The sequence below is a fragment of the Sparus aurata genome, chromosome 7, assembly GCF_900880675.1.
Source record: "Sparus aurata chromosome 7, fSpaAur1.1, whole genome shotgun sequence".
Taxonomy (NCBI): domain Eukaryota; kingdom Metazoa; phylum Chordata; class Actinopteri; order Spariformes; family Sparidae; genus Sparus; species Sparus aurata.
The window spans coordinates 34,553,487-34,660,668 of NC_044193.1; the positions used below are offsets into that span (position 1 = coordinate 34,553,487).

The 107,182-nt window shown below is 41.6% G+C and overlaps 1 protein-coding gene across 1 annotated transcript; it reads left to right on the plus strand.

Moving 5' to 3' along the window:
* Positions 1 to 19,814: 19,814 nt before the first annotated feature.
* Positions 19,815 to 64,440, plus strand: plagl2 (pleiomorphic adenoma gene-like 2). Its single transcript, XM_030423522.1, has 4 exons — positions 19,815 to 20,037; positions 58,161 to 58,319; positions 58,416 to 58,896; positions 60,778 to 64,440. The coding sequence occupies exons 3-4, from the start codon at positions 58,562 to 58,564 to the stop codon at positions 62,258 to 62,260; spliced, it is 1,818 nt and encodes a 605-aa protein (XP_030279382.1). The 5' UTR covers positions 19,815 to 20,037; positions 58,161 to 58,319; positions 58,416 to 58,561; the 3' UTR covers positions 62,261 to 64,440.
* Positions 64,441 to 107,182: the final 42,742 nt, after the last annotated feature.

Genomic DNA, 107,182 nt, shown 5'->3' on the forward strand with positions numbered 1-107,182 from the left:
TGTGTTATCGCATATAATTGAGACAGAATGCTCTTTAAAAGCACAGGATCTTTTCTGGCACATATTGGGCCCTCAGTCAAGACCAAAGACATACTGTAAGTGGGTTGGGATCATGGGAATTGTTGTCATTAATGTTGAATAACCATAAAAGAGGGCTGTTGTTTGTAGTCCTAAAACCCAGATATCAGTATCATGTTTAAACATTCAGTGATAGAGACCACAGAAGTTAGAGGTTAACGCCATCATGCCGAGCACGGAGACTCAACCACTCAGTAGTCCATCTTTTTATTTTGGCCAGACGTTAGTAGCAAGTACAAGGTAAGGTACAAGATAAGTTATTTGTCATTATACAGCACAGGGTTGCATAATGAACGTTTATAAACACCTTCATGTTACACAAACTACACAACATTTAGTAACAGTTATTTATATGCAAATATGCATAAACATGTTGTAGTGCATCTTTGGAGTCTGTGTCAGGGTGTAAGCAGCAGCAACGAGATGGTGATGATAATGTGGTTGGCATCTTCATATTAAAAGTTCAACATCTGGAAAACACTGTCCTTCCACTTTGCCTGTGTGTGAAAATTTTTGTAGTTTTTATAGGTTTTAAACACATTGTTGATATGAGCACCAAGTATCAATGCTAGTCCATCTCTCCTGGTTCTCCCCTATCGTAATTGTGTAGTAACACCTAATGGTGGTGACATTTAAGGTATGTGACCATGATGTAGTCTGTACAGCCTAATTTTAGCTTTTTACTTTTAGAGACTTAATTTACGCTTTGAAAATCACAAAAGTTGTGTTCATCTTCATATCTTGCTGAACAAAAGGTATTTTTTCTGTTTGCCACAGAATTTTTTTTTTGGCAATATTAAAAAATCCAATTAAAAAATCTAATAAGCTTTTTGATGAGGGCGTTGCTAACCTCAGGGTTAGCCTACAAAAATACATAATCGCTTAAGTTCTATTACCATTGAATGTTACCATCTATGTAATGAGATTCAGCCAAAAAACATCATTTATTGGAGGTTTTGGGGCTCCCCTGAGATTTTTTGTGTATTTGAATAAAGTGTATTTGTCATATCATGTATCCTTGTTTATTTTAACAGGTGGTTTGATACTTTATCTGGCTATAGTAGCTAGGTCCTACATTTTACAATATCATCCAGAGAAAGTGCCCCAGATCACATATTTGAATGTATTAAAAGTTATAGTATGTAAACTGTTTCAACTGCTAATTTATAATAGCTTAAATAGCTTCTTAAATAATAATGGCAGTGAGCTGAACTGCAAGGGATTACAATTAAAGCCCCTCCTAATTGAAATGTCAACAATGAATGTCACAATGAAGTTGTGATTGCAATATATCAGCTTTAGAAAACTAATAAACAAAATGTATTTTAAAATGTTAAATGCATTTAATTAATTGATAATAGTTTTGTATCAAAAGTTACATTTCTGGCATGGTGCTGGTGAGATGGATCTTTGTGAGGCTCTGAGGCTAATTTATGGAATCTGTTATTTAGAAGACTACAAATAGTTTAAGCTCCACATATACTTGTACAGCAGACAACAATTCTAGTGGGGAAATCTACAAAAACCAGCTCAGCAAAACCTAGCAAAATCAAAAATGTTAGTGCCCACTACTTCGCAAGCTAATGCTAGTTCAACTGCTGCTAGCAAGGATATATGCATTTACATTTACATTTACATTTAGGGCATTTAGTAGACACTTTTGTCCAAAGCGAGCTACAATAAGTACATTTGTTACAAGTAAGAAACCACAAAATATCACTGTCAATAAAGCAAAAAAGAAAAAATAGAAACAAATTTCAAGCCCTCATCTGAGCATCATAGCTGCTATTTATTAAGGATACCTTAAGTGTATAAGTCCTATGATTTAAGATTTGAGCGGGGACGGGGGCGAGAAGATGGCGAGTGATTCTGCTGTCCTGACATTGGCTGAGAGAACATTCCACCACTGAAGTGCCAGGATAGAGATGAGTTGTGACTCTGCTGAGCGTGCTTTTTTTGCTCTCAGCGATGGCGGTACCAGCAGGTATGCTCACACTGGGGTATGTGGTCTGACCAGTGTCTGAAGGTAGATAGGTGCAGTTCAGCTGTTAGCCTTGAAGGCCAGCATCATTGCCTTGAGTCAAATGCGGGCTGCAACAAGAAGCCAGTTAAGGGCTGGAGGATTGAAAACGATGTGCGCTGTAGCATTCTGAATATGCTGCAACAGTTTAATCGCAGTGGCTGGGAGTCCAGCCAAGAGCGAGTTGCAATAGTCCAGGCGGGAGATGACCAGTGCTTGGACCAGGATTTTTGAACCCTTTGTGAGGAAAGACCGGATCCTGCAGATGTTGTTGGGGGCAAATCTGGATCTACGCCAAGGTTCCTCACAGTTGACGAAGGCCATACTGTGACGTCCTCAATAGTGACTACAGGTCCATGCAAGGGCAGTCTTTCCCCAGGATGAAGAGGACATCAGTTTTACTAAGGTTGAGCTTGAGGTGATGCGCAGCTGTCCGAGTAGAGATGTCTACCAAACATTTTGAGATGTGCATTACAGCGTAGGTATCGGAGGATGGGGAAAAAGAGAGGAACAGTTGGGTGTCATCTGCATAACAGCGGTAAGAGAATCCATGTGATGTGAATGTATGGCCTACTGATCTAGTGTATAGTGAAAACAGAAGTGGTCCTATTACTGAACCTTGAGGGACACCAGTTTCCAGAAGGCAGGGTTTCAAAAAAGAGCCATTCCATGTGACCTGAACAGTGTAATTAGTCAGGTATGATGTGAACCAGGTTACAGCAGAGTCAGCGATGCCAAGTTCAGCCAGAGTGGAGAGGAGATTTGGTGGCTGACTGGGTGAAATGCAAAAGATAAGTCAAGGAGAATGAGTACTGATGAGTGGGACGAGGCACCGAGTCACTCAGTCACTGTGAGGAAGGCCATCTCAGAGGAGTGAGCAGCCCTGACGCTTGACTGATCAGGGTCAAGGAGTGGGTTTTGTGAAAGGTAGGAGGAGAGTTGGTTGTCGGCTGTGTGTTCCATGGTTTTAGAGAGGAATGAAAGAAGAGACATGTAGTTTTGGGAGAAGGGAGGAGGAAATCGGATCCAGGGAACAGGTTGTGACACGGTTAGACATCACTACTGTGAGAACGTCTTCAGAAGAGAGAGGTCTGAAGCAGGTAAGGCCATCAGAGGTGAGGGTTGGGGAAGGTGCTTTCTGGATGGGCATAGGAGTAAATGAGGAGCTGGTGTGTTTTACTTTCTTGGTGGAGTAAGTTGCAAGGCATCAGCAGTGAGGGAGGAAGAGGGGGAGGCGTATTGATCACAAATCAATATTAGCAGCTCAGATGACTCTAGTCAGTGTTTATGGACCTAATGAGGACAGTCACACATTTTTCAGGATTAGATTTTTTTTATATCATCTTTATATCATCTATTCCTGGACAATATATAATAGGCAGTGACTATAACTGTGTGCTGGACTCACTGTATGACCACTCCATAGGCAGTGACGCTTCTCATCCACAAGACTTGTTTGGTGCCCCCCTAGGTGGCCTGGATAGATGAATACAGATCAGACTAGTGTAAGCGTAAAATGGGAAGCATTTAGAGCTTACTTCAGGAGTGTGATGATAAGCTATACAAGCTTTAAGTCAAAGACTCACTATAAAGAGCTACTCAATCTGGAGGTTCAAATTAAAAATTTGGGGCTAGACATATACCAAAATGATAGCCCAGAAATACACAAGGAGTACATTGTGCTGAGAGCTAGGTAAAATAAACTCTCCATTAATAAAATTGCCACAAATATCCTTCAGTTTAAATAGTCTTATTATGACCAAGGTGACAAACCTGGCAAGATTCTCGCATGGACTTTTAAAACAAATGCAACCAGACAAATTCAGTCAATTAGAAAATGGAAAAAATACAGTGAATTCGGTTGAAATGAAGTCCTCTGTTGATCATTATATGAGTCTCTTTATTGATCAGAATACCCAGATAACACACAGTAACTGTATGATTTCCCAGACCATCCTTAGGCATCCTAACTATGATAAACCAGGATAAGACTCCCCTGGATAAACATTTAACAGTTGAGGAAATTTCAGAAGCTGAGCGATGCATGAGAAGTGGAAAGAAAAGGGATTCTATAGAAGTTTTGTTTTTGTACAAATTGTTTCCCCCTCTACTAGAAATGCTTGAAGAGGCCTACCGCCCCATATCCTTAATGTGCTATGACATGGAAATTCATTGTAAGGCTTAAAGTGAAACTCTCGCCAAAATTCAACCGAGGCTTTTTTTGTGAATGTATATGAATCAAACCTTCGTGTAAAAGCATAATTACAACGAAAGAGGCACTTTTAAGATTTACTGTAGTTTCTTTTTCGGGCAAGCTACGGGCACTCTTACGCTAGCATCAAAATCTCTATTTTTAAAACAGTAAGAAGGCTCGACACAACATGAAACTTTGCTCGTAGTATCACCAGGGTCTCTACACATGAACACGAGCATTGAGAACATTGTTTGTGTACACAGAGTTCACTAAAAAGAAAGGTCTTCTAACAACTCACCCTAATTTCTAACAATCCAAATGGTTTCATTCTAGGGTGTCAAGCATTTCGTGATTTACGCAGGGTATTGAATATACTATATGAAAAGCATGATGCTAAAAATTGATTGAAAGATTGAAAGATGAATGGAAATACCTGATCGTGGTCTTGGCAAGATTTGGGACAAGTGAAATGAATCTCAAGCTCCTGTACTCAGATCCAACAGCTGTGATATTAAAAAATAACCTGATATCCCACATTTTAGCCTTTCACAGAGCCACGTGGAGAGACTGCTCGCTATCCCCTCTCTTATTTTTGTTTGCTATTGAACCATTGACTTTGGCTGTCCGGCAGCATATAGAAGAATGGGAGCATATTGACTTCCTATTTGAAAATTATTATTATTATTATTGTTATTATCATTATAATTATACATTATTATTATGTCCAATTTGACAGTATCTATCACAACACGTCTAATCAGCGTTTTGGAGGAATTATTTTGGAAACTCACCCACTTTTCAACTACTCAGATCTCTAGGGTTAGTGTTTGGGTTTTTCACCTTGATTTTCCATGGCTTTGGCTTTTAGAGATCTGGCAAAAAACCCCAGGGGCAAATTAGCTTGTGCTTTCATGAACCACAATTGCTATCTAATATCTCTCCCACATTCATATTATTTTCTTTTTCTTCCCTGTTTTTTCACCGCAAGTCAGCTCACAAACAACTTGGATTGCTGGGATAGTGTCATCCTTGTGTCATGTCTTGTGTGTGTGATCTTGTAATGTGTGACCCACTGTTACTGATCAGTCTGCAAGACTCCTGTTTACAAGAAAACAGTTGTGTAGTGTGAACAATACAACATCTTAAGACACAGAAGGTTGTGTAGAAACCGAGGCATTCGGTGTTACCTCTTGTGGGTTGCTGAAAAGTGTTGATGTCCTCCCTTTTCTGGCACCAGTAACTGTATATATTTACAGATTTGTCTGGGTTTGAACATTGTTGGAAATTGAATTGTGTATAACTACACAATTTAACAAAATATAGAACAAAAGTCTAGTGTTTTTTAGACATTTAAATGCAGACATGTATCGTTAAAGCCCCTGAGAACTTGAAAAGCCATTTCTCTATGGACAGAATTATTCTGATGTCACACTAACAACAAAAAACAGACAATTACGGGTAGAAAACAGACGTGTTTATTTTCGTTTCTTCATTTACAGCTATAACACAGTTTTCTGACATCTGATGTTTCTACTGTGATTATTTTATGTACAGTGTTGCTTTGCTTGAGTCTTTGATATCTACACAACAGCAACATCTCTGTCTTACTGCTAGTTAGGACTAAACTCAAGCTGTCATCTTTTTTGTCTGTGGCTCAACAGGTAAATGACTTTGCCGAGCTAACGTTAGTGAAAGTGTTGTTATTAATAAGATATGACAGCATTTCAAATTGATAAGTATACAGTTTGAAAAAACATCATGAAAAAAGACAATTCAAATTGTATGCAGGCTAATGGTGATGCAGGGATTTTCAATCCGTACTGGAAGGTATTGTAAACAAAAATTGCAATTCAGTCTATAACATTCAATATAAGTCACTTAATAGGCAACAAAAAAAGTAGCAAAAGTAGCAAATATCTTTCTCTAGAATTGTCCACTTCGGCCCTATAACCTGACCTTGTAGGTCTGATTTGATATGATTTAGTTGACATTGGTCTGGATTTACAAGCATAACTTGATAACCAAATTGAATTACAATCATGTTTCACTGAATTCATGTAAGCTGTGTTCATTTTATTAACTTTTGTCGATCTGATTCACTAGCTAGGTTACGAGCAAAACCACATGCCAAGCTCTGAATGGTCAACTGTATATCAAACTCGAGGAAAACCGGCTTCAGTGTGGACAACACACAGACCTATTTAAATCACTGAACAAATTTAAAATGTTGTTCATAAGTCTGCAACCAGCCTAATATAAGCAATTTTGATTGAAATATTGCTAAATTCTGATTTGTGTACAGAAACGTGTGACATGAGTCAGGACCACTTTAAACCAGTGAGGGCATAGACAAACACACAGAACAATCTTTCTGACTTTGACTCATAAGATTATGTTCATGTGAGAGTCAATGAAAAAGCAAATTTAGCAACTAGATTAGCTCATTTAGTATTTGTACTCTGAACCAACTGAAAAAATTGATTTACATGATCTTGAAGCTTCTACTTCCTATGCCAAAACAGCTAACACATTGTAATGTATTGCAGAGATGCAATATGATACTTGGATGCCAAGTTACAATAATTTACTCACTTCCTGTGCAAAGTGTCACCCTGCACACCTTGCTTAGATAATGTTAAATAATCAGAGCCAGACCAATATATCTGTTGGGCAATTTTATGGACTGATATTGGCCTCTTACAAGGTACTGGTATTGGCCTACATGTTGTCCAATATGCGGCAATTATATTACTATTTTTTAAAATAACAATACATATCATTTTAGAATTACTTTAGTTTAAGCTGTAAAATATTCTGTCTCCTTCACTTACTTTTGTCACAAGTGTTTGATAACCACTTTTGAGGGATAAATGCAAAGCGTGTGCATATATCGGCCAATATCATTGTTATCCAAATTTTGTACTGTATTGGTATTTGACCCAAAAAGGAGTATCAATCAGGCTCTTAAGTTAAATAATTAGTGATCCTTCATAATTATGTATTTTATGCCCAAAAAATGTAATAAGCACCATCACATGCCCCTGGTTCACCTTAATTTTAATACAGCCATTAAAACTTCACAGGTGTGTAGCTGAGATAAAAATGCAGGCCAAGTTTGAAGATGGATGTGGACTGACTAATGACTACTTCGTTCCTATGTAATGATATAGTAATGACTGCTGAGCAATTCAGAATGTGAAAATGTTGTCAGGCATCACAGCTGCTGGGATCCCATTGCAAGATGGTCTCAAAAGTAATTTTGTGGATAAAAGTCTGCAAGTTTCAGTCTTAACTGAGACATGAAGTTCTGAAAACTTGACACAGCTCATGCAGAATGACAATGTGAGAACACGCTAAAAATGTGCAACTGTTACCCGCACGTTAGTAAAGGAATATTGGAATGTGATGTTATAAGAACAACATGCTCTTAAGCCAATCAGTGCTAAATGGTGTGAAGACTCAGATGATACAAGAAGCAGTGTCCCCAGAGTTCTGTCATTAGAGGTTCTTCAACATGCCCACTTTTTATTGTATTTATATACAATCTCTACAAGACAGAGTCAAAGGCTTGAACACGGAGGCCATGGTAGCTGTATCTCTGTTGGACAGGTAATGATGGCCAATGTTTACACGTACTGTGGATCTAACTGGTGTTCACACATGCACTGCTACCCTGGGCAGTTTGGACATTAGCCAGACGAACTGTATGTGAGAGCGGGCTAATTCTTGTGTGCTACACGTGGGAAAGACCAAGTCCACTGTTCAGAGGTCATGGGGAGATGACATTTATCTGTGAATATAGTTTGCACTGTATTTATAACCAGATGTCGTTAGATGGTATTTTTGTGACATTCATTCGTATTAGCCTTAGAACGGGATGTTTTACAATGTGCTGATGTATCCTGTTTCTGTGTTCTATAGTTATGAGATGGACGCATCAACCTCCAGCCTTCAAAGAGTCACTTCCCGACAGAACCATGCCCTGATGTTTCCACTATTTCTGCAGAGTCGCTCTCTGACAGGTGGCTGTAACTTGATGCTGGTAGCAACAAGGGTCAGACCACTGTTATTCATGTAGGATGTGTCTTTGATGGATACATTTCAATACATGTGTCCTTCTTTTCATATCAGTGTGCTCCTTAGCGGGGATACAATACAAAAAGGAATGGCATCATTTCATTAGCTGCACCAGGAAAATGCTTCAAGTACTGGTCCTAACTGTCACATGTTAGCCTATTTCTTGAGACTATTGCATATTAGTGAGATTTCTTTTTTTTTTTTTAAGCGAATGGACTTTGCCTTTCAATCTATGATCTGACTGGCAGCTGAACACAGTAGAATGTGGGAAACACAAAATGCACCTAACAATCCCTATAAATAATCGCTCACCACCTAAATCTTATCACCTAAACTTCCCATCACCCACCTAAGTCCTGACTTCATTATTTATTTATGTTTTTACATGACAACAGTCCTGTGTTGTCTTTGACAGAATCAATAACATTTGTATGCCCCACAGGGCATGTGAGCGGAGCGCAGAGTGAGTGGGGAGCAGAGCGTGCGAAATATAGTCGGAGTGCAGAGCGAGTTTTAATCCAAAGGCCAGAGCGATGGTGAGAGATGGAGTTTGTAAAATATTTCGAAAAGCAAGCAGACAGGTCATATAGTTGCAACGTCAGGAATTGCTCCCTCTTTTAAATTTTAGCAAGTGTGGAGCGATTTCACCGGAGCTGAATGAAATTTTAGGTGAGTGAAGAGCGGTCTTTGAGCGGAGCTCTCTGGTATAACTTTGAGCGATGGAACGAAGGAGTGAAAACCCACGTAAGCGGGGAGCTGAAATTCTTCCCGCTCAGCTCCACTCACATGCTCTGATACCCCATAAACACATTCAGATGTAACTTTATGTCCTGCAAACACATTTAGTTCTCCATATTTATCCAGTTTTCTTTAATGATCATCATTTTTTCAGAGATGATGGAACTCCTTTCTCTCAGGCCAGGAACTCCAAGGTGTACAACAAAAAGACCAGCAAGTAGAGCTTGAGCAAACTATAGTCAAAAGACATTGTAAAAATAATTTGGAACCATGTAAATTACTCTGAAAGTGACATTTTGCTAACAGGTCATTACATTAGACATTCTTCTGCCTCCACTTCCTCAGACACTGCTGGTTGCCCTCCTGTCGTCCTCTCTGTGACGATGTGCTTCGTACTGGCATGTACTTGATGTTTTAGCTTTATCATATCTAATGTTACCATAGCCAGCTGTTGCTAGCTAACCAGCAATAAGTGACATCAAATGCACTTTCAAAATAATTTCTTAATGCTAACAAAGCTAGCTTGACAGCTATCAATACTAGCAATGGCTTTGTTTGTTGTTTATGTTCAGTATGATAATATTAGGTGTTTACTTATAGGTGAATGAGACATGAGGTCTACTTGTATTCAGATGTTGTGATGAAAATGACACCTTTGGGTTTGGAGAGAGGCCTGGGGTTATTCCAATTTACCAACCCCATCTTTAAAGGGATATTCCGGTGTAAATGTAATCCATGGTCTAACACACCGTGAAACTGTGTTTGACTCCCTCTCGAGAGATCAAGTTAGCAGACCGCTAATTTACGGAGTTTTATCAACCTTAGAAATGACCGCACGACAACAATACACTGCAGTAAATGGATCCAAATATAAACCGCCACCAAAAAGCCACAAATAATGCTCAGAACAGCACCAAACTTCAGCAACAGTACAAATAGGGTCTCAGCACATAGTCCGGGGCATCTAACCTCCGCTAGCTTAGCTGGATTTCTACTGAAAAGCTGACTAAATTTACCACTCTTCTGCAGCAGCTTCCTGTTGACGGGAAGTCCCGACGAGTCGATTACCGAGTGCAGTAGAGTTCCGCGGCTCATGGATGAAAATGTATGATTATGACTCCATGGAAAAGCAATCAAAGTTCATATGTGTCTTACCTGCCAGTTTATAACAGTTATTATCGAGAGCGGACAGGGAAAAGAACGGAATTGAGGATTTCTAACCGCACTCGGTAATCGGGACTTCCCCGACCCGGAAGCTGATGGAAGAGAGTTGAAGTCTGTTTTTAGCTTCACAATAGAAATCCAGCTAAGCTAGCGGAGGTTAGATGCCCCGGACTATGTGCTGAGACCCTATTTGTACTGTTGCTGAAGTTTGGTGCTGTTCTGAGCATTATTTGTGGCTTTTTGGTGGCGGTTTATATTTGGATCCATTTACTGCAGTGTATTGTTGTCGTGCGGTCGTTTCTGAGGTTGATAAAACTCCGTAAATTAGCGGTCTGCTAACTTGATCCCTCGAGACGGAGTCTAACACAGTTTCACGGTGATTTAGACCATGGATTAAACTTACACAAAGGAATATCCCTTTAAGATCATTATCTACTGTTGAGATGCTGAATGAAACAGCCGATAAAATCAGCTTACAATTAGTTTTCATTATTACACCAAGTACAGCTGAATGTATGCACTTCAGTTGTATTAAAAAAATAACATGCAGCCAAAACACCAAAAGATTAAAAGGGGCCTTAATGAGGTCATGGTTGTTAAAAATGGGAAAGTTGGATGTTTGTCTTGTCTTCCTTTGGCTGAATACATAGATAACTCTGTTATTATTTTATTGTTTTTTCATGACAGCATTTTTGATAAATGTTATGATAATTATATCTCTATATCCCATTAAGGTCCAAATTGACATGTTAAAGAAATTCTATTAAACTCTTTAAACAAACTTATTTTTCTTTTTAGTACATATAAAAGACATTAGATTTGAGAGATGCTACTTTAGTTAATTGATAAAAAGTTAGCCCTTATTGTTATCTCTAATTGGACCCTCTGGTCTTAAATATCTTTATATTCCATTGAGTTGTGTACTTAAATTATCCCAAATGTTTCCAACAGTATGCAAACCAGAAATTTCTAAAAGTTTAAATAAGGTAATGGTGCATTTAATTTGGTAATTTGTCACTATAACTTCTGCTTCTATAATTTCTGCCATAGTCATGTAGTTGCATTTTGATCAGTGATGGTGGTTGTTTAAAGATGAAGACATGAAGTCCCATGATCCTATGCTATTTATGTCTTTTGTTTTGAATGAGAGACCCCTAGTGGCAGAAATTACATACTGTGCATTTAAACCAAAATCAATGTGTGTTTTTGTCAGTCCTTCACAATGATCGCTCTGAGATGTTTTTTACTCAGGCCTTTGCTTTGAAGATACTTAATCCCTCCACATCCTCCAGCTCAGCCAACCCAGTCTAACATATTCTTTCTTTGTATTCAGTCACTCTCGTTTTTCTTTTCTCTGATGCTCGACAGCTGGCTGTTCTTTCCCTCTTTTACTGTGTCGTTCTCGGTCTGCTCCTCCCCCATCCCTTGAACACACACTGTTTTTCATTGTTAGAGATGACAGCAATGATAACAATGCAAAGAACCACAACTCACAGTCGGAGAAATGAGAAAAAGACAGAGAAAGAGAGACTTCCTTCAGGTGAAAGAATGGCATTGATTACAACCACCAAATGAAACATGAAAATGTACACCTTACTTTACTAAATTCTCCCCTTTTATGGGATATGGATATGGTTATTGTCATGGCTTTTTATCATATTAGGCAATCAATGGTACAGTTTTCAATATACATGACATGTACATGTACATGTTTTTTTTTATGTATGTCTGACTCACTGTCCTGTGCTCTAACAATTTCATTTCCCTTTTTGAATCTAAAAGTACCTCCAACACATAAGACATTACTATGTGAAGCTTCTAAAGAAGAAGGTTACACTCGCATTTCATAAAAAACATCTGCTGCTGTATATATGTCACTCAAGTCTCCCTCTTCCTTCCTCTCTGTTTTAACCTCCGCATCTGTCTTACTTGCTGTTGCTGCAGAATGACAGGTCTAGCACTCTGCCAGTTTCCTTTCACAACAGACAAATAAGGTAGTCAACCTCAAAAAAACTGTTGACCACTCTGTGTTGTTATTGACAGCCTTGACTTTCAGTTAAGCTGAAGGCTATGTGGTGAGCATGCCTGGTGTTATTTCACAGATCCAGCATCCAGAGACCATATATATATATAGAAGCAACTAAAATCTTCCAAAGCACAGTTTTTCCACTAAGAGCTCTTTTAAACATATTAATAAAGATTTTTTTTATATATATATATGTATTAATTAAAATTAAATTAAAACTTGATCAGCTTGAGAGCAGTTTAGTTTAGATTATGAGAAAACAATCCCAGCACTCTGATAGCAAGATTTTATTTTTTCCTGGAAAGTTTTACCAGGAATTAGAGGTGTTAGGACAGTTAGTTAAGGAAGTGAAGTGACTTATGTAAAAATAAAATCAATCCAAAATAAAAGCATTAAATCTTCAAAGAAAAAATTATTTTGATAAAGAGGTGTTAAAAACACAAACCCAAACTAACAAAATATTGACAAAATACTTCATAGTTTTTTCTCTCAGCTAGGGTCCCACTGTGACAGCAGTGCCCCTTAGTGATGTGTTTTGAAAATATATACTTTTTCCTTTTTTAAGCTTTAATTAAAAATGTGATCTTGCATACTTCTTGGACTACTAATGTTAAATTAAGAATATTACACATATACAACAATGAAATAAGCTGTAAATATGATTGAACTGTAAATTCTGTCAGCAAGGGTGTCAAAAAATACTGTAAAAGAAGACGGCATGTGGCATGTATTAAACCCTGTCTCACACGAAATGAACAAAGTAGGGAACAAACATCATTTTGGCTCAAAATATTTATTTAGAGTTGTTCCAAAAATAGCCAAACTAAAAAAAAAACTGTTGACATAATGCCCATATTTTATTGTATTTTCTTCTCAGCTCCCCCTATGAAAGTGATGTGCTTTAATGAAATAGATATAAACTAGATATAACATAAAATTGAACATGAAAAATAGCAAAAAACTGTTAGGGTTATAAGGGTTAGGGTTATTTCAAAAAGTACTTCACTGGAAAGATTGCCCTTGCATGAAAATGGGCTGTCAGAAGAAAGACACAGGTCATTTGGAAATGTCTCCTATGAGCAGAGAAAACAGAGAAAAAGGGCTGTGGTATGCCTTTCTGCTCAAAAGGTAGAAAACCTACAACAACCAGAATGCACTGCACGGCAACACACCAATAAACACTCCTGGTGTTTGGTTTTGACTCCAAACAAAGTCCGTATTGACACAGGAAAGAGTAGGGTGGCCAGCTTTAAGGTCACAAATAGACAATGAACAGGATTGTGGTTCATATTTGATCAGCACTGCCTTGCTTTACAGTCTGATAAGATTTCTCTCTGCGTCTGTTTTCACAGTACAGAAAAAATGTAGTGGCGATTTCCGGTTTACAATCTTTCTCTATTGCAGCTAACATATATGAGAGAGAAGGGGTCTCTCCTCTCCTTAGTGACGTAGATAAAAACATAAAAAGTGTCCAACATGAATGTAACAAAAAACAAGAAAACAAAAAACAACTCATTTGGTTTGTACTATACTATTGTGATACAATATTAACAAAACTCTGCTAATGAAATAACTAGTTTTACTTTAGATCTCATCTAAGCCAGGATCCCCTTTGGCAGCAGAAGGCCTTCATGACGTAGATGTGTAGCTGGTCAGGACACTCCATGTTCCACCCATCCACCTTATCAACCTGCTGCAGATCACGGGAGCTGGCTGTCTGCGGTCTGATACTCCACCTCGTCATAGAACCGTCAATATCAGCTGAGATAGACGTCCCTTACCATTTACTCTGTGCTTCCAAGAAAAGATCAGAAAGCAGATGTTCAGTTGTTACATCATATGTGATCATAAGCTATCTTTCTGTGCAGAACCTCTATGCTCCATGCACTGGCATGTTGTGGAACATCTGTTTTGGTGTAAACACTTTATGAAACAAGTAGTTTGAGCAATAATCACATTGATTTTTAGGATGTGAGAGCTGTATTTGAATCAGCCTTCACATACAATGTAAAAAGTCACACAGGAATTTAGTGGAATCAGCTAATCGTTTCTCACTAATTTGAATTGAGAAGTTGTATTTATTTGAAGTTAAATAAACTTTACATTTCTAGATTTTATTTTCAGACCATTTATTAAACATAGTTATTCTAACCTGAAGTGTTTTGACATGAAATAATGAGTTGTAGGACTATACTGTACATTGTTCAAAAACAAAGTTAGCATATTAGCAGGCTTCCCAGCATGCATTGTTTGTCAGTTAAAGCTCTCCTGAGAGCTTTTTTTTTTAAGAAAACATACATAATGGAACTTGCTTTGTGTCTTTAATACATTTTAAGATTATTCATGGTTGTTTCTATTCACAACAAAGGCGAGGTAAGGTAACTTTATTTGTACCCGAGGGTAGATTTGGTTGCAGTTAAGAAGAATTGGCTGCTTACACGCACACAGACAGCATTTACAACATCGACAGAGACAGTGACAGTGACATAACAGTGACAACAGTGCTCCAGACATGGAAACATGGATAAAAAGTATACAAAAAGGTATTAGTATCAAAAGACAAAAGATAAATACAGAATACAAGCCATCATGGCAGATACAAAAAACTAGGTCAGAATAAATAAATAAATAGATTAAGAAGGCTGTACAGTCCATGAGTTAATAAGTTAGTGTGTTCCCTAAATTACTATTTAACGTTTTGATGGCTGAGGGAACAAAACTGCCTCTGTATCTCTGAGCAATGAAAACATTGTTAACCATGATAAAGGCAGGTAAAGAGTCTTGCATTAAGTCTTTACCCCTTCACAGTATTAACTGAGAGGTTGGCTGAAAGCAGTGTCTGATGCTGTCTATAAGCCAAGGCTGGAATAAAGAAGCTCCAGTAGGAGAAACCTCAGCTGAACTGTGACTCTCTGCAAACTGAGAAAATGTCAAACAAAAAACAAAAAAATGGTTTGTAACATTCATTAATATGAATAAATAGTTGATTCTTAATATCTTAATGTTTCACAAAGCACGGATTTAAACTGACTTTGAACTAAATGAACAACCTAAGTTACCTCAAATATTGAAGGCAGCAGTTGAACTTTTAGTTTAGTATTTATGGAGCACTTTGATTTTGGTGGTGCTGTGCTACTGGATGGTTGAATGATGGCCATTTATCACAACAACAAAGTATTCTCTAAAGACTCTGGAAAATAAATATACCCCCAAATCCTGAATTCCTGAGACAGAGGAACATTAGAACATACTAGAAGAAGAACAAAACTGAGCGGGAAAATCCTGCATGTCCACAATAGGCGTGAGTGCCATGTCTATGCAACTGGAAGAGAAGATGGTGTCCCTGTCTCTGTACTTTGGCGGTTTCCTCCATCCTTTCTGAGCTGTTTATCACCATCTCCGCTAATGTAAACTGCCCATCTGTTTTAACCAAAACACATAAAACACACACAGTCATTTCCCACCCCCCACACCCTGAAAGTAGGGATTGCTTGGTACTCTGGTGGTGGCAAGGAAATACACAACAGATGTGAACAATTGTCCCCCTTACTAATTGCTATTGTGTGCATTGATGCTAATTTTAGGTTTGTGCTGATGTGGCCAGAACTTGATTAGTGCACTTCTGTGTATTTGATTAAAACTTTGAGTGTGCACGATTTTAAAGTGATGTGATATAGTGGTATTGAAATATGAGCTGTGAGGTACAGAGTGTCAAAGCAAAGAGAGAGAGAGAGTAGTTGGAGATCTGACTACTGTTATACAGTGCCATAAACAAACAGGCATGTTTCTACTCAGTGCCTGATGAAAGCTTTATTTAAGGGAGCCCATGGCTTGCCCTGGTTGTCTCATTAAAGAATTTGAAAGGCTGGCTTCCTCATCCCTTACAGTGCATCTAATCAGGACTGATTAGGTGTGTGGTAACCAGAGACACTCAGAGGGGTGGGGCTCTGGAGGCGGCTCCTGTTGTTGTGCTCAGTGGGTGCTTTCTGCATGTGAGGGGTGTCCTAGACAGAACAATATGAGAGAAAGTCAGTGCCACAACATGATGTGGGATAAAAATCACTGCACAGGTATATTAACACACACCACCATGCCACTGAAATCAGCCTGACTATGGTCACACCAGCTACACTGTGCTCTTTATCCTGTGATACTGCTTCACACTATCTATCCTAAACCTCCTGTTTCTCTATCATCAGTAACACTTTATGCAACATTATAATGGCCAGCCAAATCATGTTTATAGATGAACTACACAGTATTTATGAACTGTTTACAAAGTCTTATAAACATCAGCTGCAACTTTATAGTAAACGATCGCTTGTTATGGTTTATAACGCATTTAATTGTTATTTAATAGTGAAATGCCTAAATTTGAGCTTACCATTTGCAGAGTTTAACACACACATCATCTATTCTTGTGCAGCTTTAAATGTTTTCCAGCAGGGTTGTCCAAAGTGTCGTAGTACAGGTCAGAATGACACTATATTGTAACAGTGCAATACAAAAGGCCCTCCGAGGGAAAGACCCTGTTTTACAGCATCCTGCAGGAGTAGGACGATCATGACAACTGCATCTGACTGCAACCAATCCTGAAAGTGTGAAGCGAGGATTAAGACATCATTTTTACATTCAAACATAGCATTAAAACATTCTGATAAACACAAATCATTTGACATTTGTCTATTAATGACACTGTTATAATTCAATACTAATATACAAAGTAGATGCTGTTTTATACTCATAGTCATTTTATCTTTCTATTCATATAGAATATAAATAATTGTACCCATCTTCATTTATCACAGGCTTAACAACCCATTGTCTTTGGTTAAGTAAGATTCATACACTTTAAAAAACTTTATGAAGTTGCCTTTACAACTCATATTGAATGCCAATAGAGTTTGATGAATTTGTTTTAGAGTAGCGTAATGTGACATATTTTATTTAAATGTATTTATTTGTATTTCTTTAAAGGACATTTTATTTAAATTTAAAATGATGGATTATTTTCTAACATTGGCCTCATGCAGAAATCTTTCTTTTACATTTATCTGAAGCCTGCAATATAATCTGAACATCTGATTTAAACATGTTGGTCTTAAATGTCTTACTCTTAATGGATTTCTATAATTCACTTTGCCTAGATAACTTTATCTGCCTCACCCGTCCAATAATTTTCTCTCGGGCTGCTTTCAAAAAATAAATGTTTGATTGAGGACAGAAACCAAGTTGACTTTTTTTTTTTTTTTTTTCCTAAATCAAATTGAATACCAATCACTGGCTTATTCTATTTTACTTTAAATGCCTCCACATCTCCAGCTCTCCACCAGGCAAAATATAGAGTGTCTAAAATGTTTTGGATCCCGTTTTCCTCCCACTTATTTTACATTTCAACAGAACCTCGGCTGAACAGTTCCCCTTAGATGAGAACCAAATTCTACTGGACCAGTGGAGTATCAAAATAGCACCTTTTGATGTTTGGTTCAAAATGTTGCCTGTTCTCAAACGTGTTTTTTCGCCCCCAACTCATCTAAAATATGTCTCCATCCCTCACTCCCACAAACTGTGGTCACCACACTGCAGCAGCAGGTAAGCCCATCGTGCTTTAGGAGGCATTTCGCCCTCAATAGCTGGGATTTTCGAACCCGCTCCTCTGTATTGAATACGCCGAAAGGCTTTTGATGCTTTCATGTTCGGTCGGACATGTCGGAATTATGACAGACCGATAGATTACCAAGACTAATCATAACATTAATAAACACAACGACAGTTCCCCTCGATGTATATATGTGTATAAATATATAAATGTATTGTTATTGTTATTATTATTATTATTATTATTATTATTATTATTATATATTATAATAATAATAATAATAATAATAATAATAGTAATAATAACAACAATATGCTATTATTATTATATAGTGGTCTGATGGAATTTAAAGTTGCCTGGTATTTTTTTTAACAAGGTTTATTTGATAACTTATGAAAAGCATCAAGATCTGGCACTGGAACATAAAGAATGTTATCGACTGTAAGTCAGTTGTAAACTAAACTAACATGAAAATAACCCTGCGTTTCTACTGTTAGTGTTTCATGAACTATTATCTGAAATAGCAATGAAGTAGACGGGCAACCGCATTTTAAAATATGAGCAGCACTTGAAGGCAGCATTATTGAAGACTCCTGCTCCCCACCCCCCTACCCTCTCTGCACAAGCATATTCACCCTGCGGGCTTGGTGGTGCTGGGAAGAGGTGGTGGGGGTTAGGTTGATGAGGAAACGGGTTGATGTGCCCTGGAAGTAATCCCCCCACCCCCCACCACCACAACCGAAAAAAGAAAAGAAGAAGAAGAAGAAAAAAGGGGAAAAAAAGAAAGCGCAAGGTGGGAGAAGCGGGACTCCCACCAGTACCACCGTTAGCCTTGAACACGTGGGGATCCGGGGCGCATCCACCTTCATGCTGATGGGTGCTGTCTGCTTTCTCCATGTTGACACTTGTTGACACATTTAAACAGAAGGAAAACAATCTGAAATTGCAGAAGTTATTCAAGTAGCCTACGTTTTTTAGGCAGGTTCTTCTTCTTCTCCTTGTTCTTCTTTTAAACAATTTAACAATCGGCATTTAAAAAAATAAAAAAATACAATACAATAAAAAAAACTGGTGTGTATGCGCAAAAGACAAGTGTTAACTTTTATAAATGAGGAAAACCTGAGCACTGAACAGGGATTAGAGATCGTAGTTTTAACATGTCTGCATACTTTCCGTTGTTAAAGAGTTCGTGAAATTGAGGTGACACCGCGGTCATTATGAATATGCACTGATTCCTGCTATGACGCTTTGTTTATAATTTCAAGTATAACAAATAAACAAAAAAACGACATTTACTGAGGAGAAAATTCATTCATGTTCATGTAGTAGCCGAGTCAGTTTGCCACTAGAGAAAAGCCTATTATTTATCTCATTTCTGTTTGCTTTCAGAGACAACACGAATGTTGATAACACAAAGCCAGCTAAATTATACAAAACTAATAAAGATAGCGCCATTTCATCAGGACGAATCCCGGGACTTTATCAAACAATGTGTAACATTTAATAACTGCAAAAAAGCCTAGAAAGTTATTAGAGACATTAAAATATGTTCAAACAGTAGATGATGTTGTCTATTAAACCTTGACTATAGGCAACAATATAAAATTAATTCAGACATTACACGTTAATGTGTAATATTTCAAAATTGGCTCCGCAATTTTATTTGATTAAAAATACATTTCGGTTTTTATTATATTTGAAAATTGTAATGTTTTTTCAGAGGCCCATTCTGGAGGCCTGTAAACTGCAGGTGAATAACAGAAATGTATCGCTGGTCACTGGGAGGACTGGCTGCAGGCTGCTGAAAACCAGTAAGCTGTCCCTGGTTTAAAAAAAAAAAAAAAAAAAAAAAAAAAAAAAAAAAAAAGTTTGTGAAAGTGGCCTGACGTCACACTCCCACAATGCTTACCGCCCCATAACTCCGCTGCAGCCTGAGGGGAGCCAGACTGACTCTCAGGCCCCGAATATAAAAAAAATATTGAAAAAAATAGGAAAAAATTATTAAAACACGCAATCGAGGGGAGAAAAGAGCGGGGAGCGGTGGCGTGGGCTCTCCCACGGCGGGTTTGTGGTCCGGTCCGGGATGGAAGGTTGCCGGGGCTCCATGTGAGATTGACTAATGCGGTGCTGGAAACTTTTTGGTGGGTAAACTACTCTTTTTTTCACTAAGACCTCATAATGTGGCTGCACGTCCTGGCGTGTGCACGGGTGCCTTTTAAACTACTTTACGAGCTTTATATCAACTCTCAGCTCGGTCACTGTGACATATCGACGTGCGCGACACTTGGAGTGCCGTGAACGTGTTGTTAATATCGCTGTCGGACTTTAGCGTAATTTCTGCTCCTTTCTGCGGCAGCGTGGAAGGTTCTGGGTATTTAACTTTTAATTACGCGATCGGCTCCGTGCACCGCGAGGCTCTTTGCTCGATAAATATGTTGCAAATGCGAATAAGTGAAGTTGTAAAACACGGCGCACTTTGTCCAGCGGGCCTCGCTGTTTACGTCTGATGTCCTCTGGAAGTTTTCGGCGATGTGGTGAGTTTTTAAGAAATTTCCGAGTACTTATAAATTGTGGCATGCCACTTCAGAAGGGGGGGGGGGGGGGGGGTCCGTGGTGTGGTGTTAGTTTGCGAGACGAGAAAAACTCTGATAAAGGGCGCTGTTAAGTGGAAGCGGCTCGGTGTGTGAGTCCATCTCACGGTTCCATCCAGTAAACTGAGAGTTGTGTGTCTGATATTCAGGCGTTCGCCGAAACCTTGAAGCCATTGTTGTTGACTGAATGTATATTTAGCCCTCCACTAGGTTATCTACAGCCTCTGTCATGTTTTGTCGCTGATCGGAAGTTTTGTGTCTCTCGCCTGCATGTGTGAGTCTCTGTGAGAGAGAGTATGCGCTTTTCCTTGGAAGCGGGTAAATAACAACCGAGACCCCACGAAAGGGGGGTTGGGGTTCAAATCTGGGGGTTCACTTTATTCACTTGTTATTGATAGCTGTCTTGACTGTAGGCTTCCACTTTTTACACATTTGTTGTCGATCAGGAGTGTGGAATTAAGCCAAGTGTACTGCTGGGGTAATTCAAAGTAGGCAGACCAATATTCATTAAGATAAGAAAATAATGGGAATCAAAAGTAGTTTGTTGAGCCCTAAGAGGAAAACTGGCTACATTACAGTTGCTCCTACAATAGAGAATTAAAAATTAAGTAAGGATAAAATGTATACAGTAATACAATATAAACTACCTGTGAAGAATGTGTTTGTTAAAACTATAACATGTGACTACTGTATACATATATATTTACATATAGAAATATAAGTTCTATTAGAAGTAGAACTGTAACTACAGTGTAGATAATGTTGAGTAATATGGTTATTGGTAATAATCAACACGTGTTAAGAATATAAATAATGAATGAAAACAACAGTAGAATATTGCATGTGAAAATGAACTTGAATATACTGCTCCAATAGGAACTGTTTATTATTTAGGTGTTTTAGTCACTGCACTATCATTGTATCATTTATTACTGATGTTTGTTTGCTTGTTGAACATGGGGCTTGCACACAGAATGCACTTGATGACATTTACATGTTTTCATGACATCAGCTCGGCCTACAGCAGACATCTTGTGGTTACAGGAGTTACTCATGTTTAAAGACCTCTTTAACCAAATGGGAGATTTTCTCAGGTAATTGATTTGTTTGTAAAATGTCACACGAGTGAAAAATACCTTTTTTGTTTGGGTTTTCTCAAACCCAAATTGAGATCTTCAGATTACATGTTTTGTGCCCAAAGACCAAAAACCCAACTGTATTAACTATCACACAAAACAAAGGAGAACAAAGTCCTCAAAACTGACCAGTTGGACTGGTCAGCTGTTATTTTTGTTTGAAAGAAGACTCCTTAATTGGTTTTCCAAAATAGTTGCAGATTTTTTTTTTTTTCAATTGACTAATCGACTATTTGTCTTAGCTCTAGATTCCACCTGCACAGGTCAGTTTTTCATGACACAGACCCTCCTTCTATAGGACATTCAACAACATCAACTTTGCTTGTCGTTTGATTGACAGTAATTTTATGAGATAATTGTGTAAGATAGAAAAAAGAGGCAGTCCGTTTTTTAGGGGTAAGTGAAAAAAATGAATATTTTGAAATCAAAGCAGAACTTCTTGTATGGCTGCAACACTAATGAAATAGATGAATATATATAGTGCTACATGCCTTAAAAGTTCCTTCAGAGTTCCCAAAGATTAATGTCAAAGTGACTTTAGGTGGGTTTTTTTGTCTTCCACCCCTGCAGCAGCGTTAAGACATGCACAGTTCCATCAAGGCCTCCAGCTACATAATAAGGAAATGGAAGTGAGTTTGTCACGAGACAATGCCTTTGCCGCTGCCAGTTGTAGTGGAAGTTGAGACCCATGTGTTGATCTCTCACTATAACAACCCTGTTTGCGATGGACCCGCTCCACGGGCTTTAACAGATTACATTTCCTCCAGAGATTTTTGCAACATTTGGAACATTAAGTGAGCTTGTTTGTGTCCTTGTGCACCTGTTTTTATATGCATTGACAGATATACATACATATACAGTATCTTGTGTGATTAGCGTTAATAGTTGTACCAAGCTTTAAATGACCAGAGGTCAATTTGTGAGAATAAATTCATTCCAGTGTGTTTCCCTAAGTGGAGAAAAGTAACACCGTAGAGCTCTGTAAACTGAACAGTTATTTCACAAACATTTGACCAAATAACTGCTGAACAGTTTAAGTGTTAGATTTTTTTAAATTATTTTTTCTTTATCTGTTACTTGTAAATACTTTTTTCACGTGACAACATCCTGATGATTCATGTTACTCTGCTGCTCGAGCATTCTTAGCTGCTCTGCTCTCCAAGTATTCTCTGCCGGCTCCATTGAGCCAGCTTCTTCTCATTAACTGCCATGCATTGCCTTACATTACTTCCATGCCCCTGTGGTTGGAGGCAGCACGTTTCATGTTTGCCTTTGTGATTGAGTGAATGTGTTTGCCTGTGAGAGCTTGCACACATGCTTTTGGTGAGATGGTCGATGTGTGCGTGCATGTGCGTGTGTGTGCCTGCACTAATGGTGTGAGCTTGTGTGTTTGTGTGAGAGTGAGGGAGCTGTTTTTGAGCCCAAAGAGAGGTCTTCTCCTCTAAAAATCCCCCACAATTCCTTGCACCTCTGCAGGCAGCGGTGGTAATGGCAGCAGAGACAGTGGTGGCGGCAGCAACAGCAGGCTGATTTCCATGAGAAAAGAGCATCAGTTGGGTTAATGGGAGGGACAGCCCTCGGAGGGGACAAATGGTAGTTAATAACCAGGGAAGAATCGGAAAAGCTCTGATCCCTTTCTTTGTACTTCTTCACCTTCTAGAGGCAGGGATGGGATGGGGTGGGTGGGGTGTAGAGTAGATGGCTGAGGGAACAAGGGACACTGGGTTCATGCTAGAATGGATGTTTTTTGCTGAAGGGCTGCAATAAGATTGCACTATTTGTTATTTTCTCTGGACAGCGGGGGGAAAAATCTCAGAGCCTGAGAACTGGAACACAATATGGCATTGCAGAAGAAGAAGTGTGTGTGTGTGTGTTTGTGTGTGTGCAAAGGCAAGGGGTGCAGTTTTTGCATTTACACGTTCTGTGTACTCACCTGTACATGTTGTTGTGTTTACATGCATGTGTGTTCTGTCATTGGATGAGCAGGGAAAGATTTGATTTATTTTTAAATGTGAGTTTTCACATAGTAGCTGCTGGTCATTTAGGTCACTTTGAAAGAGGGATGGCTGGAGAAAAGAGAGATGCTTGATCGATATATGTTGGTTGTGGAAACAGTGTAAGTCAGTCAGATTCACAGAGATAGTCAAGAATAAAGAGTCGTTGCTCCTTTTATATCTCCAGCTCTTTCCAGTGTTGATGATGTTTCAGAATCTCCACAGTCATTACCTGAGTGCAAAAATTTACATTACCTAATTACCTAGAATAGAATAGAATAGAATAGATTTGTTATTGATCCCAGACTGGGAAATTATTTTGTTACAGCAGCGGTGGGTCCGCAAAAAAAATATTTGTCTTTTCCATCAAACGAAAACGCTAAATGTGTTTGTATTAAGTCAAGTAGTAAAGGTTCTACTACAGATGCTTAACATGTTGAGAAATACTGTTTATATGCCTGAAATAAGAAGTATTTAAAAAATGCATTGTTTTTGTACCAGTACTGGAACTCAGGAATACCAACAAAAGTGTACCATGCCCTACTTACCAAGTCCTTCTCCCTTATAGCTAAGTGTGCTAAATTGTGTTTTCTCCCATAGTGGGGTTTGTCTTTCCCTGCAGCTTTGATTTTATTGCAAGCTATCAGTTTAAACGGGGTTCTTCTTTATCTTTGTAACTTTAAAAAAAACAAAAAACAAAGTTACATTTGTCCTCTCATAAATCATCAATTAAATACACGTCATAGTTTTGCAGCTGTTGACTTACTTGGTATAGTACAACCAGCAGCAACCAGCAAGTGCTCAGTCTAGCTAATGTTAGCAAACAACAGAGGTTGTCGGGAACTTTAAACGTCATCATACTGAACACAGAGAGTCATCTACTCACTAATCCCTCTATTCTAACTATAACTTTTCAATTTGCATTGGATCAATGTATAATAACATGGATATAGTATAGTGTAGTAAGAAGCATATTTGTGGTGATGTGACCATGGTGTAGTTCGTTTATAACCTAGAGTTAGAGTGTTCATTTTTGAAGATTATCTTGCTGAACATAATGTGTAAGTATCATAAGCTTGTGTTTTCCAGAGAGCTTATTTTCTACAATAATCCAATTGAAAATTCCCATAGGCTTTTTGTCAAGGAGAAACTGGCATTGCTAACGTCAGGGTTAGCCTCCAAAAACATGTAATCCCTGCAGCACTCTATTAGCTATTAACTAGTCTAACACTAATGCTTTATCAGATTTGATGATAAGCTTTAAATGGTGAATGTCAGGTCATTTTAGCAAACTTTAAGTGGATAATGCTGAGTCACTGACATTACTGAGTCAGATGCTGATTTTATGGCTGTTTTTGAATTGGTGTTGCACTGTGTTGTAGTATCTACCATTATCCCAATATTGCCAGCCAATTGGTGTTAAATCATCAGTAGGTTATGTTGGCTAATGTTAGTGAAAGTTACAAAACGGTAATAGATATTACTGTCTTAATGACAGTATGAGGGTGTTGAGTTCAAATTTCTCTTTGTAAGTTAATGAATCACATACATATTGCCAAAGCATTGAGTTAATTCACATATAGGTAGGTCTACAATTGTATAGAGAAATGGTAACACCTATTTGTTTCATTATTTTACAGGAAAAATTGCACTGATTCATATCATACATGTATGAACATTATCGCTATTTCACATTGAATTATTGTTTTTTTTTTTATTTTGGATAATGTCTAATGGTTGCAAACACATGCACAAAACATCACCGTATACCCTCGTTATAGTAAATACAGCACTATATTTATTCATTACATTGAATTGGCAGCCAGGACAGAGAGAAGAATGATACTTTGCTGCGAAATGGACTGATTGAAAACAGACATGTGAATGTGCAGTGCAGCACGCACGCACACACACACACACACACACACACACACACACACTTGCATACACAGATATTTACAAGACTAATTAAAGTACAAAAACAACCTTCACATCTTAATTTTTGTTATGCATAGGCACACAGTTAATAACACAGGCTGACATGCTCTAATTGACTCTCCCAGAGGCTTTTTGGATCAGCATACATTCTGATGGGCCCTGCAGTATGCTGGTCAGAAATAGTAAGAGGATGCTAGATGCTTGAACCACATACTGCCACTTTTCCTTGTGGATATCTTTCTAGGAAGAGCGAGGCAGCTGTGGCTTTTCAGAACCTAGATCCATCCATCAAACAGCACCCATGGTTTACAACATGCAACACACACACACTCTTTCCTCTCCCTCCGCTCCCCCTCCTTTCCCTATTTCCATGTGTTTTAATTTCTTTCCCTTTTCCTTTTCATGTCTTTTTCTTCATCACTCTCTTCTGAAACTCTGTCCATTCATCCCTCTCTGTTTTGCCCCTCATCCCTCTCTTCAAGACTAAGTTTACAGCCCCCAGGGCACTTCCGCCAGGCTGTCTGCAACAGATTTATTAATAGGCTTTTCTCTCTCTGCAGTAAACACAGTGTTGGTTTAGGGGTCGTCTCTCAGACACTGATAGACTTGTACTTAACCTTAGTCACTGACTGACTTGGTAATAAAGGAAAGTCTGTTGGTTGCAAAGATTCTACTGCAGATTAAGTCATAGAGGGACTGCTGGAAATAAACACAAGATGGAATCAGGAATGACTTGCAGATAAAGAGCCAACAAGGTTTGCATATTTGGTGATATTTTAAAGCCTCTTTTATTTTTGCAGATTCAGAGTGTGGTGACTTGAGAGGACAGGATGGCATAGGGGTTGTCATATTGCAAAAGTCATGTGGAGGGATTAAATTGTGTGTCGCAAGTGTGCAGTGTTCACTACAACCTGCTGATCACTGCAATATGCCTCAGCAATTGACAAAATTGCAAAGTCCATTCATCCTTTTTGTTTTGGAGCTCTTCATCACTTAATACAATCCATCAACAGATGGAGTTTACCCTTTTGTCAAGGAATTGTAGATGTTGACTTTCTGTTTTAGCAAGACTTCTAATCCAATTTAAAACAGCAGTTGACAAACTTTCTCAACTGACCGTTCACTAAACTCTAACAGCATTTAGATGCTGTTTCTGTTATGAGCCTGTTTCTACTGTGAGTTAACATCCATCCTTGGTGATTGCAAGCGTTGAGGACACATTTGCGATCTGATCACTCAGACCACATTCAGAGGTGGTCTGGCTGCATGTGACCACATTCTTTTAGCAGTGTGTACGCACATGTGTCCTGGGCCACACTGAAGGACCGCCTACTCAACTGACGTCATCTGTAAAAGAAGAAGAAGCTAGGTCCACAGGCAGAATGGCTGATTTTGGTTTGATTAACTTAAATGAAATGCAAATCACCTTATTCTGTCAGTTAGCCGCAGATGTTTGTGAACACACTGTCTGTTTCAACTGCTCCAACCACTGAACTAGTAACCACAATATCACCAGACTCGCTTAACAAACCACACAATTTTGAGTTTTTGAATGAAGAGAAACAAATTCTAAGTCATGGGTGTCTTCTTGTAAATTGTTGTTTGTCTCCTTGTAAAAAGTGTCAGTTTGTGGCAGCATGTCTGTACCAGCCTGTCTGCTTCTGTGTCTAAAGGTAGTCTTACTTGCCAACATTTAGCAGCTGAACACACTGTTTACACTGGTTTCACCATTTACACTCCATTTATGAAAGAAGAAACATTTTATTGATGCTAAACAAGTCACATTTTACAAATGCACTAAGCAGTAACCGATATAGGCTACTACTTTGTCCCCTGTGGAGAAAGTCCCCAGACTCCCTTGAAAAATGGCTCAATTTTGTGAGCTGTTGAATGAGGAGAAACTTTATAAACACATTTATTTGGAAGTGATATTGGATCACACGTGGTCACTTGAGACACAAGTGGAGGTGCATGCTAATGCCATGTTGGAAATGATGGACTTAGAGTTGTCCCCTTGTGATTGGATCATTAAGGATGGAAGTTACAGTAATTACCAGGTTTCAACAGCCGCTCGAAGACTGTTCACATTTGTTCAACAAAATTGTCCCCAGAGGCCTGGAGCACTTCTGTTGTTGCATTTGTTCTTGGGGTTTGTGTGTTTTTAACTTCACCTCATTTGTGTATTTGAAGGTTTGTCTTAAGTGAAATGTTTTTAGCTCTTATAGCATGTGCATTCATTTAGTTGTGTTGTGTGTATAAGTAGCGTGCTTCCTATATGCTGTGCATATACATATAGGATAAAGATTTTTTTCTTCATTTGCTGGTATTTGGTCTGTTTGGATGTGATTTGCACATGCCAACCACCAAAATTTCTTTGTTGTCTTTGAAGGAAAGTCCCAGTTTTGTGAGTTGTTGGGAGAAACTCTATAAACTATGAGAAATGCTATCTCTTTACAAATTCTTAGTTATTCAGGCCTTCCTGTAAATTACATACATTATGTTTTTCCTTCTTTATGGAAAAAATGTGTCCTTTGTCCAAACATGCTGCCTACTACTGTTGGTCGGCCTGTAAAACTGTAACACTGTATCAACAATGCATCGTCTCTGCCAACAGAAAGATGTCCCTGTTTATTTACATATAGAGCAGATAAGTGAGATCAGATCACAAATTGTCACTCAAGACACGGCATTGTAATGAACAAACGTACTCAGCTGATTGACTGGACGGATGCTAACATCAGGTATAAAGAGGCTCTTTGACTGTCAGTGCTCCATTCTAGCATGGCACAGCAGACTATGATACCAGTGGCAAATTTGGCCACAACTCAAGTTTATTGTAATTTCGATCCTTTGCACTGCCAACAGCTGTGGCTGTAGGCATTACGTTTTCTTGTTTTCAGTTCAAGACTAACTGGTCTGATTTTGGCGGTCAAAGGTAAAAGTCACTATGACTTCAAGAAACATGTGACGTGTGTCAGAAAAATATCTTTTGACAAAATATCACAAAATGTGTAATAGGATAAAATTAAGTGATGATGTTTTATTTATCAAAAAGTTCTAATGTCAACTTCACTGTCACTAGGGCTGACTCAAATGGTTCAAAACTTACACCGTTGCCATAGTAATTTACAACCAAATAATTTTTTTATGCATTGCATCAAAAATCCCAAATAACCCGCAGTAGTAGTAGTAGCAGTAGTGCAACATTATTCATTATGCATCACATTAATTAGGGTTGAAGCCCAAAGTGCAGAACTCTATTGATTTTAGTGCTGGTTTATTATTATTATTTGTCATAAGCCACAGCTCAAATTGCCATGAGCGGTGACCAGCAAGAAAAATGAAACTTGGCCAAATAACTGAAAATGGAGTGCAAATGCTTTTAACATATTATGAGCCAAATCAGGCACAAGGAGGCGCTATAATGAACAAAACAGCATTTGTTTACAGACACATTTGCCAAAGAAACACATTGGGCTCTATCTTAAGATAAACCACACACAGTGTCATTGCAAATGTCATTGCTAGTTTCAGACGCAGTTATTATTTTCATGCCCAGTGCCCACGTTGTGTAAATAGCAAATGTAGCTCCGCCCATCTGTGCATCCCTGGGCGTGTTGGTCTTCAGGCCTTTTCACACAGAGCTGCCGCGTTATCTCCACAGGGAAGGCTAGCCATTTCTTTGCCTTTGTTTGTTCACACAGAAACAAGCAGCTCTGGCGTAAAGCCGCTCCAGTGTGTCATTTCAGGCGTGACGGTACACATCATGGCGTTGAGATCCGTGTGGTTTGTTTCAAGGTGTTTCCCCAGTTTTTACCGTTTAATCTAAATATGTATCGGCCGGCTGGTTATAATCATATGGATGATGTCATAATGTGTTGTGACTGACATCCTGACCCACAAAACATCCTGGAAAGTGACAAAGATACCTTTTTTTGCGCTACATTACATAATTACATAATCACCATCAGTAAACAGGATGCTGTCTGACTCTATCACTCAAAGTTCACTGAAGTCTCGGTCGGTATGGGCTGACCGCAATACAAGTTGCCCGAGATAGTAACTACAACAATACAATAGTGGAAGGAGACAGCCTGGCTCAGCTGCCGGGGACAGATGCTGTATTTTGGGCGGAAATGTGATGAGGAGTTGGTAGGACAGACAGGATGACAGACACTTTGCCACGTATAACTGCAGTATTTTTTTTCTCTCATTTAAGTTGCCAAAGACAACGCCAGTTACCACATTACTGTTGTTTGGTCCTGTAACATAGCATTGTTGGACATTTTCTTTTATTGAGTGAAGGATCTGTTTAGCTGTCAGACTGAACACCATCTGACCAACACACTCTTGATCCATGCCTCTGGCTTTTCCATCCACACAGATGCCGTCTTGCCCCTGATACTACCTCCAGAGGTGCATCAGAGCTGCAGCGAAACTGTCCGCCATCTCCGCATTCATACTTTCACACAGACAACGATGCAGAGAATCTGCGCATGATTCCTGCACTGAAAGGGCATTGTGAATGGTGCTTTTAAGTGAGGGGTGGTCAAGTGCACTGATGGTGGATTACTATCCTGAGGCAGCAGAAAGTGACGGTGTCATAGACCAACAAAAAGCTGGTGTAAGGTCAAAGGCACAGTCTGTTTCCTGCTATTAAAAAAAGCACATTATTCAGATAGTGAGATGTGTCTACACAGGCGGGCTAACACCGTTCACACACTCCGATTTTATGATTTGAGAGGCTGCTTTCATTTATTTGAAACATGCCATGCACACAGTAATGTCACTGTAACAAATAGCGTGGCACATTTAACCAGCAAAACTAAAAGCTGTAGTTCTAAGCTCTCCAAAGGAAACCAGTCAGGAGTTTTAAGTAATCAATGAAGTTTATCAGCTGTTGCTCGTGCTCAAATGCTCATGTTGAGAGATACACAGATGGTTTCTGCTGCTGGAGGATCGCTGCACGTAATGACATCAATATTTTCCTCATTAAGGACGTTTTTCATCCTCTCATCCCACCTGTTATTGATCAGGATGATTTTTTACTACCCGTACCCCCTGATCCACAGACTGAGAATAGCCCACACACAGAGAGACGCAGCAGCGCTCCTCCTCTTCCTCTTCCTCCTCTTCCTCTTCCTCTTCCTCTTCCTCTTCCTCCTCCTCCTCCTCCTCCTCCTCCTCAGTTAAATATCAGTTTATTTTTTCTTATGCAGTCAACAGAGTTGTTGATGGGACATTTGATTGTGAAATAATGACCCTTAGCAAAAAGTAGTATACTTGAAGTTCATTTTATTAAGTATGCTTGAGTATAAGTATAAGTATAGCAAGTATACTATGGACCGTGTACTTGTAGCGTACTAGAAAGTATACTAATTTAATACTTCTTCAGACTAAATTGGAACATTTTAAGTTTATAAAAGTATACTTTAAGTATACTTCATAAGGACATTTTAAGTTTACAGAAGTACACTTTCAAGTATAGAACAAGTACACTAATCTATATACTACTAGTGTACTAAGTATACTTCTAGTAGGGGTGGGTGGATCGATCCAAATATCGATAATATCGATACCAAGGTGAGTATTGGTATCAGATCGATACTAGTGTGATGGGATCGATATTGTTTGTTGTAGTTTCTCTTCTATAAGTTCAGCAAATCACTTGTATTTCTTCACAGAGTTTGTGTGATCGCAGCATCTCTCTCAGTCCGCTCAATGCGCAGTGCTCCTCTCCACCTCTCTCACTCCGCTCACTCAGGTTCACTCTGAAGTATGAATATGGCACAATATAATAACCCTTTTGTGTATCTGTTGAAGGAACGTTAGTATTCCTATTTAGGTTACATGCAGATTATAGGTTATAGATTTAATTATGTTAAATATTATCTTCTTATTTGGCTCAAATCTTTGTCCTGTGTTTTATTATTATCATAATCATGATCATCTAATTAAAGGCAAAAGTACAAAATCATTTAATGATCAGGAATTTCAAGTAAAAAGTATCAGTATCAGTATCGGTATCGGCAGTACTGGCCCTGTAATTACTTGGTATCGGATCAATACCAAAATTTGCAGTATCGCCCACCCATAACTTCTAGTCCACATTTTAGTTTATTAACATGTAAGTTTATAACGGGGTAATACCTCAATGAAAATGTGTGTAGTGAAAAACATCTTTATTCTGTTAACTTAAATGTAAGCACAAGTCAATGACTTGACCTTAATCTGCACTTACATCCAAATATACTAAGTATTAGTACTTGTAATTTGGCAAGTTCAAGCCAGAAATTCACCATTTATCACCACACACATCACCTGCTTAACAGACGGGAAGTCTCTCCCAGAAAACACCCCTTCACTCACGGTGCCAACATTTTTATCATCTTTGTTAACTCGACACAATTTAACCACAGAACAAGGATGTGAATTAACCCGCAACCATCTTACACATCATCTTATTCACAACCACATTCACGAACCATAATTACACCAATAACAACAGAATACCCAAGAGTCTTTGCACCACAGTCCACAAGGGGCGTTACAGTATCCTAAAGTACAAGTATAAGCTTTGGTATAAGTGTAAGTCTAAGTATTAATGTACTTAGTCTTAGACTATTCTTTATACTTTTCAGTATAAGCCAAGTATACTTCACTATACTTTTCTTAAGTATATAAAATATAGTATATAAAAAGTACACTTCAAGTATACTGCCTCAGTTTTAGTATAAAATAAGTATACTTGTTGTACTTTTTGCTAAGGGGAGGCAGATGGTCCAGCAGCTGAGGATAACATCCCTGTTCCTCAGTGAAAACAAGTGTTACTCTTTAATATGTGTCAGGTCCTGATACACCTGGCCCTTAAAGGGAATGGGAGACCACACTTAGATTGGTTTAATATATGTTCCGCCCAAAACACGCCCATGACGGATTCAGAGTCTAAATACCACCTCTTTGTGTCGAGATTATCCACCATTTAACTAGCAAAGTGGACTTGGACATGCCCTGAATGCACTAGCGCGCTGTGCGTTAGACCATCTAAATAGGGCCCAGTAAGTCAAATTTACTTTTTCTTATCTTACTCAATCAATAAGAACATACTGCTATACAGCATTGTGTGACAGAAATACACATCTCTGTCATAAATGAGCAAGATCAGTCAACAAAACGTGGCTGCTATCAATCAAAAATATTTTTGCAATTTTTTTTTAGGATAAATTGCCAAATAACAACAAGTCCAATCATCAGAACACTTAGATATTTCAAGGCTGAGGTTGGGAATGGGTCTATTGAAGCATTTCTGTGAAAACCCATGGGGGGCGCCACAAATGCAAAAATTCCCAAAACATATCTTCAGGCTGAATTGGTTACATCGTCTAAAAATGTTTGATTCAGGCCGAGGTTGGGATAGGTCTACCAAAGCGCCACAAAAAATTAATTTTTGCACCTTAGTACCTGGTGGATATTATATGACAAAATGACGCCAAATCGTGCTCATGGTGCAAGTGGCTTATTTTTGACTGTTTGAGCTTCTTGGCCTTTAGTAGGCTTGAACCTGGCAAATAGCGGCTGTATTTTTCATTAGTTATTGTTAGACAAGCGATTTAAGTTGGATAGTTTTTGTGCGTCACAACTCTCAAATAAAGTCACTCGCACCTCACTGAACTTTGGACAGTGACATAAAATTTCTTTAAGCTATGACGTAAAAATCAGAAGGCTATACATTACTTTGAAGAATTAGAAAACTGAAGGCAAACTACAATAACGTTAGTTATTTACATGTAACACTGTCAAAAACACATTGAAAAACCACTTGTAGTTGACCTGCTTTCGTTAGGGAGGCCCTGGAGTGCTTCTTGACCAGTATGGGTGACACAGGAGCAGCCCCACGTTCCTGGAGCAGAAGGAGCTGCAGGATTGACTTACAAAACTCTGCAGTGAAGGTTGTTTGCTTTGTGTGGTGTTGTTTAAAGTGACCCCGCTGTAATCAACACCAAAATGGCTAAATAGTGTTGTGGGACCAGCATGCACATTTCTATTAAAAACATGGCCAAATTTTGTCTAAACCCGCTCAGTGCTGCTTGCGGCTTTAGTTTTGGCGTAGTTGATTTTGGCTGTGCGGAGGCAGTTTAGAGCCATTTACTTATGGACATTTTGTTAAACTTCACTAGCTAGCGTCATTTGAATACACATCCTGATCAACAGTCAGAGATGATGATTGTTACAGGCTGGCCACACTGGATGCATTAGCATTGCATGCATCTAACTAGTGATTGTTATCGCTTGGCAGTTATGAAAAACTGCTCAATGTAGACACTACCTGACAAGTAAAAAAGGAATTCATGATCATCAGCATTCCTATTATTGTTATCTGTTCATATGGAAGCTGCAATTGGAGCCAAGTTGGAAGTGTTGTGGTCACTGGTATCATGCGCTGTAGCAAAGGAATTCACCAGTTCTAGACAGCCTAGTGTGCACATGCAGAGAAAGGACTGATGCATGGCAAGTTTGTTGAGATCTAACAAATGTGTTGTGTATGGGTTAGTGACAAAGTCATATCTGGAATATGGTCCAGCCCAGTCTAGTGATGTCATATAGTGAGTCAGCGGATGGGACGAAATCTGATCCGTGTGGAGAGAGAGAGAGAGAGAATGAGAGAGTAACTCCAGACTCACACACACATACAGCTACAGTACCAGTGACAGATGATTGCGCTGCTTATGATTTATATTCAGGAGCGAGTATAGAGGGAGCAGGGAAAAATCAGGAGAAACCAAAATCAGAAGCCACAGCATCTGATGAAACATCCCATCGTTCTTCCTCTGACATTAGTTTTAACAACGTCTTCACTGCCCCGCCCTGCTCAGCAATCCCTTACTCACTAAATAATGCCAAGCATAACCACCAACTCCCTTGGTAGTCAAAGGAAATTTCTCCACAGCTCAAGTTATTGTTAACCTATAGAGATTCAGCTGTCTAGATGTAGTGAAAAGTAGAATTACTTGTTATATATGGGAATAAACTAAAGCGAATTAGTTGATTGATATACCAATTGAAAGTTTGTGGACCCTCAAGTTAAAATGTAGAGAATAATATAATTCACACTGCAGGAAGCTATCAAAACGATCCAGCTCTGCTGTTTAGTTTAAACCAATTGATTCTCTTAAGTGAATGTAGTGATGAAAGGCGTATTCAGGGCCTAGTCAGCTAGTAGGACCACTAATGTTAGCTGCATGGCTAATCTAGCAGGCGCAGTAACTGTCTAACTCTGTTAACCACTTCAGTACTAGATTCCCTGTCATCAAGCTGGCTGCAGTTGGTCTCGGCGTTTGCGTTTGGACCTGGCCTCGGCCGACTTCACTTAAGAGTCCAGTACAGTTAACCGCTGTTACTTTAACAACAAGCAATCTGTACATCAGAAAACTTCAAGCAGAGCAGCCGGGGGGCATTAGAAGGAAAACTGGAAAACATTATCTCTTATCAGTGTCAGTTATTAGTGAAACTCTGCATCTTTCTGACAAATCTTAGCTCTGTGCCCTTCACTCACTATTCAAAGGTAAAGATTGATTGATTGGTGGATGGTGTGATGTTATTGGTTGACATGGGTTAATACAAACTTACAAAAGTGCCTGTGACTGAGTATTACAAGAAGTGATGACCAATTTTGGTATAAGATACAAAGGAATTTATTTTTAGTAAAAAAAAAAGTGGCATATATTGTTAAATAGGTCTACAATGTGACTGTGGATGTGATTTATAGTTAAACAGAAATAGTTAAAGAGTTAAATAACATTTCAGCTCGACTTCAATATTACTGGTAAAGGATGATCTAATTATAAATACTTGGTGAGTTAATCAATAATAATGCATCACATTTGTCAACTGATCTACAGTGGCCCTGAGGCTCAAAACACAACAACATTACAGAAAACATGATATTTTACCAAACACCAATAAAGCGGTTGCAGTTGTTCTTACATATTAGAGTTTATAAGAGGAATGGGATGTTTTGCATTAGTTTCTAAACCTAATTTTATGTATGGTGAGTAGATTTTTATATTACTGTCTATGTTCTAAACATTTTTTACTGTTCAGCAGGTGTGCTGTCATTATGACTAATCGTAATTCAGAGATATTTAACTTGAAATTATAAATAGTCAAGCCATTTTTTTCTATCCTTTCTTAACCTCACAACTGTTTGCCCTTGTGTGACAATAGTCAAATGGGTATATGTTGTATACTGTTGATTAATGTTTCTGTTTAATGCAACCCCTATATGCAGGAGTAATGAAGAGTATAAACTGATAATGATATAGCATATATAGTTATATATATAATATATAGTTATAATAGTATATAACTGGTAATAAATGGTTTATAACACATTATAATGTAGTTGTAAGCAGATGTAAGGACATTTCAAACCATTGCTATTCATGTATATGTCACCAAAAAAGCCACTGGTGTTTATGTTGTATTATTGGTAGCAAGGGATAACAGCTGACTGCATAAATTAACAAATCCCCACGTTGTGTTAGAAAACATTGATCAACAGTGTATACACATGACAAAATAATGCAGAGGTGAGTTTCGATCTGTATTAGAAAACTGTAACTTTGTAAACTGTATAGTGGTTAAGTCCTGTGCAACATCAATGTCTATGGTCAGAGCTGATCCAGCTGGGCACCTTCGTTGCATGTCATGCCCCTCTTTCTCTCCTTGTACTTCCTTTCTGGGCTCTTCATAACTTAAGGACCCCTTACAATGTTTTTTCTTTAAGAGCTTTCTGCCTTTCCTGTTGCCTTCATATGAAAGGCAGTTTGATAAGTTGTGATAAGAGCACCCTGAAAATTTTTTTTAAGGCATATCGGTCAAATTTCCTTTTCATTTTTTTCTTTTTTAAAATTGTATTGGTTTAAATGTTACATTCCCTGCATATGCACCATCAACTACGGATGACTGGTAAATTACCCAAATATTTAGAAATCTTTAATAACGTTACTGTCTTGAAAATTAACAGATATGAATTGGAAATTGGTTTTAAAATTAAAGGTAGAACTACACTGATACGCAGACCTCTGAATCGATCTAAATGTACTGTCAACTGGTCAATGGCCCAATTTAAAAGTTGTGAATCGATTGAGTGAAGCTGCTTCCTTAGAGTGTCCTCAAACTCCTGTTGAAGTTTGAAGGTCAGCATGAGACTCTTGTTGGATGTGGCACAGAAACGTTAATGTAGTGTGGCCAGGGAAACAGAAGTAACATGTCGGACAATGGAGGCAACATGCACCATCAAATCTAACATCATAAGTTTGGAAGAGGTTTGGAATTTTATAAGAAGTTCTGAATAATGGACAAAGAGCAGGCAGGTTGTAAGCTCTGTAGAACAGTATGAAGTACAACTCGGCAAGATCTAAAGTCAACACGGCATCTATAGCCTGTTTATTGCTAAGGACTCATGACTGGTCTGCTTTTGATTGCTATCATTTGCTATATTCTGTGACCGCTGATAGTACAGCACAATGTCAAGGTCTAATGAAATTATGAACTGAATTGAACCGTACAGCACACTGTTTACTGTATGCTGACAGGTGCTGCACAGTGCACACTGTTGAGTTGATCCAAGATTTGAGTTGGTAATCAGTAGTAAACATTTGTCTGATTGATTATCATAGGTGTGATTTTATACATAGACTATTATGAAGCAGAGAATACAGACAGTCAGAGACATCCAGTTCAGAGAGGTCCAATGCAGACGGATCCAGTTCAGAGAGACCCAGCTCATGGAGATCCAGACAACAGGATAGTTGTTCCTCAGATCCAGGATGACACAACAAATGTATTTTTTATACACTGAGGTATAATCAGATTAAGATAAAGAGATACACAATAGTAAGAAAAATACATGGTCTTCCCTGGTTACATGAAACACAGAATTGTATCGCAGCCTGTGTATTTAGATACGTATCATATAGTCTTATCAGGGGGAGATGTACGCCCCTTACGTTCTACAGTATGCAGCTCCTTGTATATTGTGTTTACACCAATATCTTCTCACATCTAACAACCTCTTTTCTGAACACATTATAAGAATAGCAGGGAGATGTAGTTTACACAAGGCTTAAGTGAGCTGATGGAAAATATTTGATTTGGTGGGTTACCAATGCTATGACGTTCACCGAAGCACCTGCCTATTATTGCAGTGCCGGACTGCAGCTGCAGCAGTTTCTTCTAAGATTGCTTTGCTTTGGCTATTTTAAGGGCTTTAACATGCTCAAAAACTCATGGAATGTTGTCTCAAAATTTGATCGTAGTGGAAAATTATTTTTTATGGGTTTCAAAAGGGCTCATCAACACCCCCCTAAAATGCAGCTCTCTGAGACTCACCTACATGTATGAAACTGTTTCACATGTTTATCACATCTAGACCTATAAAAAAGTATCTTGGTGCCATGAGCTACCTAAACCCAACAGAAAGGTGAACATTTAGAATTTTGGACTAATCTTTGGTGTTTTGCATATGTTGTACTCTGCCTAGAGCATTAACATAATCAGTGTCAACATGTGCAATCAAAGTTTCTTTAAAGCTTGATTGTTTTGTTAAAGAGCTTGGTTGTGGCGGGGTGGAGAATGTTCGATGATTCGCCATGAAGTAAGTTGCTGTAACTCAGCTATCCATGGTCAAAAATCGTATTCTTTTAAAGAGTGAGGCCATCCCTCTAGCCGGAACACAAAAAACATGCCGAGAAAACACTTAAGACCTTGATGATTATGTTTTGGGAAAATTCTGAGTAGCGGCGCGTGAAGATCAATGGGTCGATATGAAACACAAATTGCTGTAACTCCACTGTACATATTCAAATCCAAATGTTTGTTATAACTGTGTAAATGATCCAATCTTTCCCAGATTTCACATTTGATCAGAGTCCCACCCATAACACTTCCACATAGCAAACAGCAGGTGTAGTCATCTCGCCATCTTCTGTCAACAGGAAGTAAACCCTTTGTGACAATCATGCTTTGATTACATAAAACTTTAACTGGGTGCTCTCGTCTTAACTTTATACTTTGATTTATACACTTCTCTATACTTTGACCTAAACTGTTATCAGTAAGTGTTCTCTGGTGCCACATAGTGGACACAGGATGTCACATTGACCCTTTTCGCACAGTGTCCAAAACGCATGACATTTCAGAGGCGTGTCTAACAGTCACAGTCTGGCTGCTGGGTCGGCCTGCAGCACGCCCGTTTATCACTTCTTGCAGTTTTAATGAATAACTAGATTTACTTTTGAAAATATAAAACAATTAAAAACACTTGAAAACATCTCATTAATAACATAAATATCCATTTTCACATAAAATTTTAACAAGTTGTTTAATCATTCATTATCTGTTTACTAGTTACAGATGTTGATCATTACATTAATAAACACGTCTTACCCCAAAACTCTTTTCCAGTCCAGGGAGGGTTTTGCATGCATTCGGCCTACATCAGTGATCACCAACCTGGTTACCAGCAGGACGCTGACACACCTGCTTCTCTGATTTTAGTCACTTTCTAACTTGTTTATCAAAATGCTTTCTCCATTCCTCTTCCCTCCTGCTTCTCACTCTTAATGCTGTGTTTTGATCAGTAGCTGAGCTCCCTCTCTTCTCCCCTTCACATTGCATTTCTCTGTCTCCCCTCTTTTCTCAAGTATACTCTCCTCTTCATTATTTCCTCAAGTATACTCCTCTGTGCCATTCTCTTCTCAGAGCTTTGAATTCTCCCCCCCCATTCCTCACTCCCTCTGTTTTTCTTTCCTCCATGACCACTTACCAAATTAAACCCCTCACCCACTCAAATGCATTCCATCAGCTTCATAAATACACACGTGGTACCAAACATGTAATGGTACCCCCCCTTCCCGATCACTTTGCGCTCAAAGTCTCATCTAACAACAACAAGTTGGAAAAATGAAAGTGGGGTGACAACTGCGAGTCCCCTTTCTGTGTCCCCTCCAGGGCCAGTGTGAAGTTTTCAGTTTGATTGAAGGCCTCTTTTCTGTGGTGTGCGGTGTGAAAGCTGTCCTAATTGAATGATAAAGTGCCCCGAGATGGAGTCCAGTGAATAGCCAACAATGGCCAGCCTGTGTGTGGTAGAGGGATTTTGGTTCACATCCAGCCTCTGCCTCTCTACTCCGAGAGGGGGCCTATTATAACACTCTCTGCTGGACTTGGTCACATGATGTTGCCTCGCTCCCTGCTACTCATCCCCTCCCCGTCCCAGTGTAGCCTGGCCAATCGGGTCACATCATCGGCCTCCTCTTCAGTCTGTGTGTGTGTGTGTGTGTGTGTGTGTCTACACACTGCATCTATTAGGTCAAAGTTCCGTCAGCTCTGCGAGTCTGTCCACTGCTCCAAGGCTACAAGGGTAACACGTGAAGACATAGAAAAACTGTACGAAAATTAAGAAGTTAACAAATACCCACAGCACCCAATTTAGCATGGACAGACCTCTGCAACAAAGAAAACGAAGCAGAAGAAGAAGCAGATTTAAAAGCGGATGCACTGTTTTGCAGACACACACTGGACAGAGACTAGCAGAGATGGAGTTGAAGATGAGTGCAAATTCAAAGATGTATTAAAGATACTGCACACTTGATCTTAGACAACTTTTCTGTTTCAATCTGCTTGCCTATTCTCCATTGAATAAACACTAAGACTGGAACTATGTACATGTCATACACATATCACAACGTTTAGCCTACTCTGTTCAAAACACTGGCTACACCCTCATTACCAGTGTGTCCTGCTCACCTCTTAGCTGTTTGAGGGACAACTTCACCAATTTTCAACCTTAATCTCCATCTATTGGAATTCGGGGTCCCCCAGTCTTCTCTGTGTCACTGGGGGCGCCTTAAAATCTGAGAGCCAGTGATGTCACAGTTCTTGGAAGAACTACAGGCCACTTCAGCTTGGATTTGTAGTCTCCACCCCTGGGTATCTGAAACATTCAGATCACGCAAAAAAAACAAAACTTCTTATATGTCCCTCTTGTTTCCTGAGAAATATAATCACAAAAAAAAAACGCAATCGCATGTCAATATATAGTTTGAAAATATGTAGGCGTACGGTTTCCCTTCTGAGAACATATGCAACAGCTGTTTGTGCATGTGCAAGTGGAAAACAAACACTAAAGCTAAACTGAACCTGCTGCAGAGGAGGAGAGGAGAGAATGTGACCTGATGAAACCTGCAACCAAACAACTACAGACGGCTCACAGATGTGCTAACAAAATATTCTGCCTCAGCTTCATAGAGTGACTTTGAAAATGACTTGCTTTAACGAGTTTCATTTTTTTATACTATGAATTATTTTTGAATATAATTTCTATGAGGCTGTTCCTCTCAGCAGACAGACGACAGCCAATAAACTTGGCGTTTATTATCGCTCACACTCACAGCTGTAGCAACGTTCAAGATGAAAGTTTATTAAGTGCTGGTCTTTTGATTATTACTTTTAATCATTGTTAATAATAGTAATAATAATAATAATATTAATACCATGAAGTAACACAGTAAAATGGTCAGGTTGGGAACCCATAGGTAATGCATATTTCCTCATGTTGCATTTAGTGTGGCTGAAATGACCAATAATTTGTCTGTAGCTGCCATGGGTAAGTGAGTAAATGGTTATTAGTTTGTCGGCCCACTCAGTCGTCTTTGATATCACTTTTTCTGTTCTGTTCATTCAAAGTTTTACAAACTACCTGCATGTTTTTAACCATGAAACAATGTTATGAACTCATACTTTTTTCTCATACTCTTCATTTACTCAATCACCTACACAAGTCTACGGATATCCTGCCTGTAGGACTAGACTAAGAAAAAAAATGTTACAGTTCTAGTTCATGTTCATAATTTCAGGGTAAATCTAATCTTTAAACCCCCTTTAGGGAACCATACAAATCAATGCCTTTATTCATTTATCAGTAGTTAATTTCATATTAAGTACTCCTGCAGTTAGCAGGGGAATACAAACAGAATGTGGTCTAGTTGATTTGGTAGGTTTTATTCGGACAAGGAGCGCTACTAGTTGGCACAGAGGAGCCATGGTGTGCATGAGGAGCTGTGGTGCGGATGCAGGGCAATCTGTTAACTATTTTAACTGAAACCTAAACCTTTCTCAGAGGAAGACAGAGCTGCTAACAGAGCCCCTTTCTTTCTTTCTTTCTTTCTTTCTTTCTTTCTGTAATAATTTTGGTTCAAAATATTTAAAAATTGACAAAAAAGTTGTACAGAATCTGAAGAAATAACAGTGTTAACCACATGTCAGAGCATCCATGTTTGGTGTCGCAAAGATATGTGCTAAAATCACCATGCTAACTAAGGACAGGTTAAGGAGATGTGGGTGATGCAGTGCTTGATTTATGTAATCTGATTCAATCAGCCCTGTGAATGCGGGGCTTTGGTGTGTAGTCATTTCTTCGTAGTATACTGAAGTAATTAACCCTTTTTGTTACTTTCCAAAGTGGCAAAAAGGCAGAATGAGCTAATTTCCCTCTAATATACAAACTGTCACATTGCAGTGTGGAACTGGAATACCCCTGCATGTCCATGTTTTGGATGTGTTATCTGCCCTTCTCAGTCTTTTTCTGCTGGTTGCTTTCTTTCCTCTTTTCTTCTCTTGTTATGTTGTTATGTTCTCTCTTTCTCTGTTCTCTCTCTCTCCCTCCTGCTCGTGTGTCGTATTGCTGTCATTTGCCTTAAGGTGCCTGCAACCCACGATTCTCAGAGTGTGATCAAGTTTCGAAAAATCCAAGGAATGCAACCTGCTCGCTGCCCATTTTTCAAGGCCCTGTTTATGCAAGAATGTTATTTTTACAAGTCTCTACCTTTAACTCCCCCTCCCGTCAACCTACACACACACACGAACACACACACACACACACACACACTTTCCTCCTTTTCCCCTCCACTATGAACGTGAAAAATACCGATGTTGAACTGATAAAGAGATGACAACAAAACAGTGTGAAATTGGCGGTAGAATGAGAGAGGTAATGAAAGACAAAAAGTGGTAAAGGCTGTGGGATCTATTGAAACCTGTAGATTTCTGTAAACAAAAGCTCTTTTAACAATGACTGTTGTTTTAAGCAGAGCTGACGTTGCCAAACTTAGAGATTGTTTGTTGCTGACCCCATCTGAATCAGAGAGAGCTAGTGGCAGCCCAGGGAAACAAAAGTGTCAGAGTACCATCCGCTGGATGGACTAGCTCAGACCACAGGCTGCATGTGTTTCAATCTGAACAACTAAATGATCACTGTGTGCCTATGTTTATGTTTATGTTTGTGTGTATGTGTGTGTGCGTGCGTGTTGTGCATCAGTCGTACATAGATGTACTGTTTTATAGCTGTAAAACTCACTGGATAGCACATACTAGACATTAGTAATCAGGCCATATGCAAAAATAAGACAATTACAGTGCAATTTACAGACACTGTCAGACATCTCATTATGGAAATGTGATAGCAATTCAATGTCTGGTAAATTAAAGCCCCTGCATCAATCTGAAAGGGTGCTCCATTTAGGATTTTTTTGACACTGATCGGTGATCAAAAGGATTCTTAAGGTTTCTTTACTTTTTCATCCATAAATGTGAGTTTTTAGGAGCATTGTTAAATCACCATTAAAATGTTGAGGATATCAATAATTATATTTATTTTTATCTGTAAACTGTAAAAAGCTAAATTAAGAAAAAATAAATCGGACACAGAATTTAGGAACACTTATTTAGGAAATATTCTATGTCCCAGGCTCAGTTGTCTCAGTCTTTGTTCTGATGTCTTGCGCCCTGAATAAACTGCTCCACTGACTGGTCACTGCTTCTATGAGGTTACTTTCATTGCTGACAGAAGATTGAAAAAATGTACACTAATGTAACGTCTGCAACTTAAATCAATCAAAACATACCTTTACCTTCTAACTGTACTCAGCTGATGTACTTAAGCACATGTATTTACTGGCAACTTATTGAGTTGTTACAGTAAACTACTTTAACACTTTGTGTCATTCTCTTCTCCAAATTCTTGAACTTGAACAGGCCTTCATCTTTGCTATGTCTTATTTAACTTTTTTGGTTGTCTTACCTGTATTTCTTTTGTCATTCCAAACATGCCAAAATGTAGTGTATGCATTATAGTACTGCTTACATGAAATTACATAACAGCTCACTTCCCGTATTGATTCAGTAAGGGACAGTGCATTTTATTTTTCAATATGGGAACATTTTGTATCATACGAGATGGTTGGCAACCGCAACCTGTCACAAGTAAGAGTTGAACACTGTCAAACAACAGCCATAGACATGCAAGGAAAATCACACACAGAAATTTAGAAGAAAATAAAAAATGTTTTATAAAGCACAAAAATATGCTACAAACACAATGAATAAGTCAGTTTTACATTGCTGATGAGATTCTCATTTGTCAGGGAATAATTCATGGATCTTGATGAAATAAAAACAGTTGTATTGAGGTGACTGGTATCTATGAGTACACTTTGATGTGGATCCTAGATCTGGTGAGTTTAGATGATGGTAAAGCAGTAATGGGCAGTTTAAAGGGTTTGGGGTAAGGGGATACAGAGCTATAGAGTTTGATATTCAATAAGGTTTGATTGAATGAAAGGGAACTGTTGGGCCTCGGTGAAGGTATGGTCTTTACTCAGTGCCGCTATTCTAGTTTTTGAAAATGATTAGACCCTCAACAGCAACATAATATGGACTGACTAAGTTATATTTATTCTCCACTAGAAGGAAATGTGTTTAAGTTGGCAACAGCAACAATTAGGTAGGTTACCCTAATATTACTGATTCATAGAAAAATTATCCTTATGAAAAACTGCTAGTGCATCGAGTTCACTTCACTTTGTAACACTGCAGTTTGACCTCCCCTGAATTTTAAATGGGAGATAACTTCACTATAGTTAGTATGAAAGGGACTTTTTGGCTTTGGGTGTGTTTAATCTGAAGGCACCATCATGAACACAAATTCTGAGGAAATGATGCATATTTAAGATGGTCTTAAAATTGTATATGAACAATGGACTGTGAAATGTGTAGCTCATCATGGTCAAAGAGATTAATCTGGGCTCATTGTAGCCTTTCAGGTAATTGTGTTGGTTACATGGCCCACAACTTAACTGACTTTACTTATGTCTTTGGACTCGATATAGCATTTTTAATCCTGTAAATATCCTATGATTATGTACGTATTTAAGTAAGGGAGGCCAGCTGTTGTGACTGTTTGTTGTTTCTGCAAAGGCTCAGCTCTTTAAACATGTTGGAGTGAGAAAGAGGGAGAGAGTTAGAGGAAGGAGGGGTTACGCCCACTGGCACTGTGCCCACATCTCTGGCTGCTGTGGAGCTCCGTGTCATGGCCAGGACTCCCTGCCAGAAGGGCTTTCCCCAGAATCACCTCGGCAAACATATGCACACACACACACACACACACACACACACACACACACACACACACACACACACACACACACACAATCAGTCATGCAGTTCATGTATTTAGTGTCAATATTTTGATAAAGCTCTGCCAGGCAAACAGTATATCCTGTGTTAATGGTCTGACTTGGCAGTTTTTTACTTCTTACCAATAATGCCAATGAAGTGGGCTTTAACTGGTGTAAATATAAATGTCATGAAATTCTTAAATACATTTATTTAACTACTCTGCCATAAGTAAATGCTACTTTATGCTTCAACTACACTACACCCTGCTTCATCTCAGTGAGCAGTAATGTACTTTTTACAATTCTGATGTTTAAACTTATTTATTTACACGTTCAAAAAACAATAAAACATATGACCAGTTCTTACAAAATGCTGTGTTATTGATGAACCCTCAAAGACTGAGACAGCGGTTGAAAATAACTATTATTCTAACCATTCAGACTGCTTAATCGTATCGATAAACTTTAAAACTCATGTTAAGTCTCTCAGCTTAAATGTTCTGCAGCATTGATTCATCAACAAATCCACATGTACAATTTTACATGTGAAAAATAAACATGTTTGGTGAATGTGGACACAGTCCTACATGAAAAAGTGCTTTGTATAAGAACCTACAAGTGATTTCGGACTTTTTAGTTTTATGCGTGAAGTGGTAGTTGCAGCTTTGGTTATTTGTACGTTTGTTAACCTGTATTTGTTTTTACATAATTGTCTTTGCAGTAGGAAGTAAATTATTGACATCAGGTCGATATTATTTCAGGAGTTATTACCAAGTCATATATAAACCTTGAGACACGCTTATCTATCTTGTCACATATGAAGTACAAGTTTCACATGTGATTTTCTGAGGTGTCCTTCCTGTGTTCTCAAATTCTTTTCACATTTACAAAGAGCTGAAAGCCTTTATGTGAAATGAGGATTTATTCCAACCAAACTAGAGGTGATTGGTGAAAAACAAACCAAGACTCTGTTGTGATGTTTTGAGTTAACAATGCAGTTAAGCGTCATTTAGTTTGGTAAAAGAGAAAAAGTTGAATTCAGTGGTGTCCAGTTCATTTTGTTAATTTATCACACTTAAAGTGTTGAGCCTGGGAAGTACCTGTGTGTGTGTGTGTGTGTGTGTGTGTGTGTGTGTGTGTGTGTGTGTGTGAGGGGGATATTAGTTTATCCACTTGTGTTGACTTTTGACTTTATGTACAGAAGCCACAGCAAAAATCACAGCTATAACAAGAATTTAAATTTCAATGTCCCCTTTTGTACTAACTCACAGACTAACAGCCAAATTCTAAACACCACTTTTATGATTTTTAAACCGTAATAAAATGGCCACAAGTAGCGTGCCAACATTAGCCTCTAAATGAACTACATTGTGGTCACATGACTTCTATGTCGCCATTACTTAGTGTCCTACTACACTATACTATACACATGTTATTATACAATAGATACAACCAATCCACACATAGTAAAATTTGTGTTAAAATAGTTTGTAACCAACCAACTCATTACCATTGACATAGCGAGGGGGAAACTTAAGTCATAATTTAAGGAGTCGTTCATTGGGCACTCTATTCTGGACCAGGACTCAACATCCATCCAAGTTCTTTGGAAATCCGTTCAGTAGTTTTTATATAATCCTGCTGACAAACCTACCATCCAACAAATGACTGCAGGGAAGGAGAACCTCCATAACATATGCCCAGAGGTGTCGCCTTTGACCGTAGTCAGAGGAGTGAGAGGAGGCAGGCCCAAGGGGACAACAAGGGGCGTGTGACAACTTGCTGTCAGAAAAAGAGAGAGCGAGAAGCTGGCATTAGTATCAATACTGCAGAAAATGAGAATTGAAACATGTTGATGAAGGTTCTCAGGCATCCAGGTCATGGTAATTCTAAGTGCTGTATCGTAGGCAGCTGGACTGTTTCAGTTTCTTAAAAATGTTTCACCTCTCATTTCCTGAAAAAGCCTCTTGGATGAGGGGTGAAACGTCCTCAAGAAACTGACAATATAGCAGTAGAATATTGAAACGGTTTCAAATATTCAGTATTGATATTTAACTATATTTTTGACGACACTACTGGAATATATGAGAAATTTAACTGCTCATAAAAAACGTTATTTGATAAAAACCAATTGACACAAGTGAAATTAAACATCCTTGTCGGAGGTAAAAAAAGAAATATATACATTTAAAAACATGTTGACATTATTTTTTACTGGAAAGCAGAATAACTATTTATGGAAGACAGAGCTCCAGACTGCAAACATTTAGGTGTATTTTGCAACCATAACTAGGAGAACATGTGCGACTTGCAAATATGCCCCATTGATTCATCTTCTTTCAGATCATCATTGCGTGAAACACCAGGTGGAGCATTTCTGCTAGATATGATTTGCTGTGGCTGCCACACCAATAACAAAAAAATCAAAAAGCAAGCAAAACATTCAGCTGATTCACTTCCTCAATAGATGCACAGTTTAAATTAAACACATTTTTACTTTGCCCATGCTGCCCCCCTTTCCCCTACGGAGAGAGGGAGGGAGTGAGACAGTGCCTGGGTTTAGACAACATCGGCTACTGAAGAACGAGCTCACATGCGTCAAAATACAATTGAATTAGTACAAGTAGGACAATGAAATTAGCAAATACCCCCTAAACTGGCACTTTGTGTCAATAAGTTAACACACATCTTTACTCAGTGTTGTGCATTGATTCATTATATACCAGACTTAACCTACATTTCCTTAACGCAACAACCACCAGCATTCTGGCACCTAAATGTCTGCCTGAGCATTTCATTTTATGTTTTGTGTTCATAAGCACATACTGTAAACAATGCATTTGTTTGATGAAGTTACTAGAAATGATGTGAAAAAATGTAATATATCATAGAGCATAGAGCAGGATCAGCAGCCTTTTCAATGTTGCTTTCTGTTTATAGCCTATGTTATTTATAACACAAAGATCTTGAAGACTAACAAAATATAGGTTTGTATAACGGCATGGAGCTGATGCATGATTACACATTATGTGCAATAAACTTATCCTAACTTTAGATAGTCCTCAGTAACAACCTAATAGCCAACCAGGATTTTGATTCTGACACACAGTAAAGTAATGACCTTAAACACGCGCTTTGATATGGACTAGGTAATTGAGAAAATAAAATTGTGTGTCTGGTTCCACAGGGAGAAGAGAGGCTCAGTGCCCCGATGTGTTCACTGCGTCAGTGGCGTGACGTCCTCTGAAAAGAGAAACATCTGTACTATTTGAGTTCTGCCCTTTTTGCACAGAATTAAGAATTTCTTGTGGTGATATAAGCTTGGTAACAATAGTATCCAAAGTTTGTCTTCTGTGCATATGTTTGTATTGTTCCAAAAAAACGGAACGTGACATGCATGTGTTTTAAAAAAAACAACACAATTTACTGGCATCTCCCAAGCACAGTTTTGTTTTCAAAATTTGGGGTGAAAATAAACTATTATTATACAATGATATGCCTACTTAGTTGCCTCGTTGTTGCCAAAATTGCTATCATTAATAAAAAAGGTTATTTGTCTTTGATCTGTTAAAGTCTATCGTCTTTCTTAGCCAAAATTACATTGCCTGGAATTGGGTATGTTTTCAAGGAGGCTTAATTTGGACTCTGCAGCTGCTATACTTGCTTTGCTTATAACAATGCTAGGGACATGTCCCACTAATATCCAGCGAGTAATAAATTCTCCCCAGCAAAAATTTGGTGCACAAACGGTTAACAGAACTTGTTCCCTTCTAGTCCCGCCTCCCTAAACCAACATGCTAATAGGATCGGCTGTGCATTTTCTTGCGAACGTATGATAGGCTTGCTCATGAATGTGGGCTGGCTGTAGTACATCCTGGTTGAATTTACTTGCACCGAAGCTGTTCTGTGCACTTGGGGATAAATGATATTGATTCAGTCAGTCAAGGTGGCCTACACGTGAGGAAATAAAATGTTCACAGTTTGCATTATCCGGTTGAACTTTAGAATATTAAAGTTATAAATTGCTAAAACTACTGAGTTATATGGCATGCTTTCAACAAAGGTTGGCATCTTCTCATTAGCAATGCATGCACAGCTCATGACATTATGTGACATATATGTAACAGGCTGGGCATGTACAGTATCGTCCTGTCATTCACTCTGTGTGTGGAAGCCAAAGGGCTGCATTTCACCCTACATACACACTCAAACAAGGAACTAAGAATACAGCACCAGCAACTGTATTTAGGACAAAAATCGAACTTTTAACCTTGATTCATTTAAAATGTGACCTGTCCATATTCAGTGGGACAGCTATGACAGAACTTACAGTGCACTGCAGCTGTTTTGAATAAACAATCAGCCTACCTGCTGCAACCCCAGTTCCTCCTGATGTGCAGGCCTGCACCTTGCATGTGTGCAAACGGGTGAACAGGTTACATTAGTAGTTATTAAAAAATAATATTACAAAATAATAATGTATCTGTTTCTAAACATGTCAGAAGTCCTACTTCATTTGCAAGGGGTGTTTAGATCAGTACAACTTTTGTTAGTTGATTAAAGGCTGAATCGCTATGTTGTTTAATCAGCAAGAAAACTTCAGATAACTTCAGATAATGTCAGCTAATTAGATAAATGAGGCCTTTAAATGAGTGCAAATAGTGACGGTTAAGGAAATGTGTGCCTTGTTTCACTGGCTTATAACAGCAGGGTGAGGTCAGGAGAAGTAGGCAGTGGAGAAGAGAAGGTGTTCTTTGGTGACAGTTAGATGAGCCCTGCCTTCTTCCCCCGAGTCAGACCACAACCAGGGCTATCTTTAGCCAGGACACCAGGGCAGCAGTGCTGGTTTTATGGCCACATCCCGGCCCAATGTGGCCGGGACTAACCGTCGGAATGGGTGAGGGTTTAGCATGGCAGAGCTGAGCTACGGTTGCCGACTGCAACTCTTCCTCTAGCCCTTCACTCCTCTACCCCCCTCCATGCATAGAACTTCACTCGGGGGCAAAAAACACAAGCAGGAGAGGAACTGAAACTTGGGGGAGGAGATAGAAGAGGATGGGACAAGGCAGGACGGATGGAGTAAGAGAGTAAAACTGAGAGGGAATACTGTTGAAATAGATGAGGGCTTTGAGCTGTTTTGTACATACCTCTCATTTTGCCTTGCAGTCAGCAGACATGAAGGCATGAACACATGATAATAGTTCCCTGCCAAGTCATTTTAAAATATTTATCATAGATTAAGATTACTTTTGGACCAACACGATGTTGGATGTCACAGTGATTGAGGATATTATTACCAGCATTTTCTTTTTAATGTTTTTTGATGTAAACGACTAGTCAATTAATCAAGGCATTAATTGGAAGATTCATTGTCAGTCTTTGGTAGTTGCAGCCCTACAATGCACACTTAATTTAGTAGATGTTTTTGATTCATATTTCATGCTTTACCACAATAACATCATCATCATCCAACATCCTGACAAAAGAAATAATGCAATCTAATGCCAGTTTGATTAAATAAAACCAAAAACTAATTTGATGGACATGTTTTTGACATCACCAAAGTGAGCTGATACCAGCCATCCTGCCATAATCCTCCTTGGCTTTTAGTAGTGATCAATGTGGTTAGTAAAGCATGAAATGCTAGCCCACACCACCCGCCGTCACCTCTCTCTGTTGTCCCTTGACTGGTGCAAAGACCCCCATACTCCCCCACTGAAAATGACTCCTGTTTTTCTTCCACTTTTGGACATCATTTATCACTCTCTTGTTCACATCACTTCTTATTTCCATTCTGTTCACTGTAATAAATGACATGTTCGGACTCTCTTAACCTGTCAACGTTAGCAGCAGATGTTTGTGAACACACTCTGTGTTTCCATTGAATTAATAACTGCAATATCCCCAGACTCAAGACAAATCATGTCTTACGTGCCAACATTTAGCAGCTGTTTGAACACACTTCAACAACTGAACAGCACGATTTACACAAAAGTAATGAAAGAAAAACAACATTTTATTGCTGTTAACATGTCAGTTTTTACAAATACAGTAAACAGCAACCAATATACTACATTGTCAACCATGGAGATTGTCCCAAGACTCCCATAACAAATTGCACAATATTGTAAAATCTTGCATCAGGAGAAACATTATAAACATCTTGTGAATTAAAGATATTTTCCCCTTTTTTAAACAAGGATTTTGTCTGTTTGTCCCAGCAATGTTTATTTGTGTATGGAGTGGGAAAGTGAGATCCGATCACATCCGATCTGTGCCTGATTTGTAGACATGTTAGTATAAGATGTGAACTGCCAAAGCTTTCCTCTCACACTCCAATCACTCAGGACAAATGGTACTGCTAGCTCAACTCTGCTTCTTACAGTGGTGGACAGGGTTATTAACTCGGTTATTAACTTGACTTGGATACTGAAGTTTTCTCCCACTCCAAACACACACACACACACACACACACATATATATATCCGGAGCACTTCACCCCCCTTCCTCCTCTCCCCACGAGTGTGGCTGTTGTCACATAAGCTCCAGGCTGTGAACTCACTTTCTATATTTAGTTTGTTCATATAGTTTAGTCAAGTGGCTTCTGTATTCCCAGTGTCCTGCTATGTGGATCACGGTTCTGCCCGGGCAACCAGCCTTCTGTGGTCTGGTCTTGCCTGGTATGTCCTGGTTTGGTCCTGCATCGTGCCTTCAGCACTGCAAAAAATCTGACAAACCCTGAAACCATTCTCACATGAAGGGGTTAATACTAGTCACTCAGCATGCGGGAGCCATGGCGAGCAGGCAGGCAGTGCAGAGGCTGACCTCTGACCCCTCAGGAAAGGAATGTGGAAGCTCTTTCATCCCGGACAGAAACTAAAGACACGCGGGCAGTTGGAAAGTGGCAGTTTAACTCTGCTTTCAACGTTTTTGATGAGGGGAAGTAAGCAGAGGTTCAGTGTGAGTGTACTGTGGATTATTTGTCGAAGCAGCCTGCCATTTTGGAATGAAGGTCCATTTTGCAGCAGTGTTTGTTACTTTGTAATCACTGTAGTGATGGTGAAGTGTGATTAGTGGTTGGCAATGGTTGCAGTTGTGCTGTTTGTGCTGGCAGAAATCCCTGGTTATGAAGCACTGTGTGCTCTGACCTATAACCTACTACCTGCTCAGTGTGTTTATGAAACACAAAGATGGTCATACCTACTAATGACATTTAGAGCTACAACTGATTACTATAATTTATAGCTTTAATATATATATAGTAATTATTATAATTAATAACATTAATAATATCTATTTTATTTTGATGTATTGATTGCCACTGAATTCACGTTACATGTCAAAGATGTTTGGATAATGATGATTATTTTTATTATCAATTTATCTAATCTAATCTAATTGATCTTTTTTTTTTATAAATTGCAGAAAAATGTTAACCTGCAAAATGTATCATTGATCCATTAAGCAATAAAACGTACTTAAATTAATGGAATACTTAAATGATTAAAAGATTTAATTTGTTTTTGTCCCAAAATAGGTTGCAATTTTATGCTACATACTGGAGCCATATTATACAATACAGTACTACGTAACACAGTACTGCGAAAACATCATAAATATTGCATTGACGCCATAATTGTACCAGAATAGATAGAATGTACATTTGTTTAATTTCTAACACAGCTGTCCAGAGTCAGACTGGAAACAGACTGGAGACTTTTCCTCCTCTTCCTCTCACTCCTCCTCTTCATTTCTGTTCTCCTTGCTGCACAATTAGTCCCCAACACAGTGTAGGTCACCTGAGGCCTGTTTTGCAGTCTTATGCCTTGGTATATTGAAAGATGGTTACAATGTAACGAAACAACACTTAAAACAAAGCTCGAGCCCATGTTAGTTTAGTTCTAGCTGTGATCAATACCTGTTATCATCAGTAATGATAGTTAATGTCTGTGCTTTCTAAATTAGGACTTGGTGCAGATAGTGATAAAGAATATAGTTTTTCATAAAAAGTTCAACTAATCTGAATCGTGTGAAAACAGGGGAATAATGTTTATAGTTCTGGAAAATGGGTCTGTCTTCTGGTGTCTTCTAGGGATTTCTAAAGGCAGTTGGACCACCACTGGAAACCCTCGAGTACTTAGTAGCCAGATTTATAACATAATGAGGTCATATTCTGTTTATTATGTCATGTAGTCCACAGTCTCCCACAGAACACTGCTCCTGCACTGCCTGAAACACTGGGTTTGCAGTTGAGCCTTTACTTCTGTAACTTATGTGTGTCACTGTGTAACACGTGTTACATAAATATATATTTGTATTAGGGCTGTCAATCGATTCAAATATTTAATCCAGATTAATCACATGATTGTCCATAGTTAATCACACATTTTTTTATCTGTTCTAAATGTACCTTAAAAAGACATTTCTCAAGTTTCTAATACTCTTATCAACATAGGAGTGTATAAATCTGGTGCATTATGCAAATGTATGTTTATTATTATTGCAACAATCCAAAACAATGCCAAATACAGTCCAGAATATTATCCAGAATAACCTCAAAAATACTGCATGTTCAAAAATATGCTGTAAGTATAACATGGCAAACTCAAGGCCAACAAGCAACAACGGTTAACCTAACTTAACTGTATCTCACATCAACATGGTTGAGGAATGGGAAAATAAATATTGCAGTGATTATGAGAAATTACTTATTCTATGTAGACTCTGTAAAATGATATTTATATTAATGTTGAAGAATAAAAACAACAGAAAAGTGAAAGTGTTGCCTATTGCAGCATTCCTCACATGCTGATAAGACTTTTGTTGTGAATTGATAGGAATAAAGGTTGATTGATATGTTGTTACATAGAGGGCCACAGGAATGAGTCCTACAACCTCTTTCCTTCTTACCCGCAGCTTAAGAAACTTTCCCATTTGGTGCACCACATAAAATGCGTCAGGTAATATCCATTTAAGAGTAGTTGATGTTGGTTGCTACTAAGTGGCTAAATAAAGCAACAGAGGTTAATGGAGACATTAAACATGGTCACACTTTTGGAGGTAGACTTTGGTTGCAAACGATTCTAACTCTAACTTGAAGATTGATCAATTTATCGTAACGTTTATAAAATATAGTGTAGTAAAATGCTTAGTAATGGAAACGTTGAAGTCATGTGGATGTAGTTTGTTAATAGCCTACAGCTTTTTATATCTGTTGTGGTGTTCAATTCTGAAGATTATCTTGTTGAACAAATCCTGTAAGTATTAAAAACAAGCTTTTCTGGGCTTTTTCTCAAGGGAACCAGGGACCATCATCCCTGCAGCACTCTATAGGTTAAGCCTTTTGTCACAGTAGTAATACATTATAATAAAAAAATTCAATAAATAATGAATTAATTGTATAATTATTATTTGTATTTAATATGCAGAGTAACTACATTTTAATTGAAAAGAGAGTTATAATGCTATGTATATACATAATGCAAGCGTAATAATATTGGAATGATCAGTATGAATCAGTTGGGCTTTTTGCAGCTTGACGACATCCTTGTGTGAAATAAATACCCCAAATTGCCCATATAGTGGTTGAAAACAAAGGAGACACCGTGTGTCCTTTGTTTTCAACCACTATATGGGCAATTTCTATAACTTCATGGTGAGGATTCTGTTCATTGTACGGCATCTGCCTGTCTGTGTGTGTGCCTTTGTGAGTGTGTTTGAGCATGCTGGCTTGAGGGGAGGGTGTGTACATGATGTAGCATTCGGCGAGAACTGTGTGTTATATGTGCTGTTATGTGCGGAGGAGGGGGACAGAGCGACACGGCATGGTTCAGGCAAGGAATGTGCGACGTGGGTAGGCTGTACAATAGAGTTGGGCTCCCTGAGGGTGGTCAATGGGACGGGTATCACCCCCCTGCACCCGCCCTGCTGGGTGATGACCACCACACAACACTACATATGTCAGTTCCTCTTTACCACCACTGTAAAGACATGTACATTATGAGAGCAAACACACGTAATTGCACAAATACACTGAGACATGAGTGAGCACACAGCCATGCACATGCTAAAATGTATCTTGATATGACATGAACACACTCACAACTCTAATATGTACATATTTTAGCAACATGTACCAACCTGTGGTTTCGTCTTAGTGCATTTCTATGTAAACATGTAATTATATTACCTGCATGGCAGTTGTATTCTTGTGATCACATAATAGCAAGAATACATTCTGCTAGGCTTCAGTGGTTCAACGAATAAGCATCCTTTGAGGAGCTCCTAGTATCTACAAGCGTGGTTTAGATGTGTCAGCCAATGAGAGAAGATACTGTTAGTTTGAAATCAACGATGGCTGCTTCTCTAGAGGTTAGCGTAGCAGCTATAGCATCAATTATATCAGAGCTGAAGAAAGTATTTTATTGAACGAAAGAGCCAGACTGAAGGTTTTTCTTGATAGAAAAGATATTTTTGCTCTTCTCTTGACTGACTTTGGCAAGAGTTTCTGTTTACCAATAGCCCCACTTGTAGTAGCGCTCTTCTTTTATTGAATTGATGGGATGAAGTTAGCCCATGATAACTGTGATGACACATAGATGATTTGTCCAATCACCTAACAAGTATTTTTTCGAAAAGTCGTAACAGTTTCTAACGCTTACTTTCAAGCTGGTTTTGTGAAACAAAATAACTGGCGTGTCAGGCTGGTAATTATAAGCTTCTTAAAAAACAATCAAAGCTGTCTGTCTTAACTCATTGACCTCTGACACAGAAATGATGCCATTACATTTGGAGTTGTGTACGTATGTGCAGACCTTGTGCGTGTGTGTGCATCTGTCACATACTGTACTCCCACATGTGTTTTTGGTACTTAGATGAACTCTTAGTTCACGTGACTGATGGCTAACAATGCGCTCAGTGGTGTGCCCAATCAACCTTGGACTTAGCTGTATGTTAGCTAGCAGGGGTCACAGAGGTCACTGAGGGTAAATAAGGGAACACAGAGAGAGAACTGGTTCAGTGATATCATGGTAACACAGTTGAGTATAGTTTGTGTTTATTTTATCAAACAACTTTTGGCGCAGTTTTCAGTTATGCTGTCCCTTTTTTGTGTCAAAGTTTTGAACTTCTTTCAGACTTGGAGTTCTATGGAGCCTAAGTTTGTGCCGTAAACACTGCCCAGCCCCCATCCTACATCGCTCCACTCTCTCTGCCGTGGAAGTTATGTGTGTTTCTGTGTTTTCCCAACAATTACAGGAGTCTTATCCAGTTTCATAACAAGTACATGCATGTACACATGCAAAGCCGCCTTTATGCACCATGCTGTCATCTGACAACACATGAGGGATGAGGCTATGTTATTACATTCAGTCTCCACATATGGTTATAAAAATAAAGACGTTGTGGTGTACCTGTGATTGAGAATCATCATTCACAAAAGTTTTATGCTGATCCTTTGCAGTTCCTGTCATGTCAGTCATGCTTATCATTCGGCTCCCCCTAGTGAGTGCAGAGAAAACTTGCTTTCGAACTGGAATGTTCAAAGGTCTTCTGAAAATGTGACCAAATCTGTTGGATTTATTTAATAATTCCTTTATCACTTCTGATGTGTGTTTGGGATCATTGTCCTGTTGGAACACCCTACTGCACCTAAGACCCAGATATTCTGCTGATGATCTTAGGTTTTCCTGAGGAATTTAAATTAGATTATATTAGATTATATTAGATTAGATAGATTTTATATATCCCAAAGAAGGGAAATTCACCTGTTTCAACAGCTCAGGATGCATCAAGTACAGGAAAAAGAGTCAGGCAAATACGCATCAGGTTGAATATAAAATAAATAGAAGGAAAAACAAGAAATTTATAAAAACAAATAAGTGAGAGGAAAGTGATTGATCAGGTAGTGCTTGAGTTAAACAGTCTGATGGCTGTACGGGTGAATGATCTGCAGTAGCGCTCCTTCTTACACATTGGGTGTAAGAGTCTGCTGCTGAAAGAGCTGCTCAAGGCTTCCACAGCCTGGTGCAGGGGTGAGAGGTGTTGTCCATGATTGACGTCAGCTTGGCTAACATCCTCCTCTCACCCTACACCTCTGTTGAATCTAGCAGACAGCTCAGGATAGAACTTTGTTTAGTCTCAATCTGTCCATGTCCGTGCTGCTACCTTCCCAGTAGACCACTGCATAAAGGAGCGCTGATGCCACCACATTGTCATAAAATGTTGTAAGTCATGTCCTCTGCACCCCCCCCAGTCTTCTCAGCTGGAGATAATCACTCCTTCTTCATTATTCCATCTACTTTATTTAAAGCACCAGATCCACTGGTTTTATTGGGGTTAAAGGCCTCAAAACATGTTGCTGCTCACTGTGGTCAAACAACTACATTTTTGTTTCATCTGACCACGCTGTCCATGTGATCAGCAGCAAACTCCAGTCCAGTTTTAAGGTGCTGCGTCTGGATCAAGAGCTTCTTTCTTGTACGGCAGCCTCTCAGCTCATGTTGATGTAAAACACACTTGACTGTGGACACTGACAGCTGTCTTCCAGCAGCTTCTAATTCATTGCAGACTTGCTTTTGGTGTTTTTTGGTTGACTCTTGGCCATCTTGATCGATTTTAGATCTTCCCATTGTAATGTTTGTGGCTGAGTCTAATGGGTGAATCAAACAAGCCCTATAAAATGGGTTCAGAAAAAGTCACCAGCTTTTATCAATCAGAATCTCTCAAATAAAATTAAGTGGCCATGATACAAAGGAAATGTTATTCAAACAACATCCCATAACCACCTAAATTGATTGTTCGAGTCACTGTTTTTTTTGTTTTTTTTTATCCAGTAGATTTGGTCATTTTCAGAGGACTATAATAATTTCATTGTTGAACCAAACTTCATGAATGTTTTTGTGACAAAGTAGTATGTGTTCCACTCATTCCATCACAGAAAAATGAGAGCTGTAGAAATCATTGGAACTCAACACTGCCATGATATACATGTCTTTTTGTGACAATTTTTTTTCAAAGCTTTATAATTAAAAGACACAGTCACTATTTGTCAACTTGTGTTTATGTCTGTCTTGTTTGCTCTCTCCTCACAGAACAATAAAAATGCAGAGCAGTGTTTCCCACTCACCGCCAACCATAGCTGTTGGGACTGGGTGAGGAGGAGAGAGCAAGAGTGAAGAAGAGGAACGACTGACGCAGAGTAAGAGAAGAAAAGTGCAAAGACAAGAGAAGGACAAGTCAGATTTTAACAGGTAAAAAGTAGGCTGTATTAGAATAGAGAATGTTCAATGTTGCCACCATCTTGGAAACAGGTAGCTTGAAAGCATATGCCTTCTATCTCACCACAGATTTTGGCTTACTCTGATGTTTCCACTGGATCACTGGCCCTTCCTGTGAGCTTCTTTTCGACAAACCCCTTATAACTTCCCACTTGAGCCTGCAGGGCAGGGGAGCCACAAGTGAATTTTCATGGCAGCGGCACTCTAGGGCTGCCATGGCAGCTGCTGCCGCCGATGCCTCACACCATATTACCGCACTGACGCCGGAGGAAGAGGGACAACGGACTGCCACCAAGCTGTTTGGTAGTGCTGTCCCACTACCACGGACAGAGAGAGAGCGTGAGAGGGGGAAAGAGAGAGATAGGGGGAGGGAAGAAGAAGGAGAAGAGGTAGGGAGAGCAGGTGGTACCGAGTGTTTGGTGTGTGGAGCCCTGTTCACCTCACAGGAGAAGCTCCGGCTCCACAGCTTGAGTCACACAGGAGAGAAACCCTTCCACTGCTCACAGCCACACTGTCCCAAGGCCTTCAGCTCGAAATACAAACTCTTCAGGTACTGCACATTAATCAGACCACACAATTCACATCCTTTTAAATGTAGTATAATTCAAGGCTTCTTTAGCTTTCTGAGAACCTCCATTGAGCCACTTCAGAAAGGGTATAATTCCTACTTGTATTCGAGTGTATAGTATAGGAATAGTAACTTGATCTTTAGAAAGCAATAACTGAATGAAGTCTATCTTTAAAGCAGGTTTAAACATTTGTATGTTAAGAAAGGATCACATGCCTACTTGTATGTGAAAGGGACCGCTTTGCAGCTCCCCCAGCCCTACAGAGAGTTGTTGCATCTTTCAGTTCATTGATTTTGTTTCACAACCTACAACCAGTAAAGTTGTAGGTCTCAGCGCTCTCATGAGCAGGCAGTTGTTGTCATCGAAAAAGCGCTGATAAACACAATGTACTTATCCTGGGAGAGATAAAGCAGAGCCAAAAGGAGAGTGAATATTAGACTCATATATTCATCAGGTGGGCAACTCCAAGTGAAAACTTATGTTGTTGTCTAACTGTTGGATGTGTGAGTAGGCAGCTGTTAGCAAACAGATATTTGATATCAGTATCTGTCCTGATCGATCCGATCACAAGTGGACAGTTTATGAACAGGTATGAAACCTTCCAAGACACAATGTGGAGGTATTTGAGATCTGATCACTCAGACCACATTCAGAGGTGGTCTGGCTGCATGTGACCACATTCTTTTAGGCGTGTGTAGGCACATGTGTCCTGGCCACACTGAAGGACCGCCTACTCAACTCAGTGAAACAAGAAGAAGAAGAAGACAACAAAGAAGAAGAAGCTAAAACAACAGGCAGAATGGATTAGTTACTGTCTCATTACCATTCTGTTTACTGTAATGTAAATGACATGTGTAGGCTCTGTTAACCTGTTAATGTTAGCAGCAGATGTGTGAATAAACTGTCCGCTTTAACCACCCATTGAAATAGTAACTGCAATTTACCCGGACTCACTTATAAAGCACATGATTTTAAGTGTTGCTGTATGAAAAAAAAAACTGAACAAACTTTGTAAAACAGTGAAGACAAATTCTAAATCAACGGTTCTTTCTTGTTAATTCAGCATTAAAACATGAAGTTGTTTGTTTCCTTGTAAAAAATGTCAGTTTGTGGCAGCATGAACACACTGTTCACAATAATTTCACCATTTACACTTAATTTATGAAAGAAAACAACATTTTATTGATGCTAAACATGTCAAATTTTACAAATACAGTAAACAGTAACCGATATAAGCTACTACTTTGTCACCAATGGAGAAAGTCCCCAGACTCCCTTAAAAATGCTTGAGTTGTTGAGTTAGGAGAATCTTTATACATTTTATGAAAAGCTTTCAGTTAAGTTGGCTGATTTTAAACAAGAGGATATGTCTTACTTTGTGTCAAAGACATGTTCACTTGTCTAAGCGATGTATGTGCTTATTTGCATATAGAAAAGGGAAGTAAATCCGATCACAAGTGGTCACTTAAGACACACGTGGAGACTCATGATAATACCAGACTGAAGGGTGTAGAGCTGTCTACTTGTGATCAGGTCACTGAGGACGGATGTTAATACTAAATGTGAACGGCCTCTTAGTAACAGTTTGCTATACCTTTGCTAAATGAGCTTCATATGGGGAAGGTGTTTACAGCTTGTTTGCCATAACTGGCCAAAAACCCAATCTTTGCCGGTTTTAAATGACTCAAGTCTCATTTCATCAACATACTATGTTTGTTTTGAATCCAGTGAATCACAGGAAGTGGTTTCAAACCTCATTTTAGGTTCACTGTGACTTTTTTGTGTATATAAGGATACAAGGAGTTTTACTGGTTGGAAACATCCCCACCATTTATTCTCTTTTTTCTTGTGTTCCTCTGCAGGCATATGGCCACACACTCTCCACAGAAAACCCATCAGTGCTCGTTCTGTGAGAAAATGTTTCACCGAAAAGACCACCTGAAGAACCACCTGCAGACCCATGACCCCAACAAGGAGGCCTTCAAGTGTGAGGAGTGTGGGAAGCACTATAACACCAAGCTGGGATATAAGCGCCACGTGGCCATGCACTCTGCCACAGCGGGGGATCTCACCTGTAAAGTGTGCATGCAAACCTATGAGAGTACGCCTGTGCTCTTGGAGCATCTCAAGAGCCACTCTGGGAAGTCCTCGGGTGGCACCAAGGAGAAGAAACACCCTTGTGACCACTGTGACCGTCGTTTCTACACAAGGAAGGATGTGAGACGGCACATGGTGGTCCATACGGGCCGAAAGGACTTCCTTTGCCAGTACTGTGCCCAACGATTTGGCAGGAAGGACCATCTGACACGCCATGTGAAGAAGAGCCACTCGCAGGAGCTGTTGAAAATTAAGACGGAGCCTCCTGATATGTTAGGTCTTTTAGCTTCTGGGTCACCACCTTGCTCTGTGAAGGAGGAGCTCAGCCCCATGATGTGCGGCATGGGTCCCAACAAAGACCCAATGATGGGAAAACCGTTCCCCAGTGGGGCTCCTTTTCCGATGGGGATGTACAATCCACATCATCTCCAGGCCATGTCTAATTCTGGGGTAGCTCACCCACACCCGTCCCTGATGCCCAGTTCCTTGTCTGCAGCTATGGGCATGGGCTGTCACATGGAATCCCCTGGATCCCTTCACCCACACTCCCATCACCATCACCATCATCACCATCATCACCACCACCATTCCCCTCCACTGCCACCACACCACCAACCTCCGGCTCCCCAGCAGCAGCACCAGCCCCAGCCAGCCCCCAAATACCAGCTGGGATCTACCTCATACCTGCTGGATAAGCCCTTGAAAGTGGAGATGGAGAGCTTCCTCATGGATCTGCAGAGTGGCTCGCCAGGCCCGATTCCCTCTGCAGAACCCCACGCTGCTGCCTCACCCCCCAAGGACGGACTGGAGCCCACCTCGGGCCTGGTGGATGAGCTTTGTGGAGATCCCCTCCTGTCCAAGAGCCCTGCGGTGATCGCTGAGTCTCTGTGTGCTGCTAACATGGACTTCTCCCACCTGCTGGGGTTCCTGCCCCTCAACCTGCCTCCTTACAGCAACCCCATGAGCACAGGAGGGCTGGTGATGGGCTACACCTCATCTGCGACCTCCTCTTCTTCTTCCATATCCTCTTCCTCATCTCTGCATGCTGCCGAGCCCCATGCTGCAGTAGTCGCCGCAGCAGCAGCTGCCGTCGCTACAGCACCTCTTACCTCTTTGCAACCGCAACCTCAGGAGCAGCAGAGCTCCAGCGGGGGTCTGGGTCTCGGACCCCTGCACCCCCTCCCATCAGTGTTCAGCTCCAGCCTTAGTACTACCACACTGCCTCGTTTCCACCAGGCCTTCCAGTGAGAGAGTCAGTCCTCGGCCAGCCCTGTCCAGCCAAGATGGTCTCGACACCATCCACAGCTCAGTTCAGCTCTGCATGGATATTTCTGACTGTGGTTCTTTACAGGGCATGATCAAAAAGGTGGAGAATTAGAATAAATAAATACACAAACGAACACTTAGCCTTAAATGAAAGCGCACAAAAGCTTTTGATTAAGCCCTAAAAGGAAGTTAAACCCCTTTGATCAAAAGGAAAAGGTGAGAAAATTAGTTGGAGTAGCTTTTATTGGGCTTTTTCCTCCTATCCTATAGTTAAATAGCAATGTATTAACCCATCTTTTTTAAATTTCCAGTTACTTCCCCTTTTATCCCCCCTCCATCCCCTATTTAGTAGTATAGAGGGCAGGATCAGTAGGCTAAAAGACATGGTACTGCATACTTTATAAAGTAATAATATTAAAAAAATTCAAGATAATTTTAGTGAAGATTATCTGTCTTGTTGTGACCCAGAAAAATATAGTTTGAAGTGGATATTGTGTTTTACTTTATTTTATTTTCCAAATGTAAGAACATGGTAGAATGTGTCTCATTTTAAGTTTTGAACCACCTAATAACTGAAACTATCATGATCAGCATGAAAAGGGAAGAAATCAGTGAAGGAATGAAGACATGTAGACGCTGAGTCAACAATCTAACCTGAACTCTAAAATCTCCCCTCAGATGGTGAGGATATGGCCACAAAAGCTAGGCTGTCTCTAAAAAAGTGTTCTTCAAACAAGAAAAAGAAGTCGATGGATGTCATTATTTTCTTTTATCTGTCACTGATATGCTCCTAGAGTCAGGTCAGTCTGAATGGAAACACTCACTAAATGAAAAATGGACTTTTATCATATGATTGATAAGAAAGGTGTTAGCTTCCAAACATATAGACCAGTCACATACATTGCCACACATTCAAAAAAAAAAAAGAAAGAAAGAAATGTGAAAATGTGTGAGTTTGTTGAAAATGATGTAAAATCCCGCTGTTCCTCAAGAGAAGCACTTTTTTTTGCAGAAGGCACTTCACCTTTAGAAATCTCCTTGGGAAACCATTTGTCTTTGCCTGAGACAAAGACTCTCCTCACTCTCCTTCCTTCACTTGTCTCCCTTAGAACAGTTTAATCTTTAAAAGTCCCCATGGTAATGATAACTGTAGCTGTTTCTTGGCTGCCCAACACACCTAAAATCTATATTTTTCAAGTGAAATACCGACACATGTTAAGGCAGTCTTTGAAAAAGCTGCATCATCATGGTAATAATGAACCCCGACATATGTGAATGGCAAAAAACAAAAGAATTTCAGTGACAGATGAGGAAAAATGTGTAAAAGAATGTTATTGCAGTGTACGAAATATCTCAAAAATGAATATTATTATTGCTTTTATCTCAGTAAGGTGTATTTTAGGTAGATGTATTAATACTAAGTGATGATGTTTTTGATGTCTGGCAGGTTTACATTTGTGTGTATCTTGCATTTTTGATCAAACAAATGGATGAAGTATTAGCTTTTCCCCTTAAGCTTTTTCTGTCATATCCAGTCTTTACATGTACTTGAGTTAGTATAGCTGAATCAGAACTGTGGATAGGAAGTTTCTATAGAAGGCTGTTAGTGGCTTAATAATCACTTAGGATTTGAACTAGATAGATTGTGTCATAGGGATGCTGAAATGGATGGCCTATGAATCTATGAATATAGGCCTTTATTCAGTGGAATACATAACGAAACCCCAGCAGATTTCACTCCAAGCTCAGTGCTTTTGGATTGTTTTGGAGTTTAGATCCTTTCTAACCTCACCACCAGCCTATAAAAACCTGAGCCCAAAGTTAACCTAAGCCTCAAAGTGAAATAGGTGCTTTTTATCTAGTGTTTTGTCTTTGGCATGACCAACATAATTGGCATATCCATAACTATCCTTAACGTTGTGCATAAATGTTGTTCCAGTCATAGATGAAGACAGGCACAGGCGATCCTGAACCGCCATTATACGTTGAGTGAAAATGAAAAAACAAAACAAAAACAAAATAAAAAAAACAGGAAAGACATCGCACATAAAAAAAATATATATATACATATTGCTGCTTTTAGCTACGGTTGCCAATGGACGACAACTGTAGACCACTAGAACATTTCAATTTCTTGTCAGGCGGACAGTGAGCTGAAAACATGCACAAACTGAACCAACATAGTGTTCATCATCCCCGGGCCCCATCCCCTCTGTACTCCTTCTGCTCTCTCTGCTGCTTTTTAGAGTTAAAGGAAAAGGGTCTGAAAATACAGTGATAACCGGAAGAACGCAGTCACCGACCACCAGGCTTTGACATTCAAAGCACAGGGGGCAACATGACTGACTGCACAACTCGGGGTATTGCTCATAGTCATTTATTTGTTTTGTTTGTTGTCATATGATATATTATTTTCTGTTTGTGTAAAACAGGACCTCGAAAACAACACAACACATCACCTCATTTTTATTTGTTTTACTTTTCTTACCAAAACCTGGGGAGAAGAAACTACATTTTTGCACAATTGCTTGTTACAAATTGCTAAGTGTTATATGATTTTTGATGCTGCAGGGTACGAAACCCCGATAATGAGCAGCAGATAGTGTGGTAGACAGTTGAATATTCCACTTGGGAGATAGGAGCAGCTGAAAATTCAGAATCAGCAAGCCCTAATGCAGAAAGAAAAGCTTCTTTACAGTCTGACTGTCCTGAACTAATTTGAAATTTATTTTACAATTATTATTAGTAGTCTAACCTGGAAAGTCATTATTTCGATAATGACAATTGTCAAATAAATAAACTTTTTATTGATCCTAAATAAATAAGCTGTGGGCACCTTTTTATCGGGGGGGGGGGGGGGGGGGGGGTGTTAATTTGATCTTTATTTTGAGTTTTAAAAAAGGTTGTTTTTAAGAAAACCCTCTTGGCTTAAGCCAAATTTGTAGCAATCAAATTGAGAATTTATATTTTTGTAACAAAAATTCATGTAGTCCTAAATAAGGAAAAGTTAAGGAAAAGCTTTTGGCATGTATTAAGTTTGTCCTCCCTGGGTTTCTGTGAGCTAATCTGAATTCTAGCACTTTCAACCTTAAAAAAAGAGTATTTTTCTTTTAAAATTTCAGCTGATATGTTCATATGTTTTTAATTTTTTATTGATCCTGTATATGTTTGTCCAATTAGTTTGATGTGTAGACCTTTGTGTATTTCTCTTCTCCAAAAGAATAACAGTATTTTTGATAGACTTTAACTAATATCCTTCTACATAAGAGCCCCCTGCCCCTTCCCCTTTGAAACATTTTTGTTTTTGGGTAAGCCTTGCCTTGTCTCCCAAATTTATTACATCAAACTCTGTAGCCAAGTGCTTGAAGAGAACAGCAACAACAAATCTGTCATTCTGAGGTGTTGAGAAACAAGATTGGTGTGAGTAGTGTCAAAGCAAAAACCTGTCCGTAACCTGCCACTGACTGGCTGTGCAACAGATTACTTTTTACATGCCACTTTCAGACCATTTTAGACAACTGAACAAAATAAGGTGAGGAGTGACCCCAAAATATAGCACTTAGAGCTTAGAGCCATGGTCACTGAACTGGTTGCCCCTGCCAAAAAGATGAGCTTCATGCAAGAATAACATGTTCTGTTATCCAGTGCCAATTTGGGAAAATGACTCAAATGTAGCTTTAAACTAATGTTTCCAAACATTAAGTAAGTAAAAAAGAGATTTTCTGTATTAATTCATTTCTGGATTTTTTTAGGATAGAAGTAAAAAGTCGAACATGCAGGTGTGGTCAGGTTGTACTTGTAGCTGGTAATCACTGACAACAGCAAATCTTCAGCCTGTTGGACCGCCTGAGCTCGTACTGGTGAGGTTTGCAGAGGTTTTTCCAAGACTGGGTTAGTCCTTCATCACAGAGGTCAAATAGAGCCTGTGGAAGGACTTACCTTGATGTGCAAAGACGCCTATTCCCACTTCAAGAAGAACGAACAATTAACACATGATTAATCACAATTGACTTAGTATCTCATAATTCACGATACTTTTTGATTTATGAAATTGACATTTTTAATTATTATTATCACCATCATTTAAATTTAATATGTGAAAACTTTACTAGCTTTTACTTCAAATTAACTTTCTCATAATTTTGAATTGCAAAAGCAAAATAGTGACTTCTGCTCCTAACTACTACTATGTACTCCAAAATAACACTCACTCAGGAAGTTAAAGTTTGATTTACTAAGTCAAAATTGACATAGATATATTAAAACATTTAGTTACTAAATGTATTAATTTCATTTTATTTTACTTGCCTTATTGTCAGTTAGGCAGCAAATCAAGTGCAGTGGTGAAGTTTTTGGTTAGGAAACAGTTCCTGTGGTGGTATTCACAATAGAATTGCAGCTAACTGAAAGCTAAAAACATTTCCATAGCTGACCAGAGAGCAAATTTAGAAATTCCTTATGGCTGTCTTGTTCGTACAAGATTATTCCTACATCCCCCCAGATTGAAAGTAGCCAATGTCCAATTCAACAGGTTTACATGTAAAAGTAACAGTAAAGCAACATAAAACATGGCAGAACTAACAGAAGTTGGGTTTGAAGTTGGGTCACAGAGAGCAAGTCTTGAGTTTGTACATTTTCCCTGGTTGAGAAAGTCTGGAGTAAAATTCACACAAAATGAGTATGTGAAGTTAAACTACCGAAGCTGTTCGGGAGTGAAACATGCAAATAGTCCAGCTGCTGGGAGGATATTTCTGTCTTATTTCCATCAAAGTTAATCCATTGATTCTTGACAACCTCAGATGCAGGGATTAAGATGAAGCCTTTGTGTTGATATTTGCAGCCAGCAACAGAGCAGTTCCCATGCTTGGTGTTAAGCTTTGCACCGGCCCTCAAAGCAGTCCGAGGTAGAATGCTTAGCATACCCAAGAGTTTTCCAGTTGCTGTAGGGATATTTCCATCAAAAATTGAAGTTGATTTCAACCCAACTGTCAGAATAAATGTTTACTTTTCTTTAGGCTAAATTTTCAAATATATGCTAGACAAGGATAATGTTATGGCTTACCTTGTTCTGTCACCACACAAACAGCTATACATTGTCCAGACATCGTGTCAACAATATCTATTTTATCTGCCACTGACACGGCCGGAAAATGTCACAATGTCTCGTTAAAAATATCCAACGAAAGCTGTCAATTTTCTTCTGTGCCTTATACATCCTTATATTAAATATATATATCTTTACATGAAACGGCAGACATTGAAATGTGTAGGGTTTTCACACATTTCACACACGTGGTGAATGGTCCCCTAGCTAGAGGTGGTTCTGTATGCCCTTTCAAACTAGCCAAAAAACCCACTTATACCTGCTCACATCTGGCTTGTGTGTCTAATGTGAATGTCAATTATTGGGATTTCCTCCCAGTAGTCACGAGTATTTTTTGCATCCTGCTCAGCTGTGATTTGAACACATGACCCGAGCGAACGCGTCAATTTACTCTCCTTCTCAGGCATGTTGCTATGACACGGCTGTTGGCTTGTTAATTGTTTTCCATCCGTCTCTGTCAAGCAGCTCTTGAACATCGTAACTGTTGTTAGTGGCTGCCCAGCGGTCTGAGCCGTGTTGCCCTGCCTGTCTGCACATGTGCAATTCATTAGAAGGAGGCAAGAGGCGTCACTCCTCAGCAACCTCTGTTATTAGCTCTGGAAAAAGCATTATGTCAAATTCAGAATATTATTGATTAAGACTTTTTTAAAACAAGTTCTATATCTTCTGGATTAATTCTGATGAGGTATATGATCTGCTGCAATGCATTGGTCTCTGTTTGCACGTCTGTGATCATGAACAGGACACATGGAGAAAAAAAAAACTGAAAGTCAGACTAGTCCATGGGCAATTAAGTTAATTGCAGATCTAATTGCCTATCTTTATAAATACCTGCCTAAACATGCAAAAAAAAAATGGTAATAGTGAAGTACATAAATTATGGAGGTAAATGCAGGCATTTTATGTTTTCTGTCGGAGAGAATAACTCCCTTTGGCCTGGGCATGCATAAAAAGCTCCATAACACACTAAAGCAAAGGGAATACCCCAAAGAGCATAATATGTCATCTTTAAACACTTACATATAGACAGAGAGATCCTCCTCGGACCTCTGACAGTGATGTTGTTCTGTTCCTTGGCTTGGCTGTATCTCCATTACCTCGACCTGCACCTACTAGGAAAGCACTTATCCTCACCTTTTCCTCTTTACTACTAGGTGCAGAGCATAAACATTTTAAGGGAATTTGTTCATCAGTTTCAGCCTGAGAAAAACTGATTTGATTTTAATTTTAATAATGCTGTCTATTTCTCTCCTCTCTATGTTTTTACTTTTATTGAATTAAATTTAAGGAAACTGGGTACTGTCTGATGCAGACAACATCCACATGTAGTTTTATATATTTCTAGCTTAATGTAAGTCTTGCATTCCAACCTCTTTGTGTATCTCGTTCAGTGACTTAGCCCATTTTTTTCATCACCTGCTATTACAGCCACCTCTGGAAAGAAAAAAGTTAAAGAAAATAGAATATTTGCATTCACTTCACTTAACTATTTTATATAGCACAGATTTTATCAAGTACAGGGAGAATTATATAAATGATGTGCTTCAGAGAAAAGAAAATGAGAAGTCTTGCTTTTTTCTTACATATCTCACATGCAATCAGTTGCTGCAATGTAAAAGTGACAGATTTGTATATTGGTTGATCCAAAGAGATGATGAAAACAACAACAGAACTATTGACTTATTGTACAGTACATTGTATCTTTGAGTTGTCATGTGTTTTGTTGAAATTATTAAAAGACAAACCAGTGGTTTCGTACCCTGTCGCATTTATTTTTTCATGTTTATGAGTAACTCTTTCTTTTCTTAAAAAAAGGAGCCACTACAAAATAATCAATCCAAATTAAAACTGCAAACAGGCCCTCACACCCCTCAAGTGCTTCGTGCTTGCAATTGTAATCATATACATCTCTCTCTCTCCCTCTCTTTCTTTCTCTCTCTCCCTCTCTCTCTGTTCTACTTTTGGACACCACTCAGGTCATTTTCTTTCTGCCAGCACAATGCATGATGGTTTATAATGCTTGGTTAGTGACTGTCAGGTGGAAATGACTTACTTACACTCTGAGTCAACTATACAGGGTATAATAATTCTCACCATACATTTGGACAGCACTACAAAATGGCAAACTCATCATATATGCAACTGTATAGTGGGTAATTAGTGATTTCAGACACAGCCATCTTCACAATACAGTGTTCCAAAGGTCTCAAGTATATTCTCAGCATGTTTGAGCTGGCTGTTGTTATCCGGGTCGTACACCATTGTTTAATTTCCGGCTGCCACTAGGTGATGCTGTGACTGTAAGCAAATATTTCCATGTAATGTGTTCAGAATGGGACTCTAATCAAAATATAAAAATTTAGGGAATATTCAACTATGTTCAGTAGAGTTACAACATCTTCCTCTTTTATGGTGAATCACTGTTATTTGCGAAAATTTGAAGTCGATTGAAATTAAAGCCGTAGGAGGAGCTTGTTGGGTTGAGGCAGTGGCACCAGTTCTGTTGTTCTGTTAATGTAATGTTATAGGAAAAACTCACAATGTTCACAATACAGCATCAACAAGGTCTCAAGTGTTTTCTTAGCATGTTTGAGGCGGATCGGATCATCTGGCTTGGAGAGGTACATCACTGTTTATATGTTATTTCCTGCTGCCAATAGGGAGTGCTATGATTGTAAACCAAAATGTACTCTAATGATATAAACTTAATTGACATACAGCAAGTGCAATTCACCAGAAATTAGTGCTAAATTCAAAGTGGCAAACTATTACAAGTAGGTATAAATACGTTTATCTGAAAACAGGGACAGTGCACATTAATAACATTGCTGTAAATGCACCAGAATTAGCCAAGAGGCTATTTTTCATCTGTAGTCCCTAGACAGATGTTAAAGTCACCCTAAAAACAGAACAGAATATAAAAAAAATAAGATTAAAATTACAAAATTACTAGCCAGGGCAATCTACAAAACATGCACAGCAGTTAACAAACATGACAAAAATAGCATATATAACATCAGTTTAGAAAACATCATTCAAGACGCAAGACACATCACACCACAGCATGCAAAGCAGAAGCACAAATACAGAATGCATGCAACACAATAAAAACAAGACCACAATAAGACATCACGCAGTAAAAAGAGAAGATGGCTACAGGTTCAGCACAGACGGACCGAGGACGGGAAGGTGTAATCAAGTGTTAGTGCTGACAGAGCTGAGCACCAATTAACCATCTCTTCAAATGAGCTCTGAATAAACTATAGCTATTCAGGTCTCTAATAGTTGCTGGGATGGAATTCCATTCTAGTGCAGCTCTAACAGAGAATGCAGACTGACTAAAAGAACTTTTCCTAAGTGGAATAATACAGTCTCCTCTTGCTGCACCTCTTGTGAACCCATATGCAGGTGGTGCAACAACTGTATGCAAAATTACACATGTCAATGTGTTCAGACAGGGACACTTGTCAAACGTGTGATATTTGTGGCAGATTAGACTATGAATGCTGGAGCTATAGCAATTTCCTGTTTCACCGGGCCACATCAGCCTTCCCTGTGCCACCACAGTCGCGCCCTTTGATGAAAACTCACAATGTACATAATACAGCATCATCAAGTTCTTAAATGTTTTCTCAGCATGTTTGAGGCAGATTTGGTCATCCAGCCATGATTACATCAAACCTTAAAAAATATGATTTTCTGATGCCTGTAGGGGGCACTGTGAGCAAATATTGGCATGTAAATGTGTGAAAAGCTGATCTAGAAGTAACTTCCTGTTTCCTGGCAAAGTATTGATATTCTCTGCCATGCCGCAGCCACTGCATTAAAAACAAACTCAAGCTATTAACAACTTTGAATTGCAAAATTGTTAAAATTGTCCTGCCAAAATTTCGGTCACACTTTTATTCTCTTTACAAGTGAGTGAATTGCATCATTTAGAAATGAGATCGAATAGGTGTATGAGTCAAGATATTATTTATTGATTTTTTTCTGATTAATCATGTGGTCTGTAAGCCGGTGTTTCTCAGTGGGGGCAATGCTGCCCCCAGGGAACATTCAGAAAACATCAGGGGGCACTGGAAGCAATGCTCTTGAAAGGCGTGTTTAGGAGTTCTTGGGGGGGCGTTTGCAAGTTAACACCAGAACCTCACAACAAGACAAGTGGAGACTTGATCTACTTGCAAGAATGTGGTATGCACCATTTAAAAAGCCTGTTTACACCAGTATGCCAAGACAAGACAGCGTATCGTTTCCTAGCAAAACAACTCTCTTTCAGTGTTGCTGTCAGCTTTCTGCAGTGCAGCTTCATGCTGCCTTCACTGGAACGGCATCAGAGTATCATCTATGAAATTTCACCAACAAGGCCTTTACTGTGTCAACTCTTCTGTAGTATTCACCCTGGAGGAAATAAAGAAATTAAGAGTTTCTCCTGCATGAAAGCATGAATATTTCCCAGTGATACAGTGTAAACACCATGTTAATGCCTCTATATGACTTCCTGTGAAAGCAACTTTGTGTCTAGCATTCAGAAACACACTATTACAAAGTACGTTATTAAAGAATTATGCATTACAACATCTAATAACTACTAGACAATTGTTATATAATTTGTTGAGTTGTGTACTTACATTATCCCAAATGCTTCCAACAATGTTCAAATCAGAGAAATCCATACATTTATTCAAGCTGCTGTTGCATTTAATTAGGTCACCACCACTACTTCCAGGATAGGGAAGCCAGCAAACAAGACAGAATTTACGGTAATTAAGACTTTAAAACATGACCTCATCTGTAAAACGTTGTGCCTGAGTCACATCTGCAGTGCAACTGGTGCAGCTGCACCGGGGCCCAGACGCCGTCAGGGGCCCATGAAGGAAGAAAAAAAATGAAGGTGATTGGATGAGGGGGGTCTAGAACATGCGTGCTTGGGACTCCTGGGCCTAGGCCAGTCCACCCCTGCAATAGCAGTTCTCTCGAGAGCCTGTGCGTGTTCGTCCAAGTGTGTGTGTGCGTGCGTGCAGTGCGCACGAACGTGCACGAGCGTGCTCTTGTGTTTAGGGCGGGGGTGGGGGGCATAAAAGAAATATTTGCACCAGGGCCTATCACCATGATGTTACGCTACTGATCTGCCCCAACCAGCCAGCTTACAGAACACTAACTATAAGCGTGTCTGTCTGTGTGGTTAAATTCAGGACAACTCTCAGTGATATTAGGAGCCTACTCCCCGGACACTCTGCCGCTGTCCACTCTGAAATGTTACCTTCATGAAGAATACATTTCACCTCCAGGTCCAGGCAGCAGTCAACATCACAAAACATAAAAACCAAAAACGCACAGCTTTGTGGATCACCTCTACTTTACAGTACACTACTACACACCTTGTGTGTATTACAACTATGGGTGCAATTATCATGTGCAATTGTCGTTCTTGGTCAAATCTGAACGTGAAAAGCAAATAATGTATATAGTTTTATTATTATTAACATTGTTATTATTGTTGTCAGCCCTTGCAGCCCATATGAAGGCCACAAGTGGCCCTAACAACTCTGTAATGTTCAGACGCTTCAACGACTCAAACAGGGTTTAAAAGCCTGCAACTCCCCTCCTGTTAGTTTGAACTGAAGAAGCCTCTTGGATGAGAGTTGAAATATCCAGTTGCCTACGATGCCTACGATACAGCACTTAGTGTTATTATTATTATTGTTATTATCATTATTATGTTGTGAATGCATCGTCAGTTCAACAATGACCGGATGAATGGAGAAAATAAAAAGAAACTGCATGCACATTTCATTTTAACCGCCAAAGGCCGCAGTCTTTCATCTCGCTGGACAAGTCAAACTGCCCCATGTTCCCAGACACGCTCCGGATCAACAATAGGCAGTGTTGGGAAGATTACTTTGGAAATGTAGTTGGTTACAATTACAAGTTACCCTGTTGAAAATGTAATAGTAGTGTAACTATTTCAATTACTTTCTCAAAGTAATGTAACTAATATCATTTGATTACATTTTGATTACTTTTCTTAATTTTGAATGAAATCTCTCAACTGCTAACCATTTTCACATTTTAAGACCTATAGTGTGATAAGCCTTTCAGTTCAAAGGTTTAACCATATATAATGAGTCTGACCTTCGGCCTGTACTGAAGGAGGCTCACTTCCTCACTAAACGGAGCGACAACAGGCTGATTTCAGCCAAGAGGAGCAGGTTGTTTTAATGGAGAGAGTATGAGCGATACAAAAAAGCCTGATCACAGCCTGAAGCAACAGTGTTGCTGCAAATATGACAAGAGGAGGCTGATTTTAATTTCTGACAGCTCTACATTGAGCTGCTTTTAAATATGAAGCTTTAGAGCAACAACAACTGTTGTGTTATACTGTGTTTTATATTGTTTTCATATATTTCACTGATGGCAATTATAAAATGCCAGTGTGTGTTTTATTGAAAGCGAGGCTGGTGTGCGTATGAAAATAGGTTACAGTGGGTTTTTTAGGTGCTGTAGCTACAAGCAAATCTCATGTTGTCTCTGTACAAAGACCTTTTTAAATGTGAGAAAACAGAGTAGACCTACTCAAGATTTGCGTTTGGGCAACAGGCGGAACAATTAATATATTCATGGCCACATTAAGTTAAAGTATCTGTCCTGCTGCGAGCGCACAACTTCTTTCAGTGGTGACTGACTGTATATAAAAGTAAACAAATGACCTCCTGACGCGAGTCGGATCATCAGCTGAGCAGCGTATCCCCTCAGCTGAACATCTGTAGGCGGAGACGCTCAGAGAGAAAGTCAACAGCAGCGGATCAGCACGATCTCTCCCTCCGTACAAATGCTCCGCTCTGATCCAGCTCCACTGGACTTTCAAAGTAAAGGTGACGCCAGCTGTAAATGAGTTGAATAGTGAAACAGCGGCGCTTTTATAGCCGATTTTATGATTAAACTCTGAACAGAACCTGGTCGGGTTACCATGGTGATCTAGCCGGGTTAAAAGAGAGCCACCTTTGTAATACGGGGAAGCCTGGCTTCTGTCTGTATTAAGTGTTTTTTGTATTTCCAGCCCAGGAGCATCTTGTGCGTCGCCGACACTGTTGCTGCTGAGTCTGACTGCAGCCGTACGGTTTGTCGGTTGAGTCGAATGGCACATGACCAGAGAGAGCCAATCACAAGCGTCAGTTTTGGAAGGAGGATGTTGATATGAAAAAAACTAAAAACAAACATGAATCCAGGGGGGCGAAAAACTATTTAATAAATCCGAGCTTTGGCGGCGATTTTTCAAATGTAACTTCAGTTGTAATCATTGAAATTTCCAAAAGCAACTGTAATTTAATTACATATTTTCTCCCAGTAATGTAACGGATTACAATTACGTACATTTTGTAATTAAATTACGTAACGTCGTTACATGTAATTCGTTACTCCCCAACACTGACAATAGGCAGTGTGCAACCAGCTGCTTTCACCGCCTGCAGAAGGAGGATTTTTCCCTCAGAAAACGCCTGAGGGAGTTGCCCGTTTTTGTTATGCCCATGTTGACCGTACTGTTTTAACAGCCAACACAGTACGCTGCAACTACCTTTAACCCAGTGGTTCTGAAATGGTGGGGTGTCAGGGGGGCGTGAGAGGCAGGGCAGGACGCGAAGGTCTAATTCCACTGGATATGTGTCCGCTGCATTACGTCTCCGTCACGCCAGCGGAGCTGATAGGTTTCACTTTCACTTTAGTCTATGCGTTAACTACCACCACGCTGCGCTGCGTGTCCGCAGGACTTCTATATATCTGGCGGATGCCGGAGCACGACGCAGCAATTCAGCTGAATTTAGCACCGAGCAGACAGGAAGTCAAGTGCTGAAATAACAATATAACATCCGGTTACTTTTCGAAATAAAACACTCCGTGTTGACACCAGCACACAAATCTCCAAAGAGAGACAAACACAGGCTCTTCTGCTGATCGGGAAATATGGAGCAGGAAATATGACGATGCTTACATAGACCTTGGGTTTACTGTGAACACAGTCGAAAATGAGGAAAGACCTGTTTGTCTAGAAATAGTCGGGCTCACCTCCACGCACAGCCTGGGCTCTGGAACCCAACTCCTTGAGAGAGGCTGGACTCTCTTCTACTCTGGAGTTGCCCGCGGCGAGAGGCGGCGAGCTGGTGTGGGCTTGCTTATAGCCCCCCAGCTCAGCCGCCATGTGTTGGAGTTCTCCCCGGTGAACGAGAGGGTCGTTTCCCTGCGCCTTCGGGTCGGGGATAGGGCTCTCACCGTTGTCTCGGCTTATGGGCCGAACAGCGGTGCAGAGTACCCGGCCTTCTTGGAGTCCCTGGGAGGGGTACTGGAGAGTGCTCCAACCGGGGACTCCGTCGTTCTCCTGGGGGACTTCAACGCCCACGTGGGCGATGACAGTGTTACCTGGAGGGGTGTGATTGGGAGGAACGGCCTCCCCGATCTGAACCCGAGTGGTGCTTTGTTACTGGACTTCTGTGCTAGTCACAGTTTGTCCATAACGAACACCATGTTCAAGCATAAGGGTGTCCATATGTGCACGTGGCACCAGGACACCCTAGGCCGGAGATCAATGATCGACTTTGTGGTCGTGTCATCTGACCTCCGGCCGTATGTCTTGGACACTTGGGTGAAGAGAGGGGCTGAGCTGTCAACTGATCACCACCTGGTGGTGAGTTGGATCCGCTGGCGGGGGAGGAAGCTGGACAGACCTGGCAGACCCAAACGTATCGTGAGGGTCTGCTGGGAACGTCTGGCAGAACCCTCTGCCAGGGAGATCTTTAACTCCCACCTCCGGGAGAGCTTTGACCAGATCCCGAGGGAGGCTGGGGACATTGAGTCCGAATGGACCATGTTCTCCACCTCCATTGTTGACGCGGCTGTCCGGAGCTGTGGCCGTAAGGTCTCCGGTGCCTGTCGCGGCGGCAATCCCCGAACCCGGTGGTGGACCCCGGAAGTAAGGGTTGCTGTCAAGCTGAAGAAGGAGTCCTACCGGGCCTGGCTGGCCCGGGGGACTCCTGAGGCAGCTGACGGGTACCGGCAGGCCAAGCGTGCGGCAGCACGGGCAGTCTCGGAAGCAAAAACTCGGGTCTGGGAAGAGTTCGGGGAGGCCATGGAGGAGGACTACCGGTCGGCCTCGAAGAAATTCTGGCAAACCATCCGGCGCCTCAGGAGGGGGAAGCAGTCCTCCACCAACACTGTTTACAGTGGAGGTGGGGAGCTGTTGACCTCGACTGGGGACATCGTCGGGCGGTGGAAGGAATACTTCGAGGATCTCCTCAATCCCGCTGACACGCCTTCCATAGAGGAAGCAGAGGCTGGGGACTCAGAGGTTGACCCATCCATCACCCAAGCCGAAGTCACTGAGGTAGTCCGTAAGCTCCTCAGTGGCAAAGCACCGGGGGTGGATGAGATCCGCCCTGAGTACCTCAAGTCTCTGGATGTTGTGGGGCTGTCTTGGCTGACACGTCTCTGCAGCATCGCGTGGCAGTCGGGGACAGTGCCTCTGGACTGGCAGACCGGGGTGGTGGTCCCCCTATTTAAAAAGGGGGACCGGAGGGTGTGTTCCAACTATCGGGGGATCACACTCCTCAGCCTCCCCGGGAAAGTCTATTCTAGGGTACTGGAGAGGAGAATTCGGCCGATAGTCGAACCTCGGATCCAGGAGGAACAATGCGGTTTCCGTCCTGGCCGTGGAACACTGGACCAGCTCTATACCCTCCGCAGGGTGCTCGAGGGTTCATGGGAGTTTGCCCAACCAGTCCACATGTGTTTTGTGGACTTGGAGAAGGCATTCGACCGTGTCCCTCGTGGCATTCTGTGGGAGGTGCTCCGGGAGTACGGGGTCGGAGGCCCTCTGTTAAGGGCCGTACGGTCCCTGTACTGCCGGAGCAGGAGCTTGGTTCGCATTGCCGGCAGTAAGTCAGACCTGTTCCCAGTACATGTTGGACTCCGGCAGGGCTGCCCTTTGTCACCGGTTCTGTTCATTACTTTTATGGACAGAATTTCTAGGCGCAGCCACGGGCCGGAGGGGATCTGGTTCGGGAGCCAATGGATCTCATCTCTGCTTTTCGCGGATGATGTGGTCTTGTTGGCTCCTTCGAGCCGGGACCTCCAGCATGTCCTGGGGCGGTTTGCAGCCGAGTGCGAAGCGGCTGGGATGAGAATCAGCACCTCCAAATCCGAGGCCATGGTTCTCGACCGGAAAAAGGTGGCCTGCTCCCTCCAGGTGGGAGGAGAGTTCCTGCCTCAAGTGTAGGAGTTTAAGTATCTTGGGGTCTTGTTCACGAGTGAGGGAAGGATGGAGCGTGAGATTGACAGACGGATCGGTGCAGCGGCCGCAGTAATGCGGTCTTTGTATCGGTCCGTCGTGGTGAAGAGAGAGCTGAGCCGAAAGGCGAAGCTCTCGATTTACCAGTCAATCTACGTTCCGACCCTCACCTATGGCCATGAACTTTGGGTCATGACCGAAAGAATAAGATCCCGGATACAAGCGGCCGAAATGAGTTTCCTCCGCAGGGTGGCAGGGCGCTCCCTTAGAGATAGGGTGAAGAGCTCTGTCACCCGGGAGGAGCTCAGAGTAGAGCCGCTGCTCCTCCACATCGAGAGGAGCCAGCTGAGGTGGCTCGGGCATCTGTTTCGGATGCCCCCGGGACGCCTCCCTCGGGAGGTGTTCCTGGCATGTCCCTCCGGGAGGAGACCCCGAGGAAGACCCAGGACACGCTGGTGTGACTATGTCGCCCAGCTGGCCTGGGAACGCCTTGGGGTCCTCCCGGAAGAGCTGGAGGCAGTATCCGGGGAGAGGGAGGTCTGGGTGTCCCTGCTCAGGCAGCTGCCCCCGCGACCCGGCCCCGGATAAGCGGATGAAAATGGATGGATGGATGGACCTGTTTGTGTTTTATGCCTAAAAACTCTGGCAGGACAGCATGAAACCATTTTGATAATCAGGTGATTGTATGCAGAATGCTGCAACTCATACAGTGGTTTATACAGATAAATAAATAACTATTATAAGGTTCTCAATAGTATCTAAATTCGGGGGGGGGGGGGGGCAACAAAAAATAATTGAGAACCACTGGTTTAACCCATGCCGAGGAAGTGAGCTGGATTAAGGAAGACATGATTACAAGTGAGGTTTATTTAGCATCTGGGCTGATAGTAGAAGTTAGCGTGTATGCTTGTGAGCTACAGGCCTTTTTCATTGCTGTTAGTTTTATGTTGTAAAACATTTTTCGTTGCTTGCTTTACTTTAAGCTTATTAGGATCTGATTTGAGTCTTGAACTCAAAGTCTTGAGTTTGAACGGAAAGTATTAGCTTAGCCTCCACTAAGGGCGTTGGCCCCTATGTCTGTCTGTCTGTCTGTCTGTCTCTCTCCCCCTCTCTTAACTAACCCACATACACATACATTAGGGGTTACGCAGACACACGTATAAATCTTATGAGTGACTCCTTGCAGCCTTATGGTTAAAGCGAAACTCTCACCAAAAAGCAACCAAGGCTTTATTTGGGATTGAATATGAGTCAAACCTTTGTGTGAAAGCATAATTACGACGAAAGAGGCACTTTTAAGATTTACCGTAGTTTCGGTTTTGGGCACGTTAATTTTGAACGGGAGTGCATGGGGCAAGACATGCTAGCACCAAAATCTCTATTTTTAGAACACTAAGAAGGCTCGACACAACATGAAACTTTGCTCGTAGCATCACTAGGGTCTCTACTCATTGAGAACATTGTTTGTGTACACAGAGTTTATGAAAAAGAAGGTTTTTGAACTACTCACGTTAGCTGCTGCACCTCCTGTGAGTTGCCGTCATAGCAGGCAAGAAGTGTCGATCCCCGAGTGCGACCTGACAGGCACGCTTGAGGAGCGGTCCACCATTATGGGGCGTTCAGACCGAACGTGACAGACGCGAATACAATCGCTTCAGACGCTTCATTCGCGCCGCGTGATCATTTTGGACTATTCGCTTCATTCGCGTCAATCGCTTCATTCGCGTCATTCGCGCTTGCCCGCTCATTTTTGAACCAGTATTTCTCAACCCGCTGTCTTTCCACGTCTATCATGGCTGATATCACCACCGTTGCTGCACTGTACCTGCTGTACAAGTCCCAGAAACGCCGGAAAACCTCCCGCCGTCGTGTCTAGGGGAATTTCACTGTCTCCTCCAGGAGCTCCGTCTGGATGACGACCGGTTCCATCGGTACCTCAGGCTGACCGGAGCCCAGTTCGAGGACCTGTTAGCTCGGGTCGGTGCCAGGATCTCCCACCTGGACACCAACTACAGGCGCTCATCTCAGCTGCGGAGCGCCTGTCCATCTGTCTGAGGTGAGTTGCGGTGTCGTACAGCACCTGGTGCCCACACACAGCTACAATTAGCTTCTCCTCCATCGTTGCTCTGAGCAACCGTAAACAACCGTACGTGAGGGAAGTGACGTCGTCGGCTTGAACACGTCGCTGATTGGATGTTGCGGCGTGATGCCGCCTGAAAAGTCGGATATTTTCAACTTTATTTGCGCCGCGCCAGACGCTTCAGATGCTTCATTAGTGCCGCGCCAGACGCTCCATTCGCGCCGCCATCGCATTGCGTGTCAAAGGATTACCAAATAAAGCCTTGGTTACTTTTTGGCGAGAGTTTCGCTTTAACATAGCTGTAGCTATAACATTTGATACGTGTGCATTGTGGTAAAACCCCATGTTCATATTTTACGTATGCCTCGTGGTAGCACCGCTACCTTTTCAGAACAAGATCTTTTGTGTGTATCCAAAAGTGCACATGAAGCCAACGGTGTTGTAACCATCGCCGTTGTTCAAATCCCGCACATTAATTCCATTGACTACCTTTGAGTGACTTATTCACGTTCACCATTTTTGAATTCCAGATACATGATTCAGCAAAACCAGAATCATAATTTATGAATTAGTGTTCGCGTGCACTGTAAGAAAAGATACACCATATCTACTCAATAAAAATGAGGCAACAGATTACAAGCAATATTATTAATTACATTTCACAATGTTTGGTATTGACTAAATATTGATTAAATGAGACCCTTAATAGTTATCCATTTAATATGAGTAGATTTAAATAGAAAACAGTACAGAATTAATTATAACCTAAACAAAAATATTGAGTTTATTTGAAAAAGATAAATTCCCTAATGTGTAAATAGTACTAATAAAAATTAATTTAATTCTACATATCAATGATATATAATTGAGTAATAATCATCTACATTAATCTGCACATTGATTTGAATTTAATCAATGCAATGAATTAAATTCAAATATTCTTCTTTCTTAGGAATAACTAGTCTATGGTCCAGAAAGTACAGAACTTTATATTCAAACAAGACTTTTTTTTTTTTCAACTTAGATTTTATTAGCTTTTTTGACGTAGAAACAGGTAACAGTACAGTTCATGAAACATCGTTGCCAGACAGCATTATTACACAAATTTCAAGAAACAGTTTTTACATTCCGTGTTATGGACAAGATGATTTGAGGGAGTTTCCGGGTTGGATAGTGTACAAGGCAGACAGGAAAAACAACAAACAAAAACAAAACAAAAAGAAAGATGACATCACCTCAGAACTTATGTTAACAAATATCCTTTCCATTTTGACCATTTTGTAATATATGAGTCATTCTTCAGTCTGAGTAAAAAAGTCAGTCTCTCCATCTCATGGATCTCCTCGATAGTCTTAAGCCAATTATCTACCGTTGGTGGATCAGTCTGTAACCATTTACGAGTTATTGCTTTCTTTGCTGCTACTATCAATATTTTCAGAAGATATCTATCATTTCCTGTTATTTCCTCTGGCAAGTCTCCCAAGTAAAGTGATGTACATGTAAACGGAATCTTCCTCCGAAGAATGTGTTGCATAATTTTCCAAATACGTCCCCAAAATAGTTCTATCTTTGGGCAGCTCCAAAAGATGTGGTTATGGTCTGCTCCATCATTCCCACATTTTCTCCAACAGTTGTGATCTACTGATGTCAGGTGTGTCTTCATTTTAGGAGTAATAAAAAAACAGACAAGGTTCTTCCAGCAGAATTCACGCCAATACATAGAGCAAGAGGTTGAGAAGGCAGTTTCACACATGTTCGCCCATTGCTGATTGGATATCTTATCATTTAATTTTTTTCCCCATCTCTCCTTTAAGTAGGCTGTAGTAGCCCTCCTCCCCTTTGCTATTCCCTGGTAGAGTTTAGAAACCACTGATTTAGAACCACCCATTTATGCTTTAACTATTAATTGTATTATTTCATTAGGATCCATAATTGCCTCATTTTTCCCAATTTCTTTCCAAAAATATTGGCGTAGCTGTAGGTATCTAAAAAAATCATATTTTTCTAAGTCATATTTTCAGTGTCTGGAAATTTTGTAATGTATTTTTCATCATTATGGTACAGTAAGCAGTAATACCTTTTTTTGACCAGCATTTAAATCTAGAATCCATACAGTATGGTTTGAATTCTGTGTAGTATGCAACCCATCTAAGTTTTTTCAGCTGGGTCCACAATTGTAATTGCTTTATCACATCAAACCAGGTGTGCAAAGTGAATGAGGGAAGTGGGCTCAAGTGGTCCTGACAAGTCATTGTTAATTTATGATCTCCAATCATTGCCTGTGTTGGGACACCATTACATTCATCCTCCATCTCCTTCCACCTTGCCTCATATTTATTATCGCATAGGAAAATTATAGTCTTTAGTTGGGCAGCGTAGTAATAATCTCTAAGATTAGGTAGAGACATACCGCCTTCCACCCTACTGGTAGTTAAAGTACTATATTTAACCCTTGGTTTCTTACCATTCCAAATAAACCTCGAAATGTGTTTGTCCCATTCATGAAATTGGCTGGTTGGGATTTTAACTGGTAGTGACATAAATAGATACAGCAATTTGGGTAGAATAGACATTTTTATAGTGTCAATTCTTGCACTAAAATTTAGTAGGGATGTTGACCAACTATTAAGATCCTCCTTAATTTTTTTGTTTACAGTTTCAAAGTTTTTTTTATACAAGTCACCAGGGCAATGTGTTAACCAAACCCCCAGATATTTGATTGCTTTTTGAGACCAGTCAGTAGGGATTCTTTGCTTAAGCCCCAGCGAGGGATTGTAATTAAATGTTAATATTTGTGTTTTTTGTATATTGAGTTTATAGCCTGAGTATGTGGTAAATATGTCAAGGAGATCCAGCAGGGCAGGGAGACAGACATCTGGATTACGGATGTATAGCAAGACATCATCCGCATATAATGCTATTTTGTGTTCTGAATTATTGACCACAATTCCCTGTATTCTGCAGTCCTCTCTTATTGCTTGGGCTAAGGGTTCCATGTAGAGTGCAAAAAGGGTTGGTGAAAGGGGGCATCCTTGACGAGTAGATCTTTCCAGTTTTATACGATCAGTAAGGCAACCATTTATCCTGATTCTTGCTGTAGGGGCGGAGTATAATGTCTTTATAATATTAATTGATTTTTCAGTAAATCCAAACCGTTCTAAGACTAAAAACAGATATTCCCAGCTAACGTGGTCAAAAGCTTTTTCCGCTTCAAGGCTAGCTAAGACGGCAGTAGTGTTTGTTTTTTTAATATTATGTATTACATGGAGAGTGCGTCTAATATTATCTTGTGTTTGGCGACCCCGGACAAAACCGGTCTGATCAGTATCAATTAATTCAGGAATGAAAGAATCCAGTCTCTTGGACATGATGGAGGCGTATATTTTGTAATCCTGGTTTAAGAATGAAATTGGTCTGTATGAGCTACATAGCATTTTATTCTTGCCTTCTTTAGGGATGACTGAAATAACAGCTTCGCTCCACGAAGGCGGAGTTGTCCTTTTATCAAGTGTCCAGTTAAAAGAGTTTAAAAGTACTGGGATTAAAGCCTCCTTAAAGGTCTTGTACCACTCGGCTGGCAGACCATCACTCCCTGGTGTTTTACTATTTTTTAATTTATTCAATGCCGTTTCCAATTCTTTACTAGTAATCTGTGATGTTAAACATTCATTTTGATGTACACCAATTGAGGGGAGGTCCAGGGAATTTAGAAATGTTTTTATGTTCTCTGTACTTTCTTGTTTAGGCTGTGAATAAAGATTCTTGTAGTATATTTTAAATGCCGTCTCAATTTCATCTAAATTATTATATATTAAACCTGTTCCAGGATCTAATATCTTATAGACCGATTGGGAGATCTGTTTTTTTTTTATTTTCCTTGCCAATAGTTTTGTAGCTTTGGGGCCTATCTCATAGTAAGATTGTTTTAGAAATTTATATTTTTTATCTAATTCTTCTTTATAAATGTCAGTAATCTGATTTCTAGTTTCTTTAATTTCATTCATTATCTGAGGATTCTGGTTCTCACTGTGTTGCGTTTCTAATTCTTTTAAATTATTTTCTAGCTGTTTAACTCTATTTTCTTTAGCTTTTTTGATTGCTGCACTAAGTGATATAAGTTTACCTCTGATAACTGCCTTTAAAGTGTCCCAAAGTATATTTGGGTTCACTTCCCCGTTGTCATTAAACTCAAGGAAATTCTTAATTTCTGCTTTAACTTGTTGTATAACTGTTTTATTATTAAGCAAGCTTGTGTTCAGCCTCCAAATTGTTTTCTTGGGCCTACTATCCAAGTATAACTTCAAGTAAATTGGTGAGTGGTCTGAGATATCTCTAGTTCCAATATCACAACCCAAGACTCTGTGTCTATCATTTTGGAACATAAAGAAATAATCTATCCTTGAGTACATCGCATGGGGGGCAGAGTAAAAAGTGTAACTTTTGTCAGATGGATGAAGATCTCTCCAGACATCTAGTAAACCCATTTCACCTAAACTCTTTCTCAGTAATTTAGTCTGAGGGGTTATGCTCCTCTTCTTGTTAGAAGTATCATATTTGCCATTTATTATTGTGTTAAAATCACCTGCACAGATTAAAGTGCCTTGTGATTCTGAGGAGATCAATTCAAGAATCTTTTTCAGAATGTTTTGATCACTTTGTGGGGGGAGATAAACACAGAGAAGTGTGGCCATTTTATTTTCTATTTTGCCTTGCACTAGAATACATCTACCTTCACGGTCCTTGATCTCCTTAACCAACTCAAAATTAATGGAATTATGTAATAGTATTGCAACTCCTCTTTTTTGACCATTTCTAAAGGTGCTGTAGAATGTGTTCTTATATCCAAACTTCTTTAATTTTTCATGTTCATTCTGAGAAAGGTGAGTCTCCTGTAGAAATATGATTTGGCTATTTTCCCTTCGCATTTTTGTCATCACTCTACTCCTCTTCACTGGGTTATTTAAACCATTCACATTCCAGGAGGCAACTTTAAGATTACTGTACCCCATAACAATAGTTCAACATGTGAGTGCTGGCAACAAAAACACATGAACTGCAACAGTAACAAACAATGTGAACAAGAACATTATGAACCAGTATTGTGTTGACTTCCAACCTCAGGGTCTTACACTGCCCTGCCATCTTCAATAACGCATCCATCTGCTGGTGGAGAATCAGTCCTACAAGGTGTAGGGGCTCCCTCTTTGCAGTGAGCAAAGTCTTTCTTCTTCTTGAGCCGAATAGTCATTTAGTCTCTTCCCAGTCACTTTTTTTCCCCCTCTTCCCCTCTCCTATTTATATACCGGGGATTAAGGGGAAAACATAAAGGTGGAGTACAGGTGTATAAAAGCTGGGGAGAAGGGGCAAATAATTATAAAGGGGGGGGGGGGGGGGGTGGTGACAGAGTGGGACCTACAGTGTGTACATATATTTACTCCAGTGAGTCTATGATACAAATTGCATCACCTGCATATTGTCCAAAATGTTATAGAGTATTTTACTCCACAACTTTAACAGTGTGAAATCATGTAAACAATACCTTGTGGTGTCTGATAACACAGTATTCACACTTATTGTCGGTGAAAGTCTCGCAGCCTCTCCCGGACTCGTCCGGTGCGGTCTCCGTCCTTCTTGTTCCAATGTGCGCCCCCGCGGAGCCTCTGCTCCCAGTCGGTGGTCGTGGTTTGTGGCGGCGGGTCCAAGGTGTAGCCTCTCCTCCTCATATCGGCGGATACCTCCGCTGCACTGTTGTAGATGCGGGGTCCGTTTTCCCAGTGAATCCTCATCTTGGCTGGGTACGGTGTCTGGAAGCGGACCTGTTTCTCCTTAAGGATTTTCTTTATATCTCTATACTCTCTGAGTTTGTTATTCACCTCTGTGGGAAAGTCGTGTGAAAAAGCGACCACCCTTCCCTCATAAGTGATCTTCTTCGCCCAGGCCAGTTTAAGTACTTTGTCTTTGATATCATATCTCTGGAAATTGACCAGGATGGACCGCGAGGCGGATTCATCTTGGGGTTTAGGGCCAAGTGATCGATGGGCTCGCTGGATCTGCAGGTCCGAGTTTCCGTCGAGTGGCAGTTCCGTTTTCAGGAAATTGTCAATAAAAGTTAACATTGAGCTTCCCTCTGCACCTTCTTTTATGCCATAAAAGAATGCGGATATTGTTACGGCGAGATCTTCCCTCGAGGTCCGTGATTTTGGCCTGAAGCAGTCTCTGTTGTTTAAGCGAGTAAAGCAGAGCGTCCTTTAGCTCGGTGTTAGCTGTCTCTGTCTCCTCCACCCGTTGCTCTGCTTCGGTTAGCCTTGTGCCCTGGTTGCGGACATCTCCGACAATACTCTGTAACTTTTGATTTATCTCCACCTTAAAGGTGCTGAGCTCGTTCTTGAAGTCCAGCAATTCCTGCTTAAGTTCCGTTTTCAGATATTATATATCTCTGCCCAGGTTTTGGATAGCTTTAGCAATGGTTAAGTCGCCTTCCTCGCCACCTAGCTCCATACCTGTCACGCTGGTTCTACTGTAGCTCGTTGTTTTCTTTTCTTTCCCCTCGTCGTTGTCTTTGCTTTTCCCCAGTCTCTCAAAGAAGACTTTTATTAACAATTCACTTTTGTGCTTTTGACACGTTGTAGCACATCAGTGTACACTGCAACCACAGTCTCATTTCAAGCCAGAAGTTGGATCTTGCATTTAAAACCAGACATTTGAAAAGGACAGAATGCTGACTTCAAACTATTTTGTAAAAACAAAAATAAATGCTGTATTACAGAATGATGATATGTCCATAAACATGCGTTCCCATGCTTTCTCACCTCACTGAGCCACTAAATTAGATCAATAAAGATCTTAAAGAAAAATCCTCCATAACTACATGTGCCAAAACATAAATCATAACAGTGCAATTTGTACAGAGTAAAATACATTTGTACTTTGAACTTACAACAATTGAAATGTCATAACATTCGTTGGACAAATCAGTGCTAACTTACAAACATAGCACTTTCAAATGTGCAATTCTCAAGCTCTGTAGAAGCTGGACATTGTGTAGCACAACATGTACACTGCAACTACAGTCTCATTTCAAGCCAGAAGTTTGCTCTTGAGGGACTGGACTTTGTTTGACAGCTTTGAATCATCCAGTTCCAAGAAAAGTTTTTGGAATACCTCAAAGGTGTACTTCAGCTGTCTGGGATAATCGAGATTCAGCGCGTAGGTCAAGCCAAAGTGGACAGAGCAAGCCCTTGCAATATCTCCAAGTCCTGTGATGACTTCCACGCCCTCTATGACGATTCCAATGTTCTTTGGGCTGTTGCTTGCAGAAGCTCCACACTCTACGGTTTCATGACTCCTTAGGTGATTGCATAGGTGTTGGAAATATTCTTTTTCAGTGGGATATTTAGCTGAGCAAATAACACATGTAAAAGAGAGGACTACTCCTGGCCCCTTAGTTTTCATCCTCTGCATGATATCTTGACAAATGTGTGCGGAGGGCACTTAATGTTTAAAGGAGCATGGACAATCATAATCGAGACAAGGTACCGAATTTCCAATCTCAAACGTCCTGTGCTGTAGTCTGTAATGCTGCAGAAGATCAACCCTTGTTGTCGCTCTGAATCCACAGACTTTACACTGCCATCTCATTTAGCGGCACCTGAGGAGAACACTAAGTTTTAGATATGAAAAAGTGCCTTTCAGTTTCACATTTCTACAGATGAAAATCATCCCCATGCGAAAAATGAAATTAATTCATGCAAAATATTTACATATTTATAGATCCTGGATTTGTTTAATGAGGGAAAAGGAGTTGATGTCATTTTAAGGATTTTAATGATATAATTTAACTTATATCTGACAAATTATCATTCTCAGTAGTCTTTTTTTTTTTTAAAGGAAAAAAAAAGTGGCAGAGTGCTCTGAGACACTGGGGGTGTGTCCTCTGAAGGCGCTGAAAGCACAGAAGTACAGCCTCTAAGCCAAAAGTCATGCAGAGCTCCCCAATAAAAATACTCAAATTGAAATAAGCCTTCAGGACGAGCAACATGATGATATTTTAAATAATAAAGTAATGGTAGGGGTCACTCTTTGATTCGGCTACTATTTTGTGGGTAAATGTGGACTTAATTCAGAAAAATGTTAACTTAAATATAGTTAACAAGCCATTCATCACCAGTCATCTTTATGTTAAATGGCCATTTTTTCCAATGGAGTTCGGCTGCCGGCTCACGAAACTCCAACTATCAAACTAAACACCGCTAATCAGATATAAAAACAGCATTCTGTTACTAAAATGTTTTCAGAAACTTGTGGTGTACGGTATAGCTGTAAAATGAGAAAGTTTGTGCCATGTTAAGCTTCCTCCCCTCCTGCTAAAGTTAAGTGCTAACAGCTGTGAACGGACATTACCACACTAAATTTAACATATTTATGCATGAAAAGAAATAAAATTGCGGCTCTAAAACGTAACATTGTTAATAGACTGATTTCACGTGTGTTTGGGTAAGTTACCTGCACATTTGCAAGTTGCAACAAAACAGCCAAACAACAGAGAGAGGTTACGTTACCTGCCCGGGAAGACGAGCTCCACACACAGGAAATAACGTTAAAGCCAACGGAAGTGCGATTACTCCAGCGATAACCCCCAATATTTCTCTTTGTGGAAATGTGTCTAACCCTAACATTAAACTCGATGTACTTATTTACGCAATTTCATAAAAACATACTGAGGATATATCACACGCAAAGGACGTAGGAACCATGATAGCATAAATGCAAACCCGCATCCTTCAAAATAAAAGTTTGACTTCGATACATAGCCACTAGCAAGACCGGGGTATTTTGGTGCTGGTCTCTGCTGTTTTTTGAGCAGGGATACCACTACATGCATTCTTCTTACTAACCCAGTGATAACAAAAAATGTTCTTACCTTAGTCAATCATTTTACAAGATGAGCAATGTGGAAGAAGACGAACATTTATTGTCTGTAGCTACTCTCTTCAAATGTCTTGTGGGTAGATGATAGCCTGCTGCTTTAAAAAAAGGCCCACTTTGACAGGAAGTGCCTTTCAATTAAAATTTGTCTGATTACATTAATTTGAATTCACTCAATATTCTCTCTTTTTGGGATTAGATAAATATAATGCTTATGTTTTATTTAACTACAATTGGTGGATTTTATTCCAAACATTTTTATTTGAAATTGAATTAAATATTTGCCTCAAAATCAAAAACACAATCATATTGAATATATTTTACCTGATACATTATTCAAATCTACATGACCACAGAATCAATTCTTACTGTGTGTGACTTCTCCAAGTCACGTCTGACTGGTGTTGTAGTCTTTAGAACATGACTTCCCCAAGTCATATTGGGCCATTTGTGACATCACCTTCCAAGAGAATGCCATTTTGGCTCTCCGCCATATTTTGTCTTTGACTACGGCCACCATTTTGGCTCTCTTTCGTTTTTTCCTGTGACACACACACACACACACACACACACGCACACACACTACATGCTTGTTTGTTATTTGTGCTCGAGTTTGTATGTTGTGTAGTTTCACAGTTTAGCTGCTTTAGTCGAGTGATGGATTTTGTTTATTGAAAGTATTATTGATTTGATTAATGGGCATATATTAATAAATCTTATTACATTGTACATAGCAGTTTTCTGTGACTATTTTGTGTATATGTTTTGTGATAATTCCTGGTTGTGATGGTCAGTACTCTGATTCATTTCCTTCACTGTTCCTTTAATTGTTAATTTAAAATGAATTATTCTTTTGAGACTATTTTGGTCTGGTTATAGGTCCCTGATACCAGGGTGGTGCCCCGTTTTAATGATTTAATCATAATTTGTATTGATTTAATTGTAATAATTATTATCAATGTTTATTAATTTCTGACCTATGCTGTGTGATATTTGTATCTAAAAAAATAAAGTGTGGACAGATGAAGCTACATGACTGATGGAGTGCGCAGACTAAACTGTTCTGAGATCCTGCAACACCAGTTTTGAGGAATACACATCTTCAGTGACATCATATATCAGCAATGTGTTGATGATGTGGTGATCACCAAGACAGTGAGATCATTCTATTTACATTTACATTTGGGGCATTTAGTAGACCCTTTTGTCCAAAGCAACTTACAGTAATTCAAATATTCATACACTGGCGCTGCCATGCAAGGTGCTGAGCAGTACATCAGGAGCAGTTTGAGGTTCAGTATCTTGCCCAAGGACACTTCGACATGCAGATAAGGGAATCAAACCAGCGACATTCCGATAACAAGACGCTGGCTCTACTCCTGATCTACAGCTGCCCCGACCCAACCAGAAGGCCTGGATGAATGGAGAGATGAGGGCACTATCCAGAGCCAAAAAAGCTGCTTTTAGGTCAGGTAACAAGGAAGCATAACACCACCACCAACAGCACTAGAGATCTATTGCAGGCGATTCAAAATGTCACAGGCTACAAAAGCAGGACCGTCCCCATCATGTGTGGGGCCACGCTGCTGGATGAGCTGAACACATTTTATTCTTTCCTTAACAAAGACTGAGTTGTGAAGTCCACTCCACCTCCAGAGGGCCAGCCACTGTCAGTAACCACAGCTCATGTGAAAAAAAGTCCTGCGTGGCTGTGCCATCCTTCCTGCACCATTGACATAAGGGGACAGATCTGCCATCATTCTACAAAAAGATAACAACAGTCACACAAGTCACAATCATTGTCATCAACTTTACAGAGGAGCAATAGACTAGTACCCTGACTGGAAATGTCACAACCTGGCGTGGTTCATCACAGCCCAGGACAGGAAGGCTCTACAGCAGGTGATTAAACCCTGCAGTTCATCACTGATACCATCTACTGAGCATCAGTAGCGTTATTCACACTGTCCTTTCAGTGTGGGAATCATGCGCAGACTCTCTGCATCGCCATCTGTGTGAAAGTTTCAGATGCAGAGAGGGGAGAAAGTTTCATTGTGGCTCCGATGAGCCTCCGGATGTAGTATCAGAGCTGCCGTCTGTGTGAACGGAAAAGCTTGAGCCGCGGATCCTTCACTCGTCAGATTCAAGTGAAATTACTTACAAAACAACATCACAGGACCAAACGACAGTACTGAGGTAACTGGTCGTGTCTTTGGCAACATGAGGAAAAATTACCGCAGTTATACGTGGAGAAGTGTCTGTCATTCTGTATGTCCTACCGATTCTTTGTCACTTTTCTGCCCGAAAAACTGCGTCTGTCCACGGCAAAAAACTTTAACTCACTAGTGTTTGCCTCCTTCACTATTGTGTTTTTGTAGTTACTGTCTTTAAAAACATCACAGCGACTATCAGCCCTCAGTTCAGTGAACTCTCCCCATAGAAAACAGCCTCTCTCCCTGAGACTGACAGTCAGACAGCATCCTGTTTACTGAAGGCGATTATATAATTATGTTATTTAAAGTGAAAAACATAACTTAGTCACTTTCTAGTATGTTCGGTGAGTCATGATCTCAATAACAACACATTATAACAGCATCCATATGATTATTAACAGTCAGCGGGTACATGTTTAGATGACAGGAGGACACCTGGGGAAACACCTTAAAAAAAACACACAGACGTCATCATCATCATACATTATAGCAGAAAGCAGGAGTAATAGTAGGCTATGTGTGGATATGTATATGACATTTCCGCTTGCTAATGTTAGTGAGGTAGCTAGTTAGCCAGCTATAGTTGTGTCAGTACAGTCAGCAGAGTGAAATGTAAGCTGAGATGTGCAGACAACTATGTGGTGGTTTGAGTCTGAGACAATTGTTGAATGCTTACTTGTGTTATATTGTTACCTGGTGGTGAGATGCAATACTGGAAAGTATATAATCAACCTATCCATAGTTTACTCTCCTCTGACATCTCACTTACACCTTGTTAGTACAGAAGTAACATACCAGAATATAAGGTAAGCTGTAAGCTTCAGAGCATCCTTCTGTAACTCAGCAGAAGACGGTGCAGTGGTGTTTTGAGTTGGTTGAGCATTAATTTCACACTGTTTGTTACCTCATTTGTGAGAGGCAGTGCTGGAGAGTATTTGAGACACACTGGAGATAAATGGTTAGGCTCACCTATATAGGTCTGCTAAGGTAATTGAATTGCCTATGGGGGTGCCGTCCTGGGGGTTGTCCGGGCCTCGACAGTTGGGGAGTCCTGCCCCACGGCCTTACGGCTGTGGTATGGGCCCCTGTCTGTCTGGGTCAGGGCGGTCTCTTTGGCGGCGTCCCCTGTAGTCGTGGGCTTGGACGGCTCTCAGTGGGGATGGCTCCCATACGATGGTGTTTCCTCACTTGATCTATCAGTGCTCAGCCATATTCCACTTTATCTTTTGGGGGGGTGGGGGGGATGGGGTGTACGTATCAGTGTAGTATGCTCAAGGATGTGTGTGCATGTATGTGTGTGTGTGTGTGTTTGTGTTACATGAATGAGGGTGCGGGGAGTGGGGATGTTAAGGGGGTTTGTTTCATTTTCTTTACTTTTGATGTAAAGCACTTTGGGTTGCATTTTTACATGTATGAAAGGTGCTATATAAATAAAGTTGATTTGATTTGATTTGAATTGGAAAAGCTTGTGTTTTTGCGTTAATGAGACCCAGTTGGTTTCATTCGATCAGGTTGCTCAGGTGGCAAATTGGCAAGGGCGTGGTTTAGTCCCTGAACTTTAGTTATATTAACTTCATCAGTGGTGGAATGTAACTGAGAACAGTTACCCAAGTAGGCTTCTTTACGTTGGCAGAATTTATAGCTACTTGTATATTACTTGAGCATTTCAAATGAATTTTCTGAAACTTTTTCCACTCCACTGTACTTCACAGGGAAATGTTGTACTTTTTACCCCACTGCATTCATTATTTCACAGCTATAGCTGCTAGTTACTGTTTAGATACATATTGTATGTACAATATATGATCAGTTAAAATTATGAAGCAAATTGAGATCCTGTGGTGGTTCTGTGCCTTTTCCAATTCCACAAAATACATTTAGACGGGATGGATAAACTCTTGTGATCCTCCCCTCAATCCTGCAATGCTAAAGTGCTGGTCCTCTGTTCCACAGCCAAAACAGAATCAAGAAACTTTCCCAGGAAGCTTAGCAATGTGACACCCAGATAATTGGAGCACACCCCCCCAGTCACCCTTTTAAAAACCCTAACCCTAACCACCACCCTGTTCTGAAAGTCCTTCTCCATGGCCTCCTCCTACCCATATCTTTATCATGTCAACGACCAAAGCTGCAGCACTTCTGGCCTCCTGATACCTGCTGACCCCTCGACTAAGTCAATCACTGTACAGACAATAGTTTAAATGTCATACCAGAATATTTGAGGACTATCCGGCTGGTGGCTTATGCCTCTCTCAGTGTCTAACCCCTATACTGGACCAGGACCTGGATTATGCCTCAGAGCTGCATGCATAACTGAGTGGCAAGACTGCCCTAATTATAGTGATATGGAGCTAACCTATACTTACATCAACTCAGCTGACTCTCATACATACACTTATGGGCTGCCAACTGGGCCATAACTCAAGAATAGAAACTGCATTGGTTTTGTAGAATTTTCTTATTGGCAACCCAAATAGCTCTTGTGAAGAGGATTTGAAGAGGACCAAGACAATCACAACACATACTTTGTTATTTGACCAAATGCCCTCTAGACACTAAACAATTTGGAAACACATCACATCACAACAATACAATTCAATAACATCCCTAAATAGACTTACCCTGCCTGAAAAATGCCCACAGCTCTCAAAATATTAACCAAGTCTACAGCTACCTATGTGCCAGCAGTTATGAGTTTGAGTTTGCTTTGAGTTTGAGTCTACCTCTTGAGTCATAGCCTCCTGAAGTGGTACAAGCATAAAGCTTTTCATTACTTTTTAAAATAACTTCTTTACCATTTAAATATTTGTATTATGTATTGAAGAATATTTGTCTGTTCCAAACGTTTTAAATTTTGTATGAAGTTACATGCACAACAAACTGATGTTTTGTTCTTTTAGTATCTGTAACCATTTGATTATTTTGGTTCAATAGTTTAACCTGATATTTATGTTTTGCACAATGTCGCTTTAGGTTTTGTAACTTGTGAGTCTTTGTAAATCTATATGGACATAAATAATGATGAAATGGAAAAAAACGTGCTTCCCCTCACACAGCGACAATCTCTCTCATGCAGTAACACATTGTGGCATGTGTTCATATGACAGGCCTTGGTAACCTTTAATCGTTAGACAAGATATGTACTGCAGATATCCTTCATTAAATTCTAATTAAAAAGAACGCACCAGATATCCACAATTACATTCTTCCTATCCACAACTTTTATTTCACATATCTACAACATCAGTCCCTCTAGGACAAATGTAACTTTTGCCATTCATGTGTATGGGGTTTCTCATTACAGATATCTACAATTCAGTTTCAGATATCTGCAATTTGATTTATGGATATCTGCAACTGAATTATGTCTAGTTGTAATTTCAGTTTCAGATACCTTCAATTGATTCAAACTGGAAATAGGAATATACATTGTTTAATTGTAGATATCTATTATCAAGTTATAGATATCTTAAATTAAATTTTTAACAGAGATATCACCAATTGGGGATATCTTCAACTTTCATTCTGTCTAGTCAACATGTAATATCAACATTTTGATTTAGAGAATTGACTAGATAAAAGGATGTTGAAGATTTTTGTAGTGATGTCAGAAGCTACGGCAATTGGGAGGCGGGAATGGCCGTGATGCCAGATTGTTGGGCTGGTTCTGGAATGCGTTGTGCGACGTGAAATGGTCTTGGTCAGGTGGACAGGATCTATGGTTGGTTAACCATGAGTTAGGATTGTATTAATTAATTGTGAGAGTATGGCCAGTCAGTCAGCACTACTTTTATATGAGATGAATTGTATTTATTTTGCTGAGAGGGAATATGAGTTACCATTTCACAAGCCCCTAATGACAGAAAAAACATCAAGGACGTTCACGTCGCCCGGATTGGTGTCACCGGGGCCCCACCCTGGAGCCAGGCCTGGGGTTGGGGCTCGCAGGCGAGTGCCTGGTGGCCAGGTCTTTGCCCACGGGACCCGGCCGGGCGCAGCCCGAACAAGCAATGTGGGCCCGCCCTCCTGTGGGCTCACCACTCGCGGGAGGGTTCAGAAGGGGCCGGTGCAGTGGGATATGGGTGGCAGTCGTGGGCGGGGGCCCCGGTGACCCAATCCCTGGATGGTGACTCTAGCCATGGGGACATGGAATGTCACCTCGCTGGGGGGGAAAGAGCCTGAGCTGGTGCGGGAGGTTGAGCGGTACCGGCTAGAAATAGTCGGGCTCACCTCCACGCACAGTCTGGGCTCTGGAACCCAACTCCTTGAGAGAGGCTGGACTCTCTTCTACTCTGGAGTTGCCCGCGGTGAGAGGCGGCGTGCTGGTGTGGGCTATAGCCCCTCAGCTCAGCCGCCATGTGTTGGAGTTTTCCCCAGTGAACGAGAGGGTTGCTTCCCTGCGCCTTCGGGTCAGGGATAGGACTCTCACCATTGTCTCGGCTTATGGGCCGAACAGCGGTGCAGAGTACCCGGCCTTCTTGGAGTCCCTGGGAGGGGTACTGGAGAGTGCTCCAACCGGGGACTCTGTCATTCTACTGGGGGACTTCAACGCCCACGTGGGCAGCGACAGTGTTACCTGGAGGGGTGTGATTGGGAGGAACGGCCTCCCCGATCTGAACCCGAGTGGTGTTTTGTTACTGGACTTCTGTGCTAGTCACAGTTTGTCCATAACAAACACCATGTTCAAGCATAAGGGTGTCCATATGTGCACGTGGCACCAGGACACCCTAGGCCGGAGGTCAATGATCGACTTTGTGGTCGTGTCATCTGACCTCCGGCCATATGTCTTGGACACTCGGGTGAAGAGAGGGGCTGAGCTGTCAACTGATCACCACCTGGTGGTGAGTTAGATCCGCTGGCGGGGGAGGAAGCTGGACAGACCTGGCAGACCCAAACATATTGTGAGGGTCTGCTGGGAACGTCTGGCGGAACCCTCTGCCAGGTCTCTGGATGTTGTGGGGCTGTCTTGGCTGACACGTCTCTGCAGCATCGCGTGGCAGTCGGGGACAGTGCCTCTGGACTGGCAGACCGGGGTGGTGGTCCCCCTATTTAAAAAGGGGGACCGGAGGGTGTGTTCCAACTATCGGGGGATCACACTCCTCAGCCTCCCTGGGAAAGTCTATTCCAGGGTACTGGAGAGGAGAATTCGGCCGATAGTTGAACCTCGGATCCAGGAGGAACAATACGGTTTTTGTCCGGGCCGCGGAACACTGGACCAGCTCTATACCCTCCGCAGGGTGCTCGAGGGTTCATGGGAGTTTGCCCAACCAGTCCACATGTGTTTTGTGAACTTGGAGAAAGCATTCGACCTGTCCCTCGTGGCATTCTGTGGGAGGTGCTCCGGGAGTACGCAGGAGCTTGGTTCGCATTGCCGGCAGTAAGTCAGACCTGTTCCCAGTGCATGTTGGACTCCGGCACGGCTGCCCTTTGTCACCGGTTCTGTTCATTATTTTTATGGACAGAATTTCTAGGCGCAGCCACGGGCCGGAGGGGATCTGGTTCGGGAGCCACTGGATCTCATCTCTGCTTTTCGCGGATGATGTGGTCTTGTTGGCTCCTTCGAGCCAGGACCTCCAGCATGTCCTGGGGCGGTTTGCAGCCGAGTGTGAAGCGGCTGGGATGAGAATCAGCACCTCCAAATCCGAGGCCATGGTTCTCGACTGGAAAAAGGTGGCTTGCTCCCTCCGGGTTGGGGGAGAGTTCCTGCCTCAAGTGGAGGAGTTTAAGTATCTTGGGATCTTGTTCACGAGTGAGGGAAGGATGGAGCGTGAGATTGACAGGCGGATCGGTGCAGCAGCCGCAGTAATGCGATCGTTGTATCGGTCTGTCGTGGTGAAGAGAGAGCTGAGCCGAAAGGCGAAGCTCTCGATTTACCAGTCAATCTACGTTCCTACCCTCACCTATGGCCATGAACTTTGGGTCATGATCGAAAGAATAGGATCCCGGATACAAGCGGCCGAAATGAGTTTCCTCCGCAGGGTGGCAGGGCGCTCCCTTAGAGATAGGGTGAAGAGCTCTGTCACCCGGGAGGAGCTCGAGTAGAGCCGCTGCTCCTCCACATCGAGAGGAGCCAGCTGAGGTGGCTCGGCATCTGTTTCGGATGCCACCGGGACGCCTCCCTCGGGAGGTGTTCCTGGCATGTCCCGCCGGGAGGAGACCCCGAGGAAGACCCAGGACATGCTGCTGTGACTATGTCACTCAGCTGGCCTGGGAACGCCTTGGGATCCTCCCGGAAGAGCTGGAGGCAGTATCCGGGGAGAGGGAAGTCTGGGTGTCCATGCTCAGGCAGCTGCCCCCGCGACCCGGCCCCGGATAACGCGGAAGAAGATGGATGGATGGATGGAATATGAGTTACCATCAATACCACCACCCACAGCTCACCTAAACACACTAGCTGGAGTGATATTGCAAATTGGTGTTTTCATGTTAACAGAAACCATGGTCTGCTCTGGCTCTCTTACGGGGGGTGAAACTGGAAATAAAAGCTAAGTGAAAATTGCGAGAGAGATTGAGCCAAAGAAGGGGAGAGGTTGGTGGTGTAAGAGAAAAAGTTACTGCGTGAGAGAGATTGGGTGTAACTGACTTAGTATTGTGGGGGAGAAAGGTTGAAGATGCACCAACCGCTCACTCATGGTGCAAGAAACATCTTTTACCACAGGAGTAACTCTAATTTTCTAGAAACATTTGGAGAGTTAGTGTTAAAAAAACAAAACAAAAAAAAAACAGAAACACCAGTAACTCTATAACAGGTCAAATTTGTGGTGATGAAGAACCCATTTATTCACAGTTTACTTAGGCTTTTTGCTTTAAACCATGGACTTATAAGTAGCTTTAAACACATTGGGTTTTTAGGGAGCATTTCATGTCCCCTAAATTGTTTCCATGATTCCCTCACTTGCCTCCTTTCCTTGCATCCACTAGATCTGCTACCATGTCCTTTCCATCAGCTGAAGCCATCATCAGAAACAGATGTCGCTTCATGTGACGCTGCAGGGGATCACAGCTGGAGCAGCTGTCAGTCAGCTGTAGAGGATTGTGAAATTATGCAAACAAAGCTATTATCTATAATTAAAATAGTCAATAAAGTTAAACTGATGTGCTGCGTAATTGCGCACAGCTCTGTTACATAGAGCTGCACTTGTATTGTTTCTTATGGTGCAGGTCATGTAATGTTTTCCTCATTTTAACATGTATTATTTCACCCACCAGCAGCCCATCTGAAATTAATCACAATGTTTAGTTTCATGACCTGGACCCAAATCCACAGATTTCCTGCAGTGTCCATGGATATAGACCTGTGATCTGCGCATCACCACCAAGGCAAAATCAAATTCATGCGAAATGAAAAGTACCCATAGTATGTGTGAAGCAGGGTCCTCAATGTGCTGTATAGCTCTGATTATTCATTAAGCCACATTTGGCTACTGGTGACAGATTACTGGTTATGATGTAGACTATTAACAGAGGATGTGCGATGACTGTTGAAGCTGAGGAAGTTTTGAGGAGGAGGCCACTCTGCATAGGCAGACTACTGTTGCCTTGCATTTATTGTGGACGGGACACAGCCTACAGCTAACTATTGTTAGTAATACTGAATGGTAAGGGATTTATTAACTCTAGATAAAGGGTTCCTTAGCAAGAAGAATGACACATGACATTCTATTTCAGAAAAGGCTTTTTGTAGACTATGAGTGAAAAAATGTTACTGAATTGGAAACATGGATATTTGTTCTGTTGATAAGTTCAAGTCAAAAATAGGAAATGAGAAAATTAGCCAATGAGCCATGCACTGTATCAAAAAGGATGAGACTGTGATTTCAATCCAATTATTATTATATACCACAATGTATATTAACAGAAACTTTCATAATGAAAAACTATCTCAATATCTATAATTGAGAGGGGCGCCTGAAGCCAAAAAATAACACATTAAAAATAATAATTAATAAATCATGTTAAAAGATTTATTAATTATTATTTTTAATGTGTTATTTTTTTGGCTTCAATAAATCATGTTAAAAGTGCTCCTCCTTGAACCGGCACCTTATCGTGGTGGAGGGGTTTGAGCACCCGAATGATCCTAGGAGCTATGTTGTCCGGGGCTTAATGCCCCTGGTAGGGTCTCCCAAGGCAAACAGGTCCTAGGTGACGGGTCAGACTAAGATCGGTTCACTCGCCCCTGATGAATAAAACAAGACCAAGGACGTGCACGTCGCCCGGATCGGCGTCACCGGGGCCCCACCCTGGAGCCAGGCCTGGGGTTGGGGCTCGCAGGCGAGCGCCTGGTGGCCGGGTCTCTGCCCACGGGACCCGGCCGGGCGCAGCCCGAACGAGCAACGTGGGCCCGCCCTCCCGTGGGCTCACCACTCGCGGGAGGGTTCAGACGGGGCCGGTGCAGAGGGATATGGGTGGCGGTCGTGGGCGGGGGCCCCGGCGGCCCAATCCCCGGATGGTGACTCTAGCCATGGGGACATGGAATGTCACCTCACTGGGGGGGAAAGAGCCTGAGCTGGTGCGGGAGGTTGAGCGGTACCGGCTAGAAATAGTCGGGCTCACCTCCACGCACAGTCTGGGCTCTGGAACCCAACTCCTTGAGAGAGGCTGGACTCTCTTCTACTCTGGAGTTGCCCGCGGCGAGAGGCGGCGAGCTGGTGTGGGCTTGCTTATAGCCCCCCAGCTCAGCCGCCATGTGTTGGAGTTCTCCCCGGTGAACGAGAGGGTCGTTTCCCTGCGCCTTCGGGTCGGGGATAGGGCTCTCACCGTTGTCTCGGCTTATGGGCCGAACAGCGGTGCAGAGTACCCGGCCTTCTTGGAGTCCCTGGGAGGGGTACTGGAGAGTGCTCCAACCGGGGACTCCGTCGTTCTCCTGGGGGACTTCAACGCCCACGTGGGCGATGACAGTGTTACCTGGAGGGGTGTGATTGGGAGGAACGGCCTCCCCGATCTGAACCCGAGTGGTGCTTTGTTACTGGACTTCTGTGCTAGTCACAGTTTGTCCATAACAAACACCATGTTCAAGCATAAGGGTGTCCATATGTGCACGTGGCACCAGGACACCCTAGGCCGGAGATCAATGATCGACTTTGTGGTCGTGTCATCTGACCTCCAGCCGTATGTCTTGGACACTCGGGTGAAGAGAGGGGCTGAGCTGTCAACTGATCACCACCTGGTGGTGAGTTGGATCCGCTGGCGGGGGAGGAAGCTGGACAGACCTGGCAGACCCAAACGTATCGTGAGGGTCTGCTGGGAACGTCTGGCAGAACCCTCTGCCAGGGAGATCTTTAACTCCCACCTCCGGGAGAGCTTTGACCAGATCCCGAGGGAGGCTGGGGACATTGAGTCCGAATGGACCATGTTCTCCACCTCCATTGTTGACGCGGCTGTCCGGAGCTGTGGCCGTAAGGTCTCCGGTGCCTGTCGCGGCGGCAATCCCCGAACCCGGTGGTGGACCCCGGAAGTAAGGGTTGCTGTCAAGCTGAAGAAGGAGTCCTACCGGGCCTGGCTGGCCCGGGGGACTCCTGAGGCAGCTGACGGGTACCGGCAGGCCAAGCGTGCGGCAGCACGGGCAGTCTCGGAAGCAAAAAACTCGGGTCTGGGAAGAGTTCGGGGAGGCCATGGAGGAGGACTACCGGTCGGCCTCGAAGAAATTCTGGCAAACCATCCGGCGCCTCAGGAGGGGGAAGCAGTCCTCCACCAACACTGTTTACAGTGGAGGTGGGGAGCTGTTGACCTCGACTGGGGACATCGTCGGGCGGTGGAAGGAATACTTCGAGGATCTCCTCAATCCCGCTGACACGCCTTCCATAGAGGAAGCAGAGGCTGGGGACTCAGAGGTTGACCCATCCATCACCCAAGCCGAAGTCACTGAGGTAGTCCGTAAGCTCCTCAGTGGCAAAGCACCGGGGGTGGATGAGATCCGCCCTGAGTACCTCAAGTCTCTGGATGTTGTGGGGCTGTCTTGGCTGACACGTCTCTGCAGCATCGCGTGGCAGTCGGGGACAGTGCCTCTGGACTGGCAGACCGGGGTGGTGGTCCCCTATTTAAAAAGGGGGACCGGAGGGTGTGTTCCAACTATCGGGGGATCACACTCCTCAGCCTCCCCGGGAAAGTCTATTCCAGGGTACTGGAGAGGAGAATTCGGCCGATAGTCGAACCTCGGATCCAGGAGGAACAATGCGGTTTCCGTCCTGGCCGTGGAACACTGGACCAGCTCTATACCCTCCGCAGGGTGCTCGAGGGTTCATGGAGTTTGCCCAACCAGTCCACATGTGTTTTGTGGACTTGGAGAAGGCATTCGACCGTGTCCCTTGTGGCTACTGTGGGGGGTGCTCCGGGAGTACGGGTCGGGGGCCCTCTGTTAAGGGCCGTACGGTCCCTGTACTGCCGGAGCAGGAGCTTGGTTCGCATTGCCGGCAGTAAGTCAGACCTGTTCCCAGTACATGTTGGACTCCGGCAGGCTGCCCTTTGTCACCGGTTCTGTTCATTACTTTTATGGACAGAATTTCTAGGCGCAGCCACGGGCCGGAGGGGATCTGGTTCGGGAGCCAATGGATCTCATCTCTGCTTTTCGCGGATGATGTGGTCTTGTTGGCTCCTTCGAGCCGGGACCTCCAGCATGTCCTGGGGCGGTTTGCAGCCGAGTGCGAAGCGGCTGGGATGAGAATCAGCACCTCCAAATCCGAGGCCATGGTTCTCGACCGGAAAAAGGTGGCTTGCTCCCTCCAGGTGGGAGGAGAGTTCCTGCCTCAAGTGGAGGAGTTTAAGTATCTTGGGGTCTTGTTCACGAGTGAGGGGAAGGATGGAGTGTGAGATTGACAGACGGATCGGTGCAGCGGCCGCAGTAATGCGGTCTTTGTATCGGTCCGTCGTGGTGAAGAGAGAGCTGAGCCGAAAGGCGAAGCTCTCGATTTACCAGTCAATCTACGTTCCGACCCTCACCTATGGCCATGAACTTTGGGTCATGACCGAAAGAATAAGATCCCGGATACAAGCGGCCGAAATGAGTTTCCTCCGCAGGGTGGCAGGGCGCTCCCTTAGAGATAGGGTGAAGAGCTCTGTCACCCGGAGGAGCTCAGAGTAGAGCCGCTGCTCCTCCACATCGAGAGGAGCCAGCTGAGGTGGCTCGGGCATCTGTTTCGGATGCCCCCGGGACGCCTCCCTCGGGAGGTGTTCCTGGCATGTCCCTCCGGGAGGAGACCCCGAGGAAGACCCAGGACACGCTGGTGTGACTATGTCGCCCAGCTGGCCTGGGAACGCCTTGGGGTCCTCCCGGAAGAGCTGGAGGCAGTATCCGGGGAGAGGGAGTTCTGGGTGTCCCTGCTCAGGCAGCTGCCCCCGCGACCCGGCCCGGATAACGCGGAAAGAAGATGGATGGATGGATGGAATATGAGTTGGACCATCATTACCACCACCCACAGCTCACCTAAACACACTAGCTGGAGTGATATTGCAAATTGGTGTTTTCATGTTAACAGAAACCATGGTCTGCTCTGGCTCTCTTACGGGGGGGTTGAACTGGAAATAAAAGCTAAGTGAAAATTGCTAGAGAGATTGAGCCAAAGAAGGGGAGAGGTTGGTGGTGTAAGAGAAAAAGTTACTGCGTGAGAGAAGATTGGGTGTAACTGACTTAGTATTGTGGGGGAGAAAGGTTGAAGATGCACCAACCGCTCACTCATGGTGCAAGAAACATCTTTTACCACAGGAGTAACTCTAATTTTCTAGAAACATTTGGAGAGTTAGTGTTAAAAAAACAAAACAAAAAAAAAACAGAAACACCAGTAACTCTATAACAGGTCAAATTTGTGGTGATGAAGAACCCATTTATTCACAGTTTACTTAGGCTTTTTGCTTTAAACCATGGACTTATAAGTAGCTTTAAACACATTGGTTTTTAGGGAGCATTTCATGTCCCCTAAATTGTTTCCATGATTCCCTCACTTGCCTCCTTTCCTTGCATCCACTAGATCTGCTACCATGTCCTTTCCATCAGCTGAAGCCATCATCAGAAACAGATGTCGCTTCATGTGACGCTGCAGGGGATCACAGCTGGAGCAGCTGTCAGTCAGCTGTAGAGGATTGTGAAATTATGCAAACAAAGCTATTATCTATAATTAAAATAGTCAATAAAGTTAAACTGATGTGCTGCGTAATTGCGCACAGCTCTGTTAACATAGAGCTGCACTTGTATTGTTTCTTATGGTGCAGGTCATGTAATGTTTTCCTCATTTTAACATGTATTATTTCACCCACCAGCAGCCCATCTGAAATTAATCACAATGTTTAGTTTCATGACCTGGACCCAAATCCACAGATTTCCTGCAGTGTCCATGGATATAGACCTGTGATCTGCGCATCACCACCAAGGCAAAATCAAATTCATGCGAAATGAAAAGTACCCATAGTATGTGTGAAGCAGGGTCCTCAATGTGCTGTATAGCTCTGATTATTCATTAAGCCACATTTGGCTACTGGTGACAGATTACTGGTTATGATGTAGACTATTAACAGAGGATGTGCGATGACTGTTGAAGCTGAGGAAGTTTTGAGGAGGAGGCCACTCTGCATAGGCAGACTACTGTTGCCTTGCATTTATTGTGGACGGGACACAGCCTACAGCTAACTATTGTTAGTAATACTGAATGGTAAGGGATTTATTAACTCTAGATAAAGGGTTCCTTAGCAAGAAGAATGACACATGACATTCTATTTCAGAAAAGGCTTTTTGTAGACTATGAGTGAAAAAATGTTACTGAATTGGAAACATGGATATTTGTTCTGTTGATAAGTTCAAGTCAAAAATAGGAAATGAGAAAATTAGCCAATGAGCCATGCACTGTATCAAAAAGGATGAGACTGTGATTTCAATCCAATTATTATTATATACCACAATGTATATTAACAGAAACTTTCATAATGAAAAAACTATCTCAATATCTATAATTGAGAGGGGCGCCTGAAGCCAAAAAATAACACATTAAAAATAATAATTAATAAATCATGTTAAAAGATTTATTAATTATTATTTTTAATGTGTTATTTTTTTGGCTTCAATAAATCATGTTAAAAGTGCTCCTCCTTGAACCGGCACCTTATCGTGGTGGAGGGGTTTGAGCACCCGAATGATCCTAGGAGCTATGTTGTCCGGGGCTTAATGCCCCTGGTAGGGTCTCCCAAGGCAAACAGGTCCTAGGTGACGGGTCAGACTAAGATCGGTTCACTCGCCCCTGATGAATAAAACAAGACCAAGGACGTGCACGTCGCCCGGATCGGCGTCACCGGGGCCCCACCCTGGAGCCAGGCCTGGGGTTGTGGCTCGCAGGCGAGCGCCTGGTGGCCGGGTCTCTGCCCACGGGACCCGGCCGGGCGCAGCCCGAACGAGCAACGTGGGCCCGCCCTCCCGTGGGCTCACCACTCGCGGGAGGGTTCAGACGGGGCCGGTGCAGAGGGATATGGGTGGCGGTCGTGGGCGGGGGCCCCGGCGGCCCAATCCCCGGATGGTGACTCTAGCCATGGGGACATGGAATGTCACCTCACTGGGGGGGAAAGAGCCTGAGCTGGTGCGGGAGGTTGAGCGGTACCGGCTAGAAATAGTCGGGCTCACCTCCACGCACAGTCTGGGCTCTGGAACCCAACTCCTTGAGAGAGGCTGGACTCTCTTCTACTCTGGAGTTGCCCGCGGCGAGAGGCGGCGAGCTGGTGTGGGCTTGCTTATAGCCCCCAGCTCAGCCGCCATGTGTTGGAGTTCTCCCCGGTGAACGAGAGGGTCGTTTCCCTGCGCCTTCGGGTCGGGGATAGGGCTCTCACCGTTGTCTCGGCTTATGGGCCGAACAGCGGTGCAGAGTACCCGGCCTTCTTGGAGTCCCTGGGAGGGGTACTGGAGAGTGCTCCAACCGGGGACTCCGTCGTTCTCCTGGGGGACTTCAACGCCCACGTGGGCGATGACAGTGTTACCTGGAGGGGTGTGATTGGGAGGAACGGCCTCCCCGATCTGAACCCGAGTGGTGCTTTGTTACTGGACTTCTGTGCTAGTCACAGTTTGTCCATAACAAACACCATGTTCAAGCATAAGGGTGTCCATATGTGCACGTGGCACCAGGACACCCTAGGCCGGAGATCAATGATCGACTTTGTGGTCGTGTCATCTGACCTCCAGCCGTATGTCTTGGACACTCGGGTGAAGAGAGGGGCTGAGCTGTCAACTGATCACCACCTGGTGGTGAGTTGGATCCGCTGGCGGGGGAGGAAGCTGGACAGACCTGGCAGACCCAAACGTATCGTGAGGGTCTGCTGGGAACGTCTGGCAGAACCCTCTGCCAGGGAGATCTTTAACTCCCACCTCCGGGAGAGCTTTGACCAGATCCCGAGGGAGGCTGGGGACATTGAGTCCGAATGGACCATGTTCTCCACCTCCATTGTTGACGCGGCTGTCCGGAGCTGTGGCCGTAAGGTCTCCGGTGCCTGTCGCGGCGGCAATCCCCGAACCCGGTGGTGGACCCCGGAAGTAAGGGTTGCTGTCAAGCTGAAGAAGGAGTCCTACCGGGCCTGGCTGGCCCGGGGGACTCCTGAGGCAGCTGACGGGTACCGGCAGGCCAAGCGTGCGGCAGCACGGGCAGTCTCGGAAGCAAAAACTCGGGTCTGGGAAGAGTTCGGGGAGGCCATGGAGGAGGACTACCGGTCGGCCTCGAAGAAATTCTGGCAAACCATCCGGCGCCTCAGGAGGGGGAAGCAGTCCTCCACCAACACTGTTTACAGTGGAGGTGGGGAGCTGTTGACCTCGACTGGGGACATCGTCGGGCGGTGGAAGGAATACTTCGAGGATCTCCTCAATCCCGCTGACACGCCTTCCATAGAGGAAGCAGAGGCTGGGGACTCAGAGGTTGACCCATCCATCACCCAAGCCGAAGTCACTGAGGTAGTCCGTAAGCTCCTCAGTGGCAAAGCACCGGGGGTGGATGAGATCCGCCCTGAGTACCTCAAGTCTCTGGATGTTGTGGGGCTGTCTTGGCTGACACGTCTCTGCAGCATCGCGTGGCAGTCGGGGACAGTGCCTCTGGACTGGCAGACCGGGGTGGTGGTCCCCCTATTTAAAAAGGGGGACCGGAGGGTGTGTTCCAACTATCGGGGGATCACACTCCTCAGCCTCCCTGGGAAAGTCTATTCCAGGGTACTGGAGAGGAGAATTCGGCCGATAGTTGAACCTCGGATCCAGGAGGAACAATACGGTTTTTGTCCGGGCCGCGGAACACTGGACCAGCTCTATACCCTCCGCAGGGTGCTCGAGGGTTCATGGGAGTTTGCCCAACCAGTCCACATGTGTTTTGTGAACTTGGAGAAAGCATTCGACCTGTCCCTCGTGGCATTCTGTGGGAGGTGCTCCGGGAGTACGCAGGAGCTTGGTTCGCATTGCCGGCAGTAAGTCAGACCTGTTCCCAGTGCATGTTGGACTCCGGCAGGGCTGCCCTTTGTCACCGGTTCTGTTCATTATTTTTATGGACAGAATTTCTAGGCGCAGCCACGGGCCGGAGGGGATCTGGTTCGGGAGCCACTGGATCTCATCTCTGCTTTTCGCGGATGATGTGGTCTTGTTGGCTCCTTCGAGCCAGGACCTCCAGCATGTCCTGGGGCGGTTTGCAGCCGAGTGTGAAGCGGCTGGGATGAGAATCAGCACCTCCAAATCCGAGGCCATGGTTCTCGACTGGAAAAAGGTGGCTTGCTCCCTCCGGGTTGGGGGAGAGTTCCTGCCTCAAGTGGAGGAGTTTAAGTATCTTGGGATCTTGTTCACGAGTGAGGGAAGGATGGAGCGTGAGATTGACAGGCGGATCGGTGCAGCAGCCGCAGTAATGCGATCGTTGTATCGGTCTGTCGTGGTGAAGAGAGAGCTGAGCCGAAAGGCGAAGCTCTCGATTTACCAGTCAATCTACGTTCCTACCCTCACCTATGGCCATGAACTTTGGGTCATGATCGAAAGAATAGGATCCCGGATACAAGCGGCCGAAATGAGTTTCCTCCGCAGGGTGGCAGGGCGCTCCCTTAGAGATAGGGTGAAGAGCTCTGTCACCCGGGAGGAGCTCGAGTAGAGCCGCTGCTCCTCCACATCGAGAGGAGCCAGCTGAGGTGGCTCGGCATCTGTTTCGGATGCCACCGGGACGCCTCCCTCGGGAGGTGTTCCTGGCATGTCCCGCCGGGAGGAGACCCCGAGGAAGACCCAGGACATGCTGCTGTGACTATGTCACTCAGCTGGCCTGGGAACGCCTTGGGATCCTCCCGGAAGAGCTGGAGGCAGTATCCGGGGAGAGGGAAGTCTGGG

What these genes read in the sequence shown, in the direction of transcription:
- plagl2 (XM_030423522.1), top strand. Translation starts at nt 58,562, where the DNA reads ATGGCAGCTGCTGCCGCCGATGCCTCACACCATATTACCGCACTGACG. An exon ending in TCGAAATACAAACTCTTCAG is followed by an intron (nt 58,897 to 60,777) that starts GTACTGCACATT and finishes GTTCCTCTGCAG; the next exon opens with GCATATGGCCACACACTCTC.